Source organism: Strongylocentrotus purpuratus, unplaced genomic scaffold (genome assembly GCF_000002235.5).
Source record: "Strongylocentrotus purpuratus isolate Spur 01 unplaced genomic scaffold, Spur_5.0 spur5_scaffold_13, whole genome shotgun sequence".
NCBI classification, from domain to species: domain Eukaryota; kingdom Metazoa; phylum Echinodermata; class Echinoidea; order Camarodonta; family Strongylocentrotidae; genus Strongylocentrotus; species Strongylocentrotus purpuratus.
This window is the reverse complement of record NW_022145598.1, coordinates 26,702,740-26,846,918: the sequence shown is the minus strand read 5'-3', so window position 1 is coordinate 26,846,918 and position 144,179 is coordinate 26,702,740. Positions and strand designations below refer to the sequence as shown.

Below are 144,179 nucleotides of genomic sequence, written 5' to 3'. Positions count from 1 at the left end.
CTGCTTGCAACAAAGTTAATGTGAAGCGTACTACCCTTTACGTCAGCATACACAAAACCGCTGCTGTTAGTTTGCCGTGTCGTATCTGAAACCGGGATCTGAAAGAGCCTTAAGTTTGTTCACACATTTAGTCAAGCTTTGTACCACGAATAGAAATTAAACCTTGTCAGTTTCAAATGTAGACACACTTTTCAATGTGTCAATAGTGCGGAATTTCATATTGATTTGTTTATTCATTTAATTATTTATTCATTTAATTAGTCAGGTTTGGTCGATTAAGAGGTAAAATCTCGGGAATTGCATTAAAATGCAACAACTTTTAGCCATTTAACGATTTAGAAAATCTTCACATTATTAAAAGACAAAAAATGGGAATAAGTGAAAAGAAAACATACAAATAACTAATAACTTATTAATGCTGTGTTAAATGATTAGTGAAGTGCAAAAGAACTGAAATTTAAATTATTGTGTTGTTGAAAATATCGCCATATGTAACATGGAATTTTTATTTCTATTTCACAACACTTCATAATTTGCTCTATTTTTCATTATTATAAACGAAAAACTCAAGTTTCATTTCATCTATGATGTTTTGTTAAAAGAGAGAAAACACTGATGGGATTATTTTGGTCATCTTAAGTGCTCCACATACCGAACTTCTAAAACAAAACACAGCAAATGTTACATCTCTTCTTCAAGTTTCAGTTAATTTCAACTTTATCGAAGATAACATAATTGAACATAATGAAGATGGTAATAATTATAACAAAAGATACAATCATAAGTATGATAAATACATTGAAAAAGCTAAATAAAGTGGGGATCTACTAAAAAGCAAAGCTCGTATTCTCTAGGTCCAAGTTTATAGGTTTGTATATAAATTAGGATATCTGAATAAACATAAGATATTTACAAAAGTATATGATTATACGAGGGTTATCATCTGATAAATTTATTCTCGTACTTTGTGTTGCTCATAAAATGATGATCTTCTCTGAGCAGTAATTACAGATTGTCAAAAAGCATCTGAAAAGGCTCATAACAGCTCATTGGATTCGGTTCATAAACAAACATGGGACGAATGTTTAAGAAGAGCAAATAATGTATACCCTTGTTACCCTATTTTTTATCTCTCTTGCCATGGCACAATCACTTTGTTTTGTATAGTTAGAAAGAGTTTATTCCTCTTTGGAATGATACCATATTTTGTATCATTTTAGATAGAAATAATGTATACAATATCCAATGATACTTAACATAGTGAAGATTATGCCATGACAAGTAAAATAATCGATCATACTTGAGTTTCCGAACTTTTTGTGAGGGATTGAGTTAATCTATCGGTACACACCCATCTCACTCCCTCCACCATTCACTTTCTCTCTCCTTTCTCATTCTTACTCTCTCTTCCTCCCCCATCTCCATCTCTCCCATCTTCTCTCTCTCTCTATCTCGCTCTCTTTCTTCCAAAGTCTCTTTCTTTCTTTCTTACTCTCTCTTCCTCCCCATCTCCATCTCTCCCCTCCAATTTCTGCTTCTCTTTTTCTTTCGTTCTCCCATCTCAAACCTTTAACCCCTCTCTCTCTCTCTCTCTCTATCATTCTGTTTTTCTCTCCCTATCTCTCACACTATGTCTCTCTGTTTTTCCATCACTCTCTCCCCAATCTATCACTCTATAATATCTGTATTCTCCCTGTTTTCTCCTCGTCTCTTGTCCTCCTTTTCTCTGTCAACATAGAATTATCAAAAATATACACAATGTAGCCCGCATAGGAGGAAATCAACAATATAGATATCTTTTTCCTTCATTTTATTTCAACTTGTCGGGGCCTATCCCGTTCGGGCATAGCACTAATTACCCACAACTTATTGTCAAAATGAATCAATCAAACATTTTTTTTCTGCATAAAAATAACAAAAAAAATCAATAGTGCATTAATGCGAGTATGCTTCGAAATTGAAAGAAAGAAATCTTCACAAGAAGAAAAAGAAGAATAAGACATCGCACAAATTTAAATAGCCTTTACGTATATTCACAGATGTGACATTACTAAGCTTCAAAGATAAAATTTAGTAATAACAAGTAATATTATACAATAATGAATAGAATATGTAATATTCCAGATCCATGCCGCACAATTATAATAAATCAAATCTCACATATACATAGTTTATCAGATATGAATGAGCACACATGATCGTCGTATTATTTTCTCTTCAAATGATACATGAATGCATTGATTTTTAAATCACAGAATGTATTCTTTAAAGTTCTAAGACCAGCTCAGACTATTTATGAAACTATTTAGTTGGCATGTATTCTTATATATTTAAGATAGACAATGGACAATAGTATATAACGAATTAGATGTCATTATAGAACTTCATTAAACTTCATCTCGCCTAACTACTGTGAAAATATGTTTACCAACCCTGCTGGAAAGAACACACTCATTCACACACATTCACAGTGTGAACCACACTGTGTTTCACACTGTGAATCACAATGTGCTCCACAATGTTAAATTGGGCCGTTTTCACACTGTGCTCCACAATGTTAAATTGGGCCGTTTTCACACTGTGCTCCACACTGTTAAATTGGGGCGTTTTCACACTGTGCTCCACACTGTTAAATTGGGCCGTTTTCACACTGTGACTCACACTGTTAATGAGTGTGAATGAGTTTGTTCTTTCCAGCAGGGAAATTCAATTATATCAATAAATACATGAATGAATATATACAAGAATTAATTAAATAAATACTAACATTAGACTTTTCTAATAATAATTGGAAATCTGGGAATAAAGTTTCCTTTTTACATGCTTTCAGCAGGCATTCAGCATTTTACTGATTTTGTAAATAAATATTTCTTTTTACTTCTATGTGATCCTATCAGCTTGCTTAATTAAAAAATATAGGCACATATTCCCATAATTTTTAAATGACAACAAACAGCTAAGATTAGATACAATAAATACAGTTAAACTAACGGTGTGATGGAGACTTTTACATTAAACGATTTCTGCAAGGTGTACGAATTCAAACATATTAGAGCTGATAATTTCAATATGAAATACCATTATGTTCTTTTAAAGAACTACAAAATATCAGGACCCACGTGGGCGATTTTGGTTACAGAACAAATAAAACACATGCACTGAATTTAAAAGAAATGTTTCTGGCAGACACATGCCACCGAGACGGGTACCTCATAGGGGACATACGGAGATGTTGCATCGCCAGGGATCGCCCTGCGAAGAACCATTCGGTTCTCGTAGACCTCCTTACAAGCCGATGTGACGCGAAGCCCCTGGAGCTCGGTGATGGCTTGGTAATTGGTTAGCCTGCTGAAATGGCATCTTGTACATTCGCAGTAGGCCTGTGGGATGATGACAGGGTATCGATCCTGGTCTTCGTCCTCCGTATGGTAAGACCAGGGACAGAGACTGATGTCCTTAGGCAAGGTGGTTCCCGAAATCCGAAGGGACGGACGGCATCGCTCCTCTCTGTAGCGTGTCTCGCGGATCGTTAACTCAACGGCCTCGAGCATATCCTGGCGGTCAGTAAGACTTTGGAAGGTCACGGGAACATTTCGGCTCGTATTGGACCAAAACACTCTCCGGGGAAGATCCTGGTCCGAAACGACGGATCGAGCGTCTCGGTTCGTCGGCAAGGATTGGACTAGTGTGACGATCCCGATAACAGCCAGGTAAAATAAAACAAGACTCCTGGATTCCTATAAAGGAAAACAGAAGGATAACAAATGAAGTCATTGGAAACTTTATCAAAATATAACATGATTTTAGATAAAAATAGAATTCAGTATCATAATCTAGAAAGCCTGTGTATTAAACACATGTCTCCATGGGTAGGCTGTTCATCCCATTGAAAACAGCAAAGAGGAGCATAGATAGGGTTATTCATTTTTTTTTTATAGATTGAATAGCGCAAACAGTTGTATGCCGAATATTATTTAATATTATCTATATGTATTAAGGCTTCCAAGTGGTACAATAAATCAGTGTATTGAATAACTTTATCGCAGTACCCTGATATTATATTGTTTTTTTATTGCTGTCGATATCGATGTCACACGAAAACAAAGCCGAGGTAAGTCAAATTTTGTTATTTCGCTGGTCAGCCTGATATAGATAATGATAATAATAATTGGTATGCCTTTTTTTCGTGTGATACAAGCATATATTACTCTCTCTATATATTAGACTCGTCTTTAACGCGTTTCATATTGTCATACGGCTCAAGCAATATAATTTTGTATCACACCCAAAGCCATCCAATATCATATAATTATTTAAAAATAATCAAGTTTAAAGGTGAAATTCAAAGAAAATCACAAATATGTCAACTACATGTATCACTAAAAACTGGTAAGCTAACAGATGGCCATCGTACAAGTTTTAGGTCAACTACATATCGGGTGATTTATAAAAATGCAAATACAACCTCCTCCATAGCAGCTGGGATATACGAGAGATTCGCCGGGAAATAACGACATTTTAATGACGTCACTATATGGACCAATACTGCCCAAGCAGACGACATCCCATAAAGAATGAACATAATTGCAAAGCTATTATTTGTCAAATTATAATGAGTTTAGTGTATAAAAATGTAATGGCATGTCAAACCATTCAAAAGGGGATATGACCCAATTCTGATAACTAATATCTTTTGCTTGTAAATACACAGGAAAGAGGTTAATTAACAATCAAAGAAACCAGACTTTCAAATTGAAAAGCCCCCGGAATGATATTAAGGACGGCATTTGTTCCCTCTTGAAACGCCGAACATACCGCGGTGTGCGCAGCTGAATATACAATGGCGTCTTATTTTGTTTACAAGCGACAGATTCCTTTAATTTTGTATCGCTACATTTGTCATCAAAATAAAACCCTGTGCGGGGTTTAGAGTGAGGCAATAGAATATACATTTAGCCTGACGGTAGTGAAGCAAGAGAAAGAACTCTAGAGAAGATGAAAACACAGGCATTGAAAATGTGTGAGATGTCATGGGACATCGTCTGCTTGTGCAAATCATGTCCATACTGTGATCTCACACATCTCAGCAGCGTTCGGAGAGCTCTGCAGGTGCTATGCCGGGGCTGTATTTAAGCGTTTTGTTATTTATAATAATCATTACTTCGAATGTTTCCAAGCATTGAATTTTGATAACCTTGTCGAATCAAAGTTTCAACTTTGCAATTATAAATAAAGTTAGTTTTTCAAATCAATGAATATCTACTTTAACAATTTCTAGCTCAAAGCCACTTACCATTATAAAGGGCACAACTGATACAATGATGTATTGGATCAAACGAGGTATTGTATTTAGCAAAAGATATTACTAAGACGTCTTGATATTCCAGCAAACTACCCGAATGCAGAAAAAGAATGGCTATATATTTTCAATTCAGATGGAGAATATTAATATATTTGAATTCTTTACCTGCTTTGAATATCTGATGACAATCTCCCAAGTATTCGGCCTTTTAAAGGATCCAAATTTAGCTCTCCATCCAAGGAACTTGGGAATTTAGAAGGGCCTCGCCTGTCTTTGTAACCCATTCAATTTACGGAACTGTTACATCTTCTTCCGATATAAAAAATTCGTCACAGCATATTTTACCCATTCCTCTCAAAAACCTGATAAAAAATAGAGTACCCCTCCATCCTATACACGTAGGCCTATACCCGCGCAGGAACTGATGTCAGAAATCGAATTTGGCTCTCTTCTTCCCGGTAACGGTCATTTTGAAACTTCCCACTTTGGTCGTAAAATAAACAATCTACCTTCTTCGCATGTTTTACGATTTATTAAGACATTTTGCGACCCATAGAAACTAACAATGCGAGGTTATTTAGAAGGTAAATATGTATTCATCGGAGAGACCAGGAAAGAGTAGGCCTATACCAGCTTGCAGTGGTGGGGGTATGGCTGCAATTGAAACGGATATGAGTATTTACTTTCTTAATTGAATAAACAAAAGGAATCAATGTTTGAAGGTCGCCTTGCCTCTTATATTTATTACTTTAAAGGGATTGGGTAACTTTGTCTCCGATTCTGAAACAAAATCCTGGATTTAGCTCATGCTGCAATGATAATTATAAACCTTTAGGTCAGTCAGGAGCCCCATGACTTTCACAAGCGGATCGCATGTCTGATTATCAAGATATTTATGATTGAAAATCGAAATCAAATATTGCGTTTTCGTAACGGTTTTCATAACACTACAGTCAATTAGGGAAAACGAGCATGGTAAAATCGGTCACTCAAAGGCTTTTACTTTTTGGGGGCACTTCTTGATAATTTTGAAGCCCAATTTGTTTAGGGTTTCAATATTACACCATATTACAGACACTGATAACACGCAGGGCCGTGCAGCCTTTAAGAATGTGGACTTCTAAATGTCGAGTATGTTCGACATTATTAATAATAATAAGTTAATAAGAAATAATCCTATAACTTGTACATGGTTTCTGATGAATACTAAACAAGATAAGTTAGATATATATATATATATATATATATAAAGGAAAGGAAATGCGAGAACCAGGTTTGGAGAAAAAACCTACCAGGAATGGGTATCAAGCGGGATCGGAATTAGCTGTACAAGATAATCGAAAAATTGAAGAAGAGTTGCAAAGACACTCACCAGACGGAAAGATTCAATTCAATTCAATTCAAATGAACATTTATTTTCTTCCAAACAATACAATTTATAAGTAGGAACATAAATATAATTAAAGAACTTGTATTACAAGGAAGAAGGCGCGAAACCCTAAAAGATGATATACTAAGGACTTAATATTAATATTAATTACAGTAAATTCTGCACGGCGGCTGAGTTTCAAAAGTGTCTCAGTTAATGGTTTAATTTCTTCCTGTAGGCGAATATCATTCTTCAATAAAACAATAACACTTCTCAATATGCAATAACTAAAACAATGAGATTAGAATTCACCAACTTATTTATTATGTGAATCAAATCAAATTACAAATCGGGATTAGTGACCCAAATTGATTCTTTATATCTGAATATGTATTATGCCAGTTATTTTCATGTTAAGCCTTGTGCCCTTTAAAGCACGTCCTTTATTCAATTCTATTTCTGAACCCTTCATTGTAAAAAACAAATAAAGTGTTGACTTTTGCTCTCCACCAGTCGAAGCTAGCTATTCCGTCAACTTCCCCCTATATATAAGTCAAACAAACATTTCCATTATCATTTCACAACGGAGAATAAACTGTCTTGTCAAATTAGGGGGTTACGTGGTATTCTCCATTGTGTTATTTTCGGATGAAAGGCCAATAATAAATCTGGCCTGCGTTTTTTCTTCTCTCTCTCCCTCTCCTTTTGTTTTCCTTTATTTTGTTTAAACAGGCATTAAGAAAAACGGAAGATAACTGAGCACATATCTATAATTGTAAGTTAGGGGGAATAATGGCATGAAGGACGAACGGGAGAAGAAACACAATTTATTATGTAAATAAATCATTTTTTTTTAAAATCTTTATATTTGCTATACTTTACCCATATTCTTTATGTGCTGCTCATTATTAAAGGGGATATCACTTTAAGTAGAAATAAATACAATATCTAATGATCCTGAACATGGTGATTATGCCATGACAAGTAAGATAATCGATCATACTTGGGTTTCCAAACTTTTTCTGAGGGATTGAGCTGATCTATCGGTACACACCATTCTCACTCCCTCCAACATCCACTTCCTGTTTTCATTTGTCTTTCTAACCCTCTCTTCCTCCCCATCTCTCCCCTTCTCTCTCTCTCTCTCTCTCTCTCTCTCTTTCCTCCAAACTCTCTTTCTCTATTTCTTTCGAAACTTTTTACCCTTCTATCTCTCTATCATCCTATATTTCTCCCCCTATCTCTCCTCCTCTCTCCTTTAATATCCCTCTCCCCATTTCTATCACTCTGTACGTGATCTCTGTATTCTCCTGGTATCTCCTTGTCCCTTTTCCTCCTTCCCTCTGTTTACATAGAATTATCCCAAAACATACACAATGTAGCCAGCAAACTAGGAGGAAATCAACAATATATATACCTTTTTCTGGTTGCATTTTAATTTCAACTTGTCGGGGCCCTGCCCCGTTCGGGCATAGCACTTTTTATCCACAACCTAATATTGTCAGAATCAATCAAAAGTTTTTTTCTGCATAACAATAAAGAAAATCAATGGTACATCAATGCGAGTATGCTTCAAACTTGAAAGAAAGAAATCTTCACATGATCTTTACCAACAAAAAAAAGAAAATTCATTGCACAAATTTAAATATCCGTAATGTTCATTTACAGACGTGACATTACTAAGCTCCAAAGATAAAATGAAGCAATAACGACTTATCTTATACAATAATGAATAGAATATATAATATTCAATATCCATGCAGTACAATTATGGTAAAACAAATCTCACGACACAATACATAAGTTAATCTTTTGTTTTTAAAAATCCCTCAAGCTTATCCAAACTTTTAGGGCCTTCCTACCACGATTGGGCATTAGACCATATTCATCCAGCAAGCTTTTCTAAGCAGTGCCCAATCATCATGCTTATTTGATGATGTAATCTTTAGAATAAGATTGAAAAATAATGTAGTAAGAAAATCCAGCATTTGAAGGTAATTGTGAATTACACTGTACTCAAACTCAATACGATAAAAATACCTAATAAAATATATAATTTAGTTAACGGGATGTCTCCCCCTCACTATATTACTATTGTACTGTGATGACACGGAGTACAGATTTGTGACTTACAAATATTTTAAGCAGATGTAAAAGCATGAATAACAATTATTATAAGCTGAATTATATTTTCTGAGCCTGTGCCCAAAATTTCTTTATTTTTTCCTTTCTAATAGTTTATTTCGTGTGTGAAACGAATAGGCTTATTGTATCAAACTCAAGATGGTAATTTTTAGAACAGAGATACGGAAGCATGACCATTCGATAGTGTGGTTCGCTCAAGCTGATAAAAGAAAGACAATCAAATAATATAAACCCTGGCATGATAACCTGTGAAGCTAATATTTAGTTCAGTTTCAATTATTTCTCTTCTTTCTTCCTAAACATACATGTTATCATGGCGGAGAAAGACTGATAAAACATCGAGTACTGTATGATGGACAATAAATAACATCTTATAATAGCTGAACAGATATGAATTAGCACACATGATTGTCATATTATTTTCTCTTCAAATTTCAAATTATACATGAATGTAATGATTATTAAAACACAAAATGTATTCTTTAAAGGTACTGTATCCCTTTTGCAGCCAAAATCAAATTCTGTAGAACTTTGCAGGAATTATGAATATGCCACGTATGTCCTATCTTTGAAATCTAATTGTTAGTAGTGTCATAATATTCAAATTATGCAAGAAAACCCGTTTACTTGCTAGACTTCACTGTCGGACACAATTGAGTGACTGACTGACTTCTTGTTTTCTCTGGTGTTAAAGTATATAAAATGAGCTGTAAAGGTTACATGAACATTTGTCTACATCAATAAATCACTTTTTGTGATGGCCACAATTTAACTGAAGAAAGTTCCAAATCAAAAGTATCATTCAATTGCCAATGTGACATAGTACCTTTAAAGTTCAGAGACCAGCTCAGACTATTTGAGAAAACTATAAGTCATGTATTCTTATTTATTTTATGATAGACAATGAGCAATTATGTCACAGAGTCATTGTAACAAATTAAATTATATAAATAAATAAATGAATTCAATATAAAATCAATTAAAAAGTTCATCATTTAAATACTAACATGAAACTTTTTCTCGTGGGTCTTGTGTCCCCCCCCCCAAAAAAAAAAAGATGGCCATGTCGCCTGTAAAACAAACTGCGCCAGTCCACCATCTCGTAGCGGATTAAATGCCAAATCTTTTGAATGATTGCATTTAGCGAAGGTGCCAAACATTGTGCAATAGATTATAGATGCTATTTAAAAAAATTTAAGGGCAGTAACTACCCGTGTAAATTGTGCGAAACGCTTTTATGATAGATTGAATTTTGAATAGTTCTCTTAACATTTTAAAGCTTAAATGATATTAAAATTCGTCTTATTTGGCAAAAATTATAAGTTTGATTGCACTGCTCCTCTTAACTTTTTTGAAAACTTTTATAACCTCTACTGTATCAATGATTTCGCTTTACAAAGTCATATTATGTAGCGTTTATACCAAAGTATGACTTAGTCAATTTTCCAATCAAAACGGAAATAAAAGCGAATCACTTCTTTCTTTGTGCAAACAATTGTTATATGAAATGAAATAAAATCAAAATAAATCAAAACAAATGCAAAATTCGTGGATTTACATTCAATATCAGAACGAACGGAATTGATGAAAGTGATACTAGTCAAGGGTTTCCACAACTTCCGTGACTACTGACGATGAATTATCTGCACCAGACCTGCCCACAGAGGTACGTTTCCTCAGACAGGCGCATGCCACAGGTACATCCTCCGTAGCAACCTGAGGGGGAAGAGGAATTAAAGGAAAAAGTTATTCATTCAAGATTTGTTGAATATTCTGCTACCATGACTACTACTGCTATTATTACTTTTTGCTGTAGTCAAAACTGCTTAGAAATACCACTTTTCATACCGTTTCCCTTGAGTGATTTTTTTATACATATTTCATTGTACTATTGCTACTTCTCCCTCTGCTAATAATACTACCCCTACCACTACTGCTACTACCACTACTACTATTACTACTACTACTACTACTTCTACTACTACTATAGTACTACTATTACATCCCTACTTCTACTACATCCCTACTGCTACTAACACTACTGCTAGTAGTACTAACACTACTACTACTACTACTACTACTACTACTACTACTACTACTTCTGTCACTCATACTCATACTGCTACCAATGGCTTAGCTAAAGGGGTCACATGGGACGAGTACCCCTGATCGGCTGGCAAAAGAGGAAACAATGAAGACATATAAAAAGAGATGAACAAAAATGTAAAATGAAGAAAAAAAAGACTAAAGAAGTACTATGACTACAACAACTACTACTACTACTACTACTACTACTACTACTACTACTACTGCTACTACTACTACTACTTATAATAATAATAATAATAATAATAATAATAATAATAATACTTCTACTACTAATACTGCTATTATTACTGCTACTATTTCTATTTCCGTTACTTTTGTCTTCTTCTACTTCTACTTCTATTACTATACTGCCAAACTTCTTCTACTTCTTCTTTTACTATGATACTGCAAAACTTCAACTCACGTGATATCTGTATTGTCCGGATGCATGTGGCGTTCTTCGTAAGACCTTCATTTTATACATGATGCTCTGACAGACAAGGTTTTGATCTGGCCTGTGTGTATAAGGATCGAGGCACGTGGAGCAGCGGCACTGGGCTACGGCAATCACCTCGGGGATACGGCCGGGGTCGGAGCAATGGATGTAGGTCCAGGGACATACCGAGTTCTCGTTGTGGTGATCCGGATGAGTGACATTAGCTCCTTTGGAAGAAGAAAAAAAAATCATAAAAATAAAAAATACATAGGCCTATACATAAATTAACAAATAAATGACAAGCATATCAGGCAGATAATCAAAAGAGAGAGAGAGAGGGGAGAGAGAGAGAGAGAATAAGAGGTAAATGAACGTGACATACTTCTAATGTCTGAAGTATCAATTGCTATTATCATACGAGTTCCAAGATTTAAAAAATACAATATGTAATCATTGGCCTATTAGGAATCTTTAGGAGCAATGGCATAAGTGATGTTTTTCACTTGACATCTTACAATTGTTGAATGAATGGTTCCAAATGGTATATTTTTATATAATATTATCATATTATTTCCAAATAATATTGATAAGAAATTCAAAACGTCGAGCCACTCCCGCCACCAATCCTCTCCAATCGGCGCTATAGTTCTCCTTAGAACTATAAGCTGAGAAAGATAATCAACAGTCTTTTTCAAGACTACACCAACAGTCCTTTTCAGGAGTATACACCCTCAAGAAAGATTACCGAGAGTCCTTTTCAGGACTCCTCAATCCCCTTTCCCTCTCACCATGGTGCAACCGCAAGCCTATTGTATATCCACATCACCATGCAAGCGGATACTTACAAGCAGCATCTAATAAATTAAATATGCAATCGTAGGCCTACCAAGCATCTTTGCGAGCAATGTCATAAATGATGCTTTAAAGGCCCACTGCACTACTTGAAGCTACTTGCGCCCTCTATATAACAAACAATGCCTAATCGGTGACCATTGGTCCCCCATGATCCTCTTTTTCTTATGTTAACTGAGAGCTGAGTTGATGAGATAGCCACCTGTCCAGTGACCTTGCAGGGCGCTCTAATCCCTCATGTAAACTATGGCAGATAAGCTTTAAAATGACGTTTTTCAAATAAATGTTTCCAAATATTATTGTACAGGTGTTATTGCCCAGTGGATAAGCCTCCAGACTAGAGGGCGTACTTGGAAAGCTGTTTTTTAAAAATACCGAATGTACCTACCCTCTATTTTAAATAGAACTTGAATAAATAAATAAATAATAAATAAATTAACAACGAGGTACAGGGTTCGAATCCTTATCGCAGCTCTAATATAATTTGGTAAGACAGTAATTAACTTCTGGTATGAGGCCATTGACGTTAGCAATACCTATGCCATTACAGGGAAATATTTTAATTAACTGAATTCAATCCAGTTGAGTAAAATAATCAATTTATTCTCAAACATCAATCCACCCTAATATGGAAGAAAAAAATGTGGATGTGTTATACGCATGCGCACAGCAAGGTATAGATAAAAGAAATCGGTACGCGCACGCGCCATGCACGCTGCAAAATGCCTTGCAGCATCGTCAGAACTTACACGAATGCCAGAAAGTGAAAATATCGATTCGTTTGTCATTTAAAATGCTGTTCGTTGTAATAGGGGTGAGAATAACTTTAGATAGCCTGTTATTCAAAAATTATAAGTTCATTATTCCATATAGCTCCGTTTAGTCTCATTTCACAACACCCCTATCGTCAGAGTCAGCAGCCATACATGTTAGCCTATGGAATTGTACACACAAAAATCGTTAAAAATTTATTTTTGGTTTAAAGGAAAAGCACATCCAACCCGACGTACCTTATCACTAGCTCTTTCATTGGAACCCTCATGTCCTATTAACTTTTGAAAGTTCACCCACCGTAATTTGATCAAAATAGGTTGCAAGCTCGTCATTGCCTATAATACACATGTGAAACTTTGGACTCAGTTTGCCAAGCGATTTTAAGATTATAGGTCAAGCACACGAAGGATAAGAAGCATGAATTATTATAGATCACTTCTGCTTGGTTCATTATGTCCATTTCATCCAACCCCCACCGTAATTTTTCCATTTAATAAAAGCAAACATTTTGCCGAGGTAAGCAAAAACATGAATATTCATGAAGGGTCAGACAATACAGCCTTTTAGTACGTGAATGGGAATGGGCGACGATCCGTCCAGGAGGTAGAGGTCAGTGGTTTGTGCTGGCAATGTTCCAGCGAGCGAAAATGAGACAATCGGAGCAATATGTTTCTCAAATCCACATAAAAACGTCAATGCTTGTGTTTTCAGAGTCGTATAAGCTACACAATCATGTTCGTCACCAACTCATTTATAAAAAAAACATCTGTGGCGTTCACTAATAATATTATGAGCCTTTATCCACCCATCTTTGAAATCAAGGATTTCTTTTCTTATTATTTAGAAAGTATTTTAGTGTCTGAATTTCCGAATTTGAAACTGCGTCAAACACAGAGTGAGATACTCCGCAAGAAATTAATTCATGCTAAATCATGGAGTGATTAATATTGTCCTAGTGTATTCTTGAAGCACATAAGCCCCCCCCCCCAAAAAAAAAAGGAAAAAAAAAAAGGAAAACTTGTAATGAACTATTGTTATGTTTTGTTTATTAGCAAGAAAAGGGAAATAAATTAAACTAATATCTAGACATTGAATATTTTGCTTGAATATTTCATTTCTTTTGGCAGGCGAATTCGGATGATCATGTTTAAGAAACCTCATTTTAGCACGGGTATGGCTTCCTGATTTGATCAAGGGTTGTCCTCTAGTGCCCAATTCTGTCAAGTCTCCCCTTTTTTTGTTATTCAGCGAGCGAGCGAGCGAACATTTTGTCTTTTCTTCAAAGGGATAAGAAGCCTACCCATGGGGCCAGGGTCAGTGATCCCGGGGGACAGGGGGGGGGGGGACACCTCCCCCTCCCCGTCAATTCTTTTTAGGGGGAACGTCCCCCCCCCCCCCGGAAAATTTGAAAAAGTGCCAATAACAAATATAAAGCAAATACTGACTAAAGATTGCAACACACTTTTAGACACTGGAGGGGCTAAGACTATACAGCGTATACACTGATAAAAATGCAAAAATCTTCTCGCTCGGTCGCTACGCTCCTTCGCATAATAAACTTCAAAATGTACGAGTAAATATTGTAGAAAATCTGTATTCCGTTGGTGTCACGTTAAGGCATTCATGTAGTTTATACTGATTGCTGCCTGGTTATACTAATATTGTCGCCTAAGGGGAAAAGGTGTCAAGGTCCGTCATTAAATGACTAATTAAAATTTACTAACAATGACCTACTAAATATTTTCAGCCCTTCGGACTGCACACTTATTACCGGCAAAGTAAAAGTGAAGTGCGAAAAAGGTATATTGCTAGTTTTTATGCTATAGTTTTGCTTAGGAATGTACTTTTTTAATACAACACAACTTCAAAAACCTGTGAGGGGGTAGTCACTTCCGTCACAATTGCCCCTCTCGTTCACTATGCTCCCTCGTCTCTCGCATTTCGCCCCCGGTCATGATAAGAAATCGCCGCCATTACCCACAACGTTTTAAGTTATTTCATCAGTAAAGTATAAAATGAACTATATCGTTGTTTAGCACATTCACTTCTAGAATATTAAATTTTCACAGAATACCATTTCCATCGTTTATAAATGTAGGGCTACGTACAGTCCCCTTGCTCGTGTGTATTCTCAAAATATCGGCATAGCTCCAACATTTTGAGGAAGTGCTACTGCTTCCCCCAGTCCCGTGCTTCATCTTAAAGGGATCCGGTAACTTTGTCTCAGATTCTAAAACAAAATTCTGAATTTAGCTCATGCTGCAATGATAATTATAAACCTTTAGGTCAGTCAGGAACCCCATGACTTTTACAAGCCGATCGCCTGTCTGATCTCAAGATATTTATGATTGAAAATCGAAATCAAATATTGCGTTTTCGTAACGGTTTTCATAACACTACAGTCAATAAGGGAAAACGAGCATGGTAAAACCGGTCACTCAAATATTTTTTTGAGGCACTTCTTGATCATTTTGAAGCGCAATTTTTGTAGGGCTTCAATAATACACTATATCACAGACACTGATAACACGTAGGGCCGTGTATCTCAGATTTAACATTGTTAAACGATCCCTTTAAACATAATTGATGAGAAAATATGTACAGATAATGGTCTTACCGTCTGGGCATTCTTCAGAACTCAGCTCTGTCGTTGGGCAATTGTTGTTGGCGCCCACAAGACTGTTAGCCGTAACAGGGAAGCTCTGGTGAAGCGCATCGGCTTCTGCCGTCGGATCGAAGGCACGACGTCGCTCGTTCGTGATCGTGTCCGAGATCGCCCACAGGTCGGGGTGGTCCTTGCGGAAACGGCCATATGGGTTGCTGCTGACCAAGGTGAGTACGAAGGACATCGCCAGGCCTGAACTCACGATCTAAGAACAGAGGTGGGAAACAAGTAACAGGTTTTTTTTAATACAACGTCATAACTAGAGTATGTGTGGAGGAGTGAGGGTGGGGGATGCATAAGGAGGTATTAAGGAGACCCATATTCCCTTCCTCAGTAGATTATTGATGATATGTCTGATGAATCGCCATGTTTGAATTCATTCACGGGCACAGGGAGAAGGGGGCGAAAAATGTGGAGAGGAACATGAAAAGACAGAGGGGAAGAGGGGAGAGTAGGATCAGAGAGAGAGAGGGGGGGGGGGGGTGGATGAGTTCAATAAGATGGTGGTTCCTGATGTGGACGGCGTCAACATTGAGTTAAATTTGGTTTTAAAACATGAATGGATAGGATCCAAAATGAGACATTCTCTATACGCTGAGCTGAGCCAAACTGTCTATATTACTATCGAATCACAGTGTTAAATCAACGCCTGTTTTCTGAGATCATTCACCGAATTCCCGAAGTAAATGAACTACTCACGGATCTGGAAATCCCGATAATATTCCTACAATTACAAGCCATCATGATCGCACCCCTCCTTCGCTTATTTTGGGAAGTCAACTGATGGATTATAAATCATTTTGGGGCTTTTTATAGTTCCAGGGCTACACCGCTTCACATACACACACTTCGACCATTTCAACCTTATCGAAATAATTAATCAGTAATTGCCTAATACCCAATAGGACGCGCGCTAGTAAGTTTGAGTGTTATTGTAATTCTTAATAGTAGTTTATATTTTATTTTAAAAAAGGCATTTCGCTTCAAGGATCAAATCAAGTGACTGTCTCGACCTCAACCTTTTCATGGAGCACATCTTCATAGCGTGTATTAGATAACATAAGAAATGGTGGATTGGCTTCGCCGTGCTCTTAAGAAAAATCAGTTATGGTTGACGCAAAATGGAAAATGTTATAAAACTAATGAGACCATAAAAGTTCAAAAGCTCGTCGAAAATGAAGGGCTTTTCAAAATACGATGCTGCGCCCGCAAAATTAATTTCTTATAAGAGTTCAAAAGTTGTTCAGTAATTAAACTTTTCTTATAGGCTATCATTATCAAACTATTAATAAATTTCAAAATGAACCACTCAGATATTTGGGGCTCATTATTAGACAAAAGTGCTCTCACTTTTGTTTAACAATGACCACAAAAATCTGAGTGGTTCATTTTGAAATTTATTAATAGCTTTTAAAACCTAAGAAAGTAGTCGAGACGATATCATGATTAACTATACGTCAAGTACACACAGTGATGCAACCAAAGGAAAACTAAATTGTGATTGCGCCACCACACGTGCAGGCCATACTGTCCTGTGATTGGTCAGTTCACGATGAAGGATGGAGGAACACTGTATCACGTTTTGTTACCATGCGAAATGGACGTAGCATATTTTGAAAGCAAATCCACGTGAAACCATCTAACTCCACAAACTTCTCGAGTAAGATCAAAGTAATCTTGACGAATAATCGCTGAAATAACAATGTCCTTTTCATTCCTTTTATTGTTTTATTGTGATTTTTTTCTTATCTTTTTCAAGATTTCTCTAGTGATCACTAATATTAAACCAAATTTAACAACTATTGAATAATTAAATAATGTTTTGAATTGTGAATTAGAAAAAGTTTCACCTTGGTTAATATGTAATAAACTATAACTAAATATGGAAAATTCAAATTGTAAACACTTTGATACTAATAATCTTACGAATAATCATTTGATTATATTGACGAATTTGCATATTAAAATCAATAATGAACGTATCAAGTCATTTTAAAAGACAAAAAACTTATTTTAGAAATGACAAATAAAATATCTAAAGCAGGGCTCCCACTTAGCCGAGTTTGAGCCTCGAGTTGTGGCGAGCTGGGGCGATCTTATGGCAAGCCGTTTTATCATTAAAACATATTTCTTGATATCAAGAAATAAATTCTTGATAACAAGAAATAATTTTACGTTGTAAAGCAATGGTAATTCTTGATATCAAGAATTGAATTCGTGATATCAAGAATTCGATTTCGTGATATCAAGAATTCGATTTCGTGATATCAAGAAATATGTTTTAATGATAAAACTGCTTGCCATAAGATCACGCCAGTTCGCCACAACTCGTGGCTCCAAATCGGCTTATGCGGTGGTCACAACCCGCCGTACTTGCAAATGCGAGCTGTCTACGTGCAAAAACGTGGGCAAAATTTAGGTACTCGAACGTGGTGAGTACCGCCTCCGTTACGGATTTGGGAGCACGCAGACACATCGTAGCACTTTTAGTGCACGAGGAACTCTCGCTGCGGTCGGGCTACCGATTCACCCCCAGTGCGTGTGACGTGCGTGCCTGGTAGCGAGGGGAATTTTATTTACACGGCAGTGAGGGAAATTTCTCAATTAATTCTAATGAAACCGCTCGCGACGAGTCTAGATTAGACCGAATCGTAAAACTTGCTAGGCCTAGACCGTCTCTTTCCAAATTTATTAATTTATTGAACTTTCTCTAAAAAAAAAAAGGAATAAAAAGAAAATAAGCGGAAGGAAAGGGGATGGAAAGAAAAAGAATCCAAAAAAAATAGTCATTCATGACATGAAATTGTACATATGTATATACCGATATATAAATAATTCATAAAATAGTGTATGCCAAAAATAGTCAACTGTGACTGATTGCCAAATGAAATAAAATCAAGAAGAAGAAGGGAGTACGAGTACAGCAGTGCAGTGTTAGGGAATGTAGATCTAGAGAAGGAAACGATGAAAGACATCTAAAGGAAAACAAGAAAACAAAATAGTCTAGATGTCTTATGCAATGAACAGTGACGACAGTATGATATTATGTGCGACACCATGGCACAGAGAAATCGAGAGCGTGAACATAATATACATGCCCTCGGCCACGTACCAACAACACAGAGTACATCGACAACACAAGTCATATTCAGTACAGGCACTACAGGCTAGACTCTCCGCAAGCGGTTTCATTGGAATTAATCGAGATTTCCCCCTCGCTGCCGTGTAAATGAAAAATACATTGCCCGGTACTGCCAACGAGCGCACAACGCACTGACTTCGTGCGTCTTTTAAAGGCGCACTTAGTGCGTGGTCCGTGCTTACTCACCCCTTCCCCAGTTCAACTGTCCAATGAGCACGCAGAACTCACATGGACCGTACCGAGTAAGTACTTACAAAGCACGTTGTGCGCACTGATTTATGCAGTTTAATGGTGGAATGGACGGCATCTTGAGGTAGCAGCAGCAGGGACTTCGGAATGTCATCCTACATACCCCCGCCCCCCCCCACTCAGTGTTATTAAGTGTACGCATATGCTTGTTCCCCTCTTTTTTAAAGCACCCCCTATCTGAGGACTGCCAACATTTCTGAACCCCCCTTTTCGCGGGCTTTTCCTGCCTTGGAGACACCCCTAAATCATGAAAAATGCTCAATGTACCCCCCTAAATTCGGAATAATTTCTCAAGAGTCCAAAGAGATGAGAGGAAAAAAAAAGAAAAAACACCTCCTTTTTAAAGCAATCTCCGGGTGAAAAGTTAATACACCCGTTTTGTTTACATTTTTCGGGCCGGACTTTGTCGCACAAAAAGTACCCCTTTACCGGACATTTTGGTAACACGCATGGGGTCCGTCCGTTCTCGGAGTGGGGGGGGGGGGGGGGGGGGGGGGTATACACCCCGACATCGGGCGGAAAAAAATCACTGATTTCATCGTGCGTGCACGCACTTACAACGTACGAGTTAGTAAGGACACCGTGTGTGAGCAGCACGTGTAAGTACGGCCTCCGTACGATAACGGGGCAACCGCACGGAAACCGTACGTTGTAAGTACGTTGTAAGTACGTTGTAAGCACGTACAGCGCACGTTCCACGTGCGAAACGTACGATGCACGCAACCGCTCACGGCCAGGCGTGGCGTGCGGGCCACGTACTTATCCGTGCGTGTGACGTGCGTTGCCGGTACTCCCTCCCTGCCTTTGCCACTCTTTCCCTACGTTTTCAGAAAAACGTGGCGGCCGTGGCCTTCCCCAAAACCGTACGGACTAAAAACACGCACGGTGGGATGTGACAAACGCTTAAGTGGGAGCCCTGCTTAAGAATATCTGTATGATCAGCAAACTTTGCCAATTTTTGCCCGAGCGAATTAGTTTAACTTTGTATAATATTCAAGTTATTGTAAAACAGTGTTGGCAAACACGTACCGAATTTAACTACAACCACTACATTATCATAACCATTACAACCATCGTAATTCCTACAATACCATTTTCATACAATTTGTACCGAATTATACTGTAATATATATTTTAAAACTCGTATATATATATATATATATATGTATATATTTCATGTATTTACCTATGTATTTTCATGTACTTGCTGGAATTGATATAAACGAATTTAATCGAAATAAATTCAGGATAGTCTTTTTGGTCAGAATTCCATCAATCAATTTGTTTAAGAAATTCTTTGAAGGCATCATATGACATGTTAAACCAAATAGGATATGATCACGATGTTTAATTTACGGATCCGCGCACACACAAAAAGGCTGGAACACGTTCATGCTACTCTATAACCCGGCAATATTGCCTGCTCAGTTATGTTACTGTTTTCTTTTCAGTTTGCATGTCTTGTCAGTTCGTGAACAAACGATCTCATACAAATGTCGTACTTTTCTGAAACTCAGCTTCATCTATACATGTTTAGAATACACAAGAATATGCATAAATTATGCTTCTTCTTTTTTACAGGAGAATTACCTAAAATGATAGCGTAAGATAAGTTTCATTTCCAGTATCTGGAATTTTTAAAAAATTTTTGTTTATCAAGATGCATTTAAAACAGAGAGATATTTTGCAAGCAATCATTTTTTTGTTATATTTTTTTTTACCAAGAGCAGTTAAAAAAGAGAGATGTTTTGCAAGCAAACATTAATATAAAAAATAATGATAATGAAAATAATAATGAATTTTTATAACCTACAATATTCATTACGCTAAATGCCCAAGTCGTTGGCAGAGTACATGAAAAATACAATTTCACGTTAATTTTAATATATGTTTTTTTTTCAAACAAATCACCTTTAACGTAATACAAATACTACATGAATGAGCATGTACTTACGAATGCAGTTGAAAAACATATATCGGTTAACATCTTTGTGCTGTGCAGTGAGTCAAGTGACCCCTTTCACTGCTCTATTCTATCTCTCAGCAGTTCCTCAAGTGGCTCCCAAATCATTCACCTCAATAGCGATCCTGCTTTTACTCGTGTAACGTCACAAAATGGTTTATCGAAGGATTGTTTCTCTTTAAAAGCGCGCGTTTAGAATTGATAACTGGCTGAAATGCCCCTTTTAAATACCAACGAAATCGTTATGATTAATGAGATAGACTAGTCGGTGTTAAGACGTCTTTACCACGTCTTTACCTGACATTTATCTGCCGACGCAATTTTTTGCTCGACCATTATTTTCAGTGAAAAATACTTTATTCCAGTTTTAGGTTTATAAATCAATTAGATTTGTAAAAGAAACAAGACCAACCTCGGTGTATTCACCTAGTTATTTATATTTCCTGGGGGGTGTTTCACAAAGATCCTAAGTAGAACTTAACTCTAAGTTGGACTTAAAATTTATGGGAAGCCATTAGCATCCTTGAAAATATTTTGTAATTTTTTTTTTAGAAGGTATAAAATGTTGATTCAAATCATTCATATTTTCTATTATCATGGGAGATTTCATGTACTTGATGTGGAATTGATGAAAAGTCTAAAATACTCCAATGTTTTGCTTATGAATATATTTCATTTTAAGGCTCCAATGGCTGTCCATAATTTTTAAGTCCAACTTAGTGTTAAGTTCAACTTAGGATTTTTGTGAAACACCCCCCCTGGAATGATAATTTTGGTTCTCTAATGGGACGCTTCTTGTTGAGTTAAAAGAACATTAAAGAGTTTCGTAGTTTGAAATCAATGAATATGCAGAAATCATAATTTTTGTGTCATGAGATTCCAGGCTTACGAATATTTGAGAGTTTGCTATGCAGGTGTGCTCTCGGGCAAAGAGTGGGTTATTGTACGTAGCTTCAGTATATTCCTTTCAGATTAAGTAAAAATCATCATCAAATATCAATGTATTTGTAGCACATGTATACCAACATGCCACGTGTCAAGACAAGTTTCCTATCCGGACAGTTGAGGTCAAACAGAATTCTAAAGAAGTTTGCTGACAATTTTGTTCAGAAACCTTTTAAGATGTCTGAAAAATTGCCTGAATACGTTATTTTAAAAGTCAAATATTTATGATGATTAGTGCTATTTCTTGCTTATTTTTCAGAAAATTCTTTTGTTAAGTGTCCACACTGTAAACAAGTTGGGCAGACGTAGCTGGGCAAATCAAAGTTTGGCAAATTTTGTCCAATAATTTAACTGTTTTCTCTCAACTATTTATTATATGAAGATACCTCATTGAAGGTAACAAAATCTTTAATTTACCCAATAGTTGGTCCGACACATAATCGCCCTCATGTTGGGTAAAAATTGGGCAATTTTTTGCCCAATATTGTTTAGAGTGCAGGCGCAAATTTACCCTCCTATGAAGCGCCAAACTCTAAAACTGACTGGGCAAACTGGAATATCATTGAGTTTTTTTTAAATTTCTTGTCATATCAGCGATAGTTTTAGTTGGAGGTGAAGTTCACATTTTATTTTCCGCCGCTAAATCAAGATTTATATTCATTCACTCCATGTGGCTGCATGGCTTATGAACCCTTCTATTTTGCTGAAGAAGTTTTACACAGAGGTGTCGTGGATGAGTGGATACGTCGCCGGACTGTCGATCACAAGGTCCGCGGTTCGAGTCCCGCCGCGGCACTAATGTCCTTTGGCAAGACATTGATCTACATTTGCCACTCTCCACCCAGGTGTTAAATGGGTACCGGTAGGAAGGAATTCCTTAAAATGCTGTGAGCGTCGAAATCGGCAGCCTAGCATAGCCGGGTAATGTTGGAGCGCCTTGAGGACCGTGCAAGGTCGATACGTGCGCTATATAAGAATCCAATATTATTATTATTATTATATTACACGGACATCGAAAAAGTCTTTAAAATTCTTGACATTTATTATGTCGTAATTTTTTTTTCTCCACAAGTCAACTTCAAAAAATGTAGAATCAACATCAACTTTTTTAATACAACTTGATAGCCTGATTATCAAATTTCTTTGGAAAAGTAAAATCGAAAAGGTAAAACGATGTATTGTTACTGAGGAATATTGTGAAGGAGGAATACGAATGATCGATGTGAAAAGGCAAATGTTTAGTTTTAGGCTGAAGTAGCTTGGGATGTTTTTAGATAATACAACAGGAAATTGGAAAGATATGTGTCAACATTGGTTTGACTGTTTGGGAGGGCTGCATCTACTGCTGAATTGCAATTATACTGATTATACCTTAAATCTCTTAAAACTTAGAAATGTCCCTAATTTTTACATAGAAATATTACATGCATGGTACCTTATAAAAAAATACACATCAGCTGAATGTCAGACACAGAAACATGTCGACGAAAATATTTTATGGTATAATCAAGATATTGTTTTTGAAAAGAAAATGTTATTTTATGAAGACTGGTATAAAAGTGGTATTATATACTTAAATGATATCTTTAAAAATGGTACTTTTGTTTCAGTAAATAAATTATTTATCCGCCTTAAAACTAGAAGAAGTAAAAAAAAAAAAAAAAAAAGAAGATTTTTGACTATACAAAGCTAGAAAAATCAATTCCAAAAATTTTGATAAATGATAAGCATAGGGTACCTTTGGGTTTCAAAGACCATCATTTCTCTATCCCCCACTTTGTATTTGGAAAATCAGTTAAGCCTGTTAGTCTTTTGAGTAGTAAACAGTGGTATAATAATAAGTTTTGAACAAATTAAAATAAATAAATGTTGTTTGTATTGGGAAGATGTCTTGCAGAAGGACGTTAAAGGGTCCTCTGTTTTTAATAGAAATTTGATTGGGATTAAAGAATTTCGTCTACGTGAATTTAATTTCAAGCTCTTATATAATATGCTACCAGTTCGTAAAAATCTGTTCAAGTGGGGTTTCTCATACGATGACCTTTGTTTAACATGCAAAAAGATTGAAGATGCGCTTCATGCTATTTCATGTAAGGCAAATGAAACCTTCTTTGAATATTTAAAGGACTTAGTTTTACGTGCTTTCAATCTTAAAATAGAGATAGATATTGTTTTATTACTCAAAATGAATTTGCAAACCGAAATCGATTTGATAATTCCGATTGCTTTTTGGTTGATTTATAAAATGATTATTTTTCGTAATAAGTATGGTATGATAATAGAGATTTGAGTTTGATTTATTTATTTTAGAGAGAAATGACTAACAGAATGGAAATAAACGAACATTTGAAAGTACAAAATATGAAATTTCCTGCGAATTTGCTTAGTTATATTTGAAAAAAAAATTGTGTATTAATGATGTTCCATTGATTTGCTAAATTGTAAGCAAAACTATGTTATTGTTTGAATATTGAATAAACACCTCTAAGAGGCAAAGAGAAAAAAAAACATCAACGAAAGAATTTGTCATCGAAAACACTAAATTGGAGGACTTTTGGCCTCAGAAAACAAAGTGCGTAGTTGATGGCCTATCCACCATAATCGTTATCATAATGTGTGTGCATAACTAGATGTGGGTGTCAATTGTGTGCGTGTGTTGGGCTGGCGTGGTGTGTGCGCGTGTACTAGGGTGTGCGTTTACAGTTGTGTAACAAGCATTATTGCGAGTGGTTCACATGGAGTGATTATTATGTGGGGTCATTAGGACTGCCATAATTGCGCCAATATTTACCACACCTTGTTAGAACTTTTATTGTCCTCACTATTAATTTATTCAATTTTATTCAGGTAGTTTTCATGACCCATATAATTATATTCAGGGGTTATTTCTGCTCCTATGTTACCGTGGTTCTAGAAAAGGGTAGTATATTACACAAGAGAAATATTGCAGGTCAGTGTTAGCGCTTACACCTAGGAAAAGGGGAGCCTTTGAAATATTTCTTTTAAACTTTTTCATTTATATATCTTTTGTATCCTGTGATTATGTGTACCACATGAACCTTAGATTGTACTGCAGTCAGTTGTAAGATCTTATTTTTCATTTGATGAAGGCTATATATAAAAAAAACCCGTTAAAATCGAAGGTGACAATACATTCCAAAACTAAAGGATAACACAATATTCCTTCTTGCTTCTTGAAGATATTCGAAAATGTTTCAAACGATGAATATAATGATACAAAAGTTAAAGCAACTTAATTTGTTTAATTCTTTTCATTCACAACACTTTTCGTCGCAGGGCGAAAGGCAGCTATCCTTATCATGTGAATGCACCATCTGCTCCGGCCATTAATGATGACGCTTTTTGTGTCACCAAAGGCAAGAGTCTATTAAAATCATGGAACTTTTAATAAAATATATAAATGTGAAGGACGAACATTAATCATTTTTCATTGAAAAAATATTAGCTCCTAAAATACCCGATTCGCTCATGATCTCGATAAGTTAAACCCTTTTGGTAAAAAGGAAGGGGGCGCCGCCTGTTTTGTGGGATTAATCCAGACTAGTATGTGAAATTGTAACGATGAATGCATTACATACATTTTGATATCTGTTAAGAGAAAATGGCACAGTTTGAAATATAATTTAAAGTTAAGAGGTAGAATTTTAACAGCCATTAGCCAATCCCGCAGCTTTGTTCGCGACTACCTCACCGCCTACGGAAAGATCTTTCCCTGTATTTGAGGACTTTTGTTCCAAAAGGAATCAAATCCACTTTAAGCGTTTTGGAGTAAATCAAGAATTTTTAAGTTATCACTTTATCTTGTCAGTTATAATTATGTTGTAAATGGGGTAGGGATACTGCCTTGGTCAAAAATGGAATTAGTTCCTTTTGGAATTAAGTTTTTCGTTACTATGAATGGAAAACTGGGGAAAACCACGACGAGGATTTTGTGCACACCTACCTCGTTCCGGCAAGGAGGTAATACAACATCTCGATTAGTAAAACTCTTCAAGCATCTCGCAGGCAAACGGTTTAAACCATTAGATAAACTGCACTATGCCGCATGAGCTGTATATGGCCATGATGGTGTATCGTCGTCATCGGTGACGGAGAAACAGGGGCAATTGCGTATTTCCGACGGGTACTGGCATTATATCGCTTAATTTCTTCTGTTTTCGTGTAATTTAAAATGGTACTTCTGGGATACCGAGACTGGCAAAGATGTACTTCACTTTCTGGCTGGACAATGAACTCAATTGGGTCAGTGCGCTTTTGAAAGAAAAAAAATACAGAAAAAAAATTCTGGTTAATTTTTTGGACGATAATTTCCACGTTATTTTTAACCACTAGAGGTCTGTTAATCCGTTTTATTGTATTTTTGACAGTTGTGTGGTTATAACTTAGATTAATGATGAGACAATCACGTGAATAGCATGTACTGGCGGTAATGGCATTTTTTAAATTGACAGTAATATCGTGTACTAATAATCGCGTGATTACAATTTCAAGGAAAATATCATGGACATATAAATACTTCTTTTATCTATTTTTACATCCTGTCATTTCTTTTAAATATTTTCAATGAAATAAGATACATTTAAAAACTGATTTATTCATCACCAATGTGATGTTTTTTGTGTTCTTGGTAACTCAAGAATGAAAGGTGCACTGAATTAGGGTCTTTGTTGAATACTTTTAGATGTAAGCTTTAATATGTCACATTCTCCGGAAATATAAATCTGGAACAAATCAATTTTTCACATATATAAGAAAAATTACAAAACTTGCTAAGAGTATTATACATTTTGAAGTTTAACTGGATATTCATGAAATGATACTCGCCACCTTTTATCTCGAACCTATTACAAACTGCTGTTTGTTTTGTCCCATTTGCTCAATACAAACAAATATCATAAACTTTCATTTTCTTACATATTGGTGACATAATGTTTCATGCAGGGGTTGTATTTAAACATATTTGTAACAATTGCAATTAGGCTGAATGTATGATTGAACATTTTCAAGGGAAAACATGAAGTTTTTGAAGTTTTATTAATTTTCAGGGGCAAATGGGAAGGGACCTCGCAAGATACGTCACAGAGTTGCCAAATGGTGATTGATTGATCGCACCTTAAAAACTTCATAACTTTATTATATTTCATCGAATTTTGCTCAAATTTTCACTGACCTGTTTCTCCCATTTTATTGCTTGTATTAAAATCAACTTAATATCAGGGTGGACTTCCCCTAAACAGATAATGAGTACTCTTGTTAAAGGTACATCATGTGATAAAAAGTCTAGAAGTACGTTGGATTGATCAATTATGAGATACTGTGAACAACAAATATATTCATACCCTTATCACATTTTATATCAATCTAATATTTTCATAAATTTGATGAATGGCTGATAGGAAACCTTAATGTGAAAGTACCTCATTAGTAGTTAATATATCATATGATTAGTTTGTAGATATTTACTAAAATTTCCAAAGTATTCTTTCATCAAAAATAGAACATTCTCTGAAATTGCCATTCAGTAACGCTTTGAATTGACCAAAACATTTCCATTCTCCACTTACACTCTGTTCACTTAAGAAGAGGGAATTCACTTATATTAAAAACACGGCGAGCTCAAAGACTTTGTGGAAAACATCAGCCTGAGGCAAATTCAATAGCCTTGTGCTTCGCCTATGGAATGTGTTTACATGACGATGACATAATTATTTCTTAATCCGAACAGGATTAAAATTGCTCTTGAATTGATTTATTGAATGCTGCTGCCATCGTGTTCGATAGCGAAGACTTTCAAAAAGCGACACAAAATCATTTCAATAGCATTCTTCTTATCGAGTCACTACACAAGTCCCGTCCCGTCCAATAGCATTGAGAGTCCCCTATTGAAATGTTTGAATTATTATAACATAATCTCAACAACATTTCTAAAGGCAAAGCAATATAATCATGCCTTTGACTTGACTTCCTGAATGTATAGGCGATCGGGTTTGATTGAGACTTTTAAGAAATCAACCTAACATCATTTCAATAGTATCGACATGTGCGAATGACATTGTTGCAGAACAAGGTGTCTACACGTACAGTATACCTATACGTTATAATTCAAAATTGCCCGTCAGCTGATTTCTTTAAAATCTCTACGATCATATTTAGTGTACATAATAACAAAACAGTAGACCAAATTTATTCTTTCTATTTTAGTTTATTCGTTCTTGATTCATTTCTCGATATATTTCCCTTTTTTCTGAAAAAGACATTTTGCGACCTATACTGTTATGTAAAAAAAAAATGTTATAACTATATCTGTTACCTTAATATTTACTATTTAACAGCAATGGACAAGGTGATAGGTGCATATGCTTTGGATTTTACCACAAATCTGGGCAAACACTCACTTTTAACTAATTAAGTATAATGGTGGTAATGCAGGATGATAGAATTGCTGAATGATATACAGAAATCAATTAGCATACACCTAGGTCAACAATGATGGAAATGCATACAATTATTATAGTGTATTGGAATTATGTGTCATTTTATACAAAGATGATTTATCTGACATTATTACCAATTGTATATCAAACATGAAAGCCAACATTACACTAGGGTATATCAAACATGCATTACCACATTATGGATATTATTGATATCATTCATTTAATATGAATTATTATTCATTAGTTCTTCTTTATTATTGCATGACATAGAAAAGTAAAAAAAATAATGTAGTTGACACATATTTGCATACAGACATTCGTGTTTATTGTAATGTGCATTTTGTATATCCTTTTTTAAAGCACAATTGTGTTGCCATGGTGTATTTCTTACTCCTAACTTGACCTAAGTTGAATACAACGTAGATATGAATGCAATTTACCACCATTACCAAATAAATAAAAGTATATGGTAGTAAATGAAACATGTGAATAGAAGTAGTAAATATAAGAAAGAGTAACAACTGTTTCGTCAATATAGTTTAACATGTTTAAAAGCTACGACAACAGTTTTTCTTTTTGAATAATTATAAATAAAAACTTTTCACAAATATTGTGAATAACATGTGATACACATGGCAACAAATGCATTTATTATTCCTACAAATTACACCATATCCTGGCTAGAAAATATAAAAATGTAGAGTAATCCACATAGTGGATACTATAGTGCCGTGCCACTACTCGGGCTATTTTTAAATTTTGCATAAAATATGCATGGTAAATTGTAACATAATGATTATAACAGAGAAATATTCCCTATCAATTAGATCTAAACATCAGATCTGCTATATTTTTGTCACAATATTATGTTGCTTCATGCGATATGAAAACAAGTATATTCAACATTTATAATTTGTCATGAAAAAGAATTATCATGATATTCATGAATTTACATATCCAACTATCTATTTGCATAATATTAAAGAAAATAAATACTTAAAAGCTTATCATTACTGAATATGACTAAATATTATGCAATCAATATACCATAATATTCTACTGTTGACTTCAATTATGACATATAATAAGTAAGAACACAAGCAAAATGTCCCATAATACTTCAAAGTACCTGCATTGTTTCACAGAAAGTGCTGGCAAAGATAATAAAATGCGTGATAAATAAAAATGCTCTGTAATACAGTCAATTCTATAATTTAAAACAAAAATCGTGGCACATTAAGGAACAAAAAATGAATTAAATGACCGTCATTGATGAATTTATTCACGTAATATTCGCTTGATGCTAAGAACGGAAAGATCTAAAAGAATGTTGCAAACTTGCAATGCATATCTTGACACTCAAACCACAATTTATAAAGGAATGAAAATGTCAATGACTTGCGAGAACGTGCCTGGAGCTAGTAATTATTATGTCGGTATGATAGATATATTTATGTACTTGAACTGGGTCGAGAAGTACCAATGTATATATCAATTACAACGACGAAAAAATATTTGTATAGTATGAAACTTACAAAACAGTAAGATTTCAATAATCCAATACTCATGCATATCTTTTTGAGTTCAATTTGAAACCCACTTAGGAGAAGAAAAAGATTAAAGTCCTTTATTATAATTTTTTTTCTTTCAATATAATAATAGTTGTAACGGCAAGTTTTATGAAACGGGACCCACACATAACTGACATTTTTTAGAGAGATTATGTGGCAAATATTAAAATGGCTCTTGAAATTAAGCATGTATGTATTGCGAGGTCTGTAGCAGTTTTTAATAACCGCGATAGAAAGAAGGGTGGAAATTTGAAATAGAAAAAAAGAAGGAGAAAAAGAAAGATTGGGAAAGAGAGAGAGAGAGAGATGATGCCAAAAAACGAAAGAGAAGGCGATCACAAGGAAAACAGATCACCAGTTTACAGAGAATAGAAGAGAAAGAAAGAGATAAGAGAGAGAGAGGGAGAGAGAGAGGGGGGGGGGGGGGGACAAGGCCAAATCTACTGTCATTAAAATGGATTGTTGGGAATATGAGTGAGGTTCAATATTTGTAATCTTTAAGCAATTCCACACTTGAAATAAATTTCGATTATGCTTTTTTCCTTTAACTAGTCACAAATAGAAGCATTAAATGAAAATTCATCATCATCAGTCGAAGCATAACAAGAAAATTCTACGGACGTTTTAAACAAATACTGTCACATTAATTATCTTTCCTTATGAAAATGCATCAAAATATTAATTCCACTGTAATGTGTTGTACCTAAATGAATGTTTAAAAAACATAAATAAATGACTAACATACTAGCAAGAGGTTAGTGTATCACCTAACCATACAATGGCTGATAAAGACTAATTAAAAAAATAACCCTTATTTTTAATCTACGCCTTGCAATAAGGCGCAAATCAGGTAGATAATTCCATTATACCTTTCATGTGGAGTTGCCACAGCGTCGAAATCTAGAAGTCGTAAAGTTTATCGTCCAGGCTGAGTCTGAAGTTTGATATAATTGCAAGTTATTGATACAGTGCAGTATCAATTAATCCTCACCAGCATTCAACTAGTTGAAAGTCTTGGGAACAGTCTACCATCGTTCATCGTGATGGGAGATCTAAGAAGTACTGACCGATTGACGCATACAAGCACAGGCCACCGGAACCCGCTCATCTTCCTCCTATATTGAAAAAGAATTGAAAGAAAGAATATAAATGAATGAAATAATATTCTTGGAGATTAGAAAGGTGGAGAATCTTTATATCCACAATGTTAGTATGTGGAACAGATATGAAATGTGGAAATTGACTTCATAAAACAGAGTAACCACGTATTTATTATGATTCTCTCTCTTCCCTTTCTTTCTTTCTTTCTATCCACCCTATCCTGCTCCTATTCCACTTTCCATCCTTTTACACACTGTCGATCGAATAAATAACTTTCATACCCATATCATACCATAACGTTTCTCATTAATAGACTATTTTCGTAATGTAATCGAATGCACACATCTCAGTTAAGTACCCCGTTACAAATTATTTCATTCACCTGTTATGAGTAATTGTATAGTAAGAAAGCGACTTCAAAAATTAATTGTTGCTAGGTTGAACAAACATTATGGATTGTCCAAACAATACGTGATACATGCAATTCGCATTGTGACTACTGAAATGCAATTATTCATAACAGGTTAATGAAATAATTTGTAATTAGGCATTTAACAAAGCTTGGTGCATTAGATTTGACTACATTACGTATATGGTCAATGCATGGACCTATTACGGATGGACATTCGACGTGATTCTTTCTTTGATCCGACGAGATCCGCCGCCTTCTTATTATTTGCATCTTAATGAGAACATTCAGCTGTTTAACAAAAACGACTGCGTAAGCTCTTTCTGTCATTGACAAAGGAGCAGTTTCCCTCTCATGTGTTTTGTTTGGATGGTATGCTCTGTAAGAGTGTGTCTTAAATAATAGGTCCATGGGCTATGCAAGTAATTTTCTTAGAGTAATGTTTGTTGGGGTTCAGCCTCACCTCGTAATGGAACATGCCATTTTTGCAGCTTTTCCTTCGCAGAACCTTGATGTTGTAATACACAGGCTGGCACACAAGCTCAGGGTCTTCTTTGTTGGTGTACGGGTCGAGACAAGCAGAGCACTCACACTGTGCGACTGTGAGGCGGGCTGGTATGCGATCAGAGTCGTAACAAGTGACATACGTGAACGGACAGGTTGATTCGGTAGAGACGTCCCTTCCCTGGCTTGGTACCATTCCTACATGTCGTGAATAAGATTCAAAGTCAAAGTCAGAATCCAAAGATATGGGACCACTTTAAATTCACATAGAAAGTAACAGGAATTAACGAGATTATTCTTTAATGGGACTATAGATATTTAGTGATTTTTAAATACATGTAGATAAAAAATCATCTATTTCAGATTTGTTACTTAATGACAAAATTTGAAATCGTTTTGTAATGACAAAAATACATTTCAATCCGTATTTAAACAACACGCTATAATAGGCGTACTTGACAAATCCATAAGTGGAACACATTTTCTGTAATTTCGGCGTTTTCTCCGTCCAATTGAACGCATGGCAGGAAAAAGAATTGGGCCAAAGTACATCAAACTTTTCTATTTTTCAACTATTGGGAAACATCATAATATTTCGAGATGAGCATAAAATAATTATACACTGGAGTCTGTGTAGCATATTGTGTAATGTTTAAGTTGACCTTTCCTTTAAGTGGAATTAATAAGAGAACGTAATGGTCATTTTGTGGCACTTAGCCTCAGTGATCAAGGAATCGTATTATCATTTCTTTTATTCATTTTATTGTTTAAGAATAGTTCGGATTGAACAAAGCTTCTGTAACGGTACACCCAGGCTAAGCTTATTTAATATTTTCATATTTAAAAAAAAAAGGGGGGGGGGGGGGTAGGACACTGCACAACAACGAACATAAATCATATATCGAAAATAATATCGCTAGTGATATTCGTTTGTCTTGCAATGTATGGTCAACAAGGGATCTAAAAGATCACGACGTTTCGTGCGCCGCTGCAACAAATCATATAGTCTGTTATTTGATACTTTTAAAGGGATCCGGTAACTTTGTCTCAGATTCTAAAACAAAGTCTTGGATTTAGCTCATGTTGCAATGATAATTATAAACCTTTAGGTCAGTCAGGAACCCCATGACTTTTACTAGCCGATCGCCTGTCTGATTATCGAGATATTTATGATTGGAAATCTAAACCAAATTTTGCGTTTTCCTAACGGTTTTCATAACACTACAGTCTATATTGGGGAAAACGAGTATGATAAAAACCGATCACTCAATTTGTTAAAACTTTTTTGAGGCACTTCTTGATCATTTTGAAGCGCGATTTTTTTTAGGGCTTCAATATTACACCATATCAAAGACACTGATAACACGTAGGGCCATGCATCCCAGATTTAACATTGTTAAAGCTTATCTGCCGTAGTTTACAGGAGGGATTAGACTGCCCTGCAAGGTCACTGGACAGGTGGTTATCTCATCAACTCAGCTCTCAGTTAACATAAGAAAAAGAGGATCATGGGGGACCAATGGTCACCGATTAGGCATTGTTTGTTATATAGAGGGCGCAAGTAGCTACAAGTAGTGCAGTGGGCCTTTAAACGATGCCTTTAGGGCTAGTGACAAAACCGCTTCGGATTTTGTTTTTTTTTTAACGTGGAAATAAAAAGCAACTGCGTGCAACAAAGGTCCGACGCGTACTCGACGAGCTCCTTAAAATTATAAGGAAAGTGAAGCACATAACACTAACGTCATCATAAAAAAAAAACGCCAAGGTGTACTACCAATTATCTGAGCGTGGCTTAATTGCAATTTGTTCCGTTTTCATCTTTCCAAAGGTCAGACACGAGATATACTTCAACTTCAACGAATCAAGGAGTTATCGAACTTTCTTGATTAAGTCAAGGAGGTTCGATAACTCCTTGATTCTTACAAGATACCATAATATTAATAACGTGTTTCTATTTTAGGAGCGGCATATTTCAAAGGTTGTGATTCCCTCGAGACCATTGTGACGTCCAAAGAACAACAAATTATCGTGATGATGAAGAAAACTGGGAGCAAACGCGGCAATTATCAAAACCTAATTAACACTTTAAGATGGGCATACAACGACGGAAGCTGAAATGTCTAGTTACGCAAATCTTTTGTACATTTTGAGGTGAGTGACTCGCCAGTGGAATGAAAAAAGAAGAAAAAGAAAGAAAAAATGAAAAGAGAAAAAAATTATAGCATCTTCTGACATTACAATGGTTAATATAACATGTAGAACTGTATTGGTGGTGGGCGTGATATGCGCGATGTGATTATGACGTCATTCGCTATCCAACGGGGTGTCATTCTAGCGATTAGGAGGTTTATAAATCGTTTATCATTATTTACCCCCCCCCTCCCTTCATTATAACCGTCTTTTAGGTGAAAAGAGAATTAAAATAAAAATCTACTAATGGGAAGTGAAGAAAAATTAGATTTAATACCAAAAAAAAAAATAAGTTTTTTTTTTTCATGAACATTACTGCGTCGTACCTTTTGGGTGTGTGTCCTGGCCACCTAGGCCGTCCATCGGGCAATTGGCGCTGGGGACATCGTCGCTGTTCGCGTCTGGCGTGGCATCGTCGAAGCTTTGCACGGCATAAGCTCTCTGGTTAGGGTACAGCGATTGGGCGACCTCCTGGCGACGGGCCCGCTCCTCGAGATCATCGGCGAGGCAGGTCTGTCCCTGCCCGTCGGGGACTCCAGAGAGTCCAGCTCCGGCCGATGGCCATTGTAGGGGGCTGGAAAAGGCTATTTGAATGCACGAAGCCGCCACGATCATCAAGAAAACATTTCGCTGTGGAGAGGAGTTTCAAAGAGATTTTTTCCTTTAAGCATGACTTTAAATTAAGTGAGTTTATAATAAGTTTGAGGGTATGTGTTTTTGTATAACAGGCCTATTTATCATTGATGTGATCTTTTCATTTTGTTGGAAACCAAATATTATATTATAATATTTTTGAAGAAGGAACAGTGGGCATAAATATTATCAACAAAACAAGCAGTCAAGAACAATGACATTGACAAACATCATTTGGAATAAACCCACTCTGAATTCTATAAATCAAAGTTCATAAAGGATGCATCATGGTTGATATTACAACTACGCTATCAGGAATACAACGTGATTCATATTAGAGATGCTATCAACTAATAATTTGGACGTCGCGTCCTACACTTGAAATCTATCTTAATTTGTCAGGGGTTACCTCCCCCCCCCCCCCCAAAAAAAAAAAGTGATGTAAATGCTGCAAAGGGCTGAGAACACTGCAAACATGTTGAAATATTTGTCTTAACTCTTAATTTGTTTCTTCCATCACTTTAGTCATAAATGGTTATTGGTATCGTACTATCCCCCTCTCCCCCGCCATCAGCCGTAACGCCGCTCCTCACTATCATCAAAAAAGTATCACGAATTGATTGTTTTTTGTAGGAGGTATCAGAAGTGTGGATAGATCTCGTTCCAACTTACAAACAAAATGACTGGCAATATGATTACCAATATGTTTTATAACATCACACTTTGAGAGTTTATTGTTATTAACTACTTTACACAAATAATGACAAAGATTAAAACAATATTGAAATGAAAATTGATATACTTGAGATGAACTATCGAGGTAAATATAGAACAGATTTGAAACGTGCTTCAAGTGGAGCCTCTAATCAGCTCTTTAAACCGCAATGTTGAGTATTTTACCTACGTCAAGTAAAGCCTCGGTCAGATTCATGCGGCATAATCTGCGGAAGGGCTTTAGCTTGTCAAGCGTATATACTTAACCAGTAAAAGATTTCTTGCTGGAAAGATGCCGAATGCACTGATTGGTAGAAAGGCGGATAGGGATACGACCAATCACCGCGAAGGTTTCCGAAGCAGAAGAGAATCGAATCCGATAATAGCCGAAAAGAGAAAGAGAAAAAAAGAAAGAAAGAAAGTGGTATATATAAGAGAGAGAGAGAGAGAGAGAGAGAGAGAGAGAGAGAGAAAAAAAACAACAGATTATGTGATCTGTTATAAATATATATGAAGAGAGAGAGAGAAAAAAAATTGTGGTAGGTCCCAGGGAGAGAAAGAGAGAGAGAAAGACAAAGAGAAAGAGGCAAAGAGTGGGAAAGAGAGAGGGAGTGAGTGAGCAAGAAAGAGAAGGCGAAAGAGAAAGGCGGTAAATTGAGAGATGCATTTAAAATATTCAAGGAATGAGAAGAAACGTATAGATAAAGGTTTGAGTGGTTGTGAAAATAGGTTTATTAAAGATCGAGGGGGGAAATGGTGTTTATAAAAGCATGCATAGATTGCAATGCTAAACAACCACGAAGGGGAGGAAGTTATAGAAACGTATATAATGAAGAGAAAATTAAAAGGAGAGTCGAATACAACATTTTGCCAACAGAACCCAGCTAGAGGCTGCCAATTTAATCAAGAATTGCCAGGACAGGCCAAGAAAAATTAGTTGTTCTTTAGGATAGCTCTCAAAAGAAAAATCGAAAATTATGCACCGATGTTAACAAAGAAGGTATAATCAGCATTCTAAAGACTGACAGATAAAAAAGAAAATAGTAGAGCAAAGCCTTGCATAGATAAGATTTTTTTTTTGTGTGTGAAGTGCTAATTAATGGTTACTCCTTCAACTTACCACTGCAATGACTGACATCTCAATGATTGGTCTGGTGAAATCCAACTGCAAATTATTATATTCGTATCAAAATAATAGCCACTGATTAAGCTAATGCAAGAAAATATCAGGAATTCGGATGCGCTCTGATTTCAGTCCCCCGGGATCAAACGATTTTCCTTAGCCACTGGTACCGATTTGAAGATAGATTTGCAGGATGAGGCGTCTCAGAGTGGATCAAAGGCACTGTGATAGAGAACTCTAGGAGTTAGCAGTAGTAGAAGTGATTGAGGTAACCCGGTCTGTCACTCGTATTTATAGAGTTTGGAGATGAAATCCGATTAGAGGTGTTAATACCGGTGGTAAAATCCCGCTACTTTACCCCCCATCGCATCACCGCTAAATCCGCATCCCTCGTCTCACTCTGGTAAGTAGCTTTCGTCGGATGTTGCGAATGTTCCTATGGAAAAAATAAAGCCAACGAGGCCACGTGTTCAAATTTCAGGGGATTCCCCTCTACCCGTTTTCAATTTTCTACCGACTACGCGCACGAGTGATCATGAATAATGCGCGAGCACCGGTACAAAAATTATCAATGGTTTCATAGACAGGTATAGGGTGACCCAATAAAACAGAATGTATAAAGGTCGCGGGTGGGTTGCACGACACATGTTTTAGATCTTGTATTGGATATACATGTATTTACTTCTTGTTCCCCTTACATTATGCAATAAAAGCAGAGATGAAGGTGTGTCTAATATGAAAGATGGCAAATTCGAAATCATTATGTGACCATTTTTTTACCCGAGTGCAATAAACCATTTTGCATTCGCTTCGTGAAAAAAATTGTCTCAACACATTAAGAACTGGATTAGAAATTACTTTTAACATTTTACATGGTCGTGAAAGACGTAAAATGTATGTTAAATACAATACAGTACAATAAAGTCATTTTTTCTATAGCGCTCTTACAAACTAACTGTTGTTAAACATGTCCTTCACATTTTAAAGAAGAGTAATTAACAGCAAAAAAATGTGTGGGATTTTTTTCTTGCTGGTCATGTGCTACTTTTGAACTGATGACGAATGGAAATTGTGGAACAATTTTCCACTCCAGGGTCACGTTTCATAAAACTTTACTTACGACAATAGTGATCCCTTTGTTATCAGCTTTATGAAACGGATTTCCCCTCCTATGACAAATTGCCTTAGGTGTACTTAGATTTGTTATACAAAAGATATCAAGTTAGGTATTCGGAAGTCAAAAGTTTTATTAAACGTGCTTCTGAAGCAGAAAGATTTTCTGTTATACCTTGAAATGTAGGTGCAATAATTATTGAAATATTATTTTACTTTCTTAGGGGTAAATGTTTTTAGACAATGTTTGATAATTATCTATCGATCCCAAGATATTGCAAAATATATGTTTTCCTTGTCACTTTCGTTTCTCTTGTATCATATTTTTGTTCTAACTTTTATTCAAAAAGAAAACATAGTTTGGTTGTGTCGTATTCAGCTGGTCTCCGGTTTCACTTCACATTTTTCCCTGTTAATAAAAAATCTTAGCTATTTTTGTGAAAGAAATGGTATTTGGTCAATATAAATATCGGTAAATCAAATCAGAATTAAAGGTACTATGTCCCTTTTGCAGCCAACCTCAAATTCTGTAGAACTTTGCAGGAATTATGAATATGTCATGTATGTCCTATCTGTGAAATTTAAACGTTAGCAGTGTCCTCATATTCAAATTATGCAAGGAAACCCGTTTACTTGCTAGACTTCACTGTCAGACACTATTGAGTGACTGACTGGCTTTTTCTTCTTTGGTAATAACATACATGAAAAGAGTTGTAAAGGATACATGAGTATTTGTCTACATCAATAACCCACTTCTTGCGATGGCCAAGATTAAACTGATTGAATCTTTGCGCAGCATAAAACGTACAATTATTGTCTGAAAATCAAGACTATTACTTTTGGGCTCTATAGCCCTAAAGTCGATTTGACAACTAATAGTCGTTATTTTCCCACTTGAAGACATTTTCAAGCCCCACCTTTTTTAGGGAAGTTCTAAATTAGTATTATCATTCAAATGCAGTTGGAATTTAACTTTTTCATTTGTTTGGCCTGCAAATGGGACATAGTACCTTTAAGACATGATAACGATTTGCTTATTTGTTTGGCATTCAAAATAGTCAGAATGGACAGGAAATAGATTTGTTTAATCTTCGTGGCAATCATCCTCTACCCTTTACAGAAATATAATTTAAGTTGAAGTTGCAGGATAAATAGAATTTTAAGAAAAATAAAACACAAAAGGATGAATATATAAAGTGAGTTTCAAGTGATCTCTAAAAAAATGAGAAATTATCTTTGTCGCATTATCTTAACAATAATACTGATCTGATAATTCGATTTTGCTGTTGTTCGATTTACCTGACACAAAATACAAGACGTTAAAAGAAAGTTCTTAACATTCTAAAGTTTACAATATGTTTTCGTCTGTACTTTGAAATGCATAACATTAAAGAAACAGCATACTATCACAAACAATCATTCATTTCAAATTAATAGAATATTGCTATGTCAAAAAATAAGGAAGTGAAGATTACAAGACAGAGAGCGTTTGAAAAAAATAATATAGGGAATGTCAGGTAAGCCCTCTTTAAAATAACCAAAAGTATTAAACAAGAAAAATGAGAGAGAGAGAGAGAGAGAGAGAGAGAGAGAGAGAGAGAGAGAGAACAGCAAAGAGAAGACGAAAAGAAAGGGGGAAAAAAGAAGGAGAAGAAGAAGAAGACAGAAGAAGAAAAGGAAGAAAAAAAATTGATCGTGAAGGAGAAGAAACTAAAAGAAGAAAAAAAATGAAGAAGAAGAAGAAGAAACTAAAAGAAGAAAAAAAAGGATGATGAAGAAGAATGATGAAAAAGGAGAAGAAGAAGAAGAAGAAGAAGAAGAAGAAGAAGAAGAAGAAGAAGAAGAAGAAGAAGAAGAAGAAGGAGAAGAATAAGACGAAGAAGAAGAAGAAAAAGTAAAAGGTTGATCGTGAAGAAGAAGAAAAAAAGAAGAAGAATAAAGAAAAAGAAGAAGGAATAGAATAAATAAGAAGAACAAGAATAAAAAACAGCAAGAAGAAAAAGAAGAAGAAGAGGAAGAAGAAGGAGAAGAAGAAGAAGAAAAAGAAGAAGAAGAAGAACAACAACAACAACAAGAAAGAAGAACAACAAGAAGAAGATTAAGAACAAGAAGAAGAAGAAGTAGAAGAAGAAGAGGAAGAAGAAGAAGTAGGAGAAGAAAGAGAGAGGCAATAGCTAGAAGGAGAGAGAGAGAAAGAGTGAGAGATAAAGAGGGGAGGGAGGGAGAAAGAGAGAGAGAGAGAGAGAGAGAGAGAGAGAGAGAGAGAGAGAGAGAGAGAGAGAGAGAGAGAGAGGGGGGGGGGGGGGCGAGGATGGGGTGGTCGTGTAGATGAACAAGGAAACGGCGGATGGTAAATAATTGTGTTGCAACATATTCAGTGTATAATCATCCTTGCCATGCACGTCTATACATTGCGTAATACAAAGAGATTATATATTACAAATTAATGGAGCGTACAGGTATGCCAATAATGTATGAATTAATAGTTAAAAAAGAGTTAGGATTTTCCCCTTTTATATATTTTTTTTTCTGTGTGCAATTCAGACAAACTTTTCCATCCCCTTAATGACAAGTGTAAAATTCGGGTACGAAATCCATGTAATCACACATAAACTATTCTTATGAATTTACATCTACCGAGCCCCTCCCTTCCATCTCTCTCTCTCTCTCTCTCTCTCTCTCTCTCTCTCTCTCCTTCATCTCCTTCTGTATTTCTTTCCGCTGAATGCTACCTTTCCTCCGTTCTCTCTATCGTTTAATGGCATGTCTTCCCCTCTTTATTCCCGTACACCCGCTCTCTCAGTCTATCACCATCTATAATTCTTCATCACTTCCTCTTCCTTTTTTTTTCTCTCTCTCTCATTCTCTTTTCCCTCTCTCCGTATCTTTCAACATGTATTTCCTACATTGTTTTATCTCCTCTGTATTTCTATCTCTTTGTGTCTCATTTTCTCTATTCATCAATCTTTTCCTCTTCATATCAGACTATTCCTGATTTGCCCACTCCCTCTGTCTGTCTGTCTGTCTCGCTGTCCGTCTCTGTCTGTCTGTCTGGCTGTCGGTCTCAGTCTCTCTCTCTCTCTCTCTCTCTCCCTCTTTCATCTTCTTTCTCTCTCTATTTCTGAATGTCTACCTGTCCTCCGTTCTCTCTATCTAATTGCATGTCTTCCCCTCTTTATTCCCGTAAACCCGCTCTCTTACTGTCTTTATCACCCTCTATAGTTCTTCCTTTACTTTTTCCTCTCTCTCATTCTCTTTCCCCTCTCTCCTTATCTCTCAAAATATACATTATCTCCTCTGAATCTCCTTGTGTCCCATTTTCCCTATTCATCATTTTTTTTCTGTTCTATTAAGTTATCAGACTATTCCTGATTTACCCAGCCCCTCTGTCTTTCTCTGTCTGTCTGTCTGTCTGTCTATCTGTCTGTCTGTCCGTCGGTCTATCTGGCTCTCTCTCTCTCTCTCTCTCTCTCTCTCTCTCTCTCTCTGTCTGTCTCCGTCTCTCTGTCTTTCTCTGTCTCTCTCTGTCTCCGTCTCTCTCTCTCTCTCTCTCTCTCTCTCCCTATCGTTTCTCTCTCTTGTATGTTCTTATTATGTGAGAAACGAGATATATCATTATGAAATGAAATTATTCTGGATCTCATTATAACAGTCTCTACTGTATTGTGCAAACTCGATGCAAATATCCCAGGTGTCACTGTTTTTCATTCATAAATTCTATAATTTATAGGCCTAGCAATAATTATGTCGAAGAGAAACCGAATCTAAATTGTGTAAATGTTATTCTTTTGTTAACAAGTCGACTACAGTTCATGCAAAGCCAAGTCACAAAGGAAAATACAAGGCTAAGGCCTGAGGGTATACAAATGCGGAGGGAAGGGAAAATTTGGTCGTTAAAAGAGAATTTTAATCTGAAGTATATCGTAACCGAACTTTATTCAGGGAATATTCTCTATATTTCACAAACTTTACAAGTCCAGACAATTTTATTCTCATGGTTTTTCGTTATTGAAAATCAATAAAACAAAAAAACAATTTAATCAGGATGTTGAATCATAAATTCCCTAATTCACCTGAATTATGAGTCTCGTTCAAAAAATATTCAAATACATGTAGACCTACGTCAATTTCCGAAGGGAATATTGACCTTCAAGAGCTAAATGAGTGCTTTTCTCCATTTTCGACAGAATATCCGATGCTTTGTTTAGCTTGAGTGATATGAATTCAACACAATTTAAACAAAATATTTCAAATTGTTTTAGTCTTTAAGATGAAGTAACAAATTACCAGGAAACATACTAGGGAAAACTGTATCATAATTCCCGCACTGATATGCCTGCATGCATGAGAATATACATTGAGGCGTTCATTCCTTAAATATAGGCCATAGTCTTGTCCGCCTTTGTTTGGAGGTGCTAGACTGTAGCACACATCTATAAATATCAAAATTATCAATAAAGTCGGAGAAGACATCAAAAAATAGAATACTCATTTTCGTTCGCCTTACGCGACGTGTCAGCTATAAAGGTATTTGTTGAATAAATAAGAGGCCCTAACCCGGATATAATTTTACAGGCTTTTGTATTCACCACCTCTTGGTTTTGTATGAAGGGTGTTTCCTCAAACTGGTTACAAGTCATAATGCTCTATTATGAACACCGATCTGAGGGAAAATAACACATTTGTTTGTACTGACTAGTGTGAAATACCAATCGGAAATGATTGGGGAAAATACAGGTGAATCGTTGATGTGAACTAGAAAAGAATGGTAGGAATGTCAATAAAATATGTTTTTAGAACCGGTATAATTTTGAGGTGGAAATTACGACAGAAAACTGAAATGAATTTTTTCTTTCATTTTGGGAGTATGACTTTCATTGTGATAATGGAAATTCTGTTCATGACTGAGCCCAATGATGTAGAATAATACCAAATTCACTGCAATAGCTGGGAGTTTGGTAAGAAATTCAGTATAAGGAAACAGCATTCTACAGAAAAAAAAAAAATCGAAATATAGAGACAGATAAGATAAAGATTTTAGGCGTGCGTTTTATGATATGGACAGTGCAAGTTTAAAGGGAAATCCAACCTTGATAGCAGAGCGGCAAAATCAAAGAAGTAGGCTGGTGAAAGTTTGAATGAAATCAGACAAAAATGAGAAAGTTATTAAATGATGAAAGTTCCAAACACAAAGGCCCGAATTCACAAAGGAGGTTTGTCGACAAACCTTGGTTTTCGTACGTCATATGACGCGTTTTACGCGTTTTTTTTACAAACCTGGTTTGTAAAGAACAAAAGGAGGTTTGGCGAAACAAAAGGAGGTTTGAGCTCAAACCTTGCTTTGTGAATTCGGGCCTTAATGTCTCTGTGATTTATTGGCATATACAACTTTCCATTGGCAATTTGCTTCAACGCACAACATGACTAATATTTCAGGAGGATATAGACCTATAATGATATGATATCCACAATATATTTTGAGTAGTGCCCACGAGAAAACAGATATATATGACAATTTTGTACACGACGACGAACGGGAGAGTTATATACAACTACGTCACAATCCACTGACCAAAATGCAAATTTGAGATTCGCATAGACTTATTGTAATGTTATCTTTCTTTAATCGGTCCGATTTACTTCAAACTTTCGCCATTCTGTTTATTTTAATTTTCTGCTTTCATACTAAAGGAGTTAATACATGTAAAAGAGGTCGAATGCCCTTTAATAGCAATACAAGATCAATTTACTTTATCATGCTTATGTATTTTTGAAAGTCCGCTTGTTTTTCTGTTGTATTGCTAATAGTTTTGTTTACGACTCATGCATCCAACATTTACCAATTTTTCCGTCACTTTTCAACTAGCCTATTCTAAATTTTCGTAATTTAAGGGGAAAGGCAACAACATGTATGTACATGTACCGAATGTCACGAAAATCAATTGTGAGGTGGATTCGTGGGATTAAGAGAGAAGTCCGCCGAATGTTTTCCTTCATCCCATTAGAATCGGTTTTCTTCTTCTACTTCTTCTTCTTTTCTTTGTTTTCTTCTATCTTGCTTAAGAATCGAGTTGGCACATATTTGCGCTCATAACTTGACTTTTGTTTCGTTCTGTTAGTTTCTATCAGTTTCGGTAATTGTCCAAACGGTAAAATTCCCAATCGTGTCCGGGATTACCGAAAAAGAGAGAATATAGAGTGGAATTTGTACTCATAACTCAAGTTGACTTTTCTTGCGTTCTGTCAGTTTCTATCAGTTTCGGTAATAATATTGTCCAAACGGTAATATTCCCAATAGGTCCGGGTTTACTTTAAGTCCCTATTAGGGATTCGCAATCCTTCGAAAACTCATCGCAATATTTATCCGTAGCAAAAAGATGATTTTATGGAAATATTTGCGATTTTTTATTTATTTATTTTTTATTCATTTAAAAAAAAAAAAAGATTAAATGACTCTGCGCTTTTCTCTTTCTGAGTGAAAATTCAAGCCCTCATTTTATACACCACCAATTGGATGAATAAAACACTGCCACTTGCAAAATTCAAATTTAAAAAGTGACTATTATTTTGCCGCCATATTTTAAGAACAGTTTTTTTTAAACATGATTTTTTTTTTTTTTTTTTTTTTTTTTTTTACATTTTAGCCCTTTTACAATTTGGAGTCCCTGCAACGCCCTCAAACTTCTTTTAACATTCTAGATTTTAAAAATATATATATGGTAGATTTAGATGTGGTATCCTCCCGTCAATGCAGTCCTCTTTATTTATTTTTATATACTGAAGAAAAAGTATTGATCAATTGAATTCTTTTGCAGTCACTGAAGAGGCTGGTAGAAAAAAATGGAAACAGATAGTGACAAGATACTGTATAACAGAACCAGACCTCTCATTCTTTCTTACTTCTCTACCTTTTCTTATTTCTTTTTCTCTCACTCTCTCTCCTTCTTTATTTTCTCTTCCTCCTTCCTAGCCCATTTTCCCTCTCCATATTCCTCTTCCTCTGTCCGTCTTTTCTATATCTTCTCTTCTTTCTTATTCCCCTACTTCTCCTTCTCCTCCTCTTCCTCTTCTTCTCCTTCTCTTCTTCTCATCTCTCTCTCTCTCCCTCTTTCTTTTCTCATCATATATAGAAAAGGGAATTTTTGAAAATAAATCTTTGTACCTAACAAATAAAGAGTTTCCCCATTTCCAATAATCTCATATCACATAAATCATCGTCAAGACCCAAGAGAGAAACTAACATTCAACATGCATAACTAAATATTTGTTATCTATTATTACTGAACTTTAAAAGTCTGTTTTTTTTTGTTATATTACCTTCTTCATAAATATATAATCTCAATGAAGGGGTTTATTCTCCATCTTCAAATATAACACAATGATAATTCAATAAGCGATGTTCAGTGTATTTACAAACAACAGTTTTTATTAAGAAAAACTATGAAAATGGTATATACAACATACAGCATACATGGAACAAATTTTGTCTCACTGATTAAAACAAGAGAAAAATAAAAGCTCCAAATGGTCATGACATACATGCCTGTAGCTTGTCAAGCATGATTCAACAAATTTATCCCATTTACTTGGAACGGAATGTAGTGTTTGGGACTCTGTTTAACTCTTGTTTAACTCTTTTATTTGCCTTAGCCTGTTAGGTTGAAAGCTAGACAGCCATATTGTATTGTGTATTAATTTACATGCAGACTGCTTGTGTGGTAAAGGTCAACTGCAGCAGTCCAATGTTTGTGCCATTTGTCAACCAAAGTCTGTACATATTAAATAATTGGTTTCCCAATACTCTATCTTCATCTTAGAACAATAAAAACGAAATTGTCATTACTTGCACCTTTCAAAGTAAGAAATAATAAGCGGGCTGATATTCAAATACTTCATAGTTATGTGTGATAACAGTTGATTATGACAGTCCACACTGTTTGTCCCATGGGTCGACCCAAACAAGTAAAGAGTTAGAAAGTAATTCCCCCAAATTGTTTTTTTTAAGTAAACAAAAAAGGTGCCATTTGTTGCACCTTTTGGGGGTAGCAAACAATAAGTTGCTGACTTTTATATCTCACAGATATTGATAATCCCCCCCACACCCCTCCCTAGTATTCCTTTTGAAATGTACTTATTGTAACTTTCTCTAATCCAATTAACCCTGTGTACAGTCTTGGATTAATTAAAGATGAGAATCAGAGGCTGTTTATGGGGATAGTTACTAGCGCCCTCTACTTGCAGACTTCTTCTAACGTGGCTGTGTACGAAGTGACAGGATGCCAGCGAGACTCGGCAAGCTTCTTGTAGAAATCTTGGTTGGCTTGAATATAGGCTAGGTTTGTGGCCACCATATTGACTGGGGCACTGTGATCTAGAGAGAGAGAGAGAGAGGGAGACAAACAGAGATTGCTTGAATAAAATGTCCAATTCTCAGTGTTTGTATGGAATAAAATTTGACAACATTTTTACTTCAAATGACACCTAGGGTCTGAGAATTGACTGTATCAAAAGCATTTAAAGCCCCTCTAAAAGTGTTGGGAGCCCCAAATTTGCCAACGATTTGATTGCAAAATTTCACTTAAATTGTGTTATGATGTGAAAGAGGATGTCATTTAAGACACACTCCTGCAAAGATTTCCCACTAAAAAAATGTGTTCGAAGACAAATATTGATAAAAGAATACATACTTTGGGTTTTCTCTTGTATGCAGAAAAAATGAATTTTGTATTCTTTCATTTATATTCGACTTCAAACACATTTGTTGGGAAATTCGTTGGAGAAATGTGTCTTAAATGACATCCTCTTTCACATTATGGTACAATTTAAGTGAAATTTTGGCATTAAATTTTTGGGGCTCCCAACACTTTAGAGGGGCTTTGAAGTGAACCGGTAGCATTGTTGGAGGTTGATGAGAAAACTGCCTCATTTTTTAATGAAATGTTACTTATTATATTCCTTCTACTGCACTAACCCCTAACTTGCAAATATCCTGAAGAAAAAAATCCCAAACCACAAAGATATTTATGGTTTTCTTTGAAGGCGATAATGTGTAACTCCCTCTAACAGTAAATTATCCAAACCATTTTTGAATTATCCCAACCAGTTTTCCATAAAAATCTTTCAACACTTACATGGAGCCAATTCATTGCCTTGTGTCAATTACATTCACCTCAAATTTAATTTAATAATAATAATAAACATGTAGTTAGGAGAAATTAGAAATTGATCAGATCAGTTTTTCTTAATTTATTATCATTAATAATGGTCTGTTTTTACTAAAAATTTCAGATATCTTTAATTGTGCATCTAACATTGAAGTTACTACCCTAGCACCATTTTCTCTTATCTGAACATTGTTACCAAAGTCCACCCTGATATTAAGTGTATTTTGATAGAAGCGGAATATAGTCAAACCTGCTTTAGTGACCACCTGTCTACAAGGACCACATTTTTGGTTTCCCTTGAAAATGGTTTCTCATTGAAACATGAACTAAAGGAACCTGTCTACAAAGACCACCTATCTACAAGGACCACATTTTTTATTTCCCTTGAAAATGGTTTCTCATTGAAACATGTACTAAAGGAACCTGTCTACAAAGACCACTTTTGGGGTTTCCCTTGAGCGGTGGCTGCAGAAAGGTTTGACTGTACTTAGAGAAACCAATCACTGATACTTTGAGCAAAATCTGATGAAAAATAGATAAATTGAAGTAGTGAGATTTATTACTGGGTAGTCCTCCAAACATCTCAGAGGTACACTAACCTACTTGTCATGTTTGAGGGGTTGCTTATTGTACCCAAACTTACCTTCCAACACCTCATCCTCGTCTTCAGTCTGCAGAAAAGAAAGAATAGAAAAGAAACGGAAAAGCATTACAAGTCAAATGTTTTTAAAATACCATCATTGCATTCATATTATGGACTCATAAAACTGGGGGGGGGGGGGGGGGGGGGGTGTTTCACAAAACTTGTCAGTGACAAATGACAGTTTTTGTTATTTAAAACTTTGGTCTGTTTCACGAACGATATTCGTTTATATGCAGTTGTCCAAAAGAAGTCGTATTAACCAGTATTTGCCATGCCAAACCCCCTTTAAAAGACATTCCTATATAACAATGCATATGTAAGTGTAGCTGTATATCGTCATTATCAATATCATTTTGCACTAAACCAACCTTTGCTGCAGGAGGTTGTGCAACAGGTTGCGGTGTCTGTGTCTGTGGTGCCGGTGTGGCATGTGGTGCTTGCTGGACCTGTGGTTGGTGGTGTGGCTGATAAGCCTGCTGCTGCTGGGCCATCTGAGGGTAAGCTGCGTAGGGATCGACCCCACTCTGGTAGGGGTACTGCTGAGCGTTCTGAGCGTACTGTGAAGCCAGGGCTGCGACAGCCGCCCCCGTCGACATGGGCATCGGACCACCCCCTCCAGACACATTGATCTCTCTGTAGTTTAAATTCAAAATCAGTGATAAATCATCAGTACAAAGTCGTCTCTATTTGGAGAGCTTAAAGGCACACTGTCCTACATGTAGCTACTTGCTCCCTCTATATAGAAAACTTCCCCAATCGGTGCCTGTTGGTCCCCCATGATCCCCTTTTTCTTATGTTAAATGAGAGCTGAGTTAATGAGATAACCACCTGTCACAGTGACCTCACTGGCTCGCTGGGTGGTCTAATCCCTTCTAGCTGAAGTAGTAAAGCATGCCTTTAATTCCAAAAGTAGCTAAATCCACTTTTGAAAAAATGTAGTTATCAATATCAGAACATTGTTCACGTAAGTACCGTCTTTCAACAAAATTATTTACCTACATTTTTGGAGCAGTTATGAAAAAAAACTCCTTCTATTATCACTTTTCCATAGACGCCTGTACAAAATCTGGTAATTTTTTTTTTTTCCAGAAGTTACAAAAATGGATTTAGCGTCTTTTGGAATTAAACTTCATTTCTTGATACTTTTTTCCAACATTGATGTCCTTTGGCAAGACACTCATCTGTATTGGCTACTCTCCATCCAGGTGATGTAAAAGGGGACACATTTATCTCTCAGTAGTTTTAAAATCAGAGATAAATCGTTTGTACAAAGTCTTCTCTATTTCTTGATACTTTCTGCCATTATTAATGTCCTTTGGTAAGACAGTAATCTGTATTGGCTACTCTCCACCCAGGTGATGTTAACGGGTACCTGGTATGAAGAAATTTGAAAGAAATGCCTGAGCGCGTTCTAAGGGCCGTTTGTCTAATGCCTGGGTGGTAGTAATAGTACAGGGCTTAGAAACTTGAGAAGACGTGCTATATAAATGTTACCATTATGATTAACATCTACTTGAAGGAAGTCTGTAACTGGTTCAAATATCTAAGATGTAAACTTTCTAACTATCTGACTGTGGTGCCAATGGATACAAGTTTAACGTAGGTCCTGTATTTTGCACTAGAGATTTGCATAACCTGAAATTTTTTAAAGTGTTATTTTCCATCCAAAATATCAGTTCATGAAGAGCAATATGCAGAACAATTCTCTTTTCAAGAATGATTTTATTTTTTGTTTATATTTTGTGAACTTTATACAAACTTTACATGAAAAATAATGTTTGGCACTATATCTCACTTGGTTGTGGACAAAAAAAGTAGGAGAGATAGAGACAGACAGAGCAAGACAAAGAAGTAAGAGAGAGCGTGAGAGAGAGAGAGAGAGAGAGAGAGAGAGAGAATAAACGAATAAAAGGAAGAGACAGAAAGAGAGAAAAAGAGAATGAGAGAGAGGGAGAGAGAAAAGCAGAATGAAAAAAGGGACAGAAAGAGAGAGAGAGGGAGGGAGGGAGAGAGAGAGAGAGAGAGAGAGAGAGAAATAAAATAAGATAAGATAGTTTATTGGTTTCCACAATATCTCATTTTACAAAGAGTGTAACAACACATTGAAAATGATTATAATATACATGTACATACAATACCAGTACACACTATTCAGAATAAAATGAGAGAGAAAGGAAGAATGAAAGGAAGAGACAGAAAGAGAGAGAAAGAAAATGAGAGAGAGAGGGATAGAGAGAATGAAAGGAAGAATAGAAGGGAGAGACGGAAAGAGAGAGAGAGAGGGAGAGAGAGAGATAGATAAAAAGAGATAGTGGAAGGAAGAGACAGAAACAGAGAGAGAGAGAGAGAGAGGGAGAGGGACTATTTACCTTTTTGGCATGGCCTTGTCTACCTTCAATGTAACACCCATGGGCCCTACAGCTCCATTCATCTGCATGATAGCGTTTTCTTGGTCCATCTCGTTGAAGAAACGGACAAAGCCAAAGCCCTTTGACCTCGTACCTTCATCTCGGACGACTTTGGAAAGAGTAGACAAAGAGATGAATGATTTTTGACAGTCAAATGAACAAAGTGACAGGCTTCCAGAATTCGGATACGTATTCAATGCCAGTTAATACCAAAAAACAGTCATCATGAATATTACTTGATTCCTGTACAACTCATGTTACATACCACTTTAAAAGCGTTTTGGAAAAATCACCCGGCTTTAGCCAAGCCGCCCTGTTGAACGCTTGAAGCAGTAAAGGAATTACTTCCTACTAGTACCGAATAGAGGTGTCGTGGTCGAGTGGATACGTCAACGGACTGTGGATCACAAGGTCCACGGTTCGAGTCCTGGCGCGGCACTAATGTCCTTTGGCAAGATATTAATCTACATTTGCCACACTTGACCCAGGTGAGGTCAATAGGCACCTGGTAGGATTATTCCTTGAAATGTACTGTGCGCTGATTACGGCTGCTGGAGCTAAAACTAGGGTAATTATTGCCAAAGCTCTTTGGAAGTGTATAGAGACGTTATACAATGTGATATGCGCTTTACAAGACCCAAATGTTTTTATATTATTACTTCACCTGGGTCAAGTGAGGCAAAGGTCAACTCATATCTTGCCAAAGGGCGATGCTGTTGTGGAAGGAATATTAACTTTAAAAAAATACTCTGTTCTTGTACAACACCTATCAGATAATGATATATAAAACATCCCAATTTGATTCCAAATAGCGAGGGTAATAATTTCCAAAGCTCTTTGGAAGTGCATAGAGATGTTATACAATGTGCTATGCGCTTTACAACAACCAAATATTATTATATTATTACTTCACCTGGGTCAAGTGAGGCAAAGGTCAACTCATATCTTGCCAAAGGGCGATGCTGTTGTGGTAGGAATATTAACTTTAAAAAAATACTCTGTTCTTGTACAACACCTATCAGATAACGATATATAAAACATCCCAATTTGATTCCAAATAGCTTTTGAAATTATATTCATTGCTTTAGATTCAGAATCCCGGAAGGGCTATCAATGCACATGGAGAAAATCTTGTCAAGTTTTCATTCAACACCTGAGTGGAGAGAGACAACTGTAAGCAAAATGCCTTGTCAAAGGACATACTGTATGCATCAAGCAGATATCCAAATCACAATTTCACCGAGAGCTGAATTTACTACGACACAAGTGCTCAAAATGCCATGAATTCTAAATTACTTCCAGAAACTAGTATCAGAAAAGAAAGAAAAAAAGATGAGATTTTCTTACTCTTTGCTTCCTTGATAGATTTGTAGTGAGCAAAAAGAGCTAATAATTCTTCGTCTGTTGTGCTGGTGTTGAGGCCTCCAACATAGATAGAGTACTCCTTGCTAAAATAAAATAAAAAAGAAAAGAACTGCAAGGTTAGTCCATAAATAAGTCTCCAATTTCACATTATCAAGTAGTAATTAAGTGGATATTATGCACATAATGCCATTTAGAAAAGATGAATAAAGCTGATAAATTTGATGCCATGTTTATCAATAGGTAACTAGTCCCATATTCCAACTTAGGAGTGCAGTGATGTTCTGCAAAATTTCTTAGTGAAATTGTCATAATTTTGATGGTACATATGCGGTCAAAATATACAATCATTCTTCAGTTCTACCATGAAACCTGTATATAAAGACCGGCTAGGGAGATAAATGAAGTAATCTTTCTGTACAGGTTCCTTTAATGTAATGCTACGGTCACAAAGGTTCGTACGAACGATAATTTCGTACGAATCTCCGTTTTTCCATTGTCTTCCCGAATTTCCATTGTCTGAAAATGGCATTTGTTACCGAGTCTTAAGAAAGAATTAAGAAGGATCAGAAAGGATTTTCAAGAGAAACTTAACAATTTTTTTCTGACTGACAGGTGGTCTCAAAAGCATGTTACACAGTTTAACTATAGAGTACCCCACCAAAAGGGTTTATGAATGTTTAACACCTACTGTGAGTCTTAGGGGTAGAGTTATGGTTAGATTTAGGGTTAGGATTAGGGTAAGTGTTACCTAAGAAACTTAGTGTCTTTAAATTTAGCTTTGTTGTAAAGCATTGATTTACCTACGAACGTATGGTCCGTTCTGCATTGGGGTATTCTAAATTGGCTCCAGTTACACTGTGCATATAAACAGACAACCTTTCTCAAATTTCTTGAGCATTTTCCTTTTCATTGCAATTGCATGACCAGGAAGGGGGGGGGGGGTGTTTCACAAAGATCCTAAGTCTAACTCATCTCTAAATTGGACTTAACAATTATGGAAAGCCGTTATCATATTTGAAAATATTTGTAAAAGTTAGTTTCAAAGGCATAAAAAATATTGATTCAAATCATTCATATTTTCTATTATCAAGAAGATTTTATGTTCTTGATGTGGAATTTTATGAAAAGTCTATAATACTTGAATTTTGGATTTTGAATATATATATTTTTAAGGCTACAAATGGCTCTCCATAATTTTTAAAGAGAAGGTTGAGTTCTGGGAAGAGGCGAAAAAATAATTTGTGAGCTTTATCATTGTTATTATGCAAATGTGGAAGAACATCAGATAAAACATGTTCCCTGGAAAGTATGGCTCTTCAAATGCCTTCATATTCTAAATATGGCATGTAACATTGTAAAAATCGGGACAGATTTTTACACCATGTGTTCGTGTAGTCCCATATACATCTTTTTGCATAAAGTGCTTGTAACTTTACCAAGACTTAGCCAAATTTCTTTAATCATTTGGATGATTCCCCAACGTTGCAATACACACAAATACTTATAAGCTAGATGATCAACCTTTTCTGATCGATTCCACAACGTTTCTTTCACAATGCAATCGCATGACCATAAGGCTGAAAATAAAAACTTGTTGTATTGCCCTTTGGGTGCCAAAACATGGGTCGTACGGTCAGAGTTTTGTTTCTCCTTTTTCCTCGCCCTCTTTTGGCTGATATATCTCAGTTTTTAATGCTTTAATACATGTGTTTCATCGTCATCATTCCAATGATATCTTTTTTCACCTCATATCATCCATGGTTTGCACGAGTGAGAATTTTGGAATAATTTGATTTTATGCATTTATATCCCATTTAAACATACAAAATACATATTTTTTTTATTCATTAATAAGAAAAAATCTAAAGAACGGTTAAAAAAAAAAAAAATTTAAATGCCAACCATAGATTTTCAGATTTTTGGGTCGGTCCCAAAGGGCAAAACAACAAGTTTTTATTTTAGGTCTAACTGGTCTTGATCTTTAAGTCCAACAGCAACTCAGAGTTAAGTTCGACTTAATATCTTGTGAAACACCACCCTGTATTCAACATTTATCTTTAATTGCCAGACTAACCTGTAAGGGACATGGGCAGAAGGACCAGGGGCTCCCTGTCCTCCTGGTTGTGGGAAGGGCATCGTGTTCTGGTCACGGAGAGAATAGTTCAACTTGAACCGCTTCTACAGATGACACAGAGAGAGATTGATGAAAATGATGATACAATCACTATGAACATGACAGACAAAGAAAGAGGACAAAATTTACAGTTCCTCATTCTACTCTCAACAATTGCTGTGGTAGACAAAGGAACATCCCTTCACTGCTATTATGTACAAATGTGTAGAACAGGTGAATATGCATGTGACACTTGTTCTACACATGTTTACATAATAGCAGTGAAGGGATGTTCCTTTGTCTACCACAGCAATTGTTGAGGGTAGAATGAGGAACTGTATATTTTGTCCGCTTTCTTTGTCCGTCATGTTCATGGTGAATGGTGTAGTACAATAGCCTGCTCAAAAAATTACACGTTGTGTGATAATATAGACAAAACCTCATACCGAAATTTCAGTGATTTCCACAGGATCCTGCATAAAACATAGTGCTTTGACAATTAATTTCTATTTGATGATTGGAGATATAGACCTGCCAACCTCTAGAGTAAAAAAAAACTGTATTCTTTAATCCCAAAAGTTGTATTTTACTGACAGAAATTGTATTTTGATCCATAAGTACTTTCTTACCGTGAACATGCATTTTTCTCTTTTTTTTTTTTTGGGGGGGGGGGGGGGGTGTTACCAATTTGCATAAGTTCCTACATACAGGAAGAATTTTTTTTATGGATCATTGGTTGAACATGCATGATTCTGTCATGGTGTATTTGATGAACTAAATAACATCACCAAATTGCAGATGTGAGATGCTTGTAGGATACTTTATGGGACAGAATGAGCATTTTATCATTGATAATGGCACACACACAAAAAAAAAAATAACCCCCCCCCCCCAAAAAAAAAAAAAAAAAAAAAAATTAATAATGATAATAATAATAATAAATAAATAAACAAATATTTTTGTTTTTGTTTTTGTTTTTTGTTGGAAAATTGTATTTCATTTAGGAAAATCATATTGTCGAATTTACTTCTAAAAATCGTACGAAATACAACTAAATCGTACTGGTTAGCAGGTTTGGAGATCATACCTTACTAATTTCTGAGGGCCCCTAAAGATTATCAATTCACATATGTCCCGGTAAACAGAGGTAGTCCTTTCTGTGTTCTACATGAATCTCAAGAGGGGGTAAAAATAAGTAGTCTTACGCAACAAAGGTCCTACGCATACCAACTTAGCCTTTCTTTGTCTTATAGGATACAAAAATATGAAGTGCAGTATAAGTTTGCTTAGCAAATATAGTGTTAAACAGCAGGGTATGTGAACAAGCAGGCTTGAGAAATAAACATATCTCGCAACATGTCCAAAATCATGAATTGCTTACAAACTTTTACAACACAGCAAAGGTTTCAGGGCCTAAAACAATATGAATAGATCTAAAGGAACAGGAAGCGAAAGATGACTTACTGCAGGATAGTTTGGTAGCGGCAAACCGATCAGTTTTCTTAGGGCGAGAGCTACTGCTTCCTTGCTTGTCAACTCAACAAAACAGTAATTCCTGTTCTGCCTGAATTGTACAATAAAAAGATAGAAACAACAAAGAATTCACTACAACATTAGATTACTTGTGGTACATATATAATCCTTTTACAACAGCTACTGCAAATTGAAACTAGGGGAGCTGTGCTGTTTTTTAATTTGTTATAGGACTATCATTATCATCACTCTATCAAATTTGTCTTTATTATTGATGATTGTAGATGACTAGAGGTAGCTCACACAGTTATAAGAAATTCAGACACAATCATAGTACAAAAGGGGGAATTGGTTGAGATAACACATGCCAAATAAAGTGTGATGTGAAATACTTGAGGTCTTAATATTCACAAGAACATTTTTACATGCCATTTTAATGGTGCTATCCATATGAAGTTGTACATTGTATGGAGTCCTAAAAAACAGATTATGCACAAAGTACCAAGGGGAAAAATGAAGATTATAACACTACTACAGTATCGTTGGACCACTTTAAGCAGCAAATCAAAGAGAAATGTTAAATTTCTTCTCCCCTCACCCACCTGATGGCTAATGGAATAGTTCACTTACATGTAACACTTCCCCTGTTTTGTGATCTTGAATAAGTTTGGCTGATAACACATGCTCTTCTGTCATACCCAGTGCTTCTACTCTCTCTCTCTCTCTCTCTCTCATCACATCTACTTCCCTCATTATCTACTTCATCGGAACCCCTAGATGGCAAATGGAATAGTCTACGAGGAGGCGCGATAGCTCAGTAGGTAGAGCAATGGTCTCATAATCCAGTGAGACGGATTCGAAAACAAGTCAATGCGCTAGTGCCCTTTGGAAAAGCATTAATCCTCATTACCAGGTCCCTCGGAAAGGACCTAAAGCCGTCAGCCATCTGGTGCTTACTTACATTGTACAAGCATTTATGCTTTCTTAGCAGTCAAGTATTTACCACCACCACATACATACATACTTACCCTGTTTTGAAATCTTTGAGAAGTTTGATTGACATTACATGCTCCCCCATCATACTGAAAGCTTCTGCTATCACCCTCTCGTCCATGTACTGGTCAATCTAGCAGAACAGAATGACAAAAAATGTAAAAGTCACTATCTCTTGACAATAATTCATATGGTTGATGTATGATCATGTATCTCAGAAAAGTTGAGTTGACTTTATTGTATTTATACACAGTAAAAGCCCGAAATAGTTTGCAGACTGGTTTCAATCAGGGCCGTGTTGATAAAAAGCAATAAACAAAAGTAATAAAACACTGACAAATTTACAAACATAACACAACAATATATAGAAAATAAGCTAAAAACACTTAAATTAATTAAAACTATATTGATAGGCCTAAAAGATAAACAATTGAAATCAGTTATGATCATCAAAATCTGTTGGTATATATTAAAAACAAAACAAAGTATAAAAAATATTATAAGTTAAGAACATGTATGTATTTATGTTAAATATTAAATAGGTAAAAACTTTATAACAAAAACAAAAGAAAACACATATTACATGTACATGTAAAAATTATTTATTACACATACTGAATACAGTGCGATCCAGAAAAAACGAAACCAAGAATTTTCAATGTTTTATCATAACTTAAATCACAATTATAATTAATAAATGACACATATTTGTGAAGCTTAGATCCTCCTCTTTCATTTGATGCAACTCGTATGATGCATATTTCACGCACGAGTGATTAAAAGCAATTTGAAGGAAGGAAACCAAAAAGACATTTGGCTTGCGGTAGAGTAAAGGAGCCGGTTTTCGGCCACTTAAGACAAAATCCTATTTTTTGGACCCTTTACTTCCTATTTATTATCATTTTTCGTTCAAATCATGAAGCAAATATTATTATTATTTAAACAAAACAAGAATCCCAGAAAAAAATCACGAATTGCCATGACAATATTCATTTCAATTTTCACTGTTTCGGAGTCAGTTTTCGGCCGCATGTACAAAGTCAATAGGAAGCGCGCGCACGCGCCGTGCGTTTCCGCGCTGATCTATAGCACTAGCGGGCGGAGCAGATATCCCACGCCGAAAACTAGTACTGCGGTGATCGGATATTGGAATCTGAATTAGACAGAGATATCGTGTGTGCGTTGCGGTGTGCGGTTGCATTGATTTAATACATGCGATGAGATCCTTTTGAGCTTGCGACTAGCACAAAATCGGGCTCTAAATCTGAAAAATACTTGAAATAAAGCTCATTTTATGGTATCCATATTTCTTACAGACACGCGTAAGATACTTGATTTTTCAGATTCGGGTAGCGGGACCGCCGATTACATCGCTAAAATGTGATATTTTTTTTAGGATAGATCTATATTTTTCATTGAAAATGTGGTTCTTCAGTGACACTGGCATGGTATGGTATGTGTTATGCTATTATGCGATGTATTTTAGAGGGATTTTACCTTGCATCCAACCAATCGGCCGAAAACTGGAGCTGGCCGATTACCGGCTCCTTTACTCTATCTGAATTTCGAAGAAAACTTCACATTTCTAGAAAGTTCAGTTTCTGCCCTTTCATATGACACCTCAATCAGAAAAAAATGAGCAAGGAATAACAAAGTTCTGTTTGTTTAAAGTGATGCTTGAATTTCCATAATTTGATTTAAAAAGTTTGTTTTCACTGGCTGCCTGCCGCAGTAGCAACAAGCAGAATTGACAAAGAACTTAGTCTAACTCTGTTTCATTGACAATCAGACATGCATGAAGTCTTTCATCCAGATCTATGTCTGATCTCCACGTCAGAGTTTATACGGGTCAAAGTTTGGATAGACTTCTAAACTAGCGCCAAATTATTTTAAAAAGTTACCCCCTCGCCCTCCCCTCAAACTTAGCCCAGGCCAGGCCAGGCCAGGCCCAGGCCCAGGCATCAGGCATGGCAAGCCAGCCACTGCACCGACCCCGGGCGCGAATTTTTTTTCCGTACTCGAGAGGGCAAATACCCCATGTGCGCATGCGCGTGGACTTGTGATTTCTCTGCTACTTCCCATACGAAATGTACATGTATTCGCATCTACTGTGCACGATTCGCGTTCTACGAGTAAACGATGGCATAGTAGTCTTCAAACACAGACTCTGATTTGCCAGTTTGACAAAACAATTACGCATATATCGTGCGTAGCAATAGTACTAGTATTCAAGTCTGAGTAGTTGTATGATTCAGACATTTTAGTGCTTACAGAAATGCATCCCAAATTGAATAGCATGGTATAGTAGTCTGCAAGCACAGACGCTTATCGGACAGTTTGACAACATAGTGTCTTGAGTAGTGCTCTATATTCAAATATGTGTAGTTTTATGATTCAGACCCTACTGGTGCGTGTATTGGAAAGGCATCTCAATTATAGGCTAGGCCTAAGTGCGGAATGTGTCGAATCAATTTTACAACTGAATATTTGTCTTGCTTTGTCTTTCCGTTCGTGCCCACAATCAAGATGATTGAATCATTTATTTCATCATGTGTGTTTGTTCTATCACGATTTTATTATTAATTTGACCATGGATTATACTGACAAAGGAGTTATTAGACCAAAGTTAGAAATATTATTACAGAATGACGGTTTTGAGAAGGCCAATAAATGACCTCATGGTGTGTGGGTTTGTTCAGAGCCAGAAGGGCATTCGTTGTGTTAAGAGTTAACATCCTTCTGGCTCTCAGCAGACCATGATTATAAATAAAAGTAATGCAGAGAGTGCGAGCATACTGGAGGGAGGGCTAGAGAGAGAGAGAGAGAGAGAAAGAGAGAGAGATATGGAGAGAGAGAGAGAGAGAGAGAGAGAGAAAGAGTGTGAGAGAGCAGTGGCACAATACATAGGCCTACCATGGGGTCTGGAATCATTAAACTACACAAACTTGCATAAAATCACTACTCATCAATACACAATATATTATTATGTCCTTGCAGACTACTATACTACACTCTACACATTGAGATGCATTTCTAACGCACGCACCAGTAGGGTCTGAATCATACATCTACGCAGACTTGAATAAAGTACTTCTCAGCACACTACTAGTATGTTGTCAAACTGTCAGATTAGCGTCTGTGCTTGCAGACTACTATACCATTCTATACAAGTTGGCGACTTGAATAAAGTACTTCTCAGCACACTACTAGTATGTTGTCAAACTGTCAGATTAGCGTCTGTGCTTGCAGACTACTATACCATTCTATACAAGTTGCAATGTATTTCCATATGCACTACTGGGTCTGAATCATACAACTACACAGACTTGAATAAGCACATCGCGACACATACGCATATTGATTTGTCAAACTGGCAAATCAGAGTCTGTGTTTGAAGACTACTATGCCATCGTTTACTCGTAGAACGCGAATCGTGCACAGTACATGCGAATACATGTACATTTCGTATGGGAAGTAGCAGAGAAATCATAAGTCCACGCGCATGCGCACATGGGGTATTTGCCCTCTCGAGTACGGAAAAAAAATTCGCCGCGCCGCGTCGGCCAACAATGCGAAGAGTATCCAGTCTTCCAGAGCAGCGCGGCGGAGCCGAGTAGGGGACTCAACCAAAGCCAAAACCTGGGACGACGAAGAAGAACAGAACAAAATATGTTATCAAAAAGACATCAAGATAATACTTACGTCCCCCATCCACAACGAATTAGCACCCCTCCCGGCCATTTTCCTCCTGAGAAAAGCAAATTATGGGGATAATAGCGTACAAAGATTTAGAAACACTGCGCACAGATTTGACCTGAATTTTTCGAAGAGTTTACAGATGTAGTACAAGGGCGACTTAGAAAAGACAAATTAAAAAGGAAAGGGGGGAAAAAAATTCAAAATCATCAGGTATTTGTGTGTGTGTGTGTGTGTAGGGGGGGGGGGGTGATTTGTATTTTTAAAAAATTTGTTTAACTCCCCATATGTTACACAAATAGTTAGAAAATATATATTAAGCAAGAGGAGCTTAAATTGGCATGGGGTCCAGAGGAAAGTCACTGCGGCGGTCAAGTGGAAGAGCCCCATGAAGTTCAGGGTTTTAGGCATTTAATTATGGTCAGATGAGCAGTCAGGGGCCCACCTTAGGGCCCTTGATTAGGGTCCAGGGGGCGAGGCCCCCAGAAGCTCAAGGCTTTAGGCATATTTATTTACGGTCAGATCACTCAGATGAGCATATTTTGATACCGTATTTAATATGTGACACTGGCAGAGCAGAGTCCCCCCCCCCCCCCCGGAAGCTAAGGGGTTTTAGGCATGTAATTACGGTCAGATGAGTATTCAGGGGCCCGCTCTCTCTCTCTCTCTCTCTCTCTTCAATTTTCGACTGTTAATATAAGATAAAATATAATAAAATGGTAACCCCCCACCCCTACCCACCTCTCTCCTTCACGCCTCAGCCATCTCATCACGTTCTCTGTACAATGCGAGTATTAAAAAGAAAAGCATTTTTTTTTTTAAATAGAAAGCCAAAGGACTTTTCATGAATAATGCTTGATCATTGTGCAATTAGACTGAGGGGATTTGTTCTTTAAAAAAAAAAAAAAAATTCTGAAATAGTTTGCAAAGTTGATCAGAGAGCGCTATGTAAAGACTCTTTAGATATATAAAGCCTTGGCTACGCAGAGAGCACATCTTTTTGTCAAATTTCGGTAGAGGGTGAGCCAAAAATACGACGCCCAAAGAAATTTACCCCCTAGAGTGGCAGTATGAGCTGCCCCCCCCTGTTTCTTGTTCCTATACTAAATAACAGGCAATACGGTGTGTTGTTTTTTTAATAAAACTTTTAGTTGTTATTTTTTCTCATTCTTTGAAAAATATTCTTTTTAGTGCCTGAAGTAGAGGAACCCCCCTACCCCCTCCCCCGCCCCAGTCGCTTTCTTCCCCGACTCTTCCACCATCTTAGACGGCTGACATTGCATGTAGTGGAACCCACTTTAGAGGACCTATAACGATATGCTATATTACCATAATAAATATTGAGTAGTGCATGCCTCAAAGAAATTGGTGATATACTGATATACGATCAACAGGGGGTTATCAGCAACTATACATCATAATCCCGGCCCCCCCCCCCCCCCCCCCCCCCCCCACTCAGAGGTCGGAATGACCGCATTGCGTGTTGCCAAAATGTCCGGTAAACTCCGAAAGGGTACTTTTCGTGCGACAAAGTCCGGCCCGAGAATTGTAAAAAAAAGGGGTGTATTTGACTTTTCACCCGGAGATCTCTTTAAAAAGGGGGTTTTTTTCTTTTTTTTCTTTTTTTTTCCTCTCATCTCTTTGGTCTCCTGAGAAATTATTTTCGAATTTAGGGGGGTACATTGAGCATTTTTCCTGATTTAGGGGGGTCTCCAACGGCAGGAAAAGCCCACGAAATGCCCGCGAAAGGGGGGGGGGGTTCGGAAATATTGGCAGTCCTCAGATAGGGGGTGCTTTCAAAAAGAGGGAACGAGCATTATGCGTACCCTAAATAACATTGAGTGGGGGGGGGGGGGGGGGGGAATCACAATTCACTGACCAAACCTCCAATTTGAGATTCATGTAGAATTAGTAATCTTATATTCCAAACTTGCATGACTTTCTTATTCGTCCGATTTTGTTTCAAACTTTCGCTCTTAATTTTTCTGCTTTCATACGAAGGAACTTATTACAAGAGCCGATCCGTGCCTTTAAACCACTCGGTTACCGTGAATGTTAACAAACCTTCTTCATGTTCTTTTTCTTCTTTCTCTTCTTCTCTATCTTCTTCTTCGTCCTCTTCCTCCTCTTCATCCTTTTATCTCCTTTTATCCCCTTCTTCTTCTTCTTTCCTTTTTCTTCTTCTTCTTCTGCTTCTTCCTCTTCTTTGGAGGATAATTGTTTAAAATTTGTTTCCTCGAAGACATCGTAACTTTTAAAATTTATTCTTTTATTCGGTTAATTCAAGCAGCATTGTGTGGCTGCTGCGCTGCGGATACACATGTGTTTACTTTGGTCGACCCTTACCTTTACTTTATGATCTTTCGGACTGTCCTACACATTTTATTTTATGGCAGATGTAAGAGAACCGAAGAAGAGCGGTAAATCAAAATCCAATGGGAGATGGAAAAAAGGACTTGTAATTCTTGGTGTAACTGGGGCGGTAGTTGGAGGACTATATGCCGTCGCAACCCCGTTTATTCTACCTGCCTTTCGCCGGATTTGCTTGCCTTACGTCCCCGCCACGACGGCGCAAGTTGACAATGTGTTTTCGGTCCTCAAGAGGGCCGCGGCTTCTAATCCAACATTGGATGTAGTATGTGGGACTGGGGAGAAAAAGATGTTGGTGGACTTGGGCAGTGGAGACGGGAGAATCGTGAGTTACTAGTTTCTAATCCTAGCACTGAATAAGAAGTAGGAGGAGGAGGAGAAAAAGAAGGAGAAGAAGAAGGAGGAGGAGAAGTAGAACTAGTAGACCTCTAGAAGAAGGAGGAAAAGAGAAGTCGAGAAGTAAACTTAGTCAAGACCAGAAGAAGATAAAGAAAAGCAAAGAAAGGAGAAGTAGACTAGAAGAAGATAAAGAAAATAGGAAGAAGAGGAGGAGGATCTTGTCTAACACATGTCATTAATAACAGTCTACTTCTTCACGCTCTGATGTTGCCTCTTAATTCTTCTTCTCTTTTTGTATTAGATTTGGATCTATCATTACTAAAAAGTCCTGAGTAGGGTAGAAGGAAAAGTAGAAGAAGATGAAAAGGAAGAAGAAGAAGAGGAGAAGGATCTTGTCTAACACATTAACAGCCTACATGTACTTCTTCATATTCTGCTGTTGCTTCTTGATTCTTGAATTAATTCTTCTTCTCTTTTTTTTTTTACTTATTAGACTTATCATTACTAAAATTTCACTACTACATTCATGCCAATAAAATGATGGTGTACGTGGTATAGAGTGCTAAAACATTAGGCAGTAGGCATGTATTCAGTGTTTTGATAATATTCACATCAGGGAAATTGCAAGTGAGTTTTGCCATTTTACTGTTGTTTCATTTGACTTTGAGTTGTACAGTATCAAAATGTGAATACATTTCTAATCGTTTCTAAATGTTAGTGTTTCAAAACTTTCAATACGTTTTATTGACATGCATCTACATTGTAGGTAATCACTGGAGCGAAGCATGGGTATCAGGGTGTCGGATATGAGCTTAATCCATGGCTTGTTTGGTATTCAAGAATCGCTTCTCGTCAAGCAGGAACAAAGGAGAGAACATCATTCCATCGTACCAACCTCTGGAATGTCGACCTTAGCAAATTTGATGTCATCGTCATATTTGGAGTATCACAAATGGTGAGTCGAAACTCGAAATAGGCCTGCGTGGTATTATTTTAACAAACAAACATCAAAGTTGGCCAATAGGATGGATTCATGAATGTTCTATTCTTGTAGGAGACTTTTTGTACAGCCTGTACATGTATTTTCCACAAGGACAGCCTCAGTCAATCCATCTATGGCTTAATTTTTTAGTCAAGTCAAATTTTTTTGTTCCACATTTTACAGAAAATATAAACATAGTATATAAAAACAAATAATTATACATTACAATTATAGTATAAATGAGCACGTGTTAATGATTCTCAATTCATATAATAGATACATGTGAGGAACCTATTAAAAAGAGATGAAGATAATCATGTGGATGTTATTGATGAACTTTTTACCCTTATAACAGTTTGTTTCTTTATTCCTATTCTACAAAAAGGCTATCCTGAATGTTCATTCAACTTCAATTGTTTTTTTCTTCTCCATAAGCTGTCACTTTGGCCCCTGAACTCATCATAAAATTAGTTGTTAGCTTGTCATAGTACTTTAAATATGACATTAGACTCTATTCTTGTTGGCGATTTTGTTTGGAGAAAATCAACACTAAAGTTTAAAACATTGGGTCAAGTTATTTAAATTCCCATTTTTGTTACCATTGTTTACAACAAATGTCTTCATATCAGGGAACAAAGCTCATAACTTCATTACTTAATTGGTTAATTTTCTGTAACACAAACTGTAGTTTCAGGAGAATATATTTTGATATTTAATTGTTTAGTTTCTTGTAAATTGAATGAAATATATGTCATAGGCTATGAGTCGTATTACCTGCTTAAAACCATAATTTTGTATTACAGGGGGTACTAAAATTCTTTTCCTCTTCATTTACAGATGGCTGCTCTAGAAACCAAGATTTCTTCTGAGATGAAGCCGAACGCATCAGTTGTGGCCTGTCGTTTCCCAATCCCTAACTGGGAGCCGCATTTATGTGAAGGAGCGGGAGTGGATGAAGTGTGGTTATACAAGGCATCCAATAATCCTCATAATGGGACAGATGTAAGAACTGATTTGTCATCATCTCATATACAGGAGTCTTCCAAAACATGAGAGAAGGAAGAATATACAGTTAAACCTGCTTTAGTGACCACCTGTCTACATTAAGCCCATTTTTTGTCTCCCTTGAAAATGGTTTCTCATTGAAACATGTACTAAATGCACCTGTCTACAAAGACCACTTTTTGTGTTTCCCTTGGGCGGTCGCTGTAGACAGGTTTGACTGTATATGAAGGAGATTTATGATAGGAAAAGGGGAAGATGAAGTTTGGTTATTCATGGTGTCACATCTTGCAATAGAACAAATCAAACTTAATTTGTGTAGTGTACTAGTGTTATCAAATAATGATACAATGTCACGTCGCTTCCAAAGAGCATTGTAGATGATTACCCCAGCTTAGCTCCGATAGCAGTTATCAGCTCACAGTGAATCTTAAGGATTAACTCTTCCAGACAGTCCTACTCATGTACCGTCTTGCATAATGGTGCATACCCGTAGTCAATTCAATTCATCGGATGTACATGCGATCAAATGCAAGCAACCTCACAAGAACATTCTCGGATATTACCGTGTGCATTGTCTCAAAATTCCACAAGAAGAGAGGTTGCTTCAGAGAAGTGCCATTTTGATGGCAGACACGGGGAGACAGGGAACAGGTTGATAGTAAAAGGACTTCATTGCTGTAAAATGTATGGTCCTTAAAAGAGAGCTATGGTTGTGTATGGCATCAAAAAGAGAAGAAAAAACGATACGCAATATGCATGTATTATGTAGATATGAATACATTCTATTAAAAAATTGAAAGAAATTATTGTGTGCTGATTAGATACTTATTTGTGTTACATGTTGACTTTACGTAGGGGCATGGTGGTTGGGGGAGGAGGGCACCAAGTAAAAGGCTCAAAAAATTAAGAAGGGGGGCATTTGTTACCATGGTAGGGGCACTTGGGCCTAAACAAAAAAAGATGTTGTATTGCCCTTTGCGACCGAACCCAAAAATCTTGTAATCTACGGTTGGCTTTTAACTTTTTTAAATTTTTTTTTACTGTAAAGAAAAAGTAAAAAAAGAAGAAAAAGATTTCTGACCGTCCAACCCATGTTTTAGCACGAAAAGGGCAATACAACATCTTTTTTGTTTATATACCTTATTTTATGAAGGGTCGCTCTTGTCAGAGGAGATACACTTATCCTGATTCATGATAGAGGGAAAAGTGTGTGTGTGTTGGGGGGGGGGAGGGGGGTATTAAATCTCACCTGCCCCCCCCCTCCCCTATTCTGCCAACTACTGGAGACATGTAAAGCTCAACAATGTTACTGAGCTTTTGAAAACATGTCTTGAACCCAAATAGGTTAATGGACTTACCTAGTTATGATTATATTGTAATTGTACTTGTGCAAAGTCATGCATTGCTGTACTTTTCTTTGAAATAAAGAAATGATTACTGGTACAGCAAAGTATGTGAATTCTGTGTATGAGAAAGTCCATATAAAGGAGTGCACAAAATTACTTGAGTGTATTGAGTTAGTTTATTCACATTTCCATTAAAAAACACAACACATGGCATAACATGAGACTCATAACATAATTTTTAAGACTATTAAACTTGTTATTGCAAAGGGTAAGAAAATTCATGTATAAATTATGTTCATATACATATGTTCCATAAAATATGCATTTAATAACAACAATATTACATTTTTCAATAATCTTTTTAATAGAGGTCTGAAGAGGCCATAGGGCTTTGGTATGACTTCAAACAGGAACAGCTCTTGTATGAAAATGATTTTAAATCAATTCTACTTTGAATTAAATGGGTAAAAATATGAAATTCCAATTAGGCAAGAACAAAAACATTTAAATACAGTGGACCCTCGTAACCTTGTCGTATCGACAATTTTTTTTTTTTTTTTTTAAAATACTGGGACCTTTAAGTCTTGTTATACCTTTATAATGACCAATATATACTGATACCTTGGAATAACAAGGTATCACTTTGCCTTCACTACTTGTTTAAAGCCCTAATATTTTATGTTTTTATTAAACAAGATAGTTTTTCTTGGTCGGAAGAGTTTTTGATAATAAGGTTCTGTTGCTTAGGATAGGTTAAGAACAGCAAAAGCCAATGTATTCATTATCATTTGTTTTTTGTACTTTAGAAGAAGAATTTGAACGTTGCTCATTATCACTTTCATTTCATTTCATTTCAAAACATATTTGACATGGTTATAAAATGGTTAGGGAACTCGAAAGAAGCTTGAGCTTGTAAGTAAGGTTCCCTTCACAAATAAACAAGTGGAACTGTATAGTAAAATCCAGATAAAAATGTGTACATATAGTAAGCTAAGACAAACTAAACCAAAACACAAATAGAACAATGCGCTTAGCGGACTAAATCCATTTTTTCCGGCCAAAGCAGTGCCTGAGTGTAGCCAATGTCTTTATTCAGGTCATGGTTAAAAATGTTAAATTTTAAAAAGTCTTAAACCTTCCAATTGCAGCATTAAAAAGCTTATATATTGATTATGGATAAGTTAAGAAATATGAAATATATGTACAATAATATAGACTTTTCATGGAATATATAACACCCAAAAATATGTTCATATATATATATATATATTACAGTCATGTTTATTTCAATCTGAGGTAAAATTCTTTATAATGTTAAATATTCAAAATGTCCACTCTTCAACAACGTTGATACTTCTGTAAGTTGAAGCACCTTATACTTATTGCCAGTTATTATTTCAATGTTACATGTTTAATACTGTTTTGCATTTGTCGCTATAGTGAAGATAGGATTGTGATGGTGACACTTTTCCATAAACATATCGTTGAATCCTGCTTTGCTGCGAAGGTCAGCAATATTAATGCCATACTTTCCTTGAAGCTCCACTGCAAAATCCCCCTAGCGCCATATCTTAGGTCAGATGTACAAGCAGTGTGACGCCGTAAGTCGCTGCTTCCGATCCCAAGCAGGTTTTCCGCATCGAGTCCTCTGCAATGTTGGCAAGTTGACATGAGATGGCGCTGTGCAGCAAACAGTACGCGATTTAATGTTACCACTTCGTCAGGTATCCAGGGTTTCGAACATTCAAGAGTACGGACATTTTTTGGCTGATTTTCCGTGGTGAACATTCAAATTTCTTGCTGAACAAAGGAGGCATCTCACACGTTAAAAAAATCCACCGTAGTCAATCATAACCCGCCATCTACGGTCAGGCTAACAACCTCTTTGAATGAAGTTGATGGTCTATGCAACATTGAGGGGTCAAATAATATGTATAAAATGGGGTGGCAACTTCCGAACATGCTTCTGGCCTATACTACACAAGGCCTAGATCTTCCCGGATTTCCAAGATTCCTGGGAAAAATGGGTGTCTACAGTTTCAGACAGACGTCGGTCAGTTTCGAGGAGTTGTAAATTTATCTTTGATGAACATTCTTGGCCAGAGCCGTAGACTACCGAAAATGAGAAAAGACGTGAAGTAGAGACCCGCACAGGTGAAGAAGGCTACCTTGTAGGAGCCTGTGATATCTACACTCAGACCTGTATGATGAGGAGCGAGGGAGAGGATAGAAGAGGGAAGAAGGAGGGGGAGGAGGGAGGGAGGGAGAGAGAGACGGACATTACGGCGGAGACAATGGGTAGAAAGAAGGGGGAGAGAGAGGGGGCGAAGGTAGGGGAGGGGAGGAGGGAGGAAGAGACAGAGACACATAATGATTTATTACAACTTCAAAATATGCACAGACAAGGATTAAGAGTCGAGAACTGTACAACGAATCGTCTTCTTTCTCTAGTAATTTAATGAAACGTCAAAGCTTCCGCGCTTTGCGCGGGAGGGGAAACAGAATTCAGATATGGAATAAGAGTCGAGAACGGTACAACGAATCGTCTTCTTTCTCTAATAATATAAGGAAACGTCTCAGTTACGCGCTTCGCGGGTAGGGGGAAAAACTGAATTCAGATAAGGATAAAGAGAACAGTACAACGAATCGTCTTCTTTCTCTAATAACTTAAGGAAACGTCAAAGCTTCCGCACGAAGCGCGGGAGGAGGAGAACTGAATTCATACAGGTTAAGAGTCGAGAATGGCACTATGAATCGTCTTCTTTCTCTAATATTTAAGGAAACATCTCAGCTTCCGTGCTTCGCGCGGGAGGGGGAAAAACTGAATTCAGATAAGGGTAAAGAGTCGGGAATAGTACAACCTCGTTTGCTTTCTCTCATAATGTACGGAAACGTCAACGGGGAAAACTGAATTTTAATATTTTAGAGCATGAATTTAGGCATGAGGCCCTTCACCCATCCCTTGATTCGCTTGCTCACTACCGCCCCCTAAAATAAGATAGTTACGCGCCTGCATTTTAATATATAGCTATGAAACTGACTATTAAAGTTGACGAAATAATTAAATTTGTAGACACTAGGACATTCAATTTTGTTGGTAATCGGTGGCTAGTTTTGTTGGTAATCAGTGGCCTCTACACCCCCCCCCCCCCCCACTGAAAAAAGGTCTAGCGACGCCCCGAGCAGACCCCTACCCATCATTGTTTGGCCGCACATTTTAAAAAGTGCCCACAAGCAAAGGAGGGGAATTCTCACATTAAGTTGTTTTAGTCTAAGCATATATTTTACATACATAAAACTGTGGGGGTGATCAAATTCTTATAGGGCATAAACATCATCTGGACCTGTATGGGAAGAACAAAGCCATTATGTTAATGGCTCCGAAAAGAGCAAAAACAGCCGTTTCCCCACCATTATTAGGGACTTTTAGATTTGCGTGGACTGATACGTGTGACGTCCATTCAAGGCGGTGCATTAAATGGACGTCGATCGTAGCAATCCACGTTGTTGTTGTGCAAATCTAAAAGTCCCTGACATTAAAGTTTTATAACGACATCGCTATCTAGCCCTTTAAAAAATTCCAGACACGAGGGGAGATTAATGGCGTAGAATATTGATTTCCTGGATCCTCTAGTGGGAATAATAATTAGGCCTGTTATCATCAGCTCGAGATCGCCAAATATCTCGATAGCAAATTATCCAGTTAATTTGCGTCTTCATCAGCCCGAAGTTGCAATTAGCGGGATATTAATTTTGGTCGAGATAATCACCCCAAGATATGTTGGGCTAGTTTGCAAAATATCCCGCTATTTGGCAAACTATCCCGATTCTTTGTCGGGTGCGTTTTCACCAGACCGAAGACTCGCACAATGCGCAAACATTGAACAATAATCTCGAGCTAGTATCTCGAGCTCGAGTTTCAAGTTTCGGAGGTCAAGTCTCGTACTGATGAGGGCGCGATTGTAACTTCGGGATTATTTCCCGAATCAGGCTATTTGGCAATCTCGAGCTGATGAAAACAGGCCTATAATGACAATGCTCGGAAGCAATCTTGCTCAAAGAAGATAAGACAAACGACATCCTACCTCCGCAGGTCGATGACAAGAGGCCACCAAAACCGTTTCCCACCATCATCCAGGCTATAACGACAGCGCTATCCAACCCTTTAAATAACTCCAGACACGACGGTAGGTTGATGGTGTAGAATATTCCACGGGCTATACCTGCAACTGTAGCACAATACGCAGAAAACATGATTTATTCAGATAAATTATTGATTCATGTTAATTGTCTTAAAACCGTAATGTTGCTTATAATAAATATTTTGCCACCATACTTTTAAGAAATGTTTCAATTATGATTTTGTGTACAATATTTCGGCCCTTTAACAAGTGTTTTCGCCGTGCAAATCCCTGCTTTAATAATCAAGAATTAATACAAAACTTATATCGACTTTTAACATAATCTAGGACCGCTAAAATCATAAAGCACCATAGTGCTTATCCACGCATAAACTACATAAATTCATAACATAGGTAAATCACATATTTATTTATTTTTTAAATATATTTATATATATATATATATATATATACTTTTTTAGTGTTTTATTTTATTATGGGGGGGGGGGGGTGAGCGCCCAAGCCCCCCCCCCCCCCCCCCCCCCCCCCCCCCCCCCCCCCGAGGACCTACCTATGATGTAAGTAATGATAGTTTCTAATCTCGGGATAAGAGCGAGGCAGAGCGACAACGCAGCCCCGGCAAGGTTCACAGCGGACATGGTCGTCATCCCGGCGACCGGAAGACTGGACCCAATCAGAAAATAGACGATCCTGCCGAACATTTCAGCTAGACCTATCCCCATGATGAGTAAGACCGAGGTCCTGTCGTTCAGACCAATCAGCTGCATATAGCTCACCTGTAAAAAAAAAAAAAAAAAAAAAAAAAAAAAAAAAAAAAAAAAACCTTATCAAGCCTCGTTCATACAGAAATGACGCGGTCAACCGCAGCGGTTTTATTTTATGTTAAGGTGACGTAAAGTGTAATACGCTTTACATTTGATATCTGTATACAGTCAAACCTGTCAAACCTGTCTATATAGCGACCGCCTAAAGGAAACACAAAGTGGTCTTTGTAGACAGGTTCCTTTAGTACATGTTTCAATGAGAAACCTATTTCAAGAGAGACCAAAATGTGGTCTTTGCAGATAGGTGGTCTTTGTAGACAGGTGGTCACTAAAGCAGGTTTGACTGTCACTATGAACATGACGACAAAGAAAGCGGACAAAATATACAGTTCCTCAGGTAGACAAAGGAGCATCCCTTCACTGCTATTATGTAAAAAGGTGAATATGCATGTGACACCTGTTCTACACATTTTTACATAATAGAAGTGAAGGGATGTTCCATTGTCTACCTGAGGAACTGTATATTTTGTCCGCTTTCTTTGTCGGCCATGTTCATAGTGTGTATTAATATAACGAAGAGCTCAGCGAATACGCGCAAGTCCTTTGTTGTGCGGGCTTGCCATTCATGTCCAAGTTAATTTGTTTTGATTTAAACTGCCGCGTCTGTTTTTCGGCTGATGACCTCACCATATCTGAACGCGCTTTTAATCCGACATGACTGTAAAAAAGTGGATTTCTGGATTTCTAGATTTCTGGATTAAGTCCGGTTCCTGTTTTATTTACAAACTGAACGTTTTGGTTGTGAACATTTTGGTTGTGGACAAATTGATGGTGATGATAATAATAGTATTGGTAATAATAATAATAATTATTATTATTAATAAAATTAATAATAAGAACAATGGTAGGGATTTGTATTGCGCTATCTATCTAGAACTTCTCTGCCAGGGCACACAAGGAAATATAGATAAGGTATAAGAATCCAAATAAATGACATATTCTCTATTTGATCAAGCATATAGATAAGGAATAAGAGTCCAAATAAGTGACAAGTATTAGTATGAACAAAAAAGAAGGCTTAAACGTTTGTCTTTGTAGGAAACTGCCCGGAGGGGCGACCCCCCCCTTGCCCCCTTCTTTAAATACGCTATTGGTTGTTCGCGTACCAATGAGCCGAGCTACCTACCAAATTGATGACATTGAAAACAGACGCTGCCGACGTTGTCATCGTCCCAAAGGTGGCCATCCACAAACCCGGGACTTTCATGAAGGCGCACTTTCTATCCAAGCAACTTTCATCTACCGCCTCGAAGACGCAGTCATTAACCTCCATCGCGTCACGTGGACGATCCGAATCTTCGACCACGCCTATAGAGCTACTCCCTACGTCGGGGTATGCAGTTTTTCCCTGCGCGCATGAGAGGTCTTCCAGTTCACACTGACTTGATGGATGTTTTGGCTTTGAATCTACGTGGCGTCTCTGGTGGTTGCAGAAGCATGTTCTCACCCCTGATGAAGACGTTTCGTCCCTTTCAGCGAGCTGCTTGTATTGATGGCTCGTTCTTGTGGTCGTCTCTGTTTCATTTTCTAACTCACGTTCATTTTCCGCGTCATGCTCACATGTCTCTTTTGCCAAACAAACGAAGGAACTAGACTGCACCAGACCATGCCCATGTCCAATGTCCTTTGTGCTATTTGATGCTCCATCTGGCTTGCAATCAGTATATTTCATTTCTTCCTCATTCAGGTTGCTATGGGAGGCAGAGGGTATCTTATAGAAGTAGCATAAAGGTAGACACACAACAAAAAGGATGCCTGAAAATATTGCATAAGTGATGCGCCATCCGAGGGATTTTATGCAAACATCGATGAGCGGAGCACCTGCCAAAATGGCTTGGGGGAAAAAAAGAGAATAATATACATGATTATAGAACTACTCAATCTCAAAGTTTTTTCGAAAAAATGAATCCAGATTTGGTTTTGACGGAGGTGTGCCGCTTAAACCTCGAAACCCCTACCCATTTTTGAGGGCCATTTTGGCAGAATTTTCTCGAAGTAAAGCCCATTTTTCAAAATTTTAAGGATTAAAAAAAGCGGACCCATGTTTAGTGGTATTTTTGTTTAAAAAAGTTACCCATCAGAGCGGCACACCCGCGTAAGTCTTAATATGTGAGTAGGCTACCCCTCCCTTGGGGTAGTCGTCCTGGTGATGTGACTGAGGTATAAGGCCCGTATTCTACTAAAGTTTTGTTCAAAATTTTGACAATGACAAATAGTCTAAGGTCTAAGTTTTCCTTTAATTTTAGACCCAAAGTCGCGTTCAACTGATATACGGCCCTAAGTAGAACATGTTTACTCACTTTTTTCTTTCCTTCATTGATAATGGGAAAACATAATTTTATTGACCCCTGCCCTGAACAAAACGTTACAGAACAAAACAAACACAAGATGAAGAAAAGAACACTTACCGACACCGCCGCTTAGGTTTACAAAGGCGAAGGGTCGGACCCCCTTTTTGCCTGGAAAATGGAGCGCGGTAAGGTGAAAAGCAGGATTGTTCAACATGTTCGTTCCCGCTGCAAAGACGAAGCCAAAGGACACGTACATGTACCAGAGATTGGACAGGAACGATGTGACGAGAAGCCCAACTGAACAGCAGAGAACCCCCAGAAGGGCGATGGGCCGGTGCCCCCAGCGAAGGAACATCAAGGCGGAGAAGGGAGAGAACATTGCTGCTACTCCCCACGCCATGGACCCCATCCAGCCTGTTTACATGCATGGTTAAAATGAGTAAGTGTGGATGAGAGAGAGAAAGAGAGAGAGAGAGAGAGAGAGAGAGAGGGGGGGGGGCGACAACCACATTCAAAATTTTCTGCCCGGGTTTTTTCTGATTTTTCTTGACGTAGTTAGGTTTCTAAAAAAATTAACAACTTTGTTTAATATTACCTGTTGCATAATTTTGGAACTTCTGTCTCAAGATTGAAAACGGAAAACAGACGGAAATATTGGTCCGACTAGGCTGGGCTCCCCTCCCCCTTCTCTTTCACTCCTGTCTGATTATCAAGATATTTATGATTAGAAATCGAAATCAAATTTTCCGTTTTTCTAACGGTTTTCATATCACTACATTCTATTGGAGAAAATTAGTATGATAAAACCGGTCACTCAAAGATTTTTTACTTTTTCGAGGCACTTCATGATCATTTTGAAGCGCAATTTTGTAGGGCTTCAATATTACACCATACCACTGACACTGATAACACGTAGGGCCATGCATGCATCTCAAATTTAACGATGCCTTTAAAGCTAAAGACCAGTTATGGTCATGCGATTGCATTGTAAAAGAAACGTTGTGGAATCGATCAGAAAAGGTTGATCACCTAGCATATAAGTATGAGTGTGTACTGCAAGGTTCTGGAATCATCAAAATGATAAGAAATTTGGCCAAGTCTTGGTAAAGTTACAATCACTGAACACAGAAAGATGTATGGGACTACGCGACACGTACGCGACACGAGCGCGATTATATCAGGTCCAAAATTTATATAATAATTTACCAAATATATCAATTAGTAGGCGGTTTATCGGCAAAATTTGTATCATCACGTATTAGTCAAAACATATTCTTTCACATGATTGGTAGGCCTAATAAGAGCTTCCATTTCATTTTTTGAGAGGGGGGCGTTTCCAAAACTGATCTTTACCTTTAAGGGGCCATATTAGTTCAAGGATGATAATGGTCGATTTAGTGGCGATGTCATAATCATGTAACATCATTTTATTCCCAATCATATTATTTGGCCGCCTCCCCACTCACATCTAAACCTGTGGATTGACAGTATTATACAGTCCCTTTGCATAGCACTCTTTGTCGGAAAATGATGAAATCTTAAAGACTTATCACTGCAATAAAAGTATGGCAGCTTTGTTTGCCAGGCCACGGTCGAATACCCCGTGTGCCCCCCCCCCCTCCCCACTAAATACTGAACCAGTTGATTTAGATTTACCCCCAAGAAGCAACACATGCTTGTAGCAGCCCTCAAAAAGTATTATACGCTCACTCTACTCAGCATACTGCCATACCACATTTTCACAAAGGTACTTATGTCCCATTTGCAGGCCAATTTTTTTTTAAATGGTTAAATTCCAACGGCATTTGAAAGACAATACTATTTTAGAACCTCCCTCGAAATGCTCATGATCGTACTTGTTACAGCTCATTATGTTACTAATGAAGAAAAAAAGATATCAGTCAGTCACTCAATTATAGTCTGTCTGACAGTGAAGTCTAGAAGTTAAACGGGTTTCCTGAATAGGACACTGATAATGTTCAAATTTCACAGATAGGACATACATGATAAGTCATATTCATAATTCCTGCAAAGTGTTACAGAATATGATGTTGGCTGCAAAAGGGACATAGTATATCTTTAATCATCGACCTACCATGCATGTGTTCAAATTATTCAATAGTATCCTTCAAGTAAATCTAATTATAGTCTTTTTACCAGTCGCTACTGCTGATGATTCAAACTCTTCTTCGAGTGAGACAAAGAGAACGACAAAACTGGAGATGATCCCGTAGGTGAAAGTTAAATGTATGAACGCGGCCATAGCCATGGTCCAACCGCTGCGGTTGAAGTGTGAACCTGGCTCGCCTTTCATGATTATCGAAGTGTGCTCACGTTTACTGTAGTATGCCGATGTTTTACCGCAGTGTATCGACCCTTACCGCGGCGTGCCGATGATGACCGCAGTGGCTGATGTTTAAATCGCAATGTCACATGTGCCGAATATGGAAGAGCTACGGGGACAAACAGAGGAGGAAAAAAATGAAAGATGAAAGTAGGAAGAAAAACATATGTCGCTCAGGGGGTCGTTTCTCGAAACCGTTATTCGACGAAATTCGCTGTCGCTCACACCGGGATTACTTTTGTTCAAAATCGTCTGAGGTCTATATAGCTTTCCCTTCTCTAGACGTATTACTAATTAATAGACTCGGGTTCTTTTCAAGATGGGAAAAAAACTCACGATGTACTCCATTAACTATAGACCGGTTTAGTTCAAATGTGATGCATACTGTTTAGAGAAAGGTTGTTCTTGACAACCCGACATCATTCCAAGGCTTGCCCGTCATAGCAACAAGTAAATGCAGACTTGATTCCAAGCAGACTGAATCCAAGTATTAAATGCAGTTCATACTTAATGGAATACCTCGTCACTAGGTCCAAGGGAACGAAACATCCATGAATTTGAATGTGTTAGTAAACCTATGTATTGTAGAGTTCAAAATGTGCAAAGAACTCCTTGCGTCATGTGTGTGTAAAGGAAAGTCAGAAGAAACTCGACGTCATATAATAATACATAAGAATGGGTCAACATTATTTTGTATTTGTTAATATTCTCTTCCGAAGCTATGACCTGGCCAGATACGGCATGTTAAACAGGGAGACAGAAGTATTTTTGGATTTCTTACACGTCGTGTGCCCGAACAGATATTGATTATCCGGCCGGTATTGATTTAAAACACTAATTTGAAGAAATTTACACGCAGCTAGGCCTATTCCATAAGCCTTTAAGATTTATGTTAGAAAAAAAATCATAAGGACGAATATTTATTATGCTAACATCCTTTCCGCATGGACATGAATCACGTATACATGGCCTACCTATAAATTCAAATCTAAAAAAAAGGATCATTCTCAATTTCCGTACATTGTATAATTTTAAAGTTACAGTGTAACATATAGATAATTGAGTGTAAGAGTAAAGATAACAATAACCAGAAGTGACACAAATTAACATACTACCAGGGGCGTCGCCAAAGGGGGGTGTGGGGGGGGGGGGTGCGACACCCCCACCTGTCAGGATATTGTCGGTAAAATTGTGCTTCCGTCGGGAAAAAGAGAGAAGGGGGAGGGAAAAAAAGAGAGGGAAAAAAAGAGAGGGAAAAAAAGAGAGGGAAAAAAAGAGAGGGAAAAAAAGAGAGGGAAAAAAGAGAGGGAAAGGGAAGAAAAGAAAAAAAGAAAAGGAAAAGAAAAGAAAAAAAGAAAAAGAAAGGAAAGGAAGGAAAAGAAAGGAAAGAAAAGAGAAGAAAGAAAGAGAAAAAAAACGAGGGAGGAGAGAAAAGAAAGGAAAAGAAAAAAGAAGAAAGAAAAGGAAAAAAAGAAGAAAAAAAAGTGAAAGGGAAACAAAAGAAACGGGGGATGAAAGAGAGGAGAGAGAGGGGAGGTAAGAGTCTGAGAGAGGAGGAGTGGGAGTAAAAGAGAGAAGGGGTTGTTGGGTGGAGTCGTCTCGTCGAGGGAGCAAGAAAGACACGGGTAAATATGTTGCTGTGTCGGGTCAGCTGTGTTGGTATTCTTGATCGATCCTCGTGTACTATATCAATGCAGAAGTTTGAAGTCGGTGAGATGTATATATATATTGTCGGTCGGCCGACAAGTTTTTTTCCCTACGAACTGTGATTTCTTATCCGCTGTGATGACTTCGAGAGTGACTACAACTACAATACTTGATTTTTTCGAAGTTTCACTTTCCTATAATATCAGCTAAAGAAATCAGAGGTTTAAAATTTTCGAGGAAACTAAATTCAAACAAGGTAAGAGTCAACAACGGTACGACGAATCGTCTTCCTTTCTTTATATTGTGATGAAACGCCAAAAATTCCGCGCTTCGCGCGGAAAGGGCAACTTCATGTAGACGAGTCAAGAACGGTATGACGAATCGTTTTCTTTCTCTAATAATTTAAGGAAACGTCAAAGCTTCCGCGCTTCGCGCGAGAGTGGGAAACTGACTTCAAACAAATAGGGCATATTAAAAGTCGAAACCTGTTCAACGAATCGTGTTCTTTCTCTAATAATTTGAGGAAACGTCAAAGCTTTCGCGCTTCGCGCGAGAGGAGGAAACTGAATTCAGATGAATAGGGCTTAATAAGATTCGAAAACGGTACGAGGAATCGTCTTCCTTTCTTCATTATTGTGATGAAACGCCAAAAAATTCCGCGCTTCGCGCGGAAGGGGAAAACTTCATTAAGACGAGTCGGGAACGGTACGACAAATCGTCTTCTTTCTCTAATAATTTTATGAAACGTCAAAGCATTCGCGCTTCGCGCGGGAGGGGGAGAAACTGAATTCAGACAAGGATTAAGAGTGGAGAACAGTACACCGAATCGTCTGCTTTTTCTCATAATTTTATGAAACGTCAAAGCTTCCGCGCTTTGCGCGGGAGGGGGGGGGAACTGAATTCAGAAAAGGATAAACAGTCGAGAACGGTACAGCAAATCGTCTTCTTTTTTATAATAATTTAATGAAATGTCAAAGCTTTCGCGCTTCGCGCGGGAGGGGGAAAACTTCATTCAGCCAAGGATTAACAGTCGAAAACGGTACAATTAATCGTCTTCTTTTCCTAATAATTTAAGGAAACGTCTAAGCTTCCGCGCTTCGCGCGGGAGGCCCATCATCCACACCCCCCTAATGATCGAGCGCGCTTTTAAGTGATTCTCTTGCTCACTACCGCCCCTCCCTAAAATAAGATCCTAGCTCCGCGCCTGCATTAAAATAAATAGCTATGATGCTGACTAAATTGAATAAATAATTCGTATATTTATGTCGTCGAGGAAAATGACAATTTTTCGCATTTGCAAGTACTATAGATAGTCCATAGGAAAAACAATTTAGCCTTCGGCCCCAGGTTTATAGGGTTGAATTTGTAGATATTGGACATTTAATTTTGTCGGTAATTGGTGGCTAGTTTTGTCGGTAATCGTTGGCCTCTACACCCCCCCCCCCCCCACTCAAAAAGGTCTATCGATGCCCCTGCATACTACTGCATGTCTTACCTGAAATATAGTATGCCTGTGACATCAGATATTCCTGTGGTATTTAGTGTGGTAACAACGCGTACCACATGCAGGAAATACCACATGCATTGATACAATCACTTGAGTGGTCGGCTCTATCTCCTCCCGGTATATTACTGATAGGGGTGTGCAGGTGGACTATACTCGTACTGTCATACGAATAGTGCAGTGGGACATACTAAACGTGCAATTTAAAGTACATATAGTTACGTAACTCCAGGGAGATAATATGAGAGGAGTTCCCTGTTGGTAACTCTCCTCTTCGATCACACTTTAGATGTGAAGAGGGCCCTTCAACTTCCTATCCTAGGGACGGAAATCGTACAACTAAAGTCAAACCTGTCTATAGCGACCAGACCACCCAAGGGAAACACAAAAAGTGGCCTTTGTAGACAGGTGGTCTTTGTAGACAGGTTCCTTTAGTACATGATTCAATTAATGAGAAACCATTTTCAAGGGAAACAAAAAATGTGGCCTTTGTAGACAGGTGGTCACTACAGCAGGTTTGACTGTATTATTATTTCCTAATTCGCAAACTCAAACGGAAATGAATGTTTTCCTATTGACCGTACGACCTTTGCTATACTATACAAACATACTAAATGACACATAATTATTACCTTGGGGAGCACCGAACTTCAGCTACGAACACAAGAAACTTCTCCCCAAAATTATAGATGCCGTACTATGCACCTGCATCTGCACCTGCATTATACACCTGCATTATACAGCCATAGCACCTACGCACATATATTCATTCATGCATGCATTTATTCATTTATTCATTCCCAGAAAATCAACTTACTGTATATTTCAGCATGATAATAATTCTACATTAAAGGTACTATGTCCCATTTGCAGGCCAACGGCATTTGAAAGACATTACTAATTTAGAACTTCCCTCAAAACGAAAGGGCTTGAAAATGGCTGTTTGTGGAAAATAACAACTAGTTGTCGAATCGACTTAAGTGATTGCAATCACCTAAGTAATATCTGATTTTTCACACCCTTTTACCGAATGGTCGTACGATTTGTGCTGCACAAAGATTCAATCAGTTTAATTTTGGCCATTACAAGTAGTGGGTTATTGATGTAGACAAATGCTCGTGTACTTGTTACAGCTCATTTTATGTAAGATGTCAGTCAGTCACTCAATAGTGTCTGAGTCTGACAGTGAAGTCTAGAAGGTAAACAGGTTTCCATTGTATTATTTGAATACTATAGGGCACTGCTATTGTTTAAATTTCACAGATAGGACATACATGACATATTCATAATTCCTGCAAAGTTCTACAGAATTTGATATTGGCTCTTAAAGGGGCGTAGTATCTTTAAATAATGGAGCCAGCAAATAGCAAGAACGAACACAGGTTGGCCGAGTTCGAGGCACCATAATACTTATGGCAATAAATCAAACATTTGTTCATGATTAAGTGTAAACATCGAATCATGACTATATATAATTTTTATTTGAACTAACGTCAAATTGTATGGAGCAGCAACATGGAAAAGAAAAGGAGAAAGATCTCAATATCAAGGATAAAGATGAAAACAAACAGAGAAATACTGCATATGGCAGGGCTTAAACAAATTATCCTGATAATATAAGATAAGATAAGATAAGATATGTTGTATTCGTCTTTCTTTTAAAAGTCACAAAGAGCATAACATTAGATCATTACATATCTAGAATGCAAAACAAATTATGACAATGATTTATTATTTATTATGCTATTATGTTCATATCATTTCCTTTCTTCTGTACTCACTTCTTGATTTTTTCTATTTCCACAGCGCTTAGAGACTTAATTGTAATTTGCGCTACATAAAAACTGAGTATTATTATTATTATTATTAAAAAAAAAAATGAACTAAAAGAAATGGTTACAGAAATAAGAAAGACATAATAATGAATTGCTTTATTGGCCACATTAAAGGACATCAGATCTCATAATTGACAGATTTATTGGAAGGAAAAGTATAGGAGGTATCAGACCAGGGGGGTGTTTCACAAAGATCCTAAGTTGAACTTATCTCTCAGTTGGACTTAAAAATTATGGAAAGCCGTAAGCATCTTTGAAAATATTTTTTAAAAGTTATTTTAAAAGGCATAAAATGCTGATTCGAATCATTCGTACTTCTATTATCAAGGAGATTTAACGTTCTTGATGTGGAAATTATAAAAAGTCTAAAAATACTTGAATTTTTGCTTTAGAATATATTTCATCTTAAGGCTACAAATGGCTCTCCATAATGTTTAAGTCCAACTTAGAGTTAACTTAGTTCGAGTGTTCGACTTAGGGTCTTTGTGAAATACCCACTGGACGAAAACCAAGAACTGTAACTGGGTATATAAGGAACATACATGGAGTGGTATATGACACTTCATAGTGTAGGCCTACTTGGATGGCAGAAAACAGCCATGTGTGGAAAAGTGTTGCAATCATCAAATTCAAGCTGGGAACAAGATACAAGTCATATGTAGGCCTATACCTTGATGGATAGAACGTCTAAAAAAATGTTGTTATGAAATATATACACGAAGTATATCTCAGACATGTTCGTTAAATGTTTGTGTATACTGTAAGTCCATGCAATCAGAAGTATCATTGGTGTAATTTGATAAACAAGCTGGAAAAGGCAGGCGTGCATGCCATATTTATTCAAAGAAAACGAATCAGTACTTACTCGTTTTAATATAGTTGAAAGAGATTGGATTCCACTTCATGAGGTGCATAAAAAGAAGGACAGAACGACGGCTGGGTTTTATACCGTGCGGGAGACAAAGGAACCAACAACCTCCGAATATGCAAGCATGCATTTATAATACCAATACAATGCTCTCTCTGTGTGCACAAAAGACGTTTTGGATCGATTTTTTTTCTTGGCCTAAACTCACCCATCCATTCATGCAATAAATGTTCTATTATCAAGTCGCTGTGAGAAGGTCACAAAATTTTGTGTCCTAGTTTTCTCACAGCAACTTGCAAATGAGCTGTTTGTCAACAGGTAAATAAGAAATGGGTGATCGGTGTATGTATAAAGGACATGCAGCGCCAGGGTTTATATTTATAAAATGACGCCTAAAAACCAAACAAACAAAAAATAAACTAAATAAATCAAACAAACAAACAAACAATACCCCGCCCCCCCCCCATTAAGCGGTCGTCATATTTTTCGTGATGGGCGTCTAAACTGCCTGGAGGGTGGGAGGGGGGGGGGGCAAATTAGGAGGAATATCTTCCTTTTTTACTCGGGTACCCTGAATTGTCACTATACCATGATTTCTAAACTGAAGCCTTGAGCAGAGCTAGCTCTCTCTCTCTCTCTCTCTCTCCCCCCTCTCTCTCTCTCTCTCTCTTTCTCTCTCTCTCTCTCTCACTGTACGTCTTATTACGCAGTTAACACTATGAACATGACGTACGTACAAAGAAAGCGGACAAAATATACAGTTCCTCAAGTAGACAAAGGAACATCCCTTCACTGCTATTATGTAAAAAGGTGAATATGCATGTGACACCTGTTCTACACACTTTTACATAATAGCAGTGAAGGGATGTTCCTTTGTCTACCTGAGGAACTGTATATTTTGTCCGCTTTCTTTGTCAGTCATATTCATATAGTGTAAGTCTAGGAAGTCTAGTCATACAGTTCAGAGTACTGTACGTGACGCAGATTAGATTACAATAAGAGTCTGAGAGACTAATGCCAGACGGCTCTCTTTTAATTGCATTTGAGAACTAATGTCGCATGCAGTGACAGATGTAAGGTGGGGCACGTAGGTGCATCAATCATAATCATTTTCTTTGTTTTTCGCCAAAGATAAGCATTCAAGTCATCGTGTGTATTACTGTAGGGAATAGAAGAAGGTATTAAATTCAAACTCAAAACAATTTCTATGTCCGAATACTTTACATTTATGTTGGCCTGTAGTGCCTAGTTTGCAGGAACAAACCCTTGCCCGTCGTATCAATGCATTACAGAAGGTGTGAACTAGTAGATGCTCAATACACAGGTTCACATGGGGAATTGACACCACATTCGGGTGTTTACCCAATTACAGGTGTCATCAAACACCGGATGGAGGCAGGGGGTGTTTTACTAACCCCTTAAATCGATCCGATCGATTTTAAGGGCCCAAAATTCATTTCGATTTCAGGACCTGTTTCACAAGTATCAGTTTTAGGCTAAAATTGATTTTTGAAATCGAAATCAATTTAGTTGATGACCCCCCCCCCCCCCCCCCCCCCCCCCAGCTTGAGTGGACTAATTCACTGTTATGGCCAACGGTGCTCTTAAGTCATGCACTGCCTTTCTGTCATTCACTCTGCATCTCTCTTCGATCCTCTCCCTCTTCTGCTCTCCATTATGTATGAATGTATTCATGACTGGCTGAGAGAGATCGATGGATCGAAACATATCCTTCTGGCTCTATGCACACAAGTCTTGTTTATGCCTATATGTTTACATTGTACGTATGCTGCCCCGATAGGAAACAAATTAAGGTAGTACGATATTATATGGACAATAACACTTGAATCGCGAATCTTAATAAAGTCGCAATACACAATGGTTACTGCAAACATGTGAAAGATTATAAAGGTTTATTGAACTGACTAGACCCTTTGATTTTTTATGTTTGATGCCGCCAAAGTAAACCAAAAATATTTTATAATGTGAACTCATAATGTACGTGATAGTGCCGTAGTAATGTAAATAATAGGCCATTTTAATTGTAATCACCTGTAATCCGGCCTTATTAGGGTTAAAAGAGTCGCAATACACAATGGCTACTGCAAACGTTGTGAAAGATTATTGTTGAAAGGTTTATTGAACTCACTAGATCTTTTGATTTTTTATGTTTGATGCCGCCAAAGTAAACCAAAAATATTTTATAATGTGAACTCATAATGTACGTGATAGTGCCGACGCGTAGTAATGTAAATAATGGGCCATTTTAATTGTCTTTGAGAAGTGCCACGTTACGATTTAGTTAATTTACCTGTGACCAACAATTATTGTATATGAAAAGTAAGAATTGAAATTGCATTTGTTACATGTTTTTAGTCAAGCCATTTCGTTTGTCCTACCCAGCAACAACTATGTATGCAATTTGCCCAATTACATACCTGTACAAACTAACACAAGAGAGAGAGAGAGAGAGAGAGAGAGAGAGAGAGAGAGAGGGAGAGGGAGAGGGGGGGGGGGGGGTTATAGTGGAGTTGATTTGAATACGTACGTCACAATCCACCGACTTATGCACCAATTTGTGATTCGCATATTTTCAGCGATCTCATATTCCAAACATTCATAAATTTCTTATTGCATTTTTCTCAAACTTTCGCTATTCTGCTTTTCTTATTTTTCTTTCTCTCTTCTCTCACACACAAATGAACTTGTTTCTAGAATAGCCGGATTGCCCTTGAATGAATATGAAACGAAATAACAAATTTGATTCACAATTTTGGTTAAAATAATATTTTGTATGTATTGTAGTACCCTCATGAATGTAAGAATACAACACTTTGTAAAAAGACCACATGCCATTATGTACATGAAACAAGGTTAAACAGCTACATAATATTAATGAGAATATGACACCAATATTGTATACATTTACCACTACTCTATCACCTTTTGATTGTGGAACAACATATTATACCAGCAAATTATCAATTAATTCCGTAAATTTTTATTTATTCTAAAATACATTTTGAGGAACTGGAGAAATGTTACTAGGCATCTAATATCATGTGAGGAGCTGTAGAATACAATCATTTCATGTGTTTGCAAATACAACATTTTGTTTAAATCGTGATGTAATTGAATACATTGCATTCATTTTGACAACAATGTTTAAAAAAATGCATTAAACTGTAAAGACTCATTTCTGAAATGGTGTGACAAAATAATTAGCTAACAAATGGTTAAGACACAACAGAAATTCCAGGTCTCTTCATAAAGACATTTTTTTCTGCTTGGACAACTCTCTGCAACTGATTTGATATGCAAGACGATAATCAATCCAATCTTATACACATGCATTTACCCTTACACAGCAAGCAATAATGCATTGAACTAAAACTGTTCTCAATTGAAAATTTTGAACATCCCTGGCCTCTTACTGAAACCTTAAAAACACTATCATGAAAAGCTTTGCTTTAAATACCTTATAATAGAAAAAAACAAACAACAAAAACAATACATCTTTGGGAGTTGATGAAACAATCGATTGTGTTCGAGGAAGAAAGTGGAATTTAACATACCTTATCCATTTCACACACATGCAATTTGTAAGAAGAGAATAAAACACAATCTAAGTAAGTATGAAAAGCAATCAAGAAATAACGTCTAAATGCAAGTAAATTAATATTCATGTCCCCAATAACACACCTGGGAAATGATAAAATTGCTAACAAATCGATCTGAAGAGAAAAAAGATCCAAACAGCAAAAGCAATTATACCAAAATGAAAGAAACAAGCCCATGTTTCTTCAACATTATTTCCCTTGTTTATAATTATTTTGCAACTTTAAAATATTTCAAACAATTTAAGTAAACGTGTGATTGGTCACTTGGCTTGAGAAAGTCCACAGGGGTGGACGAAAGCTTGCCCACAAAATTCAAGGTTGGTAGAAGCTTTAAAAACTGCATTTTATCCCTACCTCTTTTTGTGACACTACATTTTGCTAAAGGTATCTTTAATATCAGGTAGCATGATGTGATTCTAATGATTAGACAATTAACAGAGAATAAAATAATAATTTCCTTTTTCAGGGTGAAGAGAAGGGGATATAAAAATACAAACTTTGCTTGCCACACAACCTGAGTTCATGGGAATTTTGAGTACTGTGAAAAATAATCTGCATTATGATGTTATGAGTTATGATTTGTGCACTGAAATAACTATTGCCCTCAATTTTGAATGCACATGTAGCCAAACAATGGGCCACCATCCTTGTTCATAATGGAACCAAATTGAAAGGTATAGACCAGTTTTGGAAATGCCCCTCTCTCAAAAAAAATGAAATGGAAGCTCTTATTACCAATCATGTGAAAGAATATGTTTTGACTAATACGTGATGATACTAATTGATATATTTGGTAAATCATCAGATCTATCTGGCCTGGATAGATATCGCATAGTCCCATATGTGTACAGTGCTTGTAGCTTTACCAAGACTGGGCCAAATTTCTTATCCTTTTGATGATTCCAGAACCTTGCAGTACACACTAATACATATAGGCTGGATGATCAACCTTTCGTGATCGATTCCATAACATTTCTTTCACAATGCAATCGCATGACCAGAACTGGTCTATATACCTTTAATGCATATGTCTATATAAAGTGCCTCATACAAACTATTACATTCACCATTGTGTTACAAATAATTGTATTTCTATCAATAGTCAGAATGCAAATTGCATATATTACATGTTGTTAGGTAGGCAAGCCATAATGTTGTCCCAACAAGCAACAACTATTGTACATGGTATTTGCATTCCGACTACTGAGATACATGTGAGTGATACATAACAGGTGAATGAAAAAGATTTTCGCAAGATAAACATGTATACATTTGAATGCATTTTGTATTTATACACATCCTAGCATAGCAAACAAATGGGTAATTGACCGTTCATAGTTTGTATGGTTTATTTATTCATCTGCATACTACAGACAGCAAAGATTGTTTACATTCTTTACATTAAAACTCCCAATCTTACAAGTATAAAGTTCATATAACTCATTAACTTGGCACCACTGGTTTTTGATAAAAACAGGGGGAAATAACTACATGTACATACTTCAATAACATATGTTTATCTTTGTCAAAGTAGTTTTACCTGAGATTTTAACATAATTTAATCAAATATGAGTACATCAGTGCAGACATACTATACAGTGGAACCTCAGTATAAAGAGCTCTATATAACAAGGTATCTGTTATATCAAGGTGATTTTGCTGGTCCAGCTCTTTATATTCTTATGGTTTTTTTTACTCTGATATAACAACATTCCTGATATAACAAGGTTAATTCCTTGGTCCTTAAGACCTCTTTATAACAAGTTTCCACTGTACTTTAATATCATGGGATTTGCAAGATTTACAGAAAACTTATGGAAGACATGGATCATGAATCATTGATAATTAATCAAGGCTAAAAATCACAATACAATATGCCACAGAGAACTAGAGGCATTATGTACAGTACAACACAAATGATTTAACCAGTTCACAAGGTAAAAATATACTGAAGTTGCTTTCAAAACAAACGATAAGATGTAAAAATCTTTATTTTCATAGCCTCATTCATACACACACTGACAAAACACAAAAATACAACAACTGTGAACAGCATTTAAAAACCAAGCATTACACGCTAAGCACTTTAAGAAGAATGCAATAGATATTTTTTCTTATTCTTTCATATAATGACTCTAAATAAAACTTTATACTTTAGAAGCCAAACCCTTGTTTTTAACCTTCAATGATGAAGCTACATGTATGCACTTTGAGAAGTATGCAATACGGTAGATATTTTTCATTTTCTTTCATATAATGGCTCAAAACTTTGTACTTTGGAAGCTAAGCCCTTGTTTTTAACCTTCAATGATGCTTTTAGCATTTCTATAAAATTTTTCCCAACATGATGATGATTATATAAAAAACAAAATAATGTTAAATATATCTTTCCTGTTGAACACACAAAATAAAACACAAGTATTCTGAGGTATATATACACAATGTTACCATTATCAAATATCATACTGCACAAGATAACAAGCTTTTGCTTCTTCTTGCTAGTAATAGGCCATTTTTTTGTAACGTAATCAAATTGAATAAACAAATCTTTGTTACATGTACGTGCCTGTTACAAATTCTTTCATTAACTTGTTGTGAATAATTGAATTCCCAGATTCAAACAGGTACGACGTTGTCCTACCTAGCAGCAAATACTGTATACAGTTCACGTTCTGACTTTTAATAAAATTATTTGTAACAGCTGACTGAAATAATTTGTAACATGGCACTGAACAAAGATTTATGCATTCAATTTGATTACAGTACAAAAATAGCCTATTGCTTCATTGGAATATCTGAATATGCAAGCAAAAGATTAGAAAAAAGATTTTACTTCATCAAGCTTTTATAGATAGAACCCAATATACAAACCTACCATTCAATTAAAATACAACGATCTATCTATATGTACATTTGATATGCAAACAGCTCATAACCATAGAAATATGTTTATACTGCACATATCATAAAGAGAGGATATTCAATGTTTGTGAGGGATGATTCATCTATCAATTTTGTTAAAGCTCACAAAATGCTATATCTATAAAAAAAAAGAAACCTGTATATAATTTTTACTCCAGGGAAACAAGAAAAGTGATTGTTTGAAAGCATTGTTTTATTTACGAACAAATTATCTCACCTTTTCTTTCAATCGTAAGTAGATGAATAATTGAATACATCAAGTTTTAAGAAAAAAACCTTTCAAAGATAAATCATCCATAAAAACTTGAAATCTAAAAAAAATACTTGTGGAAATTGGAAGTAATAATAGTAACTATTGGCGATTCTTTTTTAGTGTGTGTGTATTTGGAAATGCATGAATTTGTTGTACCATATTAATTTTTGCAATAATGCCTTTTTGATTTACCCATGTAATGACATGGTGAGGCTGAAAACAGCATGAGAAAGAGTTTTGGGACAATGTCAAACTGTGAAAGGAACAAATTTTCTCATCGCATTACAGGCAAGTAATTAAGTGCAATTAAGGATGAACAAAAAACATTTCAACAACAAAAAAAAACACAATAAAACCCACCTAAAAATAAAAAGATAAGATAAAAACAAGATACCAGTGACTTTTGGGATAAAAGTAGGGGCCTCACGATAATGGACCTAGCCCCATCTCCTTTGCACCAGGAACATAGGATCTATCGGAACAGTAGGGCAATTTAGGGGTGCTGCTCCCAAGTCCCCTGCACGGGCAGGTTTCCCAGTCAAACCAATTTAGGCCTTCTTCACATTAAATGATTCCTACAATTTTGAAGCAGAATCCATACCAACATTTTGGTACAAAATCATCTGCGCTTCATGAAATATGAGAATATGAAATAAAAGATGAGGGTAACAGGGCATTTTGAAGGGATATCCTTGATTCAAATGGAACAATTTTGCCCCCATTTTTCGACGGTTTTCAAGATTGGCGCTTTTGAAAACGGAGACTGCAATTCAGATGGTAGGTTATCTTTGATCTGACATGGCCGAGTCTCCTTGCATCTCAGAAACATACACCACATGAGTGATTTCTTGAAAAACAAGCATTCCTGCACAACCTAGGAACAACCTACCTATCTACATGTATCATAGATAGAAATAAAAAATCAACAGGGTCCCATCTTACAAAGAGTTGATATCAATCGCAACTATGTACATAAGAGATAGGAGACTGCAAACTTGCGATTGATTGGAGGACATGCGATTGATTTGGATCAATCGTAACTCTTTGTAAGACGGGGCCCAGATCACACAAATCCATTTTAAAAATCCTTTAACAATACCAAAACTGAGGTAAATTTGAAATATATACAGATGTATACCGGTATTGAATATATCCATTGACTTACTGCAGGGATCGACGACCACATTGCAGAAAATGAATTCTGAGAATGAATACTCAACTGACATGACACTACACCACGACACACTCTGTCAAACTAAGTTCCCATGACGCTATCTTTTAAAATCATCATTACGAGAGAGAGTTCGAAGGGGTTTGCGAGGATGAGTTTGGCGACGGCGTTGTGGTTCATTTCGAGGACGTCGATACCGTTCACAACGGCCAGGTATTCTTTCACCTGTGAGGGGGAAAGAATCAAAAAGACCGAACCAGTGAAATCTGTGAATAAAGACTGCTCAGTGGAGATTGGAAAATTGGTCTTTACAGGCAGGTAGTATCCTTTACAGTGTACTAATTATTATGTACCTAAATACAAAATAATTTGTGTGTGGCTACACTATTTATAACCTTAATCACAAAGAAATTGTGTGGCATTCTATGGCCCCTCTAAATTGTTGGGAGGCGCGAAAATGTAATTAAATTATAATAATATAGTTGGGAGGATTAAGGAATCGATTAGATCAGTTTTTCCCTAATTGTTATCATTAATAATGGTCTGTTTTCACTCAAACTTTCAGATCATCTTTAATTGTACATCTAGCTTTGAAGTCACTACCTTAGCACCATTTTTTCACATGCCTCACACTACCTCATACGAATGTTCACTGATCAATTATCCTGTGACCTTTGGCATCTGACCTCACAAACCAGTTCTTGTTTATTTTATTCAATCATTAAAGGTGGTTTAACATGCCATGTCTAAATGGGATCTAATATCATTGACCCGAATTCACAAAGGAGGTTTAACTTAACTCATGGTTTAAACCCTCATTTACATAACCCATGGTTTAAAAATTAGAGTAAAATAAGCGTACGGTACATTGCCTTGCACGCGTCTTATATTGGACCTCTTACTGTGTCACGCGTATTTTAGACCATGGGTTATGTAAATGAAGATTTGAACTATGGGTTGAATTTAAACCTCCTTTTTCGGGCCTTTACCTTTAAGCCTGCAGCAGCTGCGGGTCCCTCAGGATCTACCGTCTGTACGTAGGTTGGACCGTCTCCACGTATCACTAGACCAAACCCAACAGAGTCTCCTACAATCTGTTGTAGGGGGAATCAAAAGGTAGTGTTAAAGATCCAATAATACATGTAGGTTTCCCTAAAGAAGGCCTAGAGAATCGTGCTTTGACAGGGAAAATTGTTGGAAGAAGGAGTAGGGGAAGAAGGAGGATACTTTGGATGGACAGTCTGCAGAAATTGTTGGAAGAGAGAGGAGTGAAAGAACTGGGAGTGGTACTAATACAGAAGGCTAGGAGCCGAGGGTTGTGGAACAACGTGATCGCCAAAGTCAAATGATACGGCACGTAGAGAGAGAATAGGCTCCCTCATCTTTTCTTTTTGCCTTTGAAGAATTTATGCATGTATCAAAGTGAATCGTGATGTTGAGAATCAAAATTATTAAGTTTGGTTAAGTTGGTAAGTAAGATTAATGAACATGCATCCAATTTACCCAGTCCAAAAGTTATAATAAACTATCCAGTGTTGTTTCCTTCTCCATTTTTCAACATCCACATAAACAGTTATCTAAATAAACAGTAATTAAGCTCAAAACAATATCATACTATAAATCAGCTTTGGCATAATTAAAAAAAAATTTAAACAAAAATCATTAAGGGGGGGGGGGGGAGGGGGAGGGGGCAGGGACACTGGTCACGAACATACTTGGGGGTTACACCAACAATAAGGAAAGTCAAAATTTGTCATAGGGCCGTAGACAAGACTCCACTCTTAACTTCTCTTCTGGGCCCGTTGCATAAAACTTAACATTGATGGTAACTTTGCCATTAATGGTAACTACCATGGAAACCTTGATTTTGATTGGCTGTTGAGTCCTGTTACCATGGTAGTTGCCATTGATGGCAAAGTTACCATCAGTTGTAAGTTTTATGCAACAGAGCCCAGGTATGGGGTCCAGGTTGATTTTTTTTAGGATCTTTATGCACTAGGCCAATGTTACAATTTCTTAATGGGTTGGGGCTCTGGACATTGGTTTTTTCTGCCTCAATGAGTCCCAGAGGCCTGTCAGTGTTGAGCCTGATCATTGAATTAAAAACAACAACATTGAATTAGTACACTATAGCAAGTCAGTATGCATGAGCCTGCTTTTTTGTTGTTATTCATTTATTTTTTAATTTATTTGTCTCAATATAGATTGAGTGTAAGTACCCATATGTCCCTAATACCTGGCAGCGTTTGAGCCATAAAGGTACTTCCATTGAACTACCTTTTTACCTTTTACCTTTAGTAAAGCAGATGTTTGGAGTCATAATAACGTGTTATGCAAGCGGTTTTTATTCTCTCTTCCCCTTACCTACATTCCTGTCTTTTCTTGCTCAGTTTCCTTCATTTCTTTCCTCATCTTACTCTGCTATCTCCTCTTACTTTTGTCAGAATGTATTCAACTGTTTGTTAATCTAATTGTTGTTTTCGTTTCGTGCATATTTATGTATTCTTATGTTATTCATTGTTATCTCCTGCCAGTGGAGGCCAAATTTCTGTGTTTTTTAACGTGGACAATAAAATCTGAATCTAAAATTTGTATCTGGATTGTGAAGCTTACCTTGATTTGTCGTTTGACGAAGGGACTCTCAGGATGCCTGAGCTCACTGGGTGTGAAGGATCCCCAGCTTCTGGTACAGATGGGGGCTGTAGGAGTGTCTGGCGAGTCCAGGTCCTTGGAGGGTCCTCCCAGATGCAACCGATTATGGTTCTGGTCCGGGCTTCCAATGTCTTGTTTTGAACCGGTCATTGATGCCTTCTCCAGTGAGGTGTCTTTAAAGTTTGAATATTAAATGAAAAGTTTGAAAAAATATAAACTGCCATAGTCACACAGCATCGGAGTAAGACATACATGTACAAACAATGTACATGTACCTATATTTTGATGGCCATAGTGAGTCTTATTCACAGTTTGCATATTGGTGAGGGGTCGGGGGATATGCACGGGTCTTCATAATTTGTTATGTTCATGGGAGATTTCGGAATAAAAATCGCTAAGGGTAAACTTGCTACATGGCCTCTTGTGGTGAGAGGGGGCAGTAGGAGGTTAGGAAAAAATGCTACTTTTCTGAAGGGAGTATGGGAAAGTAAACCCTTTGGCGAGGAAAATCTACAATACACAGGTTATGGTTTTTATACATACATGTAGATGGATACGATAGCCAACAAATATCTATGGTTTTTCATCACTGTGATATTATATTTGGGTTTTTCCGTTTTTGTTTCTTTTGTATATATTGTGCAACTGCCAACAATAGGCACTTATTGGTATCAACAGATAATTATTGACAGCTGCTCATACCAGCAGTCCTTGTAAGGAGAGTCCAAAATAGGCCAATCTAGTTCGTTCGCTGCCGCTCAGATGATGTTATGTTTCACTAATCTAATATTTTGTTAAAGTAACAAAAGATTTCTTACACATGTAACATAAGAGATCTGTGGAGCACACGATGTAAGAATGAGGAGAAGTACACTTATATCTGAGAAAGGCAACATTGCATGACAAAAAAAAGTTGAACACTTTCTACAAAATCAGGACACCCCATTTTCAGGCCTTTACAAATTTATAACATCAAGACTTTCCCAGGACTGAGGGTTAAAGGCATTGTTTAGGAATGTTAAATCTGAGATGTATGGCCCTACGTGTTATCAGTGTCTGTGATATGGTGTAATATTGAAGCCCTAAAAAATTGCACTTCAAAATGATTATGAAGTGCCTCAAAAAATAAAAAATCTTTGAGTGACCGGTTTTACCATACTCATCTTCCACGATAGACTGTAGTGTTATAAAAACCGTTAGAAAAACAAAAAATGAAATTTCGATTTCCAATCGTAAATATCTTGATAATCAGACAGGCGATCGGCTTTTAAAAGTCATGGGATTCCTGACTGAACTAAAGGTTTATAATTATGATTGCAGCATGAGCCAAATCCAGGATTTTGTTTCAGACTCTGAGGCAATGTTACCGATTCACTATAAAGGCTTACCCGAGGAGCTAGAATTTTAACTTGTATACTTTCTAAAAAATCAGGACATTCTAGTTTCAAGCCTTTACAAATTTACAACATCAAGACTGTCCCGGGACTGTAACAGGTCCATGTCTAGGTCCAGGTCCAGGAGAGGATGAAAGGCTTACCTGAGGAGGTTGAATTTGAATGCTTTCTTTGAAGATCTCTTGGAATCGTTAGCGACGCCATCATAGCTGCCTCTCCAGATCCAGATGCTTCCTCTGATGCTTCTTGGTCTAGTGTCGTTAGATCCGTCAATTTTAGATCAGTCATGACGGGGTTCAAGTTATAGAGGAGTCGCTCATCTTTGAAGTGATGGTCCATCGTAACTGTATGTGGACAAAAGAAGTGATACGGTTTATAGGGTATAAAGAGACTCACAAAGATCCTCAATCTTGTATGATCTTCTTGGTCTAGTGTCGTTAGATCTGTCAACTTTAGATCAGTCATGACAGGGTTCAATTTATAGAGGATTCGCTCATCTTTGAAGTTATGGTCCATCGTAACTGTATCATGCGGACAAAAAGAGTGATAAGGTTCATATTATTGAAGGATTACAAAGAGGGTCACAAAGATCCACTTTCTTGTCTGGTCTAGCGTTGTTAGATCCATCAACTTTAGATCAGTCATGACTGGGTTCAAGCTATAGAGGAGTCGCTCATCTTTGAAGTGATGGTCCATCGTAACTGTATCATGTGGACAAAAAAGTAATAAGGTTTATATTATTGAAGGATTACAAAGAGGGTCACAAAGAGCCACTATATTATCTGTTCTTCTTGGTCTAGCGTCTTTAGATCAGTCATGACAGGGTTCAACTGATACAAGAGACGCTCGTCTGTTAACTGATGGTCCATTTTGACTATGTTATGTGCACAAAAATAGTACAGTTACAGGGTCTACTATTTAAAGTGTCGTACTGGCCTATATATTGTAGATGTATTATTTTTTATTGGTTTGTTGAAGGGATATCCCACCTTGGCGTCATCCTTGGTTTCATAAAAAAGAGAATGAAAGAGATCGCTGAGAGTTTTAGAAAATCTGAAAGAGAATAGTAATAAGAAATTTTACAAAATTTGAATTGGATGAAACACAAATTGGCAACTCTGTGGTATAGAGCACCGAAGCTGTGACGTCATAAAAATCTATTTTTAGAATTTCTCAATTTTTTTCTTCATTTTCCGAAAGAGCATCAAAAATAATGTCCAGATGTCGAAAACCAATTTAATATGTTAAGTATTGGCTGAGATATAACCATCTGAATAAATATATATCCTATTATGGGAACTCAGTGTTATATACTCTGAGTAAAATATTAAATTGAAAATGAAGAAAAAATTGAGAAATTCTAAAAATAGATTTTTGATGACGTCACACTTCACCACTCTATACCGTGTCATGTCTAAATAGGCCTACCTATGACTCCAAATGACTTACCATGTCTGATGATATCAGCTTCTAGGAGATCTTTACCAAGTCTTGTTGCTTCTTCTCTAGAAGTACATGTGTTAACCCGTAACAGCCACGATACAAGCTCTGCACCATAGAAACTCTGAAGGTAAAACAAAAATATGACATGACATTACTCTTTTCTCGTATACAGATGAACTAAATGTCTAAATTGGGCTTGATACGTATCCTGTTTACTTTTCCAAGTGTTTTATTCTTATTTACAGTGTACAGGTTTTTTTCCATGTTGTCTTAATCTCTAAATGCACGATGGAAATACTTATGGGAAAAAAATAGTAAGAAATTGATATTGAAAGGAAGTGGAAATTTTTATTTTTTACAGGAGATCACTTATTGAATATTATTATCTACCTGTACATGTATATAATGCTTCCAAGTGGTACAAATAATTAGGGTATTTTATATCTTTGACTTTGAACTTCAACTATCAATATCGATATCACACATAAACTAAGCCATATTTACCGAGGTAAGTCAAATTTTGTTATTTCGCTAGTCAGCCTGATATGGATAATAATAATAATATTATATAGCGTTACTTTCATGTGATACAAGAATATATTGCTCTTGGTATGACAATATATTCTTGTTTCACACTCAAAGACATCCAATATTATATAATCATTCACAGAGTATTAATTTACTATCAACCAGCGAGCGAGAAATTTGTCTGCCTCTTTTGTTGGTAGGACTTTCTTTGACTTAGTAACAACTTTGTTCTGCTTTTCTCAGTACTTTCAAATCACAAATCAGAGAACCTTTGGGACTTATTAACTGTCATTGAGACAGAAAGAAGAAGACAAAATGTGGAGACAGCAGAAATTAGAAATTGTCTGTTAAATGATTTTGTAGCATAAAGTATTCACAAATATTGACCATTTGCAAAATTGTGAATGTTTAATTTACAAAAAGTCTGCTTTATAGTAAATGATTACACAATGGAAATAACATTCAATAACTGATACCATGTAAAATACCCTTTTCACATCTTTTCAAAATCATTTTTTTTTTACATTTCCCTTTGGTATTTCCAGTGTGCATCTAGAGGATATATGACAACATAAGAAGAGAAGTGAACCTGCAATGTATACATTTGACGCCAATCCATCCAGTCATGATCCAGCAAACCTAACACAAAGAAGGAACTTGGAGCTGAATAAAGAGGCTTAAAGATAAAGACCAGTTTTGGTCATGCGATTGCATTGTGAAAGAAACGTTGTGAAATCGATCAGCAAAAGGTTGTTCATCTAGCATAGATGTACTGCAAGGTTTTGGAATCATCAAAATGATAAGAAATTTGGCCCAGTCTCCATAAAGTTACAAGCACTGTACACAGAAAGATTTATATGGGACTATGCACACATGCGTTTTTATCTCTCACAGTCCAATAAATAAACTAATTTACCAAATATATCAAATAGTAGGCGGTTTCCTGGCAAATTTTGTATTATCATGTATTATTCAAAACATATTCTTTCACATGATGGTAATAAGAGCTTCCATTTCATTTTTTGGAATTTGGGCATTTCCAATACTGGTCTTTACCTTTAAGCATGCATTCATAAGTATCCATAAGTAGGTAACATGTGCTCTACCAGTCAAAGATTGTTGCACAACATATATATATATAGAAAGAAACCTATATAAAAATAGAACACTTGACAAAGTTAACAGGATACACGTTCAGGTCTGGTTTTCATCATCTACATTTGCAGTGTATATCGGTCTGAATTACTACTTTTAAGTGCTAATTAATGGAAGGGAGAGCACCCGGAGAGGTGAAAAATAAAACGAGCGCTTTCTTTAATATTCTTTTTATTATGATGTCAATTCTCATCCTGAAATGATCCTTCTTCAGAATCTTCTAAAATCCGCATGTCACTAACTTGTATGGCAGGTGGTGCATGCTAAAGCGTGCTTCTAAAGTTCTCAATAGATGGGACTAAGACAGACTGCTGGTCGAGAGCATTCCACGCCCGTCCAGTCCTCGGGGGGAAAAGGAGTATTTATACACATCCTTTTTGGCAAAAGAGATTTCTATTAGGCTATTGAGCATTGTTGGTTTCTTCTTAACCTTGACCCTGTTAATACTTTAATGTAGTCCTCTTGCTTTAGACCCACCTTTCCCTTGGTGATTTTATACAACATAACTAGACAACTTTTTTCCCTTCTGCGTTCAAGTGTTTCCCATTCTAGATCCTGAAATGATCTTAAGATGACTGGAAATATATTTCAAAACTTTGGACAAAAATTCTGTCATATATTTGTGCGGTCTTTATATATCTAACAATATCTTTGAGTTATGCCTTTCCATTGTTCGTGATTTTGAGCACAATGTGATCAATCCATTGCATTCAGGACAATTGTAAATCTCACAATACATATTTATAAATAGTTATGATTGATCTTAAGTTTGATCAATACAAGATCAGCCATAGACTGCGCTCAATATTAACCTTACAATCAATCAAAAAGCTATATAATACATGTTCCAGATCCGGTATCCTGTTTTGTCAAGCGTTCTATTCTCAAACTATAGGTTTCTTTCCATGTTGCACAATAATCTTGAATGGTAATAAAATACATTTACCACATAAACCATTATTAAGAATAACTTTCAGGCAATTTACTTAACAACTGCACATTCAGTATTTGACACCACTTTTAATTAGTATGTTTTAATTGCTCATTAAGACGTAATTTACTCACATCAGCATACTTGTGTCCAAACTCTGTATGTGGTTTCAGCAGGGGACTAGAAGAAGTTTCACTTGTGACTCTGTATTAAACAAAGGAAGAGGAAATGAGACAACCATATTTATTCTATCAAGGAAAAATATATTTTAACTTTTTTTAAAGATTTACAATACCAATGTGCTCCGACAATCAATTGTCTTCGATTGAAATCACTCTTGAATTGAATTGAGTTGAATGGTTCATTAAAAATACTGAAAACAGCAGCCAGAGAGCTGAATTACATTCAGTTTATACAATAAAAGCACTGGAAATACATAGCAATGTTAAAACAATTAATTAAATTCTTAACATCTTAACAGGAATATCCTGTTGTGCGTTGAGTACATTTTTGGGAGTATTCCAAAGATCTATATAATAACTTGTACATGTTATATTTTGATAAATCTCCTACATTTTTTCACAAATGACTGAATACGGTTTGTTCTGAGCTTTCCCTACATTGCTGCCATTTTTACTTAACCAAAATGTATCAAGCACGTTTATTCACACCATGTTTAATGATGTTTTCATTCCATTAACCTGCCTAAATTATCTGTGGATAGCCAATAATTAAATCAGCAATATTCACAATCTCTCTCTAAGTCACAAATGCAAAGAATTTGATAAACTTTAACTATTTACCTGTGGAATATGGCTGTCCCATGAACGATTGATCTTGATTCTCTGTTGTCTTTGAAAGTGTTGTCATCGACTCTAAACCTGTAGAAAAGCATCTCATCCTTGAATAGATGGTCATCACATACTAAAAGATAAAGAAAGATAGAAGTGTTTAGCATGAAAACAAACATAACAAGGATTTGATAGTCAACCTGCAAGTATATTGACAATGTGAAAACATGTAGATCAAATATTCTCATTGCACAGTGAATGAAACTCTCCTAAACACAAATTCTAGTAACCAAATACTCAACAGTAAATTACAAACAACTTAAAATGACAAAAATATTGTAATCAAGGATTTCGAGGGAAAGGGGGGGGGGGGAGGAGGAAGTTGACAAATTCCATCGCAAGATTTGTACTGATAATCAGTCAAATACTCAAGTTCCTAACTTCATCCTTGGACCAATGCCCCACGAAACCTAGATCGACATGTAACCCTTGAATCCGAAATGCAATCCGCGCCTTTAAATAATTTTTTATCTTTGAGAAATAAAAAAATATAAATACATAAATAATACTAAACAAATTACAGATGAAACCAACATAGTTATTTGTATCTTTGACAAATAAAAACAAATCCAAAAACAATTCCAGAACAATGCAAGCCAATAAAACCATTTGTATCTTTGAGCAAGTTCAAAGTATCAAACATACCAACAATAAACATGGGCAAACATCTTTCAAAGTTGAATGACCAACTGACAATGTTCAGTCAGAAGATAAACTTTAGTCTAAATACATGTAGTACCAAGGTCAAATTGTGATGAAGGCATCATACAAGGGAAGGTCAAAGGCCCTCAATAATGTTCTATTCAAATCCCAAGCTCCTTCCTTTCACAAGAAGGTTCTAAAGCCTGGCTTTGTGACTCTTCAGATGTCTTGTTTGAGGTTTGACAGGCATAGCAGCAGCAGAGAATGTCTACAACCTGCATCTACACCCGACTATTCGTGCACACAAAAGTATAATTGTAACAAAACAAAAATGTTTCAACTCTATTGCAGTGAAGTGAACGGGTGAATGCCCCAGGGATAAATGAGGTCAAATAAAAACAACATAACAAGTAAACAACATTTTGCGAAGGGATGCCTTTCAGAAATTTGCTTTGTTAGATGGGTTTATCGGCATTGCATGAATGCTAACAAGCCTGGATACACTGGTCTGCTAATGTGTACATTGACATTTTCTGCATATTGTCTAACTAAAGATTGTTCTTGACAACCTAAAAGATTGCCCTAGTTTTCCTGACATAACAACAAATAATGTATGCAGACTGGGTTCCAAGTATTGTAGTTCATTCATTTTTAACAGGTTAATGAACTTGTCACTAGGGCCCCAGGAAATAAACATCCATACATTTCAATACAGTGTATAAAACAGTCTTTATCAAACAGGTGATACAAAAATGTATTTTAACATGTAACAGGTGAATTGACAATGATACAGTCAGCAGAAATATCCAATAATTTAAATTGAATAAGAAGAAAAGGAGGGAGTACAACTTGGATAAGAGAGCATTTTATGTTTCCTCCCAAAATCTATGCACATGGTTTCTATTCAAACCTTGCAGATGTGAACATGGATCATGAAATGTATTCAGACCTGAATTTCATTTACAAAAAAAATATTTGAATATATAGGCGCATTTATACTGTCAAATACCTCATTTTGAAAAGTCGCGATGTTTCGTGCACCCGGTTACACTTGTGCTGAAACATCACCGACGGAGCTGTTCAGCGATGTTTTGGCGTGTTTCGGTTGGTAATGCGCATGTGCAGTCTTCCCGACCTTTGACCCCGGCCTGCTATAAGATTTTTAGCGCGCGCAATTTCCAGCTAGCGCTATAGCTAGCTAAATAGCGATACATCCCATGCGCATGCATGCGATAATTATGTTTTGTTTATCTCGCGTGTAGTATTTGAGGCAAGAGTGGATAAGTTACGAAGTACGGACTACGGCTGCTGATTCAGTTTTCCCAAATTCAATCGAAATCTAGTAGTAAAAACGATATGGGAAGGTTAAGAAAATCATCGTTGTTAATTGTTAATTTCATGCTTTCACTCATTTCTCTGAAGCCCTTTTCCCCACATTTGCAGGGACGCTTGGAAGTCTGGTGGAGGAGCTCTCCCTGCCTCCACATCGAAATCAAGAACTTCATCTCATCATCAGTCCAATGGGAATTGTTCACTTCCATATTAATTAATCTAACAAAACACTCAAATACTACTACTAGACAGATATGGCCAGACGGGAATAACGAAGATTGAATAAAGGATGAGTTAACGGAATTGGAACAAACGGAGCTGAATGAACGGATAACACGCGCGACGATGGAAATGCTATAAATATCACACGGGAAGAACGTGGTTTAAAAGAGCGCGGGTAACAATCCGGAAGTGCCGGAAGTCACGTGCCTAACATCGCGATGTTACAACTGCGAGCGGTTATACTTGCCAAACACGCCAAAAGATCACACTTCGTTTTGGAATGTTTGGGGCTTGGCATGTCTGCCGGTAAAGCGTAGTTGCCCTTGGTAACATCGCGGCCAGGCTCCGGTTTGGCATTTTTTGGCGTGTTTGGATGACAGTGTAACTGCCCCTACTAAGGAGATGTGTAAACTGGATTGTTTTTGCGACCTTGAAGCTCGACCTACAATAGCACCCAAGGTGCTTTCCCAAGTTTATTGACAGAAGTAGACCTGCCTGTAGAAGACAATAACATCTAGTCATCCCCATTGTAAGCTATAAAAAGGAGAAGCATCCATAAATTACACATTCTCCATACAGCAGAAAGAATATGTCAACAAGAAGAAAGAACAGTCATGCTAATTACATTCCAGGGGGAGGGGGGGGGGAGGCTTAGAAGAAACCAAAGAATTCAAATTTCATGAGGAGTACATAAGAAAGGTTACTCAGGGACAAGGTCACTACACTCTGCGCAAATCTAAGATGGAAGTTGGCAAAGTTACAATTAGAGGTCGGTTACTTGTAGTAATTGACTTACTTTATCAAATATGGTATGATGATACCTGAACAACCACATGTACATTATAGATTTTAAATTAATATTTCATTTGTAAACTGTACGTTTCAAGTTAATTTGATGTAGAGCACTAGCACTGCATTTACAACCAAAAAGAATTAAATTGGGAAACCTCCTTAATTGTATTGATTGCCCAAATTGAAAACCCAAATGACAACTTAAGCAAGAGCCTTTTGTAGAACCAAACAGTTAACTCATCGACTATCGAATTGAATTTCCCAATTTAAATTGTCCAAATTCTCCTTGGCTTAAAATAAAGATGAAGGAACCCAATCTGTTTTTAAAGCCAGAGGCACATCTAAAAAACAGGCAGCATCTCTTTCTGTTAAACGTACCATGATGTATAATATTGTACTTCTGTAGGATGTTCATAAGTTCAACAGCCTTCGCTCGATCCTTGATGCCTTCATGCTGTACGATCCAGTCAACGACGGCTTTACCCACAAAGCATCTCTGGTAATTTCTCAATCTGTGTCGTCTGTCCTGAATTAGAGAGGTACCTGAGGTTTTCAATTCATGCCTACAGAATAAAAAAAAAAATGAAAATGCAAGGTATCGGCCGCCGATACCAATCCGATCAGGGGTGATCGGCGAAAAATTTCCGATCGCCGATCAATTAAAATGATCGGGAAAAAATCGGCATTTTTTTTTTTTTTTTTTTTTTTTTTTTTTTTTTTATGACGAAAATTTTCAAGTTTTTGGCTGTCAAATGCTCAAAAAAAGTTCATGGCTGGGATTATTTTGTCATTTGAAGTTGTTGTAGACAATGATTGTTGATATTTAGTGCCTTTTCATGACTTTGAAATTAATAATATTGGTCTAAGAGCAGAGGCAAAACATGCGGGCCGCCATCTTGGATTATAATGTAGACCTAGGTTTTTTTTTTTTTTTTAATGACGAAAATTTTCAAGTTTTTAGCTATCAAATGCTCAAAAAAAGTTCATGGCTGGGATTATTTTGTCATTTGGAGTTGTTGTAGACCATGTTTGTTGATATTTAGTGCCTTTTCATGACTTTGAAATTAATAATATTGGTCTAATGCAGGCGTCACTCTGTGGCCTGGACCCCCCCTCCTCAGGTCATCACCTTTCTTCACCTGAGCCAATTATTTGTAACCTCAGGGTTTCACCATCACTTCATGTGCTTTACAAAAAACAAAGGCAAAGCATCACTCTTATCAGCAAATGTGTTAGTCCAGGCTTCACCCTTTGAATTATTTGCATAGGTGATGCTTCACTTTTGTCAGTTTTACATAGGTGAGGCTTCACTTGTGTCAGTTTTCCATAGGTGAGGCTTCACTTTTGTAAGTTTTCGGCCGGTCTGAAGCTTCACCACTGTTTCACCATACTGGCCATTTGCATAGTTCAAGCTTCACCACTGTTTCACCATATTGGCCATTACATATTTCAAGCTTCACGTTTTGAAATCAAGCTCCACCAATGTTTACTTATAATAGTAGACCATGACTGCAATGGTCTATAGTCATGATAGTAATTCCATACTGCTCAATAAGTACCAGTCAATCTCGCGAAAATATAGGCTAAGTTTTATGCACAGATTTCGTTAATAATCAATCGTAAAACAGGGTCGGAGTAGTACCGTCTCAAATAGACCGAATTTTCCGTCTCTTTCGTTCGTTAGCCTCTTATTGGGGTAGGGTCGGCTCTCTCTTTAGAGACGGAAGCCGTTTATACACATGTCCTTGCTAACGCCACGGCCAGTTCTGGTCGTAGCGTTTTGCCCCCAAAATCCCCCAAAATGTCATTTTACCTCGAGCATGTTATATTGTAAATTAGGCCTAGGCTATAATAAATCAGTTCCACTTACCAACTTGACTGAAATAATCAGTTTAATAGTCCCTTTTTAGGAAATTATGGGTCACAATCGGAATCCATGTTGAAAAAGATTTTCAAAATGGATTTCGATTTTGACCCATAATTTCCTAAAAAGGGACTATTAAACTGATTATTTCAGTCAAGTTGGTAAGTGGAACTGATTTATTATAGCCTAGGCCTAATTTACAATATAACATGCTCGAGGTAAAATGACATTTTGGGGGATTTTGGGGGCAAAACGCTACGACCAGAACTGGCCGTGGCGTTAGCAAGGACATGTGTATAAACGGCTTCCGTCTCTAAAGAGAGAGCCGACCCTACCCCAATAAGAGGCTAACGAACGAAAGAGACGGAAAATTCGGTCTACGTCTCAAAATGATCGGAAAACTCTGAACTTTCTATTTTTTTTCAACTCACCTCGCAAAAACTTGGGGCCAAAACTTGGCACGATCTGCGCTGCGCATGCTGGGTACAATACCGACAGCTCGTAGGCTACTAGTCTCGTTTCCAGACTTGAGGCTGGCCTTTCAGGCACGTATACTGCGAATACTCACGCAACTAGTTATGTGTAGGAGACTAGTAGACTACTCGAAAACGATCTCGTGAAATCTCGAAATCAGTTTCGCTGGAGAAAAGTTCGGTGACCTCAGGACGATCACTCTGCGAGTGCATGAGTGACCGGAATAAAAATTAAATAGTTGTTTTGAAACGCACGATTTCGACATGATTTCGACATATTTTCGACGCGACCGGTAGTGGCTTCGATGTCACATCACCTGAACAAACAAGGCGACCGATTGGATTCGATGTCACATCACCAGAAAAAACAAATTACTCGTCAAAGCTTCACACATTTCATCAATTTGTATAGTAAAGCTTCACCCAATGAAGAAAAACGAACGTTAGGACTTCACTACAACAACAAATAGGTCAGGGTCAGGCTTAGGCGTCGAGTCGACGTCGATATTTGGCGACCTCTGAGGAGGGTGGGTCCAGGCCACAGAGTGACCCTTGCATAAGAGCAGAGGCAAAACATGCGGGCCGCCATCTTGGATTATAATGCATAGAGGTCTACCTACATTATAATTCAAGATGGCGGCCTGCATGTTTTGCCTCTGCTCTTAGATCTAGACCAATATTATTAATTTCAAAGTCATGAAAAGGCACTAAATATCAACAAACATGGTCTACAACAACTCCAAATGACAAAATAATCCCAGCCATGAACTTTTTTTGAGCATATTTTGATAGCCAAAAACTTAAAAGTTTTCGTCATTAAAAAAAAAAAAAAATACCTAGATCTACATTATAATCCAAGATGGCGGCCCGCATGTTTTGCCTCTGCTCTTAGACCAATATTTTTAATTTCAAAGTCATGAAAAGGCACAAAATATCAACAAACATGGTCTACAACAACTCCAAATGACAAAATAATCCCAGCCATGAACTTTTTTTGAGCATTTGATAGCCAAAAACTTGAAAAATTTCGTCATTAAAAAAAAAAAAAAAAAAAAAAAAAAAAAAAAAAAAAAAAAAAAATCGGCCGATTTTTTTTGTCGCTCTTCCGATCCGATACCGATCAAAGGTGCAAGGGTGTCGCTCCGATCTTCCGATCCGATCAGAGCCCCAACTTACAGGGTTAATTACAATTTAAAAAATGAGTGCCGGTTAAAAATCTCCACCAGATGTCATTTTATTGAGCCAACTTGATGATGGATCGATTAGATCTATTTTTAAATTATTTTTTTTTTACAGTGACATAACATGCAATGGCCTTGACATGTATGTATTTTGTAATAAGAATAAATACAAAAATGTATAATTTCCTCATTTACCTTTAAATTTATTATCTTATTTTCATGGAAATTATCAGGATTATTGTGTAAAGAAAATCAAATCATCATCATGATAAGCGAACTATTGGAGTATGGCATTCAATGATAGGATTCTCCCAAAGGTAACTTCTCAACTTCTAAGTTCTAAGGGAAAAAGTAAATAGTACATGTATATTTAAGTTTAAAGAAGATCATTTGGGTTATAGAAAGTGACCACCAACCTGAGTTTTTCTCCAACGATCAATATGTTCCCTGCGGCCTTTGCAGCCAGAGACAAAACTGCCGAACCATCGAACGATTTGGCTTTGCCTCTCATGATTATCGGCCTGAACCTCGATCGAAATTTCGGATATCCACATGAAACAACTCTAATACCTTGGATGTATGTTTTTATCAGATGGATGTAAAGAGCTAGAACACGAACAATTTGGAGAGAGGCAGCGTCTATCTTCTCAAAGCTCCTTCACTGTCATGAAATCCCGCATGTTAATGTTTTGATTTTGTGATTGTTTATAAACCGCATGCACACCCCTTACGCAAAACCATATTAGCCCTCTTGCGGTTAAAAGGGGTCAATGACAAGTTCGTCCAATGAAAATATCGGTAGATTTGTGGTTTGGCAAAAATCAAAATCATCAGAGGCAACGGATTCCCCCATTTTTTCAAGCATTTATGAAAAAAAAAAAAGTGCCACTTTTTACCTCGCAAAAGCGGCAAAACTACCCCTTTTTTTTACCTTCTGATAATTTCTCTCTTTTAGTCTTCAAATGATTGTCTCGGCCAGGGGCGACGATCCCGGGGGACGGGGGGGGGGGGGGAGGGGACACGCCCCTCTCATTTTTTTAGGGGGGGGGGGAGGATCGTCCCCTCCGAAATTTTTGAAAGAGTGCAAACTTAAAATGTAAAGCAAATAATGGGTAAAGACTCTGGAGGGCCCAAAGTGCAGACTAATAGAATTAAAAAAACAAGCTCGGTCGCTATAATACGCTCCCTCGCATAATATCCCCGGTAAGGGGGGGGGGGGGGGGGGTACTCAGATTTGGTTTGGACGGGGGTTTGCCGCTCAAGCCTCGAAACCCATATCAATTTTTAAGGGTCATTTTTCTCGGATTAAGGCCCATCTTTCATAATTTTAGGGTGTTCTTCGTGTGCCATGCAAACACCCGGAAATTTAGGACATTTTGAAAAAACAGACACATTTTTAATGGTATTTTTGTTAAAAATGGGACCGATGTTTAGGGATTTTTGTGTGAAAAAGTGACCCAATAGAGTGGCAAACCCCCGTTGGTCTTTATATGTGAGCATAGGTGTCGATCCCGGGGGGATGGGGGGATATATCCCCCCAATATTTCAGGTGGGGGGGGGGGGGGATGGCCTGTACAATCATCCCCCCCCCCCCCCAATAATTCACCATAATTTTTTTTTTTTAAATGAAGAGAAAAATTAATGTTGAGAGTCCGATGAGAGTTATTGGTTATTACTCGCAAGATGATCATCAAACACATTTTGCTATCTCATTTTCATAATGAGGTGCGTACACAGGGGGGGGGGGGGGGTTGGGGGGTTAACCCCCCCCCCCCCTTGGTAATTTTCGGTATGAAAACCCCCCCTATAACCCCCCCTAAACCCCCCCCCCCCCCCCTTTGGATTTTTTTTATTTTTTATTTTTTTTTAATAAAAAAAAAAGAAGAAATGGAATGGGCGAAACTGATGGGCGGAATGGGAGAAAATGAATACAGACAAGGATTAAGAATAATAATTTATTGAAACATTAAAGCTTCCGCGCTTCGCGCGGTAGGGGGAAAACTAAATTCATGAAGGACACGATACAACAAATCGTCTTCTTTCTCTAATAATTTAGTGAAACGTCAAAGCTTCCACGCTTTGCGCGGGGGGGGGGGGAACTCCCCCTCCCTGCACCCAACCCCCTAGGAACCGCGCTTTGCGTGCTCACTACCGCCCTCCTAAAATTAAATCCAGGCTACGCGCTTGGGAGGGGTGCAACTTGCCACACGCTTCTACCACTTTGGTTGAAAGTTGCCGAAAATATTTTGGCACCTATCATCCCCCCAACCACGAATACAAATCGACAGTTCGACACCCTTGTATGTGAGTACCCACCCCCCCCCCCCCCCTGAATAATATCCTTCAAAATGTACAAGTAAATATTGCAGAAAATCTGTACTCCGTTGGTATCATCGTGATACCAGCGGAATGACAGATTTTCCTCCGCATTTCGCCCGGCCCGCGCATATTTTTTTTACACAACACTGTTTAGCCACTTCAGTCAAATATACTGTGCAAACGACTAGAGACAGAGTCTAGCATTACCCTTCGCAATTTTGTTGGATAATAATTGCTGGAGCTGTACATTGTGTATAGGGTCTACATAGTTTTACTCGTTATTTGTTTCGGGTTAAACAAAGAGATTCGATCATACACAGTATGTCCTCCGTAGGTTAAATCTATCCTCTCTTCTCTTTCATTATGTATTTATCTGTTCTCCTTTAATCTATCCTCTTCTCTTTTGTCATGTATTTCTTTCATTTTTTCCCTTCATGCAATCTATCCTTTTTCTCCTAGCTTATTTGTTTTTCCTTCAATTACTCTATCCCACAGTTCTCCTCCGTGATTTCTTTTGTTCGCCTTCATTCTAACCTCTTCTCTTTTGTTTTATGTATTTCTTTGTTTTTCCTTCAATCTATCCTCTTCTCCTTCGTCGATCATCTATTTCTGTGTTTTAATCTGATTTATATAGATTAAGTTTCTCCTTCTTTATGTATTTCCCTGTTTTTCCATAGTCTAGATCTATGATCCTCTTAGCTCTTCAATTATGTATTTCTATGTTCTTCCTTTGACTTATCCTCTTCTCTTTCCTTATGTATTTCCTTTTTTCCCCTTCTCCATATCCTATCCACTATCCTTGTTTTCCCTTTCTATCTTTTTACATTCCTTGGGAGAGTACGTGCTACTGACCTGCTTGTAAGTGCGCTGACGACTTAGACTCTTTCACCAGGGGGGTGTTTCACTAAAGCCCTAAAATCGATCTAAAATCGATTTGATCGATTTTAAGGGCTTAAAATTGATTTCGATTTTAGCAGCAGTTTCACTAAATAAATAAAATCGATTTTGGCCTTAAAATCGATTTTAAGTTAGAGTGTGATCCATATCAATTTTAAATCAATTTTATCCTTATTCATTGCATTATTGATATGCTATGTTCAGCATTCATTGGTTTCAAAGGCGCAAGTGTCGGCTAGCTTCAATTTGAACATACATCTGAAAATGAAGAATTATGTTCTTGGGGGAACAAATCTTTGTTCATAACCAATTTTTTTTAAAAATCATCATAGTTAGGCACTAATAATACCAAATGTGGCACTCTGGAGGGGGGGGGGGGGAAGCACAATGGCCCATTTTTTTCTTCAAAAATACATGGGCGGCCCGTTTTCCCCTTAACCCTATCTAGCCTGGGGGGGGGGGGGCCTTATCCAGCCGGCGGCACGGGGAGGGGGCCCAAATCGTGAGACAATATTTAGCAGCGAAACAGCCGGCCCATAATTCGCTCAGTGGGGGGGGGGGGGGGGGGGGGGGGGGTAGTGAACAATAAAACAAAAATTATTGGGGGGGGGGGCCCTCGAAAATTTGAAAAATCGCACCACCCCCCCCTTGAGCGCCAGGGGAGGGGGCCCATCTCCAAAAAAAAAAAGGTACAGTTAACGTGTTCTTACACGTTTTTTTTCTCCAGGGGAGGGGGCCCGGACCCCCCAAGCTATGCAGTTTCAAAATAACTCATGCTAGATAGGGTTTAAGTGCCCCTTTTACATCTGATTAACATCCCTTTTAGTTTATTACAAGTGCACTTTTCCTTCATGTAGTTTGTCCCGTTTCACTTTGTTTTAAAGTTCCTTTTGTTATTTCAAATAACTTTTTATGTTTTCTTCTTAGAAGTGACCCTTTTCCATTTTGTTATGTGCCCCTTTTCTATATTTTTTTTTACCATATGTGCTTACAATTATGTGTCCTTATTTCTTTCATATTCTCTCTCTCTCTCCCTCATTAACATAAAACGACACTCCCATCACAACGCTTTGCTTGCCGTAATTTGTTTCTTCATGAACACCCCCCCCCCACAAAAAAATAAATAAAGAACAAAAATGAATAAATAAACACCTACTTATAACAATAACTCACCAGCATACAAACACACCATTCTTGAATCACATCATTGCCCTTTATCATCATGTAATTATTATCACAATGCGCTAGCGTACAATCTCATCTATTCATCCTCCCCCCTTTTATCTTCTTAAAAGACAAAAAATACATGCAAAATAAAATTAACACAGATTTTAAAGTATAATCAATATGTTTATGCTTTAATGAATGAAATCTACATTTTGTAAATGATGAGCATAGCAAACACATTCAAGGGATACAATTACAATATTTTAAATGACACAAATAAAAGTGCTCCTATGAAAGTACCAGCCAGTTGTTAAAACTACTGCAGCTGATATCTGCCACTCTCTACTCGAGTTACCTTTATGGAGATTAAAAGAGTAATACTTGTCACAAATATTTCTGTTACTCATACGGTTGTTAATCTAAGGATGATATACATTGTCATGTAAGGTCACGCAGTCGGTGAGAATGTGGTTTCTTGATGCAATAGTTTGTCTATATGAAATTAATCATCAATTCTTTTCTATCAGCTTTGACAAAAAATTCTAAGGACAACATAAGTCAGAGTTAATATATTTCCTGCAGGAAAAATCTGTTTTTACTCAATCACAATGTTCTGTTGTTTATTTTGTATTTGTTGTTGTGCAATTGCTACAATAGCACTTTATGCACCAACAGGTAATTATCGATACATAGTCATGCAAGAAGTGCCTCTAGGAAGAGTTCCAAATAGGTCATCAAACTGCTGCTCAGATAAATTGCTAATTAAGAAATTCCAATTTGATATTTTAAGATTTATTGCCATGAACAAAATTATCTATGTAACGTGAGTTTGGTAACAATAACCTCCATGACTGAATAATAGCTTTTTATGTCTTCTCTTTTCTTCTGCAAGATTCTAAAATTCTGTTTAAAATATAGGAAATCTTGAAAGTATCATTAAACGTTTACTTCCTTTAAAATATTTTATGTTAACATTTTATCAAACCCAAAACCTCAAACTCGATGGCAAAATTTTAGTACCGTGACTAGAGCATTTTTAATAGCTTATAGGAATTAATTTGTAAATCTTGTTTTACAAGTAGTGTTGGTTGTAAAAAGTATCCAGTCCATGATACCAAGATCTGTATCTCATTGTGGTTCTTCTTGCTTAAAGCTGGAAAAGGAAGCTTCTATCTGTAGGCTGGCTGATGTTTCATAAGAAGCCTAACGTTGCAGGTAATTCAGGCTCTGCAGTCTAGAATAGGAATTGAAAGTTATGTAATAAATGAATCAATTACTAAATACTAGTACAAATTTTCAATCAATCTTCAACTTTTGTATTTATGATTATTTCAAATACTTTAATTGCTAAATAAATAAAGTAGGAGAATAAAAAATAGTTACAGAAGATAAATGATTAATTGTTTGCTTTGGATAAAAAAATAAAAAAAATCCTTTCATTACCATGTTTTATCTAACAGAATGGGTAAGATGGGTATTAGACTTCTAACAAGGATTATGAAAAATGATAGATCAATTTTGGTAATTGATACTGCTTACCTTTTCAATTTGAAGAGATGGACAATAAATGTTCATTTGTCATGAACTAGCAGTACATGCAGATGCCATAGCTCTTTATTTTGCAACCTAGGATTTAAAACAGCGATACATATATTTGTTATGAAGAGAGCACATCTATTTTTCAGAAAAGTAATTGTTACTGTATCAAATGTGTTCAAAAGAACATAAGTACATTTTTATCAGTAATTACAACATTAATTTACATGTATTCGGTCCAAGACATCGTTACCAACCAAATTGTAAGTTTTAGACATTTGGAAGATTGACTATGGAGTCTAATCTTGATCTCGGATACCCTGCTCTTGAGCCAAACACTGTTGTACATAGATTCAATGAACATTCCCCTGTCGTGAGTAGAAGGCAAAGAGGTATAAAACAAACAGAGCAGCTTTCATCATACATATATTCTCATTACAGTTTGTTCAATCACCTCTTTATTCATTAATTGCTGCCCTATTATTTGTACAATATTATTAATCAGGCTGGCTGATGAAGTAATTTATCTATGATTTAGACATGTCATAGCTGACTTCCCCCTCACATGGATTTATCAGTTTGCGATTGTACGTAGAAAATTTAATGAAAATCAAGATTTACACACTCAACAACAAATAAGTAATCTATTTATACATAGGTCTAGAAGAACCACACACAAAAAAACTTACCTTGTTTTATTATTGGTGTGCAAATTTTACTAGTAAGAAGATCACTCCACAAGGCCACTTAGCACAGTAGGATCTATAGCTGTACACCTAGCTTTGAGCTTGAGTACATTCTGCATATCCAAACCCTTTCCTTGAGCCTGAGGCCAAGGAAGAATGAGAAGTCCAAGACTGAAGAGACATGCAGAAGAGAACTTTTGAGTCTTGGACTAAAGCCAAGGTCTCTTTGGTGGATACGACTTGTGGTCCACTCCATCTTTTAGTCCGACTCTGAAATAAAAAAAATAAAAAAAATAAATTCTAGTATAGTCTAGGGCTTGGAGTTGGACTGTGTTAGAGACCCTAATACCAGGGACGGATCAAGGGGGGGGGGGGGGGGGGGCACAGGGGGCACGTGCCCCCCGACCCCCCCCCCCCCAAAAAAAAAATGTTAAAATCAGCAAAATTTTCCAAAAATGTACTGACCAACAGGGACGTGCCCCCCCCCCCCCCGGCCAAATAAAAATAAATGTTACCTCCCCCCCCCCCCCCCCCTGAGCGAATTTGCGGCCGGCGCGATTTTCAAATATTCGGGACCTAAAACAAAAAGATGAGCGCTCTTTACCCCCCCCCCCCCCCCCCCCCCCCCCCCATCTCACTTACAGGTCTACATCTACCCTAGATCTAGATCTAGAGTCTATCAAGTATCATGTAGATCTAGACCTAGACTCTAGACTAAATCTACATCTAGAGTAGATCTAGACCTGGGTCTGACAGTAACACTCTAGATCTAGATCTAGGACCTCTAGATCTAGAGTCTAATTTTCTTTCATAAAATTTTACCTTCAAAACAATAATCCTAGACCCCCTATTGATTAATAATTAGGCCCTAGATCTAGGCCTAGCCCTAGGCCTAATAGATCTATCATTTATAATTAGACCCTAGGCCTAGATCTACAGGCTAGACTAGTCTAGATCTAGAGTCTAGAAAATCTAGACCTAGACTAGACTAGTCTCTAGACCTAGGTCTAGATCTATATCAACAAAAACAAGAAAAATGCTAAAATAAATAAGGAATAGGTCTAAGTTAGATCTAGTAGGCCTAGGCCTACTAAGTAGGTCTAGTAGTCTAGTAGTAGTAGAGGTCTAGATCTAGACCTAGGTCTATATAGGGCCTAGGCCTAGATCTAGGCCTAGATCTTGATTCTAAGCCCAAATCTACAACTAGTAGCATAACTAGTAAAACCACAATACTACTGCAAGAATAAACTAGACTAGATCTAATGAGTTTGTACCTGTCTGTCCTAACCGAATAATAAACGTCGCTAGGTAATTACTATTGAACCTGCATGAATTTATATGAATGGGACTGAAATGGTTGAACCGGTGCAATTCGTCCACTTGGAGAGTGATATAAATTGATTTTATTTAAGATTTCGTTCAGTTACTCAAAAATGAAATTGCATAATAATGAGAGGAACACTTTTCTTCTTCCAAAATAACAGATTTGTTATCAACAGAATTGATATTTTCAAAGAAAAACAGATTTTACTTACTTTTCAAGGACTCTCACTGTAGTTAAGCAAGGCCATTTTGTGATCGATTTACCCCAAATTGACTAGCCTTGATTGCAGACACCTAAAAATCTATTTTAGCTTAAAATCGATTTGATGAAACAGCTCACATGTATCGGTTTTAAGCTAAAACTGATTCGGCCTTAAAATTGATTTTTAAAATCGAAATCGATTTTAGTTGATGAAACACCCCCCAGAGCACTTCTTGGATTTTTTTTCGCGAAAATGGCTAAACAGTTGTGTAAAAAAAATATGCGCGCCCGGCCCCCCCCCCCCCCTGTCATGGAAAGAAATCGCTGCCCCTCAGTTTTCGGCCCAGGGTAGGATCCAGCCGGCGGCAAGGGAGGGGTCAAAAAAGGGGTCCCAATTCGTGAGAAAATGTTTAGCGGCGAACCAGCGAATGTGGCTGGGGGGTGGGGGGGGGGGGGGGGCTAATCAACACCCACTCCCACCCCCCTTGCTCCAGGGGGAGGGGGCCATTTTTTTTAAAAAGTTTAATTTACCTGTTCAAGTTGGGGCCACGAAGGTCCCCGCGCTCCCAGATCCGCCACTGTCTCGAAAGACAAAATGTTATCAGCGGACGTGTAAAGCGATGGAGGCAACAACAAAAAATTATATTTAAAACACTACTTCCTCACGAAATTACATACAAAGTTAGCAGTTTCTATATTTTTAACGCAATAATCGTTATTCCAAAATATTGTTTTTAATTTAACTTAATTTTTCTCGCGCCACCCAAAAAATGTTTTGCGGCACCCCGGTTAAAAAAATGTTTACAAAGTCATATAGATAACATAAAAGTCAAAGATAACATTGTTTTCAGAATACTTTCCCTTGATAAGTATCTTTTCCCCCTTTATTTCTTCTTCAGTCTCCTTCTTTTCTCTTCTTCTTCTTCTTCTTCTTCTTCTTCTTTTTCTTCTTCTTAATTCCTCTTCTTTTTCTTCTTCTTCTTCTTCTTCTTCTTCTTCTTCTTCTTATTTTCCTCCTTCTTCTTCCTCTTCTTCTTCTTCTTCTTCTTCTTCTTCTTCTTCTTCTTCTTCTTCTTCTTCTTTTTCGTCTTCCTCTTCTCCTTCCGCTTCACTCCGAGTCGATTTTTCTTCTTCTTTTTCTCCTTCCTTTTCTTTCGTAAAATATTTGAAATGGTTATAAATTATTAATACTCTTAAAAGTTTTTACGCCAAGCCATTATAATAATAATAATAAAAACCGTGCTTATATAGACCCATTAACCGAAGTCTCTAAGCGTCATGATTTATGTAGCTGCATGTGGACCGGGATTTGTACGTCTTATTTCTTTATATTATTTATTTGTTATTATACATTTGAACATTTTTTGACACCTTTATTTTATTTTCCCCTTTTCAGATTTCCTTAATCTTTTCTGCCCTTCAATTTTGCCCACATATTGCGGTGCTCCTCCCATCTAGATCCGTGTCGCCGCTTTACGCGTGGGACAATAATCTTCTGGAAGATGTTGATTGGCGATTCGTCAAGAGCTGAGAGATCTGAGGACGATGTATCTAGGATCCTCAATACATGTACCCACATAGCTAGCTGTAAACGTAACACGTACATGTACCACGTACACAATTAGCTAGCTAGTTTGACTTGACGGCAGGGCAATCTATTCTCTCAAAGGACAAGTCATAATTTTCAATGTCGTTCGGAATGAATAACATCAAGGTGAATCCCGTTGGGATGATATTCCTTGTTATTCTAGGCGGAGGAACACTTCTTCTCATCAGAAATTCTTTCTATGGAAAAGATAAGAGCAGTGGCAGCTCGGAGCAGGGTGAATTGGTCAGCATGAAGCAGCTCCTTGTTGCCAGCATCCAGCTCGCCGAGCGCGGCGGCAGGGTGGTGAAGGAGATTCGCGATACGAACAAGCTGAACGAAGCCAGCAAAGGGAAGACAAAAGAAGGAGCAAATAATCCAGTAACCGACGGAGATATGAAGTCACATGAGGCCATTATATCTGGATTTCAAAAGTCATTTCCATCTGTTTTTGTACGTAATTTTGTTTATAATAATTTTGATTTTAAATTTTAAATGAAATTCATTGGCCATTTTGATTGTTTGTGATTTTGATTGACATTGACTGAGTATTGACAATGTCATGATTTGATTTTGATTATAATTTTTTAAACTAAAACTTAATAGTACTGTTAACATGCAGAAATGCCTATTTAAGATTTTTCCATCTGTTTTTGTACGTAAACTAATCCTCTATTTTTGAAATAAATATTTGATTTTGATTTTAAATTTTAAATGAAAGTCATTCATTGACCATTGTTTGTGATTGACATTGACTTTTCAATTGTCATTGACTGAGTATTGACAATGTCATAATTTGATTTGATTTCCATTCTGGCATTCAGTCAAATTCAGCATAGACCTGCAGACGCAGGCTGACAAGACATGATTTTCATTGATAATCTAACAACAAATCACCAAATATATTATCTTTTGTTCATGCTTGATTTGGTTTATTTTGTGACTCTTATGAGATTTTCATCTTTATATTCTTCATTTTGTTTGATATCTCTAGATCTGTAGTTTCAGTTGCCAATAAAATTATTGCCATCACAATTCACAAAGTCTCAATTCAGCACTCTTGAAAGTAGAATAAATGTTTAGCTTTATGAAACTACATACATACATGTACCCGTACATACATATATTTTTATATTTATATAACGCCTTTACATAAACATGCTCAAATCGCTTTACATTAGTAAATAAAACTTAATAATTATTTTGCTCTCCAAGTGCATACACTGTAAATTGGTTGTGTAAAGCTGTGCAAAGTTATTAAAAAATGTGTGCACCGCATGATCCAAGCCTGGTTCATACAATACACAACCTCGTTCAGATCCCACAGAACTCCACACAACACCTTGTCCAAAAACAATCACAAAGAAAACAAATACCCTGTAAGTCTTGAGATTTCTTTTGAATGATTCAACTGTGTCTTTTCAAAGATTTACTTTAATAGTCTTTGAAATCTTGAAACTGTGATTATCTCCTTCTTAGGTCGTCTCGGAGGAACATGAAGATAAAGTGTTTGACATGAACAAGGTGACTCCTGTGGCTAAGGACCTTCCTGAGGTATCTAAAATCATTCAATCAGATGAAAAGATTCCTGTTAGTGATATCACCGTCTGGGTCGATCCTCTGGATGCAACACAAGAATATACAGGTACAGTGTTCCAGGAGGTAAAAGTAGACAGGAGGGTGGGGATGGGATGGGGGGGGGGGTGGATAACATGTAACAGCCACGGTTTCACTCATGACGAGACAGGTTCGAAAGAAAATGATGGCTGTAACATTTCACAGTGACAAGTTATGCAATAGGGGAAAAATGACTCTGTGACTATTTATGAAATATTATTTATAAAAATTTGTTTGAAGAAACTTCCAAATACACACTGTTTGGCTCAGATTACAGTCATCAGAGACCATCTAAAGAACACTATAGCTCCATGGGAACCCAGCTTTTGAGGGATCTTGTGCTTCATGTCAGTGTCAGGTCCCCAAAAGTTGTAATTTGACAAGTTTTAGTGGCAGCAATACAATCTATACATGTACATGTACTTTTGTGGAGTAAAACTTTTGTGAATAGTTGATCACAACCATTTTCATGGAAAGAAATTACAAGACTTTTCATTTTTTTTTGTGTTGTAATAAATGTTTGTTTTTTTTCTTCTTTTTTTTCATTGTGGCATGAACCTTTTGCAAATTTCTACTACTCGAAACTTTCAGGTTCTACGATTGAATAATTACCTGCATGGATATGAAGAAATCTTAAAATAATCTAAGAAATAAATATGTATTTGATAGGAGTTACAAAACAAGTACGGTATGTATGTACAGAGGAATATGATTGTTTTTTTTCTGACTACCCTCATTAAAACTGTTGAGAATACTGTGTGATGTATTTTGTCTATAAAATCTGAATATAATGGCTCAAAGACTTCTTCCTAAATATTGCAGACATTAAGACAGTTTTTCATCTTTCAAAATTGAGCAAAAAAAGTTTCAGTTTCATGCAAAGTGCTTTATTTAATAAAACTTTCAAATGTTTGTTTATGCAGACTTTGCCTTGGTTGCCTAATTGCATTGTAAGTTGTAACAGGTTGTTAAACACTTTGCTAATGAACAGAGTTTTTTCCCTCACATTATATAATACATAAGGTTACGGTGCATAAGAATTTTTGTTTGTTTTAACTACAGTGTAGCTGATTAATATGTGGTGTACCGTATACTGGGTGCCTGCAAAAATGCAAAGTCTTTACTTGCTGGTAACGAGACTCATTTAATAAACCAGAGCGGTGACTAAGATCACGTAATACTGAAGGAAAACTTAGATATCAGCCTAAATACCTTTGTTAAACGCAATTTTGAACAAGAGCTTCGGTTTTACATAGTCTCGTAATTCAGACCTTATTTTACATTTTCCATGCAGTTCTTTTTATCTGTCAATCACTTTGTAACTAAATAAATGCCAATGCTTTTCTGAGTGTAATTCATTTCCACCTTGGCTCCTTATCTTTTAAGTTCAGGATAGGATTGCACAACTTATTAAAGGTTATTATAAAATAACATGGTACCCCTGCAAAGCTGTACCTGTAGGAATTCCTACAATTAGTTTTTGTATCAATTAGCGGGGATTGTTACAGGACTACAGGGTAGATCTATTTACATGAGGAAAGAAGGGGGAAAATTTTGAAATACTTTTTCAACTTAGAATTCCCAATTAGAGTATTTATCATAATTACAATAGTCACATTTTGATAACGCTTAATAGTGTCTCTTGGTGCTTAAAATTGTGATTATTATTACCCCCTAACCATTGGATTCAATTGCTAATCTGCTCATGATTGTGCACATGCTCCACTCCCTGGGGAGTATGGTTGAGGAGTCCCTCAATAAGGCAGTCTAACAAATGTATTAAAGTGAATTGAAATTTGCTTACATTGATTGTGGTGTGTCCTTGTCATTCCCATGTGCAGAGGACTTGGTAGAATATGTGACAACAATGGTCTGTGTAGCAGTGAAAGGAGTACCGACTATGGGAGTCATACACAAACCATTCCTGGAAAATGGACCCAAGACAAGTAAGTGACTTGTCATCAACAAGACAAATTTTCTGAAGATTGACCCATTAGTGCCTGAGATACAAGGGTTCGAAAGCAGGCCCACATTTTTGCCAAAAATCTAAAAATTTGGTGGGCCATATCTGCCAAAACCTTCACCCGATTGACTTAAAATTGAGATTTGGTGCTGTGAGATCACACTTAAGTACACTAAGTTTCATCAAAATAAAAAATGGTTGGCTTAAAACCATTGGGTGATTTGACATGGAATGACCCTACATTCAAATCAAAGCAAATCGAAACCAACGGACAGTCTGATGGAAGTCATCCTGGAGCAAATGTTGTCAAAGTAATCTTAAATGTACTTGTAGGATTGCCCATGATTTTAATAATCATCTCCCTCTCCCACCATCTCTCTCATCTCACTCCGTCCTCCCCCTCCCTGTCTCTCTCTCCCTTCCTCCGACCACCCTCTTTTCTCTCGCTCTCTCTCCCTCCCCTTCCACACACTCCCTGTCTCTCTCCCTCTCTCTCTCTCTTTCTCTCTCTCTCCTCTCCCTCCCCTCCCCCTCCCTTCTCCCCTCTCCCCCTCCTCTCTCTCCCCTCTCCCTCCCTTTCCCTCTCCCTCTCGTATTCTCTCCCTCCATTTCCCTCCCTCTCCCTCTCTCCCTCTCCCTTTTCCCTACTCCCTCTCCCCCTCTCCCTTCTGCCTCCATCTCCCCCTCTCCCTCTCTCCACCCACCTCCCTTCTCCCTTCCTCTCCCTCTCCCTCTCTTCCTTCCTCTCATTTCCTCTACAGCATGGGCGTGGGTAGGTAAAGGCCACGCAGCACACCTGAAGGAGATCAAGCACCATACCGAAGCCTTGGAGAGCCCTAGAATCATCGTGTCAAGGAGTCATTCTGGCCAGGTGGAAGAAGTTTCCAAGAAGACCTTCGGAGCTGGCACTAAGGTCAACCCTGCAGGAGGAGCTGGTAAGGCTATCCTACAAACTCTGTTCTGAAGTTTGGTTGCTTGAAATTCATTGTTGAATAAAAGAAATATGTAACCCTCTTTGTTTTAAATTTTCTGCACTAGTATGGCCAGGGGGGTGTTTCACTAAACCCTAAAATCGATCTTAAAATCAATTTTAAGGGCCTACAATTGATTTCGATTTTAGGAGCTGTTTCACGAAATCAATAAAATCGACTTTAGCTTAAAATCGATTTGATGAAACAGTTCACAAGTATCGGTTTTAAGCTAAAACTGATTTGGCCTTAAAATTGATCTTTAAAATCGAAATCGATTTTAGTTGATGAAACACCCCCCAGGAGGGATAAGACCTCCCTGCATGGTCACTGACAGGTGGTTATCTCATCAAATCAGCTCTCAATTAACATAAGAAAAAGGATCATGGGGGACCAACAGGTACTGCTTGGGCATTGTTTGCTATGTAGAGGGCGCAAGTAGCTACAAGTAGTGCAGTCCTGCTTTAAGACATTTGAATACATCTTTTCTTTTAATGTGACAGCTGACAATCTGCTATTGCTCTCATCTCCCTTGTGAAATAGCTGTATTATGTCACTCTTGCTTTCTCAAACATTAGTATCGAGTAACAGCTGGGGCGGTCAAAATTTGGCAACTAAGTGTCAAGTCATCTTCTAGAAGATATGGAAGACCAAGGCCCTGTTTTACAAAGAGTAGAAATCAATCGCAGCTACAACATGTATGTACATACGACACAGGAGACTGCAAATTGCGATTGATTGGAGGACTTACGAATGAGTAGAAATCAATCGCAACTTTCGCAGCTATATACATAAGAGACAGGAGACTGCAAACTTGCGATTGATTGGAGGACTTGCGGTTGATTTGGATCAATCGCAACTCTTTGTAAGACGGGGCCCAGAAGTTTCTATTGTAGACTGTCTACTTTACATGCTATTGCTGATCAGGTAGATTAGAAACGTACTCAAGATTCAACTCTGGAGTTCATTTGGATTAAAACCTACATGTAGTTCTTTTAAATAATATTTATAATAATAAATAATATGGTTATTTATATAGCGCCGTTATCCGTCAGGCTCTGATGCTCATGGCGCTTTACACATACCCTGGTCGTAGCCAAGCTGCCAAAAGTAACTAGCGTTCAAGCATATCAGGTACCCATTTACACCTGCGTGGAGAGTGGCAAATGTAGATTAACGTCTTGCCAAAGTGCCGCGGTGGGACTTGAACCCAGTACCTTGTGATCTGCAGTCGGGTGACTTATCCACTAGTCCACAACATCTCACCTTTTATTGCCCTTAAAACTTGATTTCTTTCATCTCTTCCTCCAGGTTTCAAGGTGACATCTCACCTAGGGCGCGTTCATGCTTGATTTTGACGGCCAGAATCAGGCATCTGTTACGCGTTTAGTTTAAAACACGATTGCGTTCATGCTCACTTTTGTAGAATCACTGAAAAACGGCGATCACGATCGCCGATCGTAAACTCACAAAAAGATGCGTTTACAATTTGTAAACGCGTTTAAATGGGGTCAACGCACTGACCTCTAGTGGGTCTACGTAGCATGCGCACACAGGTTTGCGAATCCAGCTGAAGGCCACCCAAGGAGAATTGCCTGGAGAAGTGAGCATGAACAGTGCACCGTAGAACTGCGATTACGATGAGCGTTTACGACGAGCGTTACAAATCGCTCATTCTGCCTTCAAAATCAAGCATGAACGCGCCCCTAGAGGATCAATCCAACATCTACATGTACATCCATACCATGCTCACCAAGAAATGCTTCAGTTGGTGCCCTTTGTTCTGATTGCTTTCATCTGTTTTTCTCATATTTTCCTCCAGGTTACAAAGTGATGTCCCTCCTAGAAGACCAATCAGACATCTACATCCACGTTACACTCATCAAGAAATGGGACATATGCGCCGGCAACGCCATCCTGACTGAGATGAAGTCCAAGATGACCACCTTAAAGGGGGAGACCATCAGCTACGACAGGGCGGACGACCCCAAGGCGCCGGACGGACTCCTAGCAACCGTCTGGGACCACACAGAGTTCCTCGCAAAGCTCAAGCCTGTCTACGAAGAGCTAAAAGCAGATCAGAAGCCAAAAGCAAAGAAATAATGCATGCTTTTATCTATCAAGGAAAATAGGCATATATTTTGTTTTAAAATTTATTGTACTGATCTTTTTTCAGTTTACTGTAAAACCAGACTCTTTATTGTTTTATGACAGCAAAATCCTGTGGTAAGAAACTTTAGACAATCGCAAAATTTTACATGTTTTCTAATCTGTATTGATATTTGTAAATTATGTATAATTCAGTCCATGTACTATTGAACATGTTTTTCATAAACCATAATTCAATTGAATTGATTCAAGTCATTTTCCAGCATACATGTAAACCTTGAAGAAAAGAAACTGTAAAAAAATGAAACTTAAATTCATTTAAATTTCAAGCGATGAAAGATTCTGGTTTTACAGTACTTGCTTTGTAGCCGCCACCGCATTAAAAAAAACGTGTATTAAAATGAATGGCAATTGTGCACAACAGAGGAGTTGCACATATTCACTGAGCTACATGTATGTGTTATAAGATACAGAAATATGAAACGTGATACACTTCATATCATCACCCCAAAACCGAAGCGCTTTTGTCGTGTCATATCTCAAATAAGCCTTAAAATGCATTTTCTTATGCTATGCTGATCTAACCCATTCAAAATAATGAGTCGCAATACAGCACTATTCCTTATGGACTTGTGTTATGGAATTAGATTTTTATATTATTATCATTTTCTTGCAATTTTGTGGAATAGATAGAAGGAAAACTTGTTTTTGTCAGGCCGTGGTGCTTAAAACAAGCAGCTGGGGGAGTAGCGGCATTGTTTATACATGTATGTGATTTAGAGGAACCTTCCATTTACCAATGGAGTTGCCTCTTTAATACAGAATTTTAGCTTAGAGTGTAGCAGAGCTTGGTGTGTCCATCAATGGACATTTGACGAGTTTTCAAACTTGGGAGACCTTTTAAAAAAATGAGTCGTAGATTATGACGAGGTTTCATGCTCTTGTTGTTTTGGGTATCACTTAAGGTATTGAAAGTTTATGAAATTGGTTGCTATGTCACCCACCGACAAATATGTCATGGCCAGACGATGGACTAAAATACGAATCCATTTAATTATAGTTGTAATGGTTGGCCGAATGCTGATTATGATGTAATGATCAGGATGAGCATTTAATTACGGTAGCTGTTGATAAACAAGATTGAAGTTTATTATAATCTCTTTCAATAGCCTGCTGGTTAGTCGATGTGTGTGTGATAGCTGGAACAATCAATTAGTTGATCAATATCTTTGCTTTACAAATTATGAGAAAGATAATTTATAATGAAGGTTGACCAGACACTTGCTCTGGTGGCAATTTGCCCTTCGCTTTAGTTCCTCAGAGATATACGGTCAAGGTAACTATTGAGTTTTAGGTCGGAATTTGTGGAAGTTTGGAATTCAACTTGTGTGGAATGATGGCTACGGATCAATCTTTGTGAAACGTCCGTACACAAGCCTCTTCCATTCGACCACAAGTTCAAAATATTGCCCATAATCAATGAAATCTCTAATCATCGAAGAAGAGAGAGACTCTTGTTTTTATTTATTTATTACTTGTTGTCAAAGGGGCATCGAAAAATAATGTTGATGTTATGGTATCTATTTACTATTTTTGTTATTATTATTGTTATTAGTAGACATTTAGGCAGAATTCTTTTGAAGGTGTGGAGGATCGTGTATGCTTTTGAGCCAAGTGGGTTATCCATATGCATGTAGTTCTGTAAATTTGGTTACACCATCGAGTTTGATATTTAACACAGCATTCATGTACATGTAAAGGTATAATTATGAACAAGGCTTAACTGGAAAATTAATTTTTTTTGTACATGTAGTAGTCTACAGCACCAAAGTCGAGAAAAGCCCCAAAATGACTACCGGTAGTGCAGTTAGGAATCGTAGGATTATCAGATTTGTCGATTGTAGCTGAATAGCGCCCTCGCTTGATTGAATTAAATTTGTTGAAATGTGCCTTTACAAGTTGAAGTATTATTCGTGTGAAATCAAGAAAGCATTGTAGAAGAGATGGGAACATCAAGTACTTACAGGTACATGTAGATATATTTGTAAATAAAACAAGCGCTTTGTGTCTGCTTCATGAAAAGGCTCTATAAAAATGTCTGTAGTATTACTACTACAGTCAAACCTGTTTACAGCGACCGCCCAAGAAAACACAAAAAGTGGTCTTTGTAGACGGGTTCCTTTATTACATGTTTCAATGAGAAACCGTTTTCAAGGGAAACAAAAAAATGTGCTTGTTGTAGAAAGGTGGTCTTTGTAGACAGGTGGTCACTAAAGCAGGTTTGACTGTATTAGCAGCAGCTAAATCGATGAGAAAAGCATCAACGTTGATTACTTAAGCAACTGAAGATGACTACTTTCATAAGAATGTATGTTTAAGTTAATAGGGATGGCTGTTTTTTGTTTGTTTGTTGTTTTTTTTTGGGGGGGGGGGGGGGTTAGGAAGGGGAGAATCTAATGCAGGATTGTTTCAATTGAGTCGCATCTTATGTCTGCAAATGATTGATGTAACCTTTAAAGGTCAACTTTGCAAGCACATTAGCAGATCAAATTTCCTTTTTACTCACTATTCGTCTAGATATTTTCCTATTACAGGCTTGATATTAGTCAGCTTGCGAGGTCATTTCATTGATCAAGGTATTTCTTCTCATACGGTATGTGTATGTAAATATTTCTATTCAAGCTGAATAGCCTAGCCTTGTGGCGATATGACATGTGTTCCTGCAACAATCGCTCTGAGCTGTATTTTCTCAAAGGTGGTGTAGGGTTAACTTTAGTGTTGGGTCCAATGTTGAAGTTAAGAATTTTGTTAGTGTAGAAAAGTAGGAGATTGATGCGGAGTTGTGTCGCAATGAGTGTCGTACAATCCTGTATGTGCATGTATAAGGTAAAACCTTTTGCTTCCTGCAAGAAGGCCGTCAGTGCTACATGTATGTATGTATTGTCAGTGACAGTAACGGCCCTCTTGCAGGCAGCTGACAAATTATGTACTGTCAAATGGGATGAATAGGAACAAAATTTGGTGAAGTGCTATTGATTTTTTTTAAAAGCAGATTTTTCTGCATTTATTAAAAAATATAGTACAAAATATTCAAATAACAATATTAGTACCGGTGTATATATATATATATATATATATATTGTGTAATATAATTGATTTACATAAAATGTGACGATTAAAATTCACCCCAAAAGATACAAATATATAATTGAAAACTTGGAAGTAGATCAAAGAATCAAGATAAATGCAGAGGCCAACTATCATGAGCATGAATGCTTGAGTCGATAGCAGTCTTTTATTCAGACATTATTCCCCCCACCCTCTCTGCACAATCATGCAGACTGTTAGCCATTTTTTGATTCCTTATGCATTCATAAATGGATAGAGTCTAGCAGAAATATTGTTGTCAAAAATGCTTATCCAAGTTTTATTCCTATTTACCTGTTTGACAGTAAATGACATTGTTTGTTCAGAACCAGAGGGGAGTTGACTCTGTATCAAATTAAATGCCCTTCTGGCTCCGAACGAATATAATGTCAAAAGATAATTTGATTATTGATTGAGTATATATTATCTGTCTGTATTTGAGAGAAAAATAATGATATTTTCACTTATCTGTATATTTCGCTGTTACTGTATTATTACTCTAGCCTTTCTTCTCTTATTCTATGAAGAGAGCTGATATTTGATGTAGTGACTGAATTCTGCAATATATTCAGCTTTATTACCAAGTTTAGAGATTAAGTGTATTTAGTAGCAGAAACTTTCAAGAAGTAATTTCTTAATATGCATCATTGTATGAATCTGTTAACATTTTCTTAAAACCAATGAAGATCTGTGCAATTTTCAACTCCAGTTCATGCTTTCAAATGTGCTGTATATGGATCAATTGCACAAAATGCCCAAGCAATATCCTATGCCATATTAAAAAGCCCTCAAGGTTTTGTAAATTTTTACTACAGGTATTTCTTTTCCATTTCTCATGTGGAATAAAACATAGTTATTCAAGCACAGGTAATAAACTTTCAAGTACATGTACTGATAGAGACATTACATAATAGAACATTTTCATGCCTCCATTTATAATGAAAGAATGTTAGGATGTTGGAAATATCTATATTCATGTGTGATGTGTGAGTCCTCGTCACGGCATCGTGTCTTTCTTTGAAAAGGAGGGGGATGGGGTGTCCGTATTGACAGGTCTGACGCCCTTTAAAAGTTAAATATATCAGAGACATTCAATATCTGGATACACCACTGCCTGTCGTTAACAAGATATGTATTAAATTTGCAATCATATACCGTAGTTCTTTTAATGAGATGTAATTTTAGCAGTCTTGCTAAAGGGACTTTTTTGTTTTGAAACAGTAGCCCCTTCCTTTTTGCAAACACAGATGTCTCAAGGTTGTATTCTCTTAGATTAGATTTAATTGTGAACGATAGAAAATTAGTGATATTACGTGGAACGTGTGTAATTTTTGTTATCTACATTACTCTATTGAAATTTTCAATGTTATCCGTCAATCTTTCAGTTTGTCTTGTTTGGTTACATACCGTATGTTTTTAGTTTTTTCCATTAAGATCTGTCTTCTGAAATGTGGTCAGTTTTCATGTAATTTATTCATTGAATGAGGGAAAAGTGATCTGGGTAGCGTTTCACGAAACCGTCACAAGTTTATCAACATTCTAGTGACATGCGTGTTAATTTTAATACACACATTTCAATAGGATGTCTGTAAATTTGTACTTGTGATGGTTTCCTGAAACAATGCACTTACGTTCATTTTTCTCCAAACATTCTGTTGTCTGTCCCACTCTATTTGTGTAAGACTTGTTTAGAAATCTCAAAGAAAGTGATTTTGAGATCTACATGTATATCTATAACTTTAAAAGTTAAGAAGAACTCAAACGATACTCCTAGGATATAGTTTTTCTTTAATTTAGGAGATTTTAAAGGACTTATTGTTTTCCAAATTAAATTTTGTGTTTGTACTAATACTATTGTTTTTTTTTATAATAGTAGGTGAAAGGGTTTTTATCTTTGTCAAGAATTTATGCTTTAAAAAAAAGAGCTCAACTATATATTATACACATGCGCTTTACCACTTTTGTAAGCCATTATTCACTCTCATAACAGTTTAGACGGTGATCCATTCCTCTTAAACCCTCCATTATTGCATTCGATTTCACCATGGTTGTGATAAGAAATATATTGATTATGATAATTTTAATATCATTGTAAACATTGTTTAAAAAGATGTAAACAAAATGGTTGTTAATTTTGTTTTTTAATTGGCTCTCTTCTCATCTCAAATCTCTTTTGACGGATATTTTGTCAATGCACAAGGATCATCAAATATCTTTAATCAAAAGTAATCAATTTTTCAAACTGTGTGTTATTGGTTAGATGGGACTATGCTTTTACTATATTTACAGATTTTGAGAAAATGTCATGCGTATCCCTAAAAAGAATATACTCTCATACATGTATATTATGATCAATAAATCTGTGTTTTTTTTATTTCTCTGCTAAACAATTTGATTGTTGTTTCTTCCTTAATTTGTACTGCTTTAGCCAAGAATGTTGTTATTTTTGTTTAGGTGTTAGACCTGTTAAAGGGATCATTGGCTGTCTTTGTCTCAGATTCTGAAACAAATCCTCGTTTTAGCTCATACTGGCAATGATAATTATAAACTTTTAGGTTAGTTAAGAACCCCATGACTTTTACAAGCCAATCGTCTGTCTGATTATAAAGATATTTATGATTAGAAATCGAAATTTCATAAACCGTTTTCCAAACAATTTTTATATTAACACTACAATTCTTTAGTGGGAAATGAGCAAGGTAAAACCGTTCACTCAAAGATTTTTTACTTTTTTGAGGCACTTCATGATCATTTTGAACTTGAAGCACAATTTGTTTAGGGCTTCAATATTACACCATATATACACAGATAACAGGTAGGGCCATGCATCTCAGATTTAATATTGTTAAACAATGCCTATGAGTGTCTTATTCTGTTGGTCCATCTCAGCTTCTGTCTACCTCGTCTCCTTTGGCCTCTAGTGCATCCTTGTATGATTATCATTTAATTCTTTCATCATTTCATCCTCAAAGGTTGTCAAAGTACTTCATTTTGCTATAATTTGCTGTACCCAGTAGTCCGATATCATATTAGTATAAAATCTATCTGACTACAGTGATGTACCATTGATAGAGGTTTACACATAGATACAATTAAATATAACATTTATAAGACAAACGGAACACTTTCGGCAGAAAATACAGTATGTATCAAAATAATTGCCAAGCTTCTCATTTAAAAAATCAACAATCGTAAGCTTCTTTTAGTAACTAAAAGACAAAAGGATAAATACAAAATACTACCTGGTACCGTACCCTGCCCAGTTACCGCCCCCCTGTTACCAGTGGCTTATTAGACACAACGGCCGTCTTCCATCCCCGGTGGGGTCACTCACCCGCAGAGGGTGACGCGTATGACCGTTACCACAACTGCAAATAACCCCCTTTCGCGGTAAATTTCAAGGACATTTTGTGAATTCTAACCCCCTTTTTTACGTCAAAACAAGGACAAAATCATACTTTTTAATGCCCCTATTTTTAAGATTGTAAGGACACTTTCGCAAATTTACCCCTATTTTACTATATTTCAAGGACAAGACATTTATACCTTTTTTTCATTAACATAAAGGTTTCCAAGACCAGAGTCCTTGAATAACAAGTTCACACACAAGTAATATTCAGTTCACCATTACTGACCTTTTATTCCTTACAAAATGATTTGGCGTATTAGCATCATCCAATCCAATTCAAAAGATATTTGATATAGCGCCTTTTCCTTGCAGTTACAAAGCGCTGCACACACGCTCCACAATGTTTGGGTCACTAACAAAAGTTAGACACTTTTCACAGATCAGTAAAGTATAGATGTGACTTGAGCAGTTTCTTGAACTGGTCAACAGATGAGGCCGTCTGCACAGCAGTAGGTAGCTGGTTCCACAGTTTTGCAGCAACCGATGGAAAAGACAATTCACCAGCACGTTTCTGAGATAGACACTGAGTGAGCCAGATGGTTGATGATGAGCGGGTATTTCGGACTTGAGGACGACGAACCAAGCAGTCAGCTATGTAAGGGGGACATCGGTGGTTGAGAGACTTGTAGACCAGTAGTAGGATCTTTAAAAAAAAAGGTTCTCTGTCGTACAGGACCAATGGAGTTCAAGTCGAAAAGGTTGTATGTGGGTCCGAAGAGGAGCAGAAAAGACAAAGAGAACAATGTGAATTTCATTTTAACAGAATTTTCATATTTTTTAGATTATTTAGATTATTATCTGCGATTGGATCAAATTTAACAAATAACTGCAGGGTAACTCGGTTACCAATTCCAGGTAGGGAGGTGGGAGGCCACCGGCCCGCGTCTTATTTTTTCGTACCACGGCGAGCCCGGATTCCTGTTTTATCATGAATATTCATTAGGCAGGGCCGGGGAAAGTCTCGATTCTCTTGAATATTCATGTATGATCGAGGCATGCGCAGCATCGAATATCGTGTGTAACAAGTACGTTGGATTAATGGCAGGCCTATAATATGACATAGAAAAGCAATGTCATGGTCATTTAGATAATACAGTCATAAATGCTGTGTTTAATTACTAGTAAATGCCAAAATGTCAGTATCGGTAGACAAGATATATAGCATATATTTCAAGTAAGAGTCTTGATAGGCAATTTGTGAGTAGCCTAGGCCTACTTTTCTGAGATTAATGGGAGTCTAGTTCTTTTCATGAATTGGTAAATAATCAGTTCTAGGTTTGCTTTTTAAATATTACAAGCAGAGGTTGCATTATGGTATTGAATATGTGATACAGTATTATAAACTGTATAAAATAGATAACAAGAATAGGCCTACATACGGACATTTATCAAAAATAAAATACTTGTGTATTGCACTTAAATTATTTCTATGATCAATGCTCACTTAACTGCATAAGGAAGAAAAGGAAGAAAGAAAAATGGGATTAGAAAGAAGAATAACAAAGTTAAAAAGTAAAATATATATAAATAATAAATGAATGGAAGAAATAAAGAATACGGAATAGATACCAAGGAAGAAAGAAATAAATTGCAAGAAAATTGAAATGAAAAGAAGACAAAAGAAAAAGGGAAAGGAGCAAGATAATATTGATACCATATCTTCAATCTTGTTTTCTTTTATCTTGCCTCTTGTTTTTGTTTAGGCCTAGCTACCATTTTTTCCTTTCCTTTCTCTTTTTCTCTTAAAAGTTCTCTTTGGTTTCTTTCTAAAATAATGAGGGAAGGGGGGGGGGGGGGGTGGGGGACTCGATGATAATTCATCATTTGAAGGTTTACAATGTGAAGTCCACGAGTTATATGCACCCGCTGAAGAAAATCCATGTACAGGGTTGCTGCAGGAACCCCAGCACCCACAGATCCCACGCATGATGAGACAAACTCGAGAGAAAATTACACATTCTTTCACATACATTGAAGAAAAAAAAGAAGAAAAAAAAATCCAAGATCGGTTGAACTCTTTTTGACCCCTCCCCAGGACGTCGATCAATTACATGTATGTGCCCCCCCCCCCAAAAAAAAAAAAACTCTGGCTACAGCCCTGGCGATAATTACCCACTATTCAAATCTGACAGGTGCCCCTTTTTCTTCAACAAATGCCCCTTTAACTTCATAATAAGTGCCACTGTTCCATTTTCATAAGTGCCCCTTGTGATATCTGATAAAAGCCCTTTCATTTTTTTTTACTTTGACACGCGTCCCCTTAAACTTTCTAACAAGTGCCCTTTTACCTTTTGATATGTGCCCCTTTCCCTGTTTAATAGGAGCCCCAACCCCAACCCTTTCTCATAAATGCCCCTTTGACACATGCCCCCTTTTCCTTTTTTTATAATTCCCCTTTTCTCTCTTTCTCTGTCTTTCGAAAACTATCTTCTGCAAGGTTTGTTCTCTTGACTGAGCAACCTGTTGCAATTCCTTTCTGTCTCACTTTCAGTCGTACTTGTTGCCACTCATTTGCATTCACTCGTTATCAACTACCATCAACCATTCCATATTCACTCCATTACTGTCCACATTTCAATTTCATTCTCTTCACTCTCCCTTTTTGCAGCCTTTCCAGGAGCTTTGCTAGAAGTAGAACATTTTTAATGTAGAGGCCAGAGAAACCGGAAAGTATGTTAATCATTTTATTCAAATATCTAACTTGAAAAAAAGGAAAGTGAAACATTGTTTAATTACAATATATTGACATAATTTTGTTAAAGAAAAAATTTGAATTTAACACTGGAAATTTGTAATTGGTTTGCCAAAAAAAACACACACACTCAAAACACAACAGTGGTACCAGGGTTTTTGTTAGGAGGCCCATGTACTGTATAATTTTTATTATTAAGAATAGTTTTCTCTTTTTTATTAATTTGACATTGGCATACCGTAAATTTCACCAGGAACCCCCCCCCCCCCCCTCCCGACACTGCCATTACTTCTACCAACAGTAATGGTATAATTCAAAATTTCACTTTCTAAATCCTTCTAATATAAACATATAATCATATTTGTACAGAGGATAAGATAAGAGGATAGCAAGCCCCCCCCCCACCCCCCACTCCCTGTTTTCTTTAGTTGGGAAGCATCGAAACATGATTCTATAAAAGCTACAAGTTTGGATACGAAAGGCAATGAGGATTAGCAGTTTCCATATTTAATGCATTTAGAGTGTTGTCTTTCAAACCTTCTTACATACAATACTTGAAGTAGCAATAATTTCATAATCTACAAAACTTCCCATACAGAAGTCCATAGAGGTAAATGAATTTTAACATGTATAATTATAATCAAAATATCATTGATTAATTCAATCTTTGATATAGACTGATAGACCTTTATCAATCAAATTTGAAGGAGAATCTTTCTGCCCAGTCCTCAGTTTCATCCTATAAGATGGTAGTTGACATTGTTAGAATTTTAATGTTTATTCGTTGAGGATTAGTTATCTTTAATTATTTGAAAGTCGACAAGATGATAAACTTCATTAGCTTTATTGAATGTAGTATTCTACAAACATATAATACAAATAACAAATAAATATCATGTAAATATTCCAGTTTAAACCCATCTCTATTGTCCTTTTTCATTATATGAGGGTGGCATCTTTAAGACGTAGTCTCGTGTAGATATCTTCTGCATCCATCACTAAAGTTGTAGCCTAGTTTTCAGAAAAAAATATAACCCAAGTCTGTTGAATGGAAAAATGAAATAAGATATAAAAAAATCAACAATGACTAATAACATACACCCTGATACCTGCTCAGAAAAAGGAAGGACTGAAATTCACTTGGGGTTCTAGTGGGCAAACCTAAACTATTTTTTGTACAAGACTAGTTTAAATACTGACCGCATCTTAAATTATTACTGATGATCCCATTAAGACGATAGGCCTGCTGGAGCTCGGATCAGACAAGGTATGAAATAAGTAATACAATGTAATACAACTCGTGCTCATACCGGTAATTGAATAATACTCGGTTAAGTATGGGACATAAAATGACCAAACAACTTTGACCAGAGAATATACTGGAAATAATGCTACTGAAACATACGTAATGTAGACTTATATTTCATCTATATTGACATTTAATTTTTAATCTAAATTACAATTGTGATATTAAGTCAATTATTCTTTTACAAGTCAACTGACAATGAAAAATATCTGTTTTAGATCTATAATTTTCTCCATGACATTTGTTCCACAAAAATTTATTGGGGGTACCTTCATGTATAATAGCACACTTGCTCGTATGAAGTGTAGTAGGCCCGCATCTCTAGATATGATCCCGTCAACATCTGTTCTTTGTTCCTCTCCTGAGTTTGCAAACCAGAATGCCTTCATCATCCACTGTAGAGAGGCATCATCCTACATGAGAGAAAACAAAGTAGGTACATGTACTTCAATTAAAAACTGATACTGATGGATACATATCAACCATAATACATCCTATAAACAGACTTTTATCAATCTTATTTTGTGTTCTTCTTCATCTTCATTGCTCAAGAAGTGAAAGTACCCCTTACAAAAAAAAAATGAGGGGTCCTGTGTATACCCTACATGTAGTGCTTACAATGTGCATTTGATATGGCTCTTCTAAACACAGGACCTCCTGTAAATAAGGACAAATTTTCCTTTGTAAACATAGAAAGAAAAGACATCAATATTTGTATACTAGGTGCAGAACTAGAATAAAATATACCCTCCACTATATATGCTTGCAATGTCAACTTAGTTCCATTTCCTTTTGAGTGAATTAGTAGGTGGTCGTTTAATATGTGTGTGCTAAATAACCTGATAACTGTACCTGCATTAGACTTTCGGCTTCATCTTGCAAATATAAGAGATGTTGTAATGTCCTCCTTCCAGCTCTTCAGTTTCAATCTATTGGAACAAAAAGAAGAAGAAAATCAATACGACAATCAAGGCATCCCTTTCTCCTTAACAAAATAAAATAGATCTAGCATAATTCAAATTAATAGATATTTTTATGTCATGGTTGGCCTTAATTTTAATATGGTGTGGAAATCAACATTCCTATGTAATGAACCACAGTACAAAGTAAAACTAAATGGAAGATTTAACTTGTGCATCAAACAGTGGTTTCTATGGCCTATGAACACGAAGCAGTACTAAGTAGAATTAGTTTATTATAACAAGAAGAGGTGGACTACATACCATATAAGCAGAGGCGGCGCTCCGAGAGGGGGGGGGGGGGCAGAGTGCCCTCCCATTTGGTCAAGTACCCTAAAAGTGCCCCTTTTTGCATAGGAAAAGTGCCCCTTTTTACATAGGAAAGTGCCCCTTTTACTCTGACAAGTGCCCCTATTAAGTTTTTAAAGTGCCCCTTCCCCTTTTAATAACTACCCCTTTTAACTTGGATAAGCGCACCTTATATCTTCACATGTGCTCCCTTTCATTTTTAATAAGTGCCCCTTTTTCTTATAAGTGCTTCCATTTAAAAATAGGCCCTTTCCCTTCTCATAAATGCCCCTTTTCATTTATGAAAATAGTTCCTTTTCATTCTCTTAAGTGCCCCTTTTCATCTCTTGTAAATGACCCTATTCACTTCTGAGAGATACTTGTTTTACTTTGACAAGCACCCCTTCCCCTCCTAGTCAGTACTCTTTTCATCTCTTATAAATGCCCCTTTTATTTTGACACGTCCTCCTTTTCCTTCCTATATAATGCCTTTTTTCCTTATAAGCACCCTTACCCCTTTTCGTCTTTGATAAGTGCCCCGTTTATTTAAACATGTGCCACTTTTTCTTTTTAATAAGAGCCACTTCCCCTTCTCATTACCCTTTTAACAATGATATGTACCCTATTTCCTTTCTTATAAAGAACCTACCCCTTTTTCATAAATGCCCCTTTTCACTGCTTATAAATGCCCCCTATCAAAATCTGATGGGTGCCTCTTTTCCGTCGACAAATGCCCATGTTCTTATCATCCCTGGTGCATGCCTCTTTGTTTAGGTGTAAGAAGTGCCCCATTTTCACCTCTGATAATTAGCCTTTGTACTTTGACACATGCTTCTTTTCTTTTCTGATAAGTGTCTTAACCCTTTCGATAAGTGTCCCCTTTTCCTCTCATCATTAAACGTGTCCCTAATTTCAAGCGACTAAAAGCAATTTCCCACAAAGCTCGCTCGCTACGCTTGCCCATAGTTATAGATGTTATAATTATGTAACTTATCACAGATCTATTCAGTCTTCCGTTATGAGATTGTGCTTATATAACCCCATCAGGATTGGGTTTTCCTCTTTATAAGATGTAATTTTTCGCACTGCAAGCCAAAAACTGCAAAGTATGATACTTAAGCAATATCTTAAATGCTGTATTAAGAGAAACAAATATTGAAATCATCCTTGATAATGTAATCACAAAATAGGGGTATATACCAATGTAAAAAAAATGGTATATTTTCCCTCTGAAGGTGCCCTTTTTTCAAGAAAGTTTTTTTGTTGGTGCCCCCCCCCCCCCCCCCCCCACTTTGGAAGTTGCTCCGCCGCCTCTGCGTATAAGTAAACATAATTGTCGACTACCCTAGGGGTCTTCTCTTATACAACGTCCAACAAAAAATAGATTCATCAAATGAACTGCACACTTTGGAGAAGAAAAAATCTTTAATATAGGTCTAGATCTAGAAAGGTTATGACAACTTGACAAGCACACTGGACACACACAACATCTGAACATTAAATAAATGAATCCTAGGTCTAGTTTGTTTGTTTTTGAATATTATTATTAATAAGTTCCAGGTTTACGTCTAAATGAAATATGGTTTGGAGCCGTTTGATTATCCATGGTCACAAACAGTTTTGGTCTAAAAGTTGACACGCACCAATGATGCAACTGAGCGAACGGATAGCACTTAGTAATACTAGTATAGCCAACAGAGTCGACATCTACTAAAGATATAAACAAGAATTAGATCTAACCCTCTTGGATTATTAAAGAAATCATACTTCATAGATTATTTTAAGGTGTAACGTTAAATCTAGATTTAAATTCAATGGATGATTGGTGAATTAGATTCACGATGACGATCAAATTTGGAATAAAACCTGATCAGAAAGTTTTATCTTGATGCAGATGAGCACCGAAATTCCCCAACGTGGGCCTGCCGGAACCCCGGGGCTCTAAATGGTGACATGAAGGCAAACCGCAGTCAAACTACTTCACGACGATGAAAATCAAAGTGCAATTTCAAGAGAAATATTTTCCTAGCCTTTTCCCCACAAATCTGTTGAGAACAGTCTCAAAATGTAAAGAAATTACAGTAGATCACGAATTACAGCTTTTTCAAATTAATGACTAAATTCTCTTAATCTACTGATATTTCAATCAATTACTCACCCATATGCATTCTCCGTGAACTAAATCTTCTCACTTTGTGCGAGTATAGCGCGCGTCGTGCATTCCCACCTCGATATGAATATTTAAGAGAATCGAGACTTTCCCCGACCCTGCCTAATGAATATTCATGATAAAACAGGAATCCGGCCTCGCCGTGGTACGAAAAAATAAGACGCCACCGGCCCAGAGGGCTCCGCTGCACAGCGGCGGAGCCCCTGAGCGGAGCTGAGGCGGCCGGCGGTGGAGCTGCTAGGGCGCGAGGTGGCAGGGCGCCGGGCAGCGAATTTTTTTTTCCCAAACAGGTTTACCTATGAGAGTAAAATCCTGCCTCCTGATTGGTTCAGAGGTATACGCGTCATGAATATTCACGAGCTGAGTTCACAGCACTGTGGCTGAGCTGCAGTACCTAGTATATGTATTACGCATGCGCGTGGACTTCAGTTTTGCTGGCCATTTACATGTTTAGGTGTACAAAATGTATGTGAGCTAGCTGTGGTGCGAGGGGATTTTTATTGGGGGAAGGGGGGGTCTGTTTGTTTGTGAACATTTCTGGTTATTCTGGTGCTTGGTTTATATAGTTTTACACTGCGGATTTTTTTTCTCAAAGAGTTCACTTACAGTACACACACTAATATTCCAATTTCACACATAGGCTATACATACAAACACTATTTTTCTCTCTCTCTCTCTCTTTCTCTCTGTCTCTCTCTCTCTCTCTCTCTCTATAAACACACACCCACCCACCCTCATGTATTTACAAACACATAAGCAACAAATGCACACACTAGCTGTCAAGAATACACAATAGACACACACAAGGGGTATGAATTATCTTATCAGGATGGTCCGACATGAGATGGTTGGATGTGGGTCAAAGCCACTGTGTTGCTCTGAGCATGATATCTTGACAAACATTTAATATTATCACCCGTAACTGAAACCAACACACAATTAATATCACGGTATTAGTCTCTTTTTTGTTCCACCAAGCTAATTTTTGCACCTTGCACAAATGCACTTCTCAACACGAAATATTTCACTAAATTTGTTTTGTTATTTTCACTCAAAATTAATTCAGCCATGCTCACTTTTAATCACTTCACTTATATCTTATTTAACATTGAATACAATGCAGTTGCATGGGTTGTTCTTTTATTTTGTTAACTCGGCAGAGGCCACGGTCATGTTCAAGCATTTACGCTTACGACATGTGGTCTCCTGCTTTTTCCTTTTGAATGAAACTTTTATTTTAACTAGAAACAAATTTTGTCAAACTTACATGTTATTCATTATATTTATTTGTATGTTTCTTTGTATTGATATGAAAAAGTGGAAAAAAAACAAAACAAACAAACATATCAGTGGTTCTGGTTCCTTTGTGACAGATGTCCACGCGCATGCGTAATACATATACTAGGTACTGCAGCTCAGCCACAGTGCTGTGAACTCAGCTCGTGAATATTCATGACGCGTATACCTCTGAACCAATCAGGAGGCAGGATTTTACTCTAATAGGTAAACCTGTTTGGGAAAAAAAAATTCGCCGCCGGGCAGGGCGGCCAGCAACAGAAGCTGAAAAAAGTGATCGCGCACGTGCACTCAGCTCACTGTCATGATAACACTACAGAGTATCGGAACGAACTGCATGCGGCCGATAAAATATTATATAACACTACAATCGGAACAGCATGCTGCCGATAAACATGATATAACACTACAATCGGAAAAGCATGCGGCCGATAAAAGTTATTTTTGAGACAATGAGAGATTAAAAAACAAATAAAATGATGGATAAACAATAATCAAACACAAATAGGAAAGACATTTAATTTACTTACCGGTAAGTGCCGTTCGTCCGCCATCTTGCTGATTGCAGGTAGCTGGAGATTGCAGTGGCTGAGTTGTATGTTGTTGTTGTTATGTTTGGTTCCGCTCTCACTGCATGCACATGATCGCATCCCGCACATGATATGAGTTAGTACAGTAGTTCTACGTACGTGTGCTCTGCTCGCGTTCTGTTGATTTGCAATGTGGAGGACTTTTTCTTTGGGTATGAATGATATAAGCGAGGCGCAGGGCGCGCTCTTCCGAATCGCGACTGGGCCCCGGACTGGGCTCCGAGAAATTTTCTTCCCGTTTTCTTCCCGGTTTAGTTTTCTCTTTTCCCTTTTCATGACCCCTATTTTTCAATTTCGAGGACACCTGTGTACCCCTATTTATCAATTTCGAGGACACCTAGCTGTGCACCCCTATTTTCTATATTTCGAGGATTATTTTGTCCGCGGTCGTCCGCGGACATTGCTTGAAATTGACCCCTTTTTCCGCGATTTTGGTAACGATCATGCGGTCCCTAATTCACATCGAGTGACCCCACCGGGCTTCCATCGCCCGAGTTTCTACGGTGCGCAATGAAGGCGTGCGACTAACTTGCCTATAGCAGCATACACGTTGTAAGGAACATGTGCACGAAATATGGTACACTGTCGATCGCCCATTTAACGGAGATACGCGAATGACGTCACTGTGCAGCAGTCAGCTATGCGCTTATTTAGGTGTGAATCAACCTTTTTAAAAAACATCAAGTTCCTATTCAAAACGATCAGAAAAAAAATATGGTGGAAATTTTACTTTTGTTTAAAGAGATATGGAAGTTTAAATTCCTGATGTTTTACCTGAGCAAATTTCTTGCGAAAATTATTATTTATAAAAAAGTTATCGAGGCTTGAACTCGGCCATGTCGCCCTGTGATGCCCCTGCCCTATTTCCGCCCACTCAAACACACGCGCTAGTTCAGTGTATGTACCGAGCGTTGTTTATGCTCTAACAGAGAAAAGGTTACCTGCCCGTGGTTTTTTAGTCTATTTGTGTGTTTTTAGGTCTGCGGTTGGTTTTTTGAAAGTGCACACTTCATTGTCTTTTTTCCATGATAAAACACTCGGTTTACTCCATAAAATCGCAACTCGAGAGTATGAAGAAGGTGAAGAATACACAAATACTATAAAACTACATTCGACCTATAAACAGTTTGTAAATTGGGAATTCACCCCCCCCCCCCCCCGTATATGTTGACCTACATTTTGCAAATAAAAGAAAGATCATAAATGAGATAACATGGTCACCAGGCATAAAACTCTTTACTGGGATTACAGCCATGCAGTTGTCAAAATCTGCCAGACGGAATGTTGTTTCACTTTTTGATGAGCAATCATAACCGTGCTACTAAACTTAACATTTTGCAGGCTCACTTGCATGGTCTACAAAATAATCATTTAGAGGTGGCCATTCATTTTTTGTTGAGTTTACAACCAGAAAATAAGATTCAGTGTAAATTGAGTAGCTGTTTATTTATTGCCCTTTGAAGGTTCTAGGTCAATTACCCCTTGGGCATGTCACCCCCGGCCAATTAGCGGTACAATAATTACCCCAAGGACGATTACCCCCCCCCCCCGAGGACAACCACCCCGAGGAAGTTACTCCCCCCGAAAAATTACCCTCTAGGACAATTATTACCCCCCCCCCCCCGTGGACAATTAAACCCCCAGAGGACAATTACCACCCCCTGAAATTAATGATCTCCCCCTAAAAATTACCCAACTAATTATCGAGGTTGACTTCCCCCTGTTCATACTGAACAGGGGGTAGTCCTCGGGGCGGTTGTCCTTGGTTGTCCCAGGGGGGCATTGTCCTATATAGGGGTTAAGTTTCAGGGGTGGGGGGGGGGGGGGGGGACTCTTTTCCGGGGGTAGCTCGTCGAGGCACGGTAATTGTCCTTAGGGGTAATTATCTTTGGGGGCTAGTTTTCCGGGGGGTAATGGTAGGCGAATAAGGTGGGAGGCTGAGATTGAACCCCCCCCCCGAAGAATGTTGCAATGATGTTTGGCCGTTCGTTCGATCGAGCAACCGACAATTTCTGGTAACGATGTGGTAATGTGATAATCATGCAGTTAAATTTTGTGACAAAATTATATATGATTGATTAATGTTGCAAAAAATGCTTGAAGTTCGGTTCTCCAAAAGTGATCCCGATGACAACTAAGTCCGGCTTTTAAAAAAGTTGCCAGGTTTGGTAGATTTGCAAAAAGTTTGTATTTATGTTCTATGTCGCTGAAGCTTGTGTCGCCTTTCAATCCAGCGTCGTGGCTTTGTAGCGAAAAGAGTGCTTGTTTCTGATACGATACAGGATGCAGGCAGAGGATTGATGTATTAGTTTTTGTTTTAATTAATTTAGTTTAATTTATTCCCTCAATTTTCTTCGATTACACCCCTCCTTTCCCCGATTTTTCTTTTAGTCTCCCTCTTCACTTTTACATCCTTTTTCTTAGTGCTTCTATACATTAGGCTATAATATCTTTTTTCAAATGTTTGTGTGTTATATATTTTTGCCAACACGGACCATGACATTTTCGCTGCTATCAAATTTCCGTCAGCTGACTGTGAATAAAATAAATGTTGTTTTATGTGAAATAAACCTATATGAATGGCTATCGAAAGAGTAGTATAAAACTATAAATGATACATTTCACAAGGGCCTATACGCCTGTCAGCCTTTCAAATGGCTAGGGTAATTCTTATATACGTTGTTAGTTTGCTAAAGTTTTATGGCGAATAAAAGGTGAACATTTTTTTTATCTCTATCCATCACATTAATATCTCTCGGCAATACAATGAATGAATATTGAATGAATAAATAAATAGATGAATTATGTAGAAGATGTGGGGGAGGGGGTATAGTGCCAAATTTAGAGAAGGGCAATACATTGCAGGACATGATTTGAGTTGTTCTCGGTAATGTCAACAAAATACTTATACAATAGCTTTCAACCCTCTTTGGATGTTGAAGTGGCAAAAACGTGACTGGTGACCCCCCCCCCCCTACCACCACTCCTTTTGCATTAATTATTATACTACATTATTTTGCAAAAAAAAAACACTGACTTTCTATGGAAGTGAATCGACAACTTCGTTTTTAAGATCATTTCGGAAAGTTTTGTCTTTCAAGTTGGCTATAATTATTATTGAATGCATTATCAAAATATAATACTGCATAATTTAGAACAAGTGGAAAACAAAAAACACACAACTTGAAGTCTTAAACAAATAATCAAAAAGGAAACCACATTTGCGTTATAGACCTATATACCCTAAAATTGTAATGATGATGATTTAGACGATGTCGGCGATGATGATAATTCTAATGACAATATTGCTAGATGCTTTTTCCAACCAATTATTATGCCTAAAAATATACGCTAATTTATTTTTGAATCAAGATTTGAGAGATGTCGAGAATAGTTTGCATTTAAAAATAAATAAAAATGAAGCACCATTACTTTCTTTTACAATATGTTCACTTTGATAGTGGTTATAGTTTTTTTTAAAATTAAATTCTTTCACCCTAGTGGTTAATTTAAAAATGATTAGCGATATGTTAAGTGACTTTAGTCAGATTTGTCTGATTACCATTATTAAAACATTAAAGACAAGTCACAGGATTTTCCCGGAAAGGCAGTTACAGAATTTTCCCAGATCAGAAAGTGGTGAATAACAGTGAACAGACATTATTAGTAGGCCTACAGAGGCAAAAGAAGAAATAAAGAAAGAAATATCAATTATCAAAATATCATGTAGATCAAATTCTACTGGGAAGCAATTTTATTTGGCCTAACGTTTACCCGAGATGTCTCCCTTTTCTATACTTTTGATGCGCGTCCACCATCGGGACGAATTAGGGCAGGTCTAGGCGGAAATAGGCAAGGAAAATGCCTCACGCAGACGGCGCACTACGGACAATTGCTTACGATTTCAGGCATAAGAATGGCATGGTTGGATTCGCTAGAATTTCGGCTACAAATTGATATACATTAGCGCCTGTATAATTCATTTTCAGAAAAGTTATCTAAGAAAAACTGCCTATCGGGCGGATACCGGGCAGGGTACGGTACTGTAGCTGCTGCTGCTCCTATAGTATTAAATACAACCCACTGATCTCTACGGAAAAATCATGTTGTTGTTGTTGTTGTTTTAGTTTTAAGGGCGTGTGTCATTCAATTATGAATATTTACGAATCTTCTGATTCTTGTCCTAAAATCATATATAATTGATGGTTTTTAAAACGGTATCATTTGAATTTCCATTTCCAAGCATTATTTTGAACTGTCCCGAAATTGTTTTCCTTTCTTGAAATCAGACTACAGCCCCAGCCTATTCTTTTCTTATGCATGGGGATATTGAAAGGCCTTGTCCTCCCAGACAAGGATAAATAGCTTATTCAGTATGCTACCTTTAGAGACAATACTTTAAAATAATGCTGTCATTGTTGCAATGTCAGGAATGCTATTATTACCTCTTTGGTAATCCACGTATTTGCCAAAAGTATTCGCTCAATGAAGGGAGGGTCGGATTTTTTTTCTTCAATTCATTAATTGATGCCATATCTGAAAGAGCTGAGTAGTTTGTTACGTAACTATTCAAAAATTGCAGGTGCAAGCTATTGAAAAGCCAAGCTTCCTTTATTCATTGGTGCCCTTTTATAGAATTCGTAGCGTATACTAAATTAATAGACCCGTGTTCTATTCATCATGCTATGTCAGGGCAGTAACCTATTGTCATATCACTTTAAGTTAAAGTCAGTAGTTTGCAGAATAAATGAAAATAACATAAAACATCCCTAATATATCAGTAACTGAAAGAAAAAAATTAGGGGCAATCTTGACAACATCGGACTACAAAAATAATAATAAATATGCCTCCCGAAAGCGTGAAATCAGTAAATCGGCATATTTTGTAAAGCCATTAACATGCAGAAAGTGTTAACAACAAACGAACCAGAGAATGGCACTGAGGCAAAGTGGTCTTGTGGATAAGACTGATCGCATCACAATGTAATGTATCCGGTTCGACTCCCAGCTTCTCCTTTATTTTTTTTATTATTATTTTTCTTCACCCCATGATACTGACTTTCCATCTCTTTTTTAAAGGGGTCACCCCCACCTTCTAAACAAAGGAGTAAATAACATGTGATACTCTTTTTTTTTTTTTAAGGGCGACTTTTTGAATTACTTAGTCGTTAGAATACATCTTTTGCTACATCTACAACAATAAGTATCAATATGAAAAAATACATAGAGATTGGCAGTGTGACACATTTAATTTAGTCTAGTGGATAGGCAATTGCCTGGTAACTGGAAGGTATCGGGTTCGACACACAGCAAGTGCTTTAAAAAAAAATCTTTGTAATAGAAAAACTTATGTTAAACCCCCTTTTTTTTTTTTTATCTCACTCAAAGTCCATACTTATTGCTATTCTTTTAATTGATTGATACAATTTTTTTTTTTTTTTTTGGGGGGGGGGGGGCGGGGGGGGGGGGGGTAGCTGGCGGTCGGTAGCGGTAGCCACAGAGCCATGTTCATTTTTAAAACAAGATTCAAGAGCCTAGCTCTTATTGCCAGGTCAACAACGTTTTTTTACATTTTCAATCCTAATTTCCTCGTTTAAATCACTCTCTACTGTCCCGTACTATCCTTTTCCAGTCTGTATACAACTTATTTGTAGCATGCATGCAATGAACGGTGTTTTACTCCTCCTATAAATTTAATAAAAGCGCCCTAATCTTGCACGAGGTGAGACAAAGGGCCTTTTACATTTGAAAGCATTCACCCCACCTCGCCTGTATACCCGAGCAAAATTAAATAGTGCTCAACAATAAAAACCCCCAGTCTTGGGTCAAGAGGTCTATATTTGTTTGTTTATTTAGTTATTTGTTTTAATTGACAGTGTACTATTACATATCAGGTATATTAGATACTCTGTTTTAAATACAATCAATTAGACTGTCGAGCAATGAATTATCTTCTGATTCTTGTCCTAAAATCATATCTAATTACTGGTTTTTAAAACGGTATCATTTGAATTTCCATTTCCCAGCATTATTTTGAACTGTCCCGAAATTGTTTTCCTTTCTTGAAATCAGACTACAGCCCCAGCCTATTCTTTTCTTATGCATGGGGATATTGAAAGGCCTTGTCCTCTCAGACAAGGATAAATAGCTTATTCAGCAGGCTACCTTTAGGGACAATACTTTAAAATAATGCTGTCATTGTTGCAATGTCAGGAATGCTATTATTACCTCTTTGGTAATCCACGTATTTGCCAAAAGTATTCGCTCAATGAAGGGAGGGTCGGATTTTTTTTCTTCAATTCATTAATTGATGCCATGTCTGAAAGAGCTGAGTAGTTTGTTACGTAACTATTCAAAAATTGCAGGTGCAAGCTATTGAAAAGCCAAGCTTCCTTTATTCATTGGTGCCCTTTTATAGAATTCGTAGCGTATACTAAATTGAATAGACCCGTGTTCTATTCATTATGCAATGTCAGGGCAGTAACCTATTGTCATATCACTTTAAGTTAAAGTCAGTAGTTTGCAGAATAAATGAAAATAACATAAAACCTCCCTAATATATCAGTAACTGAAAGAAAAAAATTAGGGGCAATCTTGACAACATCGGACTACAAAAATAATAATAAATATGCCTCCCGAAAGCATGAAATCAGTAAATCGGCATATTTTGTAAAGTCATTAACAGCTAGCTGGCAATCGACAGCTAGCTGGCAATCGACAGCTAGCTGGCAATCCCAAAGCCATGTCCATTTAAAAACTGCATTCAAGAGCCTCTTATTGCTAGGTTTACAACGTTGTTTTACATTTGCAATTATAATTTCCTAGTTTTATTCACTCTCTACAGTCCCGTACTATCCCTTTTTCAGTCTGTAAACAACTTTGCAACACGAAAACAATGATGAACAGGGTTTTACTTCTCGTATAAATTTATTAGAAGTGCCCTATGTCATTTTGCACGAAGTGATACAAAGGGCCTTTCAAATTTAAGTCTATTGAAAGCATTCCCCCACCTAGCCTGTATGACCGAGCAGAATCATTTAGTGCTCAACAATAAAAATCCACAGTCTTGGCTAAAGAGGTCCATTATTTGTTTGTTTATTTAGTTATTTTATTTAATTGACATTGTACAGTACTATTAAATATCAGGTATATTGGATGCTCTGTTTTAAATACAGTCAAGATTGCCGAGCAATGAATTACATCCTGCTTCTTGTCCTCAAACCATATCTTTCTGGTTTTTAAAACGGTATCATTTGAATTTCCATTTCCAAGCATTATTTTGAACTGTCCCGAAATTGTTTTCCTTTCTTGAAATCAGACTACAGCCCCAGTCTAAAGTGCTTGTCCTCCCAGACAAGGACAAAGAGCCTCTTCGGTAGGTTTAGGGACAATGCATCAAAATAACGCGGTCATTGTTGCAATGTCA

At 37.0% G+C, this 144,179-nt stretch overlaps 5 protein-coding genes and 1 long non-coding RNA gene across 8 annotated transcripts; 2 read left to right on the top strand and 4 right to left on the bottom strand.

Moving 5' to 3' along the window:
• Positions 1-45,145: 45,145 nt before the first annotated feature.
• LOC589116 (tRNA selenocysteine 1-associated protein 1) lies at positions 45,146-59,728 on the bottom strand. The gene is made up of 9 exons (XM_030983262.1): positions 59,608-59,728; positions 55,941-56,038; positions 54,904-55,003; positions 53,401-53,504; positions 51,309-51,409; positions 49,923-50,070; positions 47,922-48,186; positions 47,554-47,581; positions 45,146-46,117 (listed from the first exon to the last, which is right to left on the bottom strand). Exons 1-9 carry the CDS (start codon positions 59,644-59,646, stop codon positions 45,978-45,980), a joined length of 1,023 nt encoding a protein of 340 aa, XP_030839122.1. The 5' UTR covers positions 59,647-59,728; the 3' UTR covers positions 45,146-45,977.
• A 2,172-nt stretch (positions 59,729-61,900) lies between these two features.
• Positions 61,901-65,100, top strand: LOC589341 (ATP synthase subunit C lysine N-methyltransferase). The gene is made up of 3 exons (XM_788985.5): positions 61,901-62,296; positions 63,077-63,265; positions 64,130-65,100. Exons 1-3 carry the CDS (start codon positions 61,991-61,993, stop codon positions 64,343-64,345), a joined length of 711 nt encoding a protein of 236 aa, XP_794078.3. The 5' UTR covers positions 61,901-61,990; the 3' UTR covers positions 64,346-65,100.
• A 700-nt stretch (positions 65,101-65,800) lies between these two features.
• Positions 65,801-81,326, bottom strand: LOC764142 (monocarboxylate transporter 5). Of its 3 annotated transcripts, none has more exons than XM_030983259.1 (7): positions 81,096-81,326; positions 75,058-75,353; positions 73,018-73,314; positions 71,736-72,442; positions 70,336-70,561; positions 69,729-69,872; positions 65,801-67,843 (listed from the first exon to the last, which is right to left on the bottom strand). In XM_030983259.1, exons 2-7 carry the CDS (start codon positions 75,212-75,214, stop codon positions 67,698-67,700), a joined length of 1,677 nt encoding a protein of 558 aa, XP_030839119.1. In that variant the 5' UTR covers positions 75,215-75,353; positions 81,096-81,326; the 3' UTR covers positions 65,801-67,697. The 3 variants fall into 3 exon arrangements, with proteins under 3 accessions (XP_030839119.1, XP_030839120.1, XP_030839121.1); XM_030983260.1 differs by lacking the exon at positions 81,096-81,326 and adding an exon at positions 78,387-78,478; XM_030983261.1 differs by lacking the exon at positions 75,058-75,353.
• A 7,561-nt stretch (positions 81,327-88,887) lies between these two features.
• On the bottom strand, positions 88,888-105,295 carry LOC764219 (DEP domain-containing mTOR-interacting protein). Its single transcript, XM_030983258.1, has 9 exons — positions 104,941-105,295; positions 101,385-101,569; positions 97,971-98,091; positions 97,302-97,371; positions 94,560-94,674; positions 93,254-93,454; positions 91,678-91,889; positions 90,054-90,158; positions 88,888-89,289 (listed from the first exon to the last, which is right to left on the bottom strand). The coding sequence occupies exons 1-9, from the start codon at positions 105,033-105,035 to the stop codon at positions 89,149-89,151; spliced, it is 1,245 nt and encodes a 414-aa protein (XP_030839118.1). The 5' UTR covers positions 105,036-105,295; the 3' UTR covers positions 88,888-89,148.
• A 4,719-nt stretch (positions 105,296-110,014) lies between these two features.
• Positions 110,015-112,868, bottom strand: LOC115923073. Its single transcript, XR_004063759.1, has 3 exons — positions 112,665-112,868; positions 110,447-110,533; positions 110,015-110,141 (listed from the first exon to the last, which is right to left on the bottom strand). It is a non-coding gene; the product is annotated as an uncharacterized LOC115923073 (long non-coding RNA).
• Positions 112,869-114,246: 1,378 nt separating this feature from the next.
• LOC587547 (inositol monophosphatase 3) lies at positions 114,247-122,691 on the top strand. The gene is made up of 5 exons (XM_787270.5): positions 114,247-114,692; positions 115,719-115,884; positions 117,698-117,802; positions 118,581-118,754; positions 120,610-122,691. Exons 1-5 carry the CDS (start codon positions 114,342-114,344, stop codon positions 120,888-120,890), a joined length of 1,077 nt encoding a protein of 358 aa, XP_792363.3. The 5' UTR covers positions 114,247-114,341; the 3' UTR covers positions 120,891-122,691.
• Positions 122,692-144,179: the final 21,488 nt, after the last annotated feature.

Excerpts from the sequence above, each read along its gene's own strand:
- LOC589116 (XM_030983262.1), bottom strand. The coding sequence starts at position 59,646 with ATGGCCGGGAGGGGTGCTAATTCGTTGTGGATGGGGGAC. Across the intron at positions 53,505-54,903 it reads CGCTACCAAACTATCCTGCA|AAGCGGTTCAAGTTGAACTA; the intron begins GTAAGTCATCTT and ends TGTCATCTGTAG. Across the intron at positions 46,118-47,553 it reads CGAGGATGAGGTGTTGGAAG|ATCACAGTGCCCCAGTCAAT; the intron begins GTAAGTTTGGGT and ends CTCTCTCTCTAG.
- LOC589341 (XM_788985.5), top strand. The coding sequence starts at position 61,991 with ATGGCAGATGTAAGAGAACCGAAGAAGAGCGGTAAATCAAAATCCAAT. Across the intron at positions 62,297-63,076 it reads GCAGTGGAGACGGGAGAATC|GTAATCACTGGAGCGAAGCA; the intron begins GTGAGTTACTAG and ends TCTACATTGTAG. Across the intron at positions 63,266-64,129 it reads TATTTGGAGTATCACAAATG|ATGGCTGCTCTAGAAACCAA; the intron begins GTGAGTCGAAAC and ends CTTCATTTACAG.
- LOC764142 (XM_030983259.1), bottom strand. The coding sequence starts at position 75,214 with ATGAAAGGCGAGCCAGGTTCACACTTCAACCGCAGCGGTTGGACCATG. Across the intron at positions 69,873-70,335 it reads TATCATTACTTACATCATAG|TTGCAGGTATAGCCCGTGGA; the intron begins GTAGGTCCTCGG and ends ATTGTGCTACAG. Across the intron at positions 67,844-69,728 it reads CTTGTCATCGACCTGCGGAG|GTCTGAGTGTAGATATCACA; the intron begins GTAGGATGTCGT and ends CTCATCATACAG.
- LOC764219 (XM_030983258.1), bottom strand. The coding sequence starts at position 105,035 with ATGAGAGGCAAAGCCAAATCGTTCGATGGTTCGGCAGTTTTGTCTCTG. Across the intron at positions 97,372-97,970 it reads GGGACAGCCATATTCCACAG|AGTCACAAGTGAAACTTCTT; the intron begins GTAAATAGTTAA and ends TGTTTAATACAG. Across the intron at positions 90,159-91,677 it reads TCGTCAAACGACAAATCAAG|ATTGTAGGAGACTCTGTTGG; the intron begins GTAAGCTTCACA and ends CCCCTACAACAG.
- LOC587547 (XM_787270.5), top strand. The coding sequence starts at position 114,342 with ATGTCGTTCGGAATGAATAACATCAAGGTGAATCCCGTTGGGATGATA. Across the intron at positions 114,693-115,718 it reads AGTCATTTCCATCTGTTTTT|GTCGTCTCGGAGGAACATGA; the intron begins GTACGTAATTTT and ends TCTCCTTCTTAG. Across the intron at positions 118,755-120,609 it reads CAACCCTGCAGGAGGAGCTG|GTTACAAAGTGATGTCCCTC; the intron begins GTAAGGCTATCC and ends ATTTTCCTCCAG.